This window comes from Mustela lutreola, chromosome 3, assembly GCF_030435805.1.
Source record: "Mustela lutreola isolate mMusLut2 chromosome 3, mMusLut2.pri, whole genome shotgun sequence".
Lineage (NCBI taxonomy): Eukaryota > Metazoa > Chordata > Mammalia > Carnivora > Mustelidae > Mustela > Mustela lutreola.
Window position 1 is genome coordinate 141,001,952 of NC_081292.1, and position 121,896 is coordinate 141,123,847.

At 43.5% G+C, this 121,896-nt stretch overlaps 1 protein-coding gene across 4 annotated transcripts; it reads left to right on the plus strand.

Moving 5' to 3' along the window:
- The first annotated feature begins 5,895 nt into the window (after positions 1 to 5,895).
- On the plus strand, positions 5,896 to 121,660 carry WIPF1 (WAS/WASL interacting protein family member 1). Of its 4 annotated transcripts, XM_059166996.1 has the most exons (9): positions 80,315 to 80,521; positions 94,831 to 94,984; positions 95,437 to 95,525; positions 100,105 to 100,234; positions 105,265 to 105,426; positions 108,274 to 109,044; positions 113,779 to 113,991; positions 114,726 to 114,839; positions 118,592 to 121,660. In XM_059166996.1, the coding sequence occupies exons 3-9, from the start codon at positions 95,475 to 95,477 to the stop codon at positions 118,645 to 118,647; spliced, it is 1,497 nt and encodes a 498-aa protein (XP_059022979.1). In that variant the 5' UTR covers positions 80,315 to 80,521; positions 94,831 to 94,984; positions 95,437 to 95,474; the 3' UTR covers positions 118,648 to 121,660. The 4 variants fall into 4 exon arrangements, with proteins under 4 accessions (XP_059022975.1, XP_059022978.1, XP_059022979.1 ...); XM_059166992.1 differs by lacking the exons at positions 80,315 to 80,521; positions 94,831 to 94,984 and adding an exon at positions 5,896 to 6,053; XM_059166995.1 differs by lacking the exons at positions 80,315 to 80,521; positions 94,831 to 94,984 and adding an exon at positions 47,229 to 47,353.
- The last annotated feature ends 236 nt before the right edge of the window (positions 121,661 to 121,896 follow it).

Consider the following 121,896-nt stretch of genomic DNA (forward strand, 5'->3'; position numbering starts at 1 on the left):
AAGGATAAATTTAGCCAAGGAAATGAAAGACCTATACTATGAAAAATATAAGACATTGATCAAAAAAGAAATTGAAGATGACACAAACAAATGGAAAGAAATACTGTGTTCATGGATTGGAAGAATATTGTTAAAACGTCTATACTGCCCAAAGCAAGCAATCTACAGATTCAATGCAATCCTTATCAAAACACCAATGGCATTTTTCATAGAACTAGCACAAATAATACTAAAATTTATATGGATCCACAAATAATCCCAAATGGCCAAGGAGAACTGAGAAAGAAGAACAAAGCTGAGGTATCGAAATCCCAGATTTTATGTATTTGAGAGAGAGAACATGCATGCACGGGTGGGGTGAGGGGTAGGAGGGGGAGGGGCGGGGAAAAGCAGACTGCACTGCGCCCAGAGCCAGTTTGATCCCATGATCCTGAGATCGTGACCTGAGCTGAAAATAAGAGTTGGATGCTCAGCTGACTGAGCCCCCCAGGCACACCACAGTCTCAGATATTAAACTATATTGCTAAGCTACAGGAATCACAACGGCATGGTACTAATCCAAAAACAGACACATAGATCAACACAACAAAACAGAGAACCCAGAAATAAACCCAGGCTCGTATGGTCAATTAGTCTACAACAAAGGAGGCAAGGATATGCAATGGGGAAAAGGCAGAATCATCAATAAATGGTTCTGGGAAAACTGGGCCTCTTTCTCAAGCCATACACAAAAATGAACTCAAAATGGATTAAAGAGCTAAATGTGGGACCTGAAACCATAAAGCTCCTAAAAGAAAACATGGCAGTAAGATCTTAGACATCAGCATTAGTGATATTTTTTTTGGATCTGTCTCTCCCGGCAAGGGCAACGACAGCAAAAATAACAAATGGGACTATATTAAACCAAAAAGCTTTTGCACAGCAAAGGAAACCATCAACAAACCAAAAGGCCACCTACTGAATGGAAAAAGATATTTACAAATGATATATCTGATATGGGATTAGTATATGAATCACAAAACTCAACACTAAAACAAACAAACAATTCAACTAAAAAAATGGGCAGAGGACCTGAATAGACATTCCTCCAAAGAAGACATCCAGATGGCTAATAGACACATGAAAAGTTGCTCCACATCACTAATCATCAGGGAAATGCACACCAGAACCACAATGAAGTATCAATTCACATCCATCAGAATGGCTATTATCAAAAAGATAAGAAATAATAAGTGCTGACAAGCATGTGGAGAAAGGGGAACCCTTGTGTGCTATTGGTGAGAATATAAATTGGTACAACCACTGTGGAAAACAGTATGGAGGTTCCTCAAAAAATTAAAAGTAGAACTATGGGGGCTCCTGGCTGGCTCAGTCAGTAGAGCATGTGACTGTTGGTCCCAGGGTTGTAAGTTCAAGCCCCGTGTAGAGATTACTTAACAATAAAATCTTAATAAAAACCAAGAATTACAGTATGATCCAGCAATTCTATTTCTGGATATTTATACAAAGAAAATAAAAACACTAATTCAAAAAGATATATGCATCCCTATGGTCACTGTAGCATTATTAACAATAGCTAAGATATGGAAGCAACCTAAATGTCTATGGAAAGATGAAAAAAGAAGATGTCACACACACACACACACACACACACACACAGAGAGGAATATTATTCGGTCATAAAAAAGAATGGATCTTGTTATTTGTGACAACATGGATTGACCTAGAAAGAATTATGCCAAGTAAAATAAGTCAAAGAAAGAAAGACAAATACCATATAATTTCACTTATATGTGGACTCTAGGGGCGCCTGGGTGGCTCAGTGGGTTAAGCCTCTGCCTTTGGCTCTGGTCATGGTCGCAGAGTCCTGGGATCGAGCCCTGCACTGGGGAGCCTGCTTCGCCCTCTATGCCTGCCTCTCTGCCTATTTGGGATCTCTGTCAAATAAATTAATTAAATCTTTAAAAAAAATGTGGATTTTAAAAAACAAAACAAACAAACAAAACAAGCAGATTCATAAATATAGAAAACAAATTGGTGGTTGCCAGCAGGTAGAGAGGTAGGAGGACAGGCAAAATAGGTGAAGGGGATTGAGAGGTATACACTTTTCTAGTTTGAAAACAAGTGAAAGGGACGTAAAGTACAACCTAGGGAATGTAGTTGATAATATTGTAATAACTTCATATGGTGACAGATGATAAACATACTTATCATAATCATTTCGTAATGTGTATGTCAAATCACTATGTTATACACCTGAAGCTAATATAATATTCTATCTAACTACATTTCAATTAAAAAGAAAATAAAGTGGCACCTGCATGGCTCAGGCAGTTAAGAGTCTACCTTCAGCTCAGGTCATGATCTCAGGGTCTTGGGATCAAGCCCTGTGTGGGGCTCAGTGCTCAGCACAGAGTCTGTTTGTCCCTCTCCTCCCCTTCTAAACCTCCCCTCACTTGCACTCTCTCTCTCTCTCTCTCTCAAATAAATAAATAACTAAAATCCTCAAAAAATAGAAATAAATAAGATAACAAATAATTTGTGAATTGGCTGTCCCATACTAAGATTTGAATTTCATCAGATTCAACACTTTTTAAAGTTCTTTTTTTTTGGAATAAGTTATGATACAAATAATCAAAATATTCAGCTTTTAAGAGCTGAGTCCTTTCAGGTCTGGAAACCAGTAAATCCATTAGATATGTACTGACCACCTGCTGGGTGCAAGACTTTCTCCTCTCCATGCACACCCTAATTCTCAGTACCATCCCCTGGCCTGTCATGGAGCTTTTGTTCCACATAGCATTCCATTTCCTTCCTGCATTAATTCAGAAGTGAGAACCCAAAACATTCAAGGTAATGTAGAGCCTTTGACCAGATTTCAGGTCTACCTGAACCTCAAAAGTCCTCTACCAAAATAAAGATAATATTTTCTTCTTTTGATATTTGGCACCAAGGATGCTAGAGGCAAAAACCACTCAAACTATTCAAGCCATTCACACCAGCAGAAGCTCAGAGGCAGAATAAATACAGAGGTTAAGTCAAGAGATGATGTGCATAATGTTGGAAGAAGGATGTCAGTGTCAAAATTATCTGGGTTCACAAGCTGAGTGATCTTCAGCAGGTCTGCTGAGCTCTCCAAGTCACAGTTCCCTCATCTGTAATGGGGGGTGGGGGGGAGACACAGAGCCATTTCCTAAAGTTGCTGTGAGAATTAAATGAGATTCTATATGTACAAGGACCTAATCTGGTCACGGCATTCATTTATTAAGCAGCCATGAGTAATAAGGACATGTCAGGTGCTGGCAACACTGTGGTGAACCAGGCAGACAGCTCCCTCGTGTGCCTCCCCCCCCCCCCCCAAATTGGGGCTACTGTCTCCGGGGGAAGACAAGCATTAAACAAGTACCTACAAACACAAATAATTGCTATACAAAGAGAAGTTCTAAGTCACCACAGCCTCGTTTAGAGTTCCCAAAATGGTAGCTTATGAAATGGTAAGCAAATATATATATTTCATTATATTCTGCTCTGGTAAACTTGTCTTTATTTCGTCATTCTCAACCTCCTTCTCTCTCTCTCTCCCTTCTCCTTATTTCCCAATATCATGACAACATTTCTAGCCTACCTTCATATTCAAACTATTCAATGGACCATTTTTTCTTATTAACTCATATATATCAAGTATACATGACTGAAAAGGTTTAGCATAGTACCTCAGCCTGCTACTAACTTCAGTATCATTTTAAGCTATAATTTGGCATCATCTGAGAGGAAGAGTATATCTGTGATAGAATTTTAGGTTGTCTTTTTTTTTAATTATAAGGTTTTTAAAACTTTTTCAGCTTCGGGGCGCCTGGGTGGCTCAGTGGGTTAAAGCCTCCGCCTTCGGCTCAGGTCGTGATACCGGAGTCCAGGGATAGAGCCCCACATCCGGCTCTCTGCTCAGCAGGGAGCCTGCTTCACCACCCGCCCCCCCCCATCGCCTGCCTCTCTGCCTACCTGTGATCTCTGTCAAATAAATAAATAGTCTTAAAAATGTTTCCAGATACTCTTTACTCATCTTCTCCAAACGTTACCATTTTATATAATGGCAACCCACTTACTGAAACTAGAAAACTACCATTAATAAAATATTATCCAGGTTTTGACTTTATTGAGAGAAGTGTTGGGGTCTGAGGAGAGAGAGCCAGAGGCATTCTGTAGGACTGATCACTGATCTCATGGGTGATTTAAAACAGTGGACAATTCAGCTTTCCATTTATTTTGGGCTTCCAATGATGAAATGATGGGAGGGGGCATGTATATTACCTTTCTAATTTCCTCTTGTGTATATGAATGCTAAAACTTATGTGGATTTTTCAAAGACATAAACTCGAGAGTTCTTTTCCAGCAAGTATTTGATTCCTTAGAAGGTCCAAGGAACTCTGCTGAACTTTGGGGAATCAAAGATCCAACCCTGTTCTGCCTACGTGACACTATGCCCCACATCTTTAGAGGGATTATCACATTTAATCTTTACAACAATCCTAGAAGATAAGATCTGCTGTTATGTCTGCCTGACTGAAGCAAAAAATAAGGCTCAGAGACCCAACCAGCAAGGAGACCAGGCAGCTCCTCACCTTAACTTCCGCACCACACTCTGGTAAGTGCTAGTGAAATGTTCTCAAGTCTGGAATAATATGTTGCTATATGAAATCACTTGTCCTTTTTTTTATATAAAACATAACATGGACATACTACCATAGAAATGGCTTAAAAAGAAGAGCAACTATATAACAAACCTTAAAAAGATGGGTACATTTAGGAACAAAGTTTGTCAATAGGAAGGGTTTACATCACACTTAACCTTTTTCCAGAAGTGCTGTTGTCCCTGTACCTCAGGATACAAATGTGCACAAGGGAATGGTATAGGCAGAAATGGCTTCAAGTCATGGGTGAACAATCTCCTCAGCCTAGAACATCAATACTCCAGCGCCCACATTCCCACCCTTTCTGCTTTTATTCAAAGGGATAGACAGCCTTGGGATTTCAGCATATGATTAAGTGGTGATTGCCCTGATCATACCTTGTTGTTGTTTTCAAACGCACACGTTCTAGTATCTGTGTCGTCCTGGTGAGTGTTAACTTTTCTTTAGGTCCTGGGGCTTTCAGAGCTGGTCCGAGCCTGGTAATGAGTTAGCTTTGGCAAAGGAGTAGAACCTTCCCTTTCTCCAAATGTTTGCTGCGATCCTGCGGTATCTGAGGACGTGGGAGGCTGACAGATCCATCCCCACTAGAGGCAAGAACTACTCAAAGAACCCCGCCCGTTTTGTGGGGAGGAATGGCATCTCCCCGCGGGAAGGGCGGCCCCGTTGTCCCCACACTGTGGACGGGGGAGACAGACGCACATGCACGTGGGCTTCTGGGGGTTCCACTCCATCTTGAAGTTCATTTTTTAAGTGAATTTGAACTTTAAGGTGTCTCAAAGCTCGACCCCCTCTTTTGAGAAAAGGGGCGAGAGCGATGGGGAAAGGCTTTCCCTCGGGTGAGGGGAGGAGGCGCCCCAGCGGCGGCAAGCGGCCGAGGATGCGGCGTCTGGGTTAGGGCCCTCGGGGGTACACACCGTCCAGATCCCGCTCGTCTGCAGACGCTCGTCCCGTACCCCACGGCCGCGTGCTTCACCGCGCAGGGGCGGGCACGGAGGAACCCACGAGCCCCCGCCCCCCGCTCTGCACTCTCGCCACGCGGCTCTGGGGGACCCGAGGCGGCGGGGCGCAGAGCCTCGCAGGCGGGCAGGCGGGGCGGGCGCGGCGCCCGGAGGAGAGGGCGAAGGGCCGGCGGCGGCCTCGCGGCGCGTCCACATGTGGCGGGGCCGCAGGGGCGGGGTGGGGGGGGGGACGGGGAGCCGAGGGGGAGGGTTTACATCTCCGCGAAGTTCCCGGATGGTCGCAGCCTCCCGGCGCTGAGCGCTTTTCCTGCCCGGCAGGCTCAGCCCTGCAGACCCGGGAGAAGTTTCCCAGAAAAAAATGCCCGGCGCGCCGCGGGGCCCTGGAGCCGCCCGGAGCCGCTGCGCGGTAAGGGACGCGCCGCCACCGCCGCCTCGGACCGACCGGGGCCCCGAGGGCTCGGGGCGGCGCCCGGGGAGACCCCCGCGGCCGCCGGGGACGCCGGGGAGGGGCAGGGCTGGACGGCGGGGTGGGGAGCGCCGCGCGGCAGCGGGCGGGGGCGCCCGGGGACGTCGGGACTGCGTCGGCGGCGGGCGGTGGGCGCGGGCGCGCGGCCTCGGGAGGGGCGGAGTGGGGAGGAAGGGGCCGCGGACTGCTGGGCTCCGGGCTCGGCCGCCTCCCGCCTGGGCTCCGGCGACCCCGGGGCCGCCCGCGGGACCCATTGCCGCCGTAGTTCCCCAGGCAGGGGCTGAGTTGGTATGTGCTGGAGCCGCATCTACGCCCCCCGGCTCGGGGTGCTTTTGGGCATCCCCGGGCCAGTTCATGCCCAGGAACCGCCTCGCCTTCTTCGCCGGAGGAATCGAACCCATCCCGCGACTAGGCTCCCGCCTGCAGACTGAGGCTGCTCTGTGGTCGGTGTAGACGGCGCGCGTTAGATGTGGTCATTGACTTTACAGGCACTTCCAACCCCTGTCAGCTCTCCCCGCCAACCCCGGGGCCTTTACCGAACTTTCCGGGCAGCCTCATTTCAGCCTCATTCCCACTACCTTTTTCTACTAACTCATTTTTCTTTCCAAAAGAGAACTGTTGAAGAAAGTTGCAAGCGTAAAAGAAACCGGCTGACCCAGTCGAGGCGACCCAAATCTTCAACGGGTGCTTAGTTAGACTTTCAACTCTTGGAGAGTAACAAAGGGTGTGTCTGTGTCTCTAGTCTTCTGGTCCTGTGTTATTCCAGAGGAATATTCCCTCCTGGGCCTGGGTTCCTGGCCTTATCTCAGTTCTCCGGGAACCCTCTCAGGTTGTTAGCAGTGACTGGGTGGACTTAGTCCCTTTCTCTGAAAATTACGTGTCACTACTGTCCCCTGGATAGTTCCTGGATCCCACCCCCAGTCGCTGGCCCTGTATGGCCCCAGACTCCAGGCAGTGCAGCCGCGGAGCCCCGGGACACAGTCCCACCCTGGGTGGGTTTTCTTTTGCCAGTTTCCCCAGGCAATTTCAAAACAGTACTGTAGCTTCACTTTGAGTCATTGGCATATTTTTCCTCCTCAAAAATGCCTTTTCTTGTAACAGATAAAATAACTATAGCGACTACTGCCTTCCAGTGTTTTGTATCTTTACCTCTTTACCTGCTTGTCATCCCCATAAGGCTGTTTCTCAGGACCCAACCACTCCCCCGCCATCCTGCCCCTCCATCTGTAGGAGCCCATTACCTGTTATGGAAGTGTGCAGACAAGACTCTGCAGGTGTTATTAATCATTTTAGTCCCATCATCGTCTTGAGACCTACTCAACCCTGCCATCACTTTGGCTCCCTGGGAAGCTCTTCTGGGTTTGTGGGGCACGTGGGTGGCAGACTCTTGGTATCGGATCAGGTCTTGATCTGACCATCCTGAGGTCCTGAGTCCTCTGAGGGGTCCAGCCCTCTGAGGGGTTCCACACTGGGCATGGAGCCCATTTATTTTTTATTTTTTAAAAAAGATTTTATTTATTTATTTGACAGAGCTCACAAGTAGGCAGAGAGGCAGGCAGAGAGAAGGAAGCAGGCTTCCTGCTGAGCAGAGAGGCCCATGTGGGGCTCTATCCTAGAGCCCTGGGATCATGACCTGAGCCGAAGGCAGAGGCTTTAACCCATTGAGCCACCCAGGTACCCCATGGAACCCATTTAAAAAACAAAATAATTGTTTTGGATTTGTGTGATGTAGAGCAAAGGGATTTATAAGCAAGTTAAGATCAAATTCTGGGACATTTACAATGAGATTACTTTGAACTAGAGAGATTCATGCCTTCCTTCATTTGTTCGTTCACTTCTTTTAAGACAATTAAGTCTCTAGCGGGCATTCAACCACTTTCTTGTGTCATTAGGCATATCATAGATCTTGAGACTCGTTTAGCTCACCCAAGAAATGGGGTTGACAACATTTGCTTTTTGTGCATCACATGGTATGAGGATCAGATGGGGTGATGGAGTTCACAACAGCAAAAAGCACAGCACACAGCATCAGAGGGCTACCCAGACACCATGCAATGCGTAGCATCAGGATAAAAGACTGATAAAGAGCTGAAGGCCTGAGGGGGACGGTGGTGAATGAAGAGAATTTCGTCTGCTCGTATCTTTCAGATTGACTGTCTCAGGGGCGCTGGCCAGGGCTGAGCTTCCTTTTGTGGGAAGAGTTCATTCCTGAGTCTGGGTCACTGTCTGATATTTCAGGGTGTTCCTAACCATGGTTGTAATTTTAGAAAATAGATGGTTTCCGCAGAGTACACCAGGAGAACAAAACTAAAGAAAAGCACCTTTTATTTGTTACTATAATGCATTTGTCTTTAAGTATCTCGTATTCAGGATTCTATCTCCCAAAGCCATGGTCTTCCTTAAACCTGTGCTTCAATGAAGTCCACCAAATTCCATTATGATTTCCATACAGAGGTCTCTGCCAGTGTGGCCCAGCAGTCCACAATTAGGCCAAGTGTTGGAAGGTTGGTAGGCGTGGCCTTGAGATTAGCCAGGACCCACATCTGTGCAGCAGGTCTCCATTGGACTCCAGCCAGGTACTCTTTTGGGATGGAGGGTGCTTGCTAGGGGTCACTGCTGTGCCTGTGCTGTGGCAGAGTGGGAGGCATTGCTGAGAAAGAGATGGGAGTTTGCCTCCTGAAAGCTTACCTCCTGGTAGAGGTAGGACAGGTTTCAAACAGTGGAATGCAAGGCAGAATGTGGCAAAGAAGCTAAAAAAGATATAGATCAAATGCAAGGAATTTAGAGGAGAGTCAAATTACTTCCAGCTGGAGGGAGTCAGTCCTTCACTCATTTGTCCATTTAACAAATATTTGTGAGGTGTGTACTAAGGGCCAGTCATAGGAGGAGAAATAGGCCCGTTCCCCTGGTTCTTCCTTCACTGCCTCAGTGAGGAACAGTTCCCGTTCCGGCTCCCTGTCGCAAGTGAATACTTTCTCCCTCATTCTCACTGTATCACCCAGCCCAATATTTGGGTGGTTCCTCACCCCGTAGGGATTACTGTCAGGTCAGAAGAATTCTGGCTCTTGAATACTTTGGAATATTTAAAAACTCTGGTCACACCAAAGCCGCCATATACCATCAGTTAGTCGAGTAATGCTGATCTGTTTCTGTACACTTTGACTAATACTGAGGTCCACTGGTCCTTAGCCTTGGGTATGACTAGAAGCTTGTAAAGCCTTGATTCAGCAAATCTGTGTGAGCCCCAGAAATCTGTTATTTGAGACCGCCCCCCCCCCCCCCAGGTAAGACTGATGAGCTACCAGGTGCAGAGTCCCCTACAGGTGAAAGCATGGGTCAGGGAGTTGGGCAGAGCTTGCTTCCCGTCCCATTTCTGTCTTTTGCAAGTTCTTTAACCTCTGTTTCTTGGTCTTTAAAATGAGAGTAACTGCCTCTTCCTACAGGCTTGTTGTGAGAGTCTGATGATGTCATGGGTGTGGATGACTTAGCGGATTACCCAGGACAGTGCTGCTGCTTGGTATTTATGGGCCATTACTATTACTCTTAATCAGTGTTAGTATGTACAAAATACTGTTGTGTCTTTTCAAATGGACATGCAAGAAAAGAGTACATTTAGGAACAGCCTTTAGTAGAAATTAGCGTAGGACGATCCCTCAGTGGTCTGTCCTTGAGTGTTTCACCCCAGTCACCACATGTATCCTCTTAACAGCGGGAGAAGGAGGACTCTCACAGAGAAGCATCTCAGCAATTGGGGGCGACCAGCCTGTGATCTGCTTACACAATCAGGCCTACTCTGCGGAAGGTATCAGGGCACATAAAGGGTAGAAAGACAAAGACAAGACATACTATACCTTCTGCCGTGGCCCCTTGGCACCAGTAAGTGGCATTTGTGACAGTCATGGGGGCCATCACCAATGTGGGGGTGGCCAGTGGATGAGACCGCCTGCCCAGGCCAGGCTGCTTTGGTCACAGGCGTAACACAGGCGTAAGAGCATTCGGTGGGGGTGCCCCTGCTTTTGTGTTTTCCTGTGGCACAAGATCAGGAAACTGGGAAGCATGCTCAGCGTTACAGTCTTTAGATCAATCGTATACTTGCTGAGAAGTCAAAAGTAGGCTTTGCTAATACTCAGTAAAAGAGAAACTTAGCCAAAATAGACCGGAGACACAATTACCTACGATCTTCATCAGTTTAGAAACTTCAGGAAACATAGTTCATATTGTAAAAACATGTTGCTGTGGTGCTGTAGAACATTTTATTTAGCATTACTTACTGTAGATATATTTTTTCTCTCCTGGCAAGGCATCTTTCCAGTGTATCACAGTTTCTTCTTTTTAATTTTCTTTTACCTCTTAGTTTTATTAAGGGAATCAAATTCTTCAAAGCTTTCTATAATCTGGCTTTTTAAAAAATCTCTCCTTCCTTTCTTCCTCTCCACCTTCTTTCCATTCTCCCTCCCTTTCCACTTGCTTTCGTTAATGTTACCATTTACTATGTGTCATATAAGTGAATCATTCAGTAGCTACACAACCCTGTGAGGTAGGTTCTGCTTAGATATGTGGAACCGGAGGCCGAGAGAAGTTGGGTAACCTGTCCAAGGTCACACAGCTAGTGACAGAGTGTGTATTCAGACCTGTGCCATTCTGATTCCAAACTGCACTTTTGATCCTTAACTTCAACTTCACTGATTAGATACTATGTTGCATGTGCTGGGTTCCAGCTTCACTATCCTGTTCCATTCCCAGCTGTATGCTTTTGCATTGCCATTTCTTCTCCATACTGCCCCTTTTCTTCACCTAATGTTGAATCCCACAACGTGGCCACAAATACTTGCTAAGAAGAAAAATAATCGACTTTGTGAGTGGTTAGTAAAAGGTGACTAAAAGGTACAGGATACCAACCTCCCTGTAAACTACCACAGATTTCTTTGTATTTGGGGAATAAATAGGTCTCTCAGATAAGAGGTGTCTGCAAGAGAAAGGAAATGGTTAATAAAATGGAAAATTTAGAGCCATCTAGTTTCCTGGGCCAGTGGAATCTATTACGACTTAAAAGTTTATTTTCTATTTTCTTACATAGGCAATACATACTCCATTTAATATAGTTCTCTATAAGCTTACATTATTTAAATATATATATATATTTTTTTTTCTTTCATGAGCAATACTTGATCACTTTAAGTATGTGTAATATGTACACCTTACCTCATTATAACACTAAACACAGTTGGTTATGTTTCTCCTATTCGTCTTCTACTTCCCACCCTCTACTTAACATATTTAAGACTGTGTTACATGGATATTGTTTGCATTTTCCTTGTTTTAACTTTTTGGTAATTCATGGACATACTATATTCTTATTTTTAATATTTTATTTTTACAAATCTCTACACCCAATGTGGGGCTCGAACTCACAACTCTGAGATCAAGAATCACACACTCTTCAGCCAAGCACCCCACTACTACTAAATTCTTAACAGCTGCATAGCATTCTGCTGTAGCAAGATATATGTAACATGACTGGTGCATTATTGGTTGCCCATAGTCACCCATTAGAGTTTGTATTGCCAGTTCAGTGACCATCAGCTCACCTGTTAGCTCTTGCTAATGATGCCCAAACAATCCATTGAGTCAAGTCAAAACAACCAATCATTCACTGACAGAATAAATATAGTCATTTAGTTGGCATTCACAGACCAAATGGGCAGTTGGTTAAATTTCTTGATTTTCGACCACTCGTATATCCCCAGCCCACTTCTGAAACCTTCCATGCCTTTTTCTGTAGACAAATGCAGGAGAGTATGTCTGTGGACTGAAGCCATTTAGGCCTGAGAAGGACCAAGAGAGAAATCTGGCCACATCTTAGAGTGATGCAGTGTTGGAATGTTGAACGTGTTACCAAGTAATATTTCAGGAAACTCTCCCATCCCCCAAGCAGAACAGATTGTTTTTTAAATTTATTTATTTATTTTCAGAAAAACAGTATTCATTATTTTTTCACCACACCCAGTGCTCCATGCTATCCATGCCCTCTATAATACCCACCACCTGGTACCCCAACCTCCCACCCCCCCACCACTTCAAACCCTTCAGATTGTTTTTCAGAGTCCATAATCTCTCATGGTTCACCTCCCCTTCCAATTTACCCCAACTCCCTTCTCCTCTCTAACACCCCTTGTCCTCCATGATATTTGTTATGCTCCACAAATAAGTGAAACCATATGATAATTGACTCTCTCTGCTTGACTTATTTCACTCAGCATAATCTCTTCCAGTCCCTTCCATGTTGCTGCAAAAGTTGGGTATTCATCCTTTCTGATGGAGGCATAATACTCCATAGTGTTTATGGACCACATCTTCCTTATCCATTCGTCCGTTGAAGGGCATCTTGGTTCTTTTCATAGTTTGGCGACCGTGGCCATTGCTGCTATAAACATTGGGGTACAGATGGCCCTTCTTTTCACGACATCTGTATCTTTGGGGTCAATACCCAGGAGTGCAATTGCAGGGTCATAGGGAAGTTCTATTTTTAATCAGAATGGATTTTGAAAGTAGAGAACCTTCAGACCTTGGAGAAGATCTTAAGAAAACATGTACCCTAGCTATTTTTTCTCTGAAAATGTAAACAGTGAGATCAGTGTCTTAACCACAGTAGTCTTGTGTTATGGGGATGGATATTTAGATAATGGAGACAGTCAGATCAGCCTGAGATAGAAGAGGGTAAAATGGGCCCCTGTCATAAGCAGCACATGTACGTGCTGAGGGAGGGACTTTCAGGAAGGACCCTGGTGATGCATTTGAGAGAGAAAGGGGTGGGGAGGGAGAATGAGAGAGGACTAGGCCTTATGCTTTCCCAGATCCCAGAAGGCAGGCTGAGGGACATTAAGAGATTTCAGCTGGTACTGAAATTTCTTTTTGGAGAGCCTTGAAAAAGGCAAAGTAGTTGAAGGCTTCTTAAAACCTTTTTAAAAAGTAGTATAGCAATTTACTTTAAGCAGTGCCTATTCTTATGTACCAGAGCCAGAATTTACCATGCATGGGTTAAGAAATAACCCAAAGCATTGGTTTAAAAATCAGGTTTTGTGAGTAAAACCTCACCCTGTTCTTTTCCTTAGAGTTTTAGCACTGTTAAAAAAATAAAATAAAATAACAAACAAAAAACCCCTCACGTTTTATTTGAGATAGATTCAGAAATTAGATTATTGTTAAAATTGAGGCAAATCTTGGGGCGCCTGGGTGGCTCAGTGGGTTAAGCCGCTGCCTTCGGCTCAGGTCATGATCTCAGGGTCCTGGGATCGAGCCGAACCCCGCATCGGGCTCTCTGCTCAGCAGGGAGCATGCTTCCCCCTCTCTCTCTGCCTGCCTCTCTGCCTACTTGTGATCTCTGTCTGTCAAATAAATAAATAAATAAAATCTTTAAAAAAAAAATTGAGGCAGGGACGCCTGAGCGGCTCAGTGGGTTAAGCCTCTGCCTTCGGATCAGGTCATGATCTCAGGGTCCTGGGATCAAGTCCCGCATCAGGCTCTCTGCTCGGAAGCAGGGAGCCTGCTTTCCCCTCTGTCTCTCTGCCTGCCTCTCTGCCTACTTGTCATCCCTCTCTCTCTCTGTCAAATAAAATAAATAAATAAAAAAAAAAAAATTGAGGCAAATCTTGAGTGACGTTTTATAGGATATTGGAGTTAGAACCTCATTAATTAAACATCTTTCCTAATTAATTTTCTCTTTTTTGATGAGGAACTGGGAGAAGTAAAGGGAAAACATTCTCAGTTGGTTAAAGGACCATATGATTGCCATTATGGTATTACTTTAACCACAAAATTCTTTTCTGTATAGAAGTTCTGTATGTATCATCTCTACTTTGCCGTGGTGAAACAGTATGTCTCCTAGAGTTAAGAAGAACCACCGGACCAAATGTTCAGTCTTTGTAATTCAGTCTTTGCTTCTTTGTTTTTGTCGAAAATGTGATTCTGTCACTTTTTAATAATTAAATTGTAGTTTTCATTTTGTTCAGATTATAAGAGTATTATGTGGTTGCTATAAAGAAGACAAAAAAGGTAGAGATATATAAAGAGAAAGTTAATTTTTCTCTTACTGCTCTCGAATTCCAACTCCTCAAGGTCATCAATATTCTCAGTTCAGGACTGGCCCTTCCTCAACTTTCCTTTTGCTTATGTAACTATACACAAATACAAATGCCCATTTTTTTCCTATTAAAAAGAGAAACATACACATTAGGCCATAAGATTTTTTTGAAATGCAGTTGACATATAACATTGAGTAAGAGTTAGGATAGGATGTGCTGATTTGATACAGTTGTGTCTTGTAATATGATGACCACCATAGCTGTAACACCTTCACCATGTTACACTATCAATTCTCTTTTATGGCAAGAACATTTAAGATTTCAAGTATATAATTTCAGGTACTATAATTCCGCTATTGTTAACTGTAATCACAAAGCTATGCATTAGATGCCCAGAACTTACTCACCTGATTGTAAGTTTGTACCTTTGACCATCATCTCTCCATTTTCGCCACCCCCAGCTCCTGGTAACAAGCACTCTGCTCTCTGTTACTACAAGTTTGGTTTTTTTAGATTCCACATATAAGCAAGATCACAACAGCATTTGTCTTTCTTAGTCTGACTTATTTCATTTAGCGTAATACTCTCAAGGTCCATCTTTATTGTCACAAATGGTAGGACATCCTTTTTCTTGACTGAATAATAAATCCTCCATTGTGTGTATACACCACATTGTGATCCATTCACCTGCCAATGGACAAGTAGCTTGTTTCTATAGCTTGACAATTGTGCATAATGCTGCTGGGAACATGGGGGTACAGCTATCTTGTTGAGATCCATAGATCTTTCTTTTTTAAAAAGATTTTATTTATTTATTTGACAGATAGAGATCTCAAGTAGGCAGAGAGGCAGGCAGAGAGAGAGGAGGAAGCAGGCTCCCTGCTGAGCCGAGAGCCCGATGTGGGGCTCTATCCCGGAGCCCTGGGATCATGACCTGAGCCGAAGGCAGAGGCTTTAACCCACTGAGCCACCCAGGCGCCCCTCCATAGATCTTTTTAACATAACAAAATATCATAGACTTTCTCTCCAAATTAAAAAACCCATTTAAAAAAAATTAAAAATTAAAAAAAAATTAAAGCTAGTAAACTCATTTGTATCATGGCCGCTTAATATTCCATAATTTAACCATTCAGGTTGTTTCAAGTTTTGTGCTACAGCAAGTTTTTCTCTAAACATCCATGTGCATTAATTTGAACATGTTAACATACAGAAGCTTTTATTTTTGTCTTTCAGAGTCCCCAAAGTGGTATTACTTTCCAAAAGTTGTAGTAAGTCAGTTTCACTAGCACTAGCTGAAAATATGTTTCCCCATATCCTTGCCAGCATAATTTATGTTAGAAGTATAAACTTTCTAATCTCTTTTTCCGGTTTTGTTTCAAATGATTTCATTAGGGAACACTTGTCACTATCTTTTCTTAAAAAAAAAACAAAAAAATAAAAAAACACATTCATTTGAATTATTCATGTCTGTTCTTTTCCTTCATTTTCCAAAGTGCATAAGATTTGTCTTCTAGAGCTAGAGGAGAAAAACTTGAGCCTAGGCTCGCTGAACTTAATCGTCCTGTATTGAAATGAAACGAAACACTTGATTTCTCTTTATAATAAAGTAAATACAGACTTCTCAGTTCCAATTTTCTCCTTCTAAAAGTATATTATTTAAGAAATTGTCTCGGGAAATATAAATATTTTATTAAAAATAGTAATTTCTAAAATACAGAGATGCAAAATGTTAAAGGCACTTTAAGCTTGCAAGGCTAACTGCGTTTCCCTCTCGAGTCCAGCAGTCTGAAGACAAAGGTTCTTTGAGAGCGTTAGTTATAAGTTCTACTGGATTACAGCAAGAGGAAAAAGTGAATCACAGCAGATAGGAATTTAAACCTGGAGCTTTGCTGAAAGCCCCTTCCCTGTTGCTCCTGCTTGTTTTTCTGGGAGGTGGGACTAGATTCCACTTCTGTTCTTATAGTTGCTGAGTTCATTATAAAATTATTTGTATATAACTCCAGCAGTACATTGGTTAATCAGAAACATCTGTGCAACTGGCTTCGTTTATATGAACAGAATAACTAAATCAATCAGCAGAATTTCTTGTATTTGGGTAGGTCGGGCCAACATTGTGTAGTCCAGAATAATAACAGTGCTTTGAGCTAACCTGACACAGATGGCAAAAAGATTGTGTCTGGGCAGCAGAAGTTGGAACTGAAAAGGAAGAAATCCTGTGAGTCCTTGATAGCTGCCTTAATTTTTACTCTGTTTTATAATGTTACTGTTTTAAAGGCTCAGATGCTTCAGAAAGGTATGTCCTGTGTAAAAAGAAGAGCCCATCAGAGTCATACCCTCCAAGGACCAGAGTCTCCTGAATGAGGCTGAGTTGTCCAATCAGAGTCCCCTGAAAGATAAGTTTGTGTCTTCTGCCAGACTTTTTATAGCTGAACATGCCAAGGGCCTCACACTGGGAAAACACCACGGAGCAGAGAGGTGAGCAGACATGTCTGACTGGAGGGAGCTAAACTGGGCAGAGGACATGAGTTCCCAAGAGAGACTGAGGCTGGTGTCCTGATCTGATGTAGCCAGGGTAGGTTCCTCGGGGTGGTGTGTCCTGGTTCAGAGCCCCGAAGGTCCAAGGGAGTGGAGTGGGTTCATAGACCACAGCTCTGTTCGTCTGGCTCTCAAGCTCAGGCTTACTGGAGACTTCAGGAGGTCTGATAAGAGCAGGGAATCTCTAGACCCTGAGTTTTCATGTGTGTGCCCCAGCCCTGAGGGACCCTGAACTCTCCACCACTTAAAAGGAAGAGTCATTCTCAAGGCCAGAAATCTACTGGCCCCAACTAGCCAGAATCCTAGGGTGGGATTGATTGGGTTCCTAGTACACGGTTGGCCTTCTATAGAGCTAACCTTGGTAGGCAGATGCATTAGGTTTTAACCAGTGACTGGTGAATAGTGAGAGAGAATAGCGCCCCAGGGGAAGTTGGCAGCTTTTTCTCTTATTATATATCATAGCCTTAGCACTAGGATTTGCAAACATTCCCGAGTTCTTGGAGCCCTGCTCTGCTGACACGTGAGGTCACATGGCCCTCTGCTCTGCCTTCCCTTTCACACTGCCCCTGCATTTAGATGCCCATCAACCTTCAGGGACAGTGTGACTTCTTGAAAGTTAAGTCACTTTCAGGGTAAGTCCAGATACCAATCAGCTCATTTATTTAATGCCTTTTTCATTGAGTTCTCTGCTAAAAGTAGAGTGGGAAAGTGGAGAGAGCACAAGTTGGGAGCTCCACACCTGAATTCCAGTTCCCGGCTTGGCTGCCAGTAGTCATGTGACCTTGACAATAATAAAACACTGTGTGAAAGGAGAGTGGAGAAATCTGTAGGAACGGGGAGCTTGCAGCTAGGAGGACATCTGCAATGCTTGTGACGGGACACACGGCATCTCCAAATCAGGCACTGTCTAAACACTGCCGTTGTTAACACTTCAACCTATCAGAGATCTGATGATGCTGAAATTTCACCTTGCCTGTTTTTGACTAAGTATTTGATAAGTAAATGAGAGAAATATATGTCTGTCACATCTCTCCTTTAGTTAAAATAGGATATGTGTTATGTGTAGTATAGAAAATCAAATTTTATTTCAGCAAAGTCATTGAGAGCTTTCTCCTTGAGTCTCATTGTATACTTGCTGAAGAAAAAGCACTTGCTATGCTATTCCCCTGAGGTTTTCTTTGTAGTGTTATTTGTGGAGATGGGGTTTGAGCTGGATGCTGTCCAGGTATGCCTAGCAGATCTTGTTTTATTTATAGTCACTGAAAGTCACACTACCTCACTAGATGCATGTACACATCCATTCTACTGACCCTATTCTCTATTAGCACACACATAGTCATAACCCTGAACCACCTGTCCTTGCCATCTGCTACGCACGAGTGCATGTATGTGCAGACGCGCACGCACACACACACACACACACGCACATACATCATTTGCTCACTCTTTTTAAGGCGCCCTTCAGATATAACCAGGAAGCACCAATTCCAAACTCACTGGGAAAGTCCATTGCCGGAGTTTTCTGTGCATCAGCCCTCATGGCTTTTTAGAAGGCAGAGGCATTGCCTACCAAAGGGCTTTTTGTGCAGTCTCACACAAAACACCATACTGTAAGTGTGTGCTTTGGAGGCTGTTCCCTGTGATGCAGTGATTCCTGGGAATGGTTAAAAATACCCACATGGGGCTTCACCTCCTGAGTTCTGCCATGATCATTGGTTGGTGGCTGTGACCGCTGCTGGTTGAGTCTCTTGTTTGTATTTCTTACTCGTGGTCTGAGGAACAACATGTTGCTCTTTTGGCTCAGAGGCAGACCATCTTGGATGTCTTCCAAGAAACTGTGTGCCGCTTTTGCTTCTTGAGATTGGAGCTAACATTACGGGACCTCCAGTTATGCGTGGAGAGATCCTGGGCCAACAGGCTGGTCAGCGGCGTCCCTGTGGACCTTCTGCTTCATAGAGAGGTTACACAAACCTGTCTACCTGGAAAGTGGAACCTTAGGGCTGGTGCCCAAGGGAGCCCAACCACCATTAGATAAGGTTGTGACAAGGAGAAAAGGCTTTTAAGTTCCAACCCAGATGCCCAAGAGAGGATGAAGCTCTGGTAGAAAGTTGCCCTGAGCACTCTTCAGCTCTGGCCCCAGCAGCACCACAGAGCAGGAGAGGAAAAAGGAGGTTTCTGGTGGTGGAGGGAGTGCGGTGGTCAGCAATGACAGCAGGGAGAAGCCCCAGCAGGGGGACAGGGAGGCAGGCAGTGAAGGGAGGGAGAGTCTTAACATCCCCTGCTCCCAGGATCATGAGGTGCTCATGAAGTTGCTGGGGTGGGGGTGGGGGAGGGGTGCTGGAAGTGCAGGGAAGCTTGTTGAGCTGACCTAAGCTGTGGTCTGCCCTTAAAAAGAGCACATCAGGAGACAGAAATAAGAGGATGCCACTCTTCTCATGCTTACAGAACTCAAGAATGAATTATTCCTCCAGATTTCCAGTAGTCATTTTTGGACAAGCAATAATCCTAATAGCATCTAAGGTAGATACTGATTCCTGGGTACCAGGTAATGTTCTAAATGCTCTAAATTAACTCCCTAAATCCATAGAATGACCCTGTGAGGCAGGAACTATTATCTTCATTTTGCAGATGAGGAATTTGAGGTTAATACTTGTCCAAGTTCACACGGTTAACCTGGCAGAGTCAAGGTTCAGTCCCGGCTGTGTGGTTTCAGAGCCCGATCTGAACCATGATGCCCCCGCCTCCCCACCGCCTCCCCAGTGAGGGGCATAAAATTGGAAAGGACCTAAGTGTCCCCAGCTTTTTTCATGCAGATGACTAGCCACTAGTACAGTGTTCTGGGGAAATAACTCGGGCTTTCTGTTCCTCTGTTTTCCCTCATGCATCTGGGTTAGGGTTGCGAACTCACTGGGAAAGGACAGCCTCAGACAGTGTAGACCAGCCTGCTCTTTGGTGGTGTTTTGGGTCCAGCATGAGCTTTGTTCTGAATCATCCACTCGAACACCTGGCCCCCATCACAGACATACATTCTAAGTGATCCTCTAAGATTCTAGTATGTCTGATGAGGAAGAAAATCTTCCTAGAGGGTCACAAGTGCTGCCTGAGGCTGGTCTCATTGACTAGTGTCACATGATGGTCTCAAGAGTAAACGAATAACACAAGTTATATTTAGCTGGTGGGTAAGGAGTTTAATACTCAACTCTAAAACACAGATCCTCTTGTAAACTCTTGTCAGAGCTGAGAAGCAGAGTGAAAAGGAAGATTATTTTGCCCATCCTCCCATTTCACAGGTGAAGAAACAGAACCCCAGGGAAGTTCAGTGACTTTCCCAAGGCCAATGCTAGTTGGCAGCAGAGGTGACACACGAACCCAGGCCTGCCGAGTTCCAGTGCCGCTCTTTTCCCTGCCCGAGATTGCTTAACATAGTCCATAAATGATTTTCTTATTAAACTGCAGGTGAAGCATAGAGTGTGGTCTGTTTACGGGGCGAGACTGAGGCCAACATGGCCTTAAAAGATGTGAGGAGCACAGCTGGAAACCTCCTTCAGGTACAGACCCATGTGAGAAACAGGCAAGGCAGAGTTTAGGCACGGCTGGTCCTGTGGGGTTGGTGGAGCCAAACCTCTGCCTTCCAGACAGTCCTGGCCAGGAGAGGAGTGATCTGTCCCCAGCAACCTGGCAGGCTGCCGGTGTCTGGGGTCAGAACCACGGGGGCCCAACAGGCGTTTTTGCTGACAAGGACAGGTGCAGGTCTTCTTCATACCTGCAGAACGGTGGCCTGGGAATTTCCATGGGCGAGTATGGAGAGGAAGCTGGCTCTGTGTCAGGAGGAGACAAAAGTCTAAGACCAAGAGGACATTCTGGGCGCTACTGCCTCAAAAATGGGCTCAGGGGGGCTCTAAAATAACTTTCGGGGCTGATTTCAGCCCTGGCCTGGTACAATCCCACCACAGCAAGAGCATTTGGAGGTAATTAAAACTAAAGATGGAAAAGAAGCTTGAGGTGCATTCACTACAACCCCTGCAGGGCCTTGACCAGTAGTTCCCGAAAGCACCCTCTTGGTGGACCGCCAAAGAGCGAGGGGCGATTGATTCCTTCCCTCCATTTGGGCAGTGCAATTCTGTCAGCTCCCTTGAGGATTCCTCTGACAATTTATTTGGCCATTTTTTCAAGCCCAGGAAAAGACAAAATTTTAAAAAAGCTGCCTAGGGAACAGAAGGTAAGACAAAGCCAAGTTCATTCCTAAGCTAGATCTGATCTGGAAGGTTTTGGGGGAGGTACACTGCTCACCAACCCCACAGGGCCTTTCCAGCCTCAAATCTACAGGTCAGAGGGTATCAGGATCTCTTTGCTTATCTGGTGTGGCCTAGATAGAATTAAGCAAGCAACCAGAGGCAGAGCTAGGATTCAGAGTTAGACATTTCACTCCCATGTCTGTGGTCTCCCTACCTTGTGCTTAATTAGATTGACAGTTTGGGTGACATGTCCTGCTTTTGTGCTGTGCCCGAGTCAGACAGCCTCCTGCAATGCCAGACCCCATGGGCTGCTCCTATCCTGGTGCTGCTTCTTCCCCTCAAGCCTAGATGTTGCAGAAAGTAGTTCCCAGCTCTCCCTCTGAGTGGTCAAGGAGTATGGAGAGGGCTGCTGTGGGCAAGGGCCACACCGGCTGCCGAACAGGCCACTTTCTCCTGAGCTTCCTAGCCCAGTTCCAGTGTAAACTGATCAACTCTCAGGAGGCCAGTAAGGGCCTGCTTGCTTGGAGGAACTAGGGGGCAGAGTGTACTGTCACTAGTCCCATTGCTGAGTCAGCCGAGGGAGTTCCTCCTTTTGTCCTCCAAAATCCCCACAAGGTATATCAGAAGGGCCCAAAGCAGAGGAACTACAAATACACTTGGTTCAAATATAGAAGCCACAGGCAAGGAACCTTGGTTTGTATAGACTCTGGGGGCTGGGAAGACAGCATGGTGGGCCCTTCTTCCCAGACTCAAATTTTTTTTTTAAGATTTTATTTATTCATTTGACAGGCAGAGATCACAAGTAGGCAGAGAGGCAGGCAGAGAGAGAGGAAGGGAAGCAGGCTCCCCACTGAGCAGAGAGCCCGATGCGGGGCACTATCCCAGGAGCCTGAGATCATGACCTGAGCCGAAGGCAGAGGCTTTAACCCACTGAGCCACCCAGGCACCCCTCAAAATATTTTTAAGAGGTAAAATTGAAGAGGCAACAAGGGGTGTTGAGGTTAAAAAACAGCCCGAAGAAGCACGCTCAGATGGTAGCCCTGTCCCTCTGCTTGAATCACGGATGTGAAGGGGTCATGGCACCTGGGCAGTATTTGGAATGAATCTGTGAGTGGTGAGTACAGCATGTGAAGAAGCATTTTCTAAACCAGTGTTTTGAAGCCTTTCTTGACGATGATTCACAGTAAGAAATATATTTTTTTATTGGAATCTAGGATGGATGGATGGATGGATGGATAGATAATAGAAACAAAAGTTTTAGGAAACAACTCCCATTTTTACCAAATGCTGTACATGATATATTTTCTAAGAAGCTGGTTCAGTCCACTAAATTGACTTGACAGAGAATAGGCAATAACTTGCAGTCTGAAAAAGACTGATGAGAACAGAAAGATGTCAGCCATGTAGTCTCATTGTAGCCCTGGCAGATCCTGCAGAAGGAGATCCCATATCCAGGCTGCATAGTCGGGAAGAGGTTCTCCTCACTCTTCTCATCTTGAGGAGCTGGTGGAGTGGTGATGGCCGAGGGGAGGGAGGCCATGGCCGAGGGAGGGAGCCTGAGGCTGAGGTACAGCCTGTTCATAAGGAAACACTTGCGTGTCCATATGTCCTGGCCCGGAGAAGGCAGAACCTGCTCAAGGTGCAGGGGCTCTCAAAGTTGAGTGAACATGTGAGGATTTTCATCCACTACGGTTGGTAGTGAAGTGGCACACGGGGAGGCTGAGCCTCCTTCGTTCTGCATTCCCTACATGAGGGAACCATGGTACAGGACTGGGCTCAGCATGACACCCCCAATTCTGTGTCTCATTTGTATTAAGTAGTTGAGAAGTGTTTATTGGAAGACCATGTTATCTAGTTAGTACTTGCAACTAGACCAGTAAGAATCCTAATCACACATGGTAGTACTAAGAAAAGCATTATTTGAAAGGCCCTTTAGCACCCTTGATTCATAATGGGACAGGAAAGAGAAGAAAGGACCAGGAAAGCTTGGTTTCCATAGTGGAACTGCTAAACTCCATTGGAGTTTTAGGTCCTCCACACAGCAAGCCTTTAAGCAATGGAGGTTTGTCAGCTTTGACTTTGAAGCAGGCCTTGGGACAAGGTGCTCTGGCTCTTCACCTGGAAAGGAGAAGTCCAGATGGTGTGAGCCAAGCGGGCCTCGGCTGATCACGGAGCACCCGAGGGAACATTTGGAGTTTCCATGGCCATGAATCTGCCCCTGCACGTAGTTTACCCCCTTGGCTCAGCCAGTTCAAGACGATGTGACTTAGGCCTACATCACCCAAGTTTCTATAGACAGGAAGGGGCTTGGGGGGCAGCCTGTGTTCTCGGTTCTGGACCCACCCCGTACTGATGGAGCACTGAGCTGACAAGTATTCTGGGGCCGTGGAAGTGCTGGTGTGGGCCCTGTGCCAGGAGCCCCCCGAGCTGGCTTTCCTGTAAATGTCCAGCCCCACGTGGTGGCCTTCAGTACCCGAGCCTGCGATCCAGATCCCAACTGGCCCTCCTGCTCTCACACGAAATCAGCTACAGGCCCTTCTTTCAAGTGGTGCCGGGGCAAGAGGGGGAGTCGGCAAAGGAGCAGGAATTTGAAGAGAAGACAGGCAAAGACATTATGTGATTTGACAAAGATTCTAATAGATTGGTTTCCCTCCTAAAAGTGGACAATAGAACAAATATAACCTCAAGATGATTGCTGTCAATTTTATTTATTTATCTTTAAAGATTTCATTTATTTATTTATTTGAGAGAGAGAGCACGCAGGGGGAGGAGCAGAGGGAGAAGGCCAAGCAGACTCCACACTGAGCCTGGAGCCCAATACAGGGCTCGATCCCATGACTCTGAGAGCGTGACCTGAGCCAAATTCAAGAGTCAGACGCTCAACCCAGTGAGCCACCTTGGCAGCCAGACTGCTGTCAATTTTAGACATGGGTTCAAGTTTCATATGGCCCAACCTCAGAGAAAGTAGGAATGAGTGGGAACTGAGGATAATTTGCACTCTTCAGAAGATCCCTTGGGATTCTGCCATAACAAGCAGGTAGCTCTTTGACTCTAGGGCATGGATGTGGCTATTGGGACCTTGCGTGTGTGAAGGGCTTCACAGGATAGTGGGCCCACCTAGCAGACTGGGTTCTCAATACATCGCCCTTTACCCTTCTTTAAGGTAAAGAACACTCATGGATAAGGCCCAGTCTAAATGCAAAGGAGCATTCAGAATAAAAGGCAGGCAGGGAGCCCCAGGTTCTGGTTTCAGTTCCATCATTGTCTCTGTGACCTTGGGCCTTGGTTTCCTCTTCCATAATTTGGGGGAGGTTGGAGATGCTCCCTCTGACCTCCTTCAGCTTAAACACCCTGTGACTCTCTTCAGCCTGAGAAACATTTTCTGGCAGGAAGGAGAGGCTGCCCAAGGCTTCCTTCTCAGGCAGCCAGTGAGTACATTCTTTCCTGTGCCCACATATGGAAGCAATTTCTAGATTCTCCAAGGCACTTGTGCTGCTGAGCTCAACCGAAGCAGAGGAGCTCGGTGGTGGAAAGTGGAAAAAAGAAAAAATCTGCCCCTGATTTCGTACCACCCTGTGCTTCCCTATCTGCAACGGTCTGTGCAGTCTGCTTTCCCTTGGTACCTCCAGGCTGTGCCGGGGGCTTGAGGGAATGTCACCGATAAAATCCTGATAGAAACCAAACAAGTGCTGAGCTCACGGCTCCTCCCTGGAGGCCAAAGGCCCCTGAGCTCACGTTTTTCTCCCCAGGAAGCTTTGCAGCTGGGGAGAAGCATGAATTCCTTAATTTTGTTCCTACATTTATTGTAATCTTTCTCTCTGGTCTCTTAAAATGAGGACTATTAATGGCTGCCTTCAAGGTCCTTTGTAAAGTTGAATTGGGTAACATTAGCCAAGTGCTTTGAAGGGGAAAATGTTTTATTAGTTCCTTCTCTGCCTAAGCAAATCCTTTACTAACTAATGTTCCTCTTCTGAACTCCTGGGGGTTTGGGGAGCAGTTGGGTAGTAATTCTTGTGAACTGGAGGCACTGGGGCATTTGACTCCTGAATTCAGGTCAGGAAAGTGACTTTTCCTAGAGCAGGACCTTACTCACAAAGCCTCATCTGTGGTCCTTGTATCCACCCTCTGGCTTTTCACTCCTGACCTTAATTCTTGGGGGAAGGAGATTACTGAAAAGGACCTGTTTACAGAGAAATGCTTTTGGTTCCCCTTTCAGCCTGTCCCTCGCTTCTCTATCACCATGAACATTTAAAAGTTAATTTGTAAAGCAGAGATTCTCTTGCTAGAAATGAGGTCTGACTGATTAGGGGATCTATGAATATAAACACCTTGTTAAAACCGTTGTGTCAAGCGTTCTTGTAAAGATCCGCGGTATCCCTTCCACACACTTGCCAGAAACAGCTCTCCAAATCAAGACAGTAGGCTGAGGAATGCCTAGAGACCCTTAGCAGGGACCCTGTTTTCTTTTTGTTTCGTTGCTGGGTCTCCGGGGCAGAGGCTTCTGATGAAAGCAGCCCTCTCATTCCCTTAGAGAGCGTGTTTAGGACTGGTTTGCCTCACGGGGATTGCCGGCAGGGAGGGCTAGACATCAGACATGACACGAAGATAGAAACACTTATCAGAACCTCGCATATCTGCTTGCCCTATTTCAGGACACTCAGATTAGCTCTGCTTGGCTACGGATATGGTTGTAAGGATATGGTTGTAATTCCGTACACAGATCCCCCCCCCCCACCTCTCCCCGTGGGTTTCCTGCCTGACTGAAAGTGGCTCGACTCTGTCGACCCATACTCGAGAATGTTTCAGCCCCATCTCTGTAGAACTGTGTGCTTGATTTTCCTCAGTGCTGGTCAAAGAACGTTTAACTGACCTGCCTCCTGTTGGCTAGATGCTCTCAGTCTGCAGCACCGGTCCAGGAGACGGGGTTTTGAGGGCAGGCCTGTTCCTGCTACGGGTATGAACACGATCAGCTCAGGGCCAGGTTGGGTGCTCTGCACCAGCCAGGGTGAAACAGCGCCCCAGCTCTGCCGAGAAGATGAAGACCGTTTGTGTCAACCTCCAGCTCCACCCAGACGCCAGGCTCCCCCTGACCAGGAGGGTAGAACCCACCCTTCCAGGGCAGTTGCCCCCAAACCTCACTCCTCTGCAACCTGTCCAATATGAAAACCTCCCCTCTCGGAACATTCACGATCGGCCAAATTCCAGTTCGTAATAATAATAGCAGGAGCAAATGTTTATGGAGCATTTACTATGTACTTGGCTGTCATTCTATTATTCTTATTTTACCAATGAAGCAATGAAAGCACAAAAGGTTGGACATACAGAGCCAGGATTTGAGCCGAAGCAACCTGACTCTGGAGACCATTTAGAGTATACGTCTTCTTTTTTAAAATTTTTAAAAAATTATTTATTTATTTGAGAGAGAAAGGGAGAGAGAGCAGAGTGAGCGAGAACACGAGTGTGTGGGGGAGCGGATAGAGGGGGAGGGAGAGGCAGGCTCTCTGATGTTTCTCCCAGGACCCCAGGATCATGACCTGAGCTGAAGGCAGACGCTTAACTGACTGAGCCACCCAGGCGCCCCAGACCATACTTCTTTATACTGAAGAAAAATTACGCCCTTGTGGCTTCCACACAGTGGTTCATGTTCTAATCCCTGGAGACACAGAATGGCCTAATTTTATTAACATAGGACAGACAGACCAACCTGTAATATTTGAAGACTGTTATCACATCTCTCTGGGTTCTAAAGCACTACATCAGGCTCTCAGGGACCAGTTCTAGCCTGGGTCTTCCTCTTCCTCCCAGAAAAGCACAAAGACTGCTTTATAGTTTTCCATCCAAATCCAGACACTTGTGAGAGACAAGGGAGCACTATTAACAATGGTGCTGGGACAACAGGCATCAATGGGGACTGTCCTGGGCAGACCAGGATGTGGTTCGCCCTACCCCCGGGCCACAGCAGAGATGCCACCACTTGGAATGCCTTCTGAAGCCTGTCCGAGTGGATTATGGGAAGTCGAGCTAACTACACAGAAATATCATCGATGAGAGACTAGGTTTCAGGAGTTAGCCATTAGTCAGACTTCCCGCAGTGGAAAAGTGCTGGGTGTCAGGTTGAGTCCCATAACTGCGAATGTGACCTCTCCTCCCAAGTTCTCAGTTTTCATGGCTATAAATCGAAGTTGGTCGTCTGGAACTCCCTTCCAGATCCTAGCCTCTAATCCCGTGTCAGCCTTCCTGATCCAAGCAATGGTCTCCATCCTCCCTTTAAAGCCACGAGTGTGGAAGACCAGCTTTTTCATCCCTTCTCTGTCAGTTTTGCTGCTCTTCTACCAGCATTATTCGCCAAACCCTAGAGATAGATTTTTTTTTAGAGTGCCAGTAAGATCCCCTTATCTAGCCTACTATTGGGGTGTCTGTGAAATCGTGCCATGTACTAAGAATCTTCTTTAAGTAATGCTTTTCTTTTGAGACAGCCCTGGGTTCTGTCAGTAATCAGGAAACAGAAAATAGCCTCCATTAAAATTACAAGTTGACTTAGCGAGAAATTTCTTTTTTTTTTTTTTTTATTAATTTACCTTTTATGTTTCCTAAAACCTGTGTCTGTGAAATAATTTCAAAGTATTTTCACATAATTTATCTCGTTAAATCCTCAAAACGGCCATGTAAGATGGGTATTACCTTTGTCTTCAGACCCTGAAACAGAGGCTCCAGGAGACGAACAGCCTTGGCTGAGGACCCTTTGCTAGTTAGCTGTGGGACTGCAGTTCCAACTCGGGTCTGCGGGATCCTTATCCAAGTGTCTTTGTGCCGTACCAATAATTTTCAGTTCGTTTGTGTTTTTTAAGCATAGGACTCTTCTTTCTTTTTTTTTCCCCTCCCAAACAGAGCCAGAGCTTTTCTAGGTGACATGGAGCGTGCCACCCCACGTGGTGCTCTGTGAGGGGCCCTGCGAACCTCCCCCAGAATGTGGTCTGAACCACCGCGTACCCTTCCGAGGGGCTTTGCACTGCTTTGCCCATTTCAAGGATTCAGGGCGCTCATAGGATTTGGCACAGTTTCCTTCTGCGTGAGCATGTTGCTTTAATAAACTTCATTGTCATTGTCAGTCCCTAGGTCTGACTATCACGGGTCTTGTGTCAGTTGGGGAAACATGGTCCTTGCTAGCTGCCTCGTCTCCCTCCTTCTCTGTTCTCTCCTCTAACCTCTGAGACTCAGGACCCTCTCCAGCCTGTCTTCTCACCTTGCCCTGCTGTATCCCATCTGGCCCAGTCCCATCTGGATTACTAACAGAATCCCGTGTCCTTTCTGGATGTGCCATGGCTGTATTTACCCTTCATCATTCACCCTAGTACCCAATGAACACTTAAATACTTATGAAAATCATGTGAACAGCCTCAACCTAGTGACTGGTGAGCCCCCATCTTTTCTACAAAGCACAGTGCCCCTTCATTTCCTTGTGTCTGAGATGATTGGCTTCACCAAGATAATCTCCCAGGTTCCTTCTTTTGCAAAATCCTATTGCTTTTATGCCAGACTTTTCTCTTCCCTAGAAGGCAAAAAGGGGTTGTTGGGCTCATTTTCACCACCTGTGTATCCTGTCCTCTAAGCCACAATTAAAGCACAGTCCAGTGCCTCCCCCAGAAGTTACCCCATGGGGGAGGAAAGGTTAGAGAACAAGATTTTCCATTCTCTGGGGGTGCTGGGTCCCAGCAAGCCATGGGGTGGTATCTATTTGAAGAACTCTCTCTTATCTAGGGAAGGAAAAAAAAAAAAAAGAATGGGAAGTATTTCCCATTTTTTAGTTCTTGATTTTGTTCTGTCTCAGCAGTGTTTGAAAGGGGTTCGTGGTTAGTCTCACCAGCTGACAGGACATTGACGTTTATGCTGTGAGTTCTTTTTCTCTCACTTGGTGTCCGGAATTCGGCAAACACGGGGAACTGATCCTTCTCTTTCTAAACATAAAACGTTCACACTGCCAGATTTCCTAAATTCCCTTTTTTAATCTCTATCATGTAAGAATTATTAATTAGAGATAGTTTTAGAATATGTGATACATTCCCAAAAAATACATTGAGAGTTTTACCTACCAGAGATCCTCAGAAAATTCCAAGTAGTAGTGCAGTATAAACTGTTAGAATATATTCCTAGCATTCTGGTTTTTTTTTTTTTTTTTAAATTTTTACAAGAGACATGCTTTGCTTAGGCCATAGTTCTTATATAATAATCCTTTTTCTTTCTGAAAGAGCAGCAGTTATTAAAAGTAGCAATCCAAAATTCCATCGAGCCATTATACATTTAGCAGTCTTTTTCCTCATTTCTGCAAATGTACGGGTTTTGGTTTTTTTTTTTTTTTTTAAATAATCTAGCCATATCCTGGATTATGTAACAGTGTGCGTCAGCTGTCTCCATGGGGCATCAATATTTGATGTGTGTGTGTGTGTGTGTGTGTGTAATTGATTAGATGCCTAGGCTAAAAGCACGAGTGAGTAGCTGTTTATTTCTACTAATTCTATTAGCCTACTAGTCAAAAATTGGCCAATCTGTTCTTTGGGTGACTTTTCACACTTAACTTTGATGCCTATTCCAGTGAAGCCTGGAGCCCCCAAAACATTCCAGACCCCCTAAACACAGCATCCCGCCTGTGCTTGCCCACAGCTGTGAATCTGCACTACCAGTGAGTAAGAGGAAGTGGAGCAGCAGGATGGGCTGGCCATGGGCTAGTTTCCACTCATGTGGTAATTTCACATTGCACCCTTGGTTGGACTCCTTAAATGTCAATGTCAGACCAGGAATCCTTTAAAAAAAAAAAAAAGTAGGAAAGTCTTGTCATTGGAAAATATCTTAAAACCAAAGAAAATGGCAGAGGAAAATTGTGATGTGCTCTAAATGGAGCTGGTGGTACGCGTTCCTCTATATCCTTTAAATGCTATTGCTATTTTCTTGGGTCTGCCTGTTAGAAACTTCAGACTTGCCTCCACATGAAATGTATTTGTGAAGTAAATCCTTATTCCCTTTTACTTATATATTTAATTTATTATAGTTACATGCTGTTATGTAATAAACCACCCCCAAACATAGTGGCTTAAAACGATAAGCATTTTATTGCATACAAGGCTGCAGTGTGGACTGAGTTCAGCTGGGCGGCTTTCCTGCTGCTCTTGGCTGTGGTCAGACAGGGGCTGCATTCACAGGGCAGATGAGCTGGGTTAGGGCTTGGCTGGAAAGCAGGGATGGCCGGGCTTCTCTTTTTCTCCATGCAGTATGAAAACCTCTCACTGTGTGTGCAGTATCTTCCCATGTGGTCTCTTTGGCAGGGTCACTGAACTTTTTATAGGGTTGTTAGGGTCACAGAAGTAGAAGCTTCCCGGCCTTCTTAAGGCTCAGGCCCAGAACTAGCAGGGTGTCACTTTCATGGATTTTTTTTTTTTTTTTTTTTTTTATTAAAGCAAGTCACAGGCACATTCGAAGGGAGGAGACTATACAAGTGTGAATACCAGGAAGCATGCTTCACTGGAGGCCACCAGAAGAATAGACTACACCAGTCATTTTTCAGTCAAATGATACTGCACCAGGCAGTGAGAACATAATGGTGGACAAGCAAAGCATGGTGCTTGCCCTTACGGAGGTTATAGTTTGTGGGGAGCACAGGAAAGGAAGCATCAGAAAAATACCATGGAGAGTCCTGAGTGCTGGGATGGGAGGAGTGCTGGGAGCCTTAGGACCATGGCTTGAAGGATAGAGGAGTCATCCTGGAAATGGTTGCTGGCAAAAGCATAGCATGCTCCCAGGCCAAGAAACAGGAGCAAACATGGTTCTTCTATGGAGCTGAAAGAAGTTCTGGGTGGCTGGAGAACAGTGTAGATAGTAGAGGGCTGCATGCGTGTGTTTGGTAGGGAAGAAGAGGAGTCCCACCTAGGGTTTATGAAATAAAAGGTCTGGAAATTAAGCAGGAACCTCATTGCATATTGAAGTCCTGGTAAGCCGTGTTAAGGCGATTAGACTCGATCTCAGTCATGATGGAAAGAGGATTTTAAGTATATCTGCTTTGGGGGCACCTGGGTGGCTCAGTGAGTTAAGCCTCTGCCTTCGGCTCAGGTCATGATCCCAGGGTCCTGGGATCGAGCCCCACATCGGGCTTTCTGCTCTGCAGGGAGCCTGCTTCCTCCTCTCTCTCTGCCTGCCTCTCTGCCTACTTGTGATCTCTGTCAGATAAATAAAGAAAAAATCTTAAAAAAAAAAAAAAAGTATATCTGCTTTGCAGAGAGATCACAGCTACAGCAGGCTGAGAATAGAGCTACCTGGGCTGGACACCCCCAGGAAACTGTTTTGGGTCCAGGCAAGCAAGAATGGTGAGTAGGTAAGGGGATGGAGCTCATGCCCAATTCCAGAGATGCTGGAAGGAAAAACCTCCACATCTTGGTGATGGATTGGTTATTGGAGTGAGTGAGAGGAAAGAGGCAACGGTGAGTCTCAGGATTCTGGCTTGGGCAGCTGGTGATGGTCTCCTCCACTCCAGTAGGGAACTGTGGAAAAGGGGTAGGGTTGGATCCCACTGGGATGGGCAGGAAGTACCAACTGGAATGTACTAAGTTGGATTCCTTTGGGTCTAGTCCACTGCAAACCTTTCTCAGACTAATATATTACAATATCCTTGGTGCTTCTTAATTTCTGCTCAACTTCCATGCCTCTCAGACATGGTTTGTTCCTTCTGATTTCTCCCCTGCCTCCCATGGACCTGGTCTGAGGCAGGAATGTCCAGGGATGTCACTTTCTTGAACCTTTTACTTTGAGGGTGGTGGGTGCGAGACACTGGTGATGGAAAGTTACAGGATTTGGGGTTGGGGCTTGCAGAGAGCAATTCGGGATATAGGGTTGAGAAGTGCAAAGGCAAGAGAGGACTTAAGAAGCAACTAGGAAAAGGAAAAGAGAGAAAGACTTAGGCCACTTATAAGAGAGTTAAGAAGTGACTAGCAGCATAATAAGGGCAAGGAAAATGAGTCATCTGAGGAGTAAAAAAGGCAAAAAAAAAAAAAAAAAAAAAAAAAAAAAAGGCGAAGAAAGAGAGATGGCTCCACAGGCTGGGATCTCTATCATGGAAGACTCTAGAATCTTTTGTTTTTTTAATGCCTCCTTTTTACATCTGCATTCCACAAGTTAAAAATATAAAGTAAGCCTTTTTAATGAAAGCCTCAGTGGACCTTCAGATAAACCTTATTCTTATATAAAAAAGGAAATGATCAGTTAATACACTAAGGCAAACTGTCATCCTTTTGTGGAAGAAAAAGAATCCTAAGAAAAGGAAGGAACATACAGACTGTTAAAATTTGTCTACTCCCCCAAAATTGTCTTTTCCCAAATGACAGAGAAATATCTATAGCCTAAGAGAACAGAGAGAGAGCATGTCCCCATGATCAATTTTTAATAAACATAAATGGTATAATAAATTATTCATTAGAGAAATGGTATAAAGCATTAAACAATGAAGAATAAATAATTTAAGTGATTAAAAACTGCCTCTGTCATGTTTGATGTATGAGAACTCTATCTGAATTCTCTCTTCAAGGGAACAGAAGATGATTTTTTATTTTTTTTAAAGATTTATTTATTTATTTATTTGACAGAGAGAGAGCACAAGTAGGCAGAGAGGCAGGCAGAGGGAGAGGAAGAAGCAGGCTCCCCACTGAGCAGGGAGCCCAATGGAGGACTCGATCCTGGAACCCTGGGATCATGACCTGAGCCGAAGGCAGTCACTTAACCAACTGAGCCACCCAGGTGCCCAAGGATGATTTTTTAAAGGGAATTTTTCAAAACAAATTTTTGTTTAAAATTTTATTTTTCACTGCTCCCTGTAATGGTTCATTCAACCATTATTATTTAAAGATTTATTTATTTATTTTAGAGAGAGGAAGCATGTGAGTGAGCATGGGGGAGTGACAGGGGGCAAGGGAGAGAGAACCCCAAGCAGCCCTTGATGTAGGGCTCAGTCCCAAGACCCTTGAGATCATGACCTGAGCTGAAACCAAGAGTCAGTTGCTTAACCAACTGTGCCACCCAGGTGCCCATTAAAACAGATTTTGAAGGAGAAAATCATGGGTCTGCCAGGAGAGGTTGTTGAGCACAGAAATGCTGACTTCCATGATCCCGTATCTTGTGCTTCTCTGATAAATGCATGCAGGGAACCTTCCTGAGAGATGATGTTCCATCAGGCCATCAATGGTGGAGGTACTGCCCATCTAGTAGGCTGAGACTCAAGATTTCTCTTCAGGAATCCAGAGAAACTTGTTTCTATACAGTCTTAAACTTCCTGGATTCCTGGGTGAGAAGTACTGCATATCCACTGCCTCTGGTAAACTCCTATTTCTGTCCCAAAATTAGAGTAACTGGTGGGTTACAACTAAAGAGACATCTGCAAAGGCCCGCTTCCTTCTTGTGGGCCACCCCCCTATAGCTGCGGGGGGACACAGTCATCAAAAGCAGCATATTATAACATGCAGTGGCTAAGAGCCTAGGTGTTGGGGTCAGACCTATGTACATACGAACCTACTTTCTACCATTCAACTAGCTCTATCCCCTTTGTGCCTGAAAGTCAGTTTCTTTACTGGTGAAATGTGTTCAGTGATACCCCAAAGAAGTGTTGAGCATTAAATTAGATACAGTGGCTTATAATTCAGTGTTTGGAACATAGTAAATGCTCAGTAAATGTTTATTATCAACTGCGAGTGTTTATTTTCCAGTTTCAGAGGAGTGCAAAATCAACCAGTAGGACCAGGGAAAAAACTGGGAAATAGTCACCACCAAATCTAAATCAAAGATCATAAGCTGTGGTCTAAGTGCTGATTCTGGAAAGTTAAATATATTTTAAAAAATTGAATTTAGATACCTTAAGGCAAGGGCATGTGTGCTCCGGTAACCCCAGTCCCCAGTATTTCCATTGGCTTGTACCAGCCTGTTTTTCCTTCTCTGCCTGCTGTGATAGGAGTTTCTCACCTCATGCTGAATAGTTAGTTCTACAAAGCTGAATTGTTTCCCCCTAAGTTTCCTAGCTCCTTAAATGTTTTAATTTACCTGGAGCATCTGATTGCTATGTAACCATAGTGGAGATTTTTTTTATACCACTGTATAATTTTCATAAGATTAATGGCCAAACATGCCAACAGATCTTCTACCTGCTGTTTATTTTGTTGTTATTCCAAATTAATATTTACCTAACACCTGTGTAGGCATTGTATTGCCCTGGGACTATGACCTCTCCCAATTCAGAACCTGGTTATCTACAGATAGAATTGCAGCCATTTGTGGTTGACAGTCTATAAACACACATGCTTATCAATAATTGTTCAAGTTCAAAATATTGGTGTGCCAGACAGTGGGAAACTGAAGACTCACTGTAGGTGTTTGAAAACATGGCTACAAATACATTGACACTTCTTCAAGTGAGAGATGAGTCTATGTCCTTTTTCTTTGAATCTGTGCGAGTAAGGGGTTGTGACTAATCTGATCAAGGGACTATGACAGCAGTGGCCCCCTGTAACTTCCAAGGCTAGGTCCTAAAAAGCCATACCTCTGGCTCATTCACTGCTAACATTTGCTTTCGGAGGCTTGAGCAAGCACATGTAAGTGCTGGAGAGGCCACATGTAAGTGCTCTGGTTAACCGTCTTGGCTGAGGCTTTCCTTTAGCCTTCTCAGCCTTGTATCGGAAATAAATGAAGAAACCATCTTGGAAGCAGATTCTCCAGCCCCAGTGTTTCAGCCTCTAGTTCATCAGTGAGCCCAGCTAAGACCACAGGTGTTATAAAACAGAAAAGGGTTGTCTCCATCATGACATTTCTGAATTCTTGACCTACAAAATCCATGAGGATAATGAAATTGTTGTTTTATGCTGTTAAGTTGTGGAGTCATCTGTTACACAGCAATGCATAATATTGTACTCACCCAACAAGGTCACCTGGCTTTCTATCTTGGGTTGTTACCATATAACACATCATGGTGCTTGTAAGATCTTGATTGTAAGAACCACCTAGTTCCCATCAGAATGTGCCACATTACTGCTAGGTTTTTTTCCATACAAGAAAAACATGGGAGAGCTAGCTAATCAGTGAACAGATATTTATTGACTCAAGGGAAAGGTGACAAACCAGGCTCTTCTGTGATTTTATAGTTTGCTCGGAAGAGTATATTCCCGTTGTTTTTCATTTAGCAGTAACTCCGTGTCACCACCTCTAAAGTGGAAATAACAGCTTCCCTCAATGATGATGAATTAGACAACACATTAAAAAGCACTTAGGTTTTTTTTTTTTAAAGATTACACTGTTGGTACACATAAACACTTAATATAATAATTAGTTTAGGTTAATGGGTAACACCAATAGTTTGTATGATTAAGGACATTTACAAAGCAATCTGAGCAAATACAGGAAGATTGAATTATAAGGCCTGAGGTAACTAGTACTTTAGAAGCAATTGAACTGTAACAGTAGTCTTCTTTGTACTTCCATCTGGAATCAGTTCAGTGGTCTTCTAATGAACAGATAATTCAGTCTGAATCACACCTTGAAAATCAAGGTGTGGCTGTTTACAAGGCAGGTCCCTTCTAATAGGAGTAATCTTTATTTTTTCCAATTGCTGCCTTTTCAGTCCAGCCAGCAACATAGAAAGCCAGCTCCCTCTGGTCAAAAGTCAAGTTCCTAGGTTAAGGGTAGCAAATCCACAGCACAAGTGACACCAATTAATTAGGTTGTCTCTGTACACATAAGTTCAGCAAGGTTTTGGGTTCTTCCAAGCTCTGTGGCTGTCTCACACAAGTTCCCATGGCAGGTACCGGCTCAGGCATTTCTCACTGACCCATCCTTCTGGAGAGAGCCCATGGGCATGTTGAGCCAGAACAGAAGTCCCCCACACAGGTGTGACCGAAGATAGATTGAGTGCTTTTTATTTGTCAAACTTTCTCTCCCTTTTGGATACTCGTCTCTCTGTTAAAAAAATATCATCAAGAGGGATACTGTTCATGTTTAATCCTCAAAAGAAAATGAAAAGGCTAAAGAGAGTCCATTCTTTTTGAGAAGAGTGATCAGGGTGGTGTTACAATTCAGTGGAAGTAGAAGGGGCAGGAAATAGTTCCATATACAAGAGATCAGGAAGGAGGAACAATAGGAATTTTATATACAGTTTTAGCCTTAAGATCTATAAATTACTAGACTGGTTAACTTAGAATCCAAATTAGCATTTTTTTAAATTTTGAAGCTCTTCTTCTATGTGCATACACAGAGTGAATATTCTATTTTTTTTAAGTTTTTATTTATTTATTTGACAGAGAGAGACAGATAGTGAGAGAGGGAATACAAGCAGGGGGAGTGGGAGAAGGAGAAGCAGGCTTCCTGTAGAGGCAGGGAGCCCAATGCTGGGCTCGATCCCAGGACCCTGGCAGCCGCCTAATGACTGAGCCACCCAGGTGCCCCCAGAGTGAACACTTTATATAGCTGGTGAGCTAGACTGTGGATCTGAGATGGAGGGGCTTCTCCAATTTTTCTCGTTTGAGGCAGTAATCTCTCATTCATTCAGTAAATGTGCCAGGCACTGCCCCCCCTGCCCCCCCCCCCCACCACCCAGAAAAAGATAAGCCATTGAAAGGAGTATGTAGTAGGCAACAGGTACTGTGGAGCGAGGAGGCTTGGCTCTACCTGGGAGGGTGTGGAAGGAAGAGGCTGGCCCCTGACCCAGTGCCAAGATTGGCATCGCAGGAGACAGTGCCATTAGTATCAATCTTCACCACAGAGATGGCCTGAGAAGGGGAGTGTAATTTATTTATTTGGCTGCATATTATTCCATACTTTTTGAAAAGAGATAATGAAGCCAACTGTGGTGGAGACCCTGTCAGGCGTGGGTTTGGTTGTTGGGGTATCACAATAATGCTGCCAAACTCTGTGCCAGTAATGCCCCAAACTTCTCGTCTCCTTGAGAGAGAGACATGAAACTCTCATAGGTGCTGGACAACCACAAAAGGGTTCTGTTCCCCACCCCCCAAAAAAAAATCTGCCTCAGATCTTGACTTTGTCCACTTGGCAGAAGGAGAACGTGGGGGAGGGACTGCGCAGAAGGATTGGTGTCTATAACTGAGCCTTCACGTCACTGCCACAGCGGCCGCTCTGCCCTAACGTTATGGGAACTGGAGGAGCCATGTGGAGATAGACTTCTCTGGCACAGGGCCATGGGGTGAAGTCAGGGTCCCCAGTGCTGGTGAAGGTCGAAATGGTATCTGTTTGGAATTTCTTTCTTTCTTTCTTTCTTTCTTTCTTTCTTTCTTTCTTTCTTTCTTTCTTTCTTTTTTTAAGATTTGATTTATTTATTTGACAGAGAGAAATCACAAATAGGCAGAGAGGCAGGTAGAGGGAAAAGGGGAAGCAGGCTCCCCACTGAGCAGAGAGCCTGATGCGGGGCTCAATCCCAGAACCCTGAGACCATGACCTGAGCTGAAGGCAGAGGCTTTAACCCACTGAGCCACCCAGGCATCCCTGGAATTACTCTTTATCACTGTTGCCTTGTTTGACCTTCAGATGAAGTGGTGGTGCGGGGGGGGGGGGGGGACTGTCATTTATGGCCCCTGGCATGTGTGAAAACTACATGTTTATAAAGACTGGAATCACACCCATTGGGACAGTCTGGTGACAACCACAGATTCATGTCCCTCCTCTTCGGATTCCCCAGAGGGTCAGGGTTGGTGGGGTGGGTTGCACTCCTGCAGAATGGTAGATAAAAGAAATGGTTGTCACTGTAAAAATTATTTTCTAGGTGTTTCTCCTTCAAGAGTAAAGAGTTGGCTTTAGGTAAGTAAAATACACTGCTCTACAATTGCACAAATGAGAAATGTAATCCCCAGGGGTGTCAGTCCACAGTTTGCATGGTTTGGTTGGGAGTTCCTGGAGTTAGTTAGTTAGTTTCTTTCTTTCTAACAATTTGGATAGCATCAGGCAATTTATCATTGATGACAATGCAGGGCAGAGCACTGGTGGTGTTTATTTGCTTGCTTGCTTGTTTTCATGTTTTGGTAACCTTAAATCCTTGTCTTTAATCAAGAGAGGTGAACTTTTTAAAAGCTGAATGTATGTATTTAGTTGTACATTAATGGCACACTGCTTGTCACAACTTCTCTCCCCCTTATAGAATGCTCCTTGCTTAGGAAAGCTTCATACCTATAAAGTCCAGTTACTAAGAATTTCAGCTTGGTTTGATGAATATTACAGTTATGGTGGTAATTTTTCAATAAAAAGGGAAATACAGTTTGCATTTAAAAAGTCAGCTCATTGGGGGCACCTGGGTGGCTCAGTGGGTTAAGCCTCAGCCTTTGGCTCAGGTCATGATCTCAGGGTCCTGGAATCGAGCCCCACATTAGGCTCTCTGCTCAGCAGGGAGCCTGCTTCCCCCTGTCTCTCTCTGACTGCTGCTCTGCCTACTTGTGATCTCTGTCAAATAAATAAATAAAATCTAAAAAAAAGTCAGCTCATTGTAATATACCGTTTACTCCTATTTTGCCTGCAATTCTATTAGTGTTATTAATGATCCACACTGCCCCAAGATTAAAATGCAGTTTATATAAGATGTTAAGGAAACATATTTCGATAAACACCCTTGTGTTATCAAATACAGGCAATTTGAGTGTTTTTGCACATAAATGTGTCTTGGAAGTTAATCAGTGGATACTGTGTTGCTTTTAGTACTGTGAGTAAGTCTATCACTGGGAGATATGTAAGAGTAATTTAATAAATGGCATCTTATTTTATATTAGGTACTTCCCAGAGTACAGCTTTATTTCTAGAAGTTGCTCAAAGGCAAAGAAAAGAGTAGATACCAAAATACAGAAGGTAGTGTTACCTGTTTCAAATGACTGTGAGTAAAGTAATTAATAAAATCTTGGGAGATGTTTATCTTTTGAAAGTTTGCTTCCTTTACAGAATCATGCAATTCAGCCTGTCTGCAGGCACTTTAGAATCCAAATCATAATCCAGAAAATATGTGATAAACACACGTGGTTGAATTTGATGTTGCTCAGCTGGGTGTTACCAACACTCTAATTGTAACCTGAATAAATCTCAAGACTCCGCTTGGACCAGATTCTGCTGGAGTCTCATTCAAAGAAAATATCAGAAAGTCAGAAAGCCTTGAAGAATGATTTATCTTTTTAATGAAGTTTTTCTAAAAGGCATGACTTAAAGATTCTATAGTTCACGCCTCATAAACAGCTTCTCCAACATTCCATGTAGACATCTGTTCCTTTGCCTGCACTCATGGCTGCTCTGAAACCTCTTTGTCTCTCTCATCCACATAGTTTTTCCCTGGCCATGAAACTTGGCTCATTTTTTTAAAATATGGAGATTAAATTCACATTCTGTTTTTCTTCTTATTTTTGATCAGACACAAATACATCCAACTCTTTCAAATTTAGAAGCATGAATGCTACATCATGAGTCCAGGCTCAAAGTAATCATAGAGATTTTCCATTCTGCTTCCTGTGTTGACCATGCCTCTCTAGGATAACGGGATGACCTGTGGCTCTACTACCCCGAATCCTGAATTTTATTTCCTGCCTAGCAGCATTCTCAGAGATAAAACTCATTGCTTGACTCCAACTGCATTCCTTATAAGAAATTCTACTAGAATGCTCTAATAGTAAAATTTCCACTTACCAACAGTAATAGTAGCCACCATTTACACACTGCCCTGGCTAAGCTCTTTGCATGTGGCTTCACATTCAACACGCATTAAATTATCCCCATGTTACATATGAGAAAACTGAGATCCAACAGCATAATTCGCTGTAGCTAGTAAGTAATGCATCTTCAATTTGAACCAGGTGGTTTGATTCCAGCATTCCTTCTTTTATGAGTGACATGAGGTTGTTTACCAGTTCTGCCCTATTGTGTGTGCTCTTAACTGTAGAAGGGAGGGATGCCTCGGAATAGGAAGATTGTGCAAATAGGCAATTAACTGAATGTTCTCTTGGTCCCATGTTGTGTGTGTGTGTGTGTGTGTGTGTGTGTGTGTGTGTGTGTGTAAAACACAGATTCTGATCGGAGCCACAAATCTGTTTAATACCCATTCATGATCTCTTCCAATACCCTTGGTACGTTTCTGAATTATTTGTACTACCTTGTATTCTTCTAGTTTCTATTCAGCCTGAAAGAAAGGAGCAATGAATATGTGAGAGTATCTTGGTTCTCTCCACTACTTCTGGAGTTCTGTATCTACGAGGCTTCTTATAACTCATCCTGGGTGAATAGCAAGGCTTTCTATGTGTCCCTGGCTCGTCTTTTTATGAACAAGGGAATTTGCCAGATCCTTTCAGTGTTTTGATCAACAACAAAGATGAGTGAGGGGTTATTTGAAATTCAACTGCATGATGTTGCAAAGGGCCAGTTTCATTGTTGGCACCAGGCCCTGTATGCCAAAGAAGAATCACTATGCTAGGTAGGGCTCTGGGTTTGAAGACAGCTGGCCAGGGGTCTTGATCATTCTGGCTTAGATTACGTTATGGTGGCATAAACAAATATACCAAAGTCAATGCATCAGTGAGAGAAATTTCTTGACCTTTCATCTTCCTTCAGCTGCTCCAGTGGCTCAGAAACATGAGGCATAGTATCTCTTTGTATGATTGCGAATGAGGAAAGCCTTTAGCATGACATAATGCTCCCCAAACTCCCCAGAGTCAGTGTAGAAACAATTGCTCTGGGGTCTGGCTGGACTGTTTGACCTACATTCTGAAGCACTGACTGCCAAGGGCGTTCCTCACCGCAGTTCCTCCCTGAACAACACACATGTGGTGTGCATGGGTTTGAGTTTCTCTCAGAGACAGAACAACAAGGACACAGTTTTGATGGATACTGGAAATGACACTGGACTTGCAGTCATAAGCTTTGGGTTTAAATCCCAGTTCTATCATTTATTTACTTGTTTGAACAAATCCTCGCAACTCTTGGAAATGTGGTCTCCCCTTCTGTGTTATGAAAACAATTAAAAATAATATTTAACTTATAAAATGTTTCTGAACTAAATTAAAAAGTATATGTCTTGTTAAACAAGACATAGAAGAATAAGAGATATAAATTAAAAAAGAGTCAGTACTAAAGAACCTTTATGCACTGAATATTTTAGTACCGAGGTAGATAAAACAAAATCTGCTAAAAATACAAATAAATTAATACAAATAAAAATATAAATGTAAATAGATAAAAATTTCAAAGCACCAAGTTTTTCATAATCATAGTGGGAGACTTTAACAAAATAGCTTTCAGAATTTAATCACATAGGCAAAAATACATAGGGACAGAAGAATTTTTTTTTTTTTTTTTTTTGGAGAGCACAAGCGAGTCTATGCAAGTGGGGTGGGGAAGGAACAGAGGGAGATGGGGACAGAATCTTAAGCAGGAGCCATGCCCAGCACAGCCTGACATGAGGCAGGATCTCACAACCTTGAGATTGTAACCCAAGCTGAAATCAAGAGCCAGATACTTAACTCACTGAGCCACCCAGTCACCCCAGGAACAGAAGATTTTAATAACATCATTATCATTATTGATCTAACCCAACTAATAGGAAATACACACAATTGTTTTTTTTTTAATTTCCACATCCAGTGGGGTTTTCTTCCTACTCTTTTTTTTGAAATATACACAAATTTTTTAGAAAACATAAACCATTGACAAGAATTGATGAAATACCACACCACAAAGTAACTTTTTAATTAACCAAGAAGTAGATGTACTAGCCACATGTAAAAATAACATAGCATTAAAAATTAACACAAGGTGGTTCCTGCCCCACCTCCATCCAAGCACTTGGAAACTGAAATATAATCCTTTGAACTAATTCTTAGGTCAAAAAGGATATTACCACTGAAACTGCAGACTATTCTAAAATTAACAGTAAGAATATGATGCATCAGGGGTGCCTGGGTGGCTTAGTTGGTTAAACGTCCAATTCTTGATCTCAGCTCAGGTCTTAACCTCAAGATCATGAGTTCAAGTCCTGTGTTGGGCTCTCTGCTGGGCATGGAGCCTACTTAAAAAAAAAAAAAAGAAAAGAAAAGAAAGAAAGAAGGAAAGAGAAAAAGAATGTAATGCATTTAAATGTGTAAAATAAGATTAAAGGTATACTTAGATGAAAAGTTAAGGGTTTTATTTAAAAGGACTGGAAATCAATTGTAATTTAAGAAGCTAATGAATGAAAAATAAACACAACATGAATGAAAAATAAGCACAACAAAGTAGCAGAAGGCAAAGGGTGAAGGGACATTATTTACCTTTATTAGAAAAAGCCTGAATTTTCTTGGTGCATGGGTGGCTCAGTTGGTTAAACATCCAATTCTTGGTTTCAGCTCAGGTCTCAATCTCATGCATCGTGAGATTGAGCCCCATATTGGGCTGCCCGCTCAGCAGAGAGTCTGCTTGAAGATTCTGTCCTTCTCCCTATGCTTCTCCCCCTACTCGTGCTCTCTCCCATTCTTTCTTTCTCAAATAAATCTTTTTTTTAAAAGTCTGAATTTTCTAATAAATTAGACATAAATTAGGTAGGCAGCAGGCAAAAGTACAGGGTTAACAGGAAAGCTGCTGGGATGAGCCTGGGAAGCTGAGTTAATGGGATAGAAGACAACTGTCCCTGCCCTCACTGTCACTTAGGTTTGGTCAAGGTGAAAAGCATGTGCAAAAAATAATTAGGGAACAGAATTGTGTTCAGCCAAGTGCCCGTTTATGAGGTATAGCTGGTGCATCTGTCGGCATCAAGAGTAGCCATAGTCCCTGAGTCTCTGGCATCAGCAGCATTTGCATGTTGGCCTCAAACTTATCAAGGTTCTCTGGACAGATTATTTAGCCTCTTCTACTTGGCTGGCTTGTCTGTAGAGTGGGGATCTGTAAAGTGGCAGGTGGAAAGGGCTTCATCAATGACTCCCTAAATAAGTCAGTGTAGCATCTCTTCCAGTCTCGTCTGGAGGATCATTTGGGCACTATCAGTATCTTAGTACATCTTACACAGGAGTGGGACAGAAAATAGAATAACCAAGTTGTGCCTACCTAGATGGAAAGATTGGGCATTTCATCTGTGACTTTGTGAAACATGCCCACAGTGAATGCTTGAACAAGTTTCCATCCATTAAAAGAAATAATCTACAAAGCATGATATGCCCCAAGCAGGCATGGTTCATGGGCTGGAGAGAAGATCCTTACCACAGAGAAAGGAATGATCAGTTCTACCCTGCTCGCAGTTGGTTGGCTTCCCGGAGTAGGAAAGGCAGAATCACAGAGTCCTCCTGACCTCTCTGATCAGTAAGCACTGTTACCCCTCATCAACACAAGTGAAGCCTCGTTCTCAACACCCTTCAGCATCAGCATTGGGCTCCTCAGGAATGATGATGGGTTCAGAGGACCTTGAAACCATGACATGGTAGACATCAAAGGAGTTAGGGTAAACCCAGAACAAAATAGAAAGAATTGAACACCCTTCCCTCACCATTTGTCTATATTTAGGGCTTGATGAGAGTTTGTGGTTTGAGGTAAAGTAAAAATGTATCCAGGAATAGGTTAAAAAAAAAAAAAAACTTGGGTGTTTTTTTTAATGTCTGTAGATGTTATATATCAAATCACTTTAATCAAAATATTTGTTCAATGGGGGAAAATCAGTGAAAATAGTTAAATGATGTCTGTGGTCCAAACAAGAATTAATTGATGGCTCTACTTCCTCCATTCCCAGGACAACATCAATTGTAAGGTGTACCATCAAATTAATGACAGGGAAGGAGAGGAAAAAAAGACATGATACTAAATGTACACCCTTATTCCGGGAATGTTAAAATATGAAGGAGAAAACCACAACCAACACAAACATGCATTTTGGGATTAAGGAAATGTAAACTTTCACTCAGTTGGCATTTTGGTGTTTTCTTGGTGGTAGAGGCAAAGACTAATGTTATGAAAGCGATTAAAAAAAAAAAAAAGATTTTTAGGAGCGCCTGGGTGGCTCAATGGGTTAAAGCCTCTGCCTTCGGCTCAGGTCATGATCCCAGGGTCCTGGGATTGAGCCCCGCATCGGGCTCTCTGCTCAGCAGGAAGCCTGCTTCCCCTCCTCTCTCTGCCTGCCTCTTTGCCTGCTTGTGATCTCTGTCTGTCAAATGAGTAAATAAAAATCTTAAAAAAAAAAAAGATTTTTACAAATACATGGGGTGGAACTAATGAACACTGAAGGCGAAAAGTGTTATTCAGGTCCATATATTTATCTTCTTTCATTCACTTGTCAAGACAGAAAAAACAATCATGGGCAATTGGAGACAAACCATAAGTGACTCTTTTTTTTTTTTTTTTTTTAAAGATTTTATTTATTTATTTGACAGAGAGAAATCACAAGTAGATGGAGAGGCAGGCAGAGAGAGAGAGGGAAGCAGGCTCCCTGCTGAGCAGAGAGCCCGATGCGGGCCTCGATCCCAGGACCCTGAGATCATGACCTGAGCCGAAGGCAGCGGCTTAACCCACTGAGCCACCCAGGCGCCCCATAAGTGACTCAAAACATAATCTCACAAAACATAATCTCACAAAACAAACTGAGGGTTGCTGGGGGGAGGGGGTTTGGGAGAAGGGGGTGGGATTATGGACCTTGGGGAGGGTATGTGCTTTGGTGAGTGCTGTGAAGTGTGTAAACCTGGTGATTCACAGACCTGTACCCCTGGGGATAAAAATATATGTTTATAAAAAATTAAAAATTAAAAAAAAAAAAAAAAAAGAAGAAAGGTACGTGACATGATGAGCCCTGAGCATCTTGTAATGCCGGGAAGTAAAGAAGGGCTGAAAAACAGAATTCGAAAAAATATTAATAGGAGTGTGTCGAGGAGCACAGGAATCAAGGGAAAGAGCTCAGGAGTCGAAGGCGGGAACACTTCCATCAACAACATAAACTGAGTAGTGTTGAATTGTAACCCAAAGTGTGCACTAGATAGCTCTGAGGCCATAATGATCAGTAAATGACTGAGGAAGTTAATAAATGGGGACAAGGGAAAAATCTTTTATACAGAAGAACTCCAAATGATTTCTATAGATAACTGTGCCCTCGAGATTTTCCTTCCAGAGAAGGAGGAGAAACCTTTAGAGAAAGGAGGAGAAACCAGAAGGAGGAGAAACCTAACGAATAACCCGTAACTCCAGTCTTACCGTGAGAAAAACCTCAGAGAAATCCCAGTTGTGGGACATTGTACAAAAAAACAGTACTCCTCAAAACTGTCAGGGTCATCCAAAATAAAAGTCTAGGAAACTGTCTCAACCAAGAGGAGCCTAAGGAGACATGATGAGTAAATGTAGCGTGATGCCTGGATGGGATCCTGGAACGGAAAAAGGGCATTAGAGGAAAATACTAAGGACATCTAAATAAACTGTGGACTTCAGTTAATAACACTGTATCGACATTGGTTTGTTAATTGTTACTTACATATCACATATTTAGTACATAAATATAAGATTTTAATAGTTGGGAAGACTGGGTGCCGGTGGGTGGGAACTCTGCTCTCTTCTAGATTTTTCTGTAAATCCATACCTGTTTTAAAAAACAAAGTCTGTTAACATTTTTAACGTGCCAAAACAAAGGGAAACAAAAATCTCACAGGCCAGGTAAGGGAGTTTAAAGGAAAATTCTAAAGCATTTTGTTATAAGACCATTAAAAATTCCACATGGAACGTGGCTTACGTAGGACATACATCACCACGTAGTTGAAGCCTAGAACTGGCAGTTTAACCCAAATTGTGACCCTTCTTAAATGCATTCAGATGGAGTCATTATTATTTCTTGTCTTTGTAGTATTTTGTTTTTCAGAGATAACAAAATTTTACCAGTATTCCTATTTTAACGTGAATGTCATGCTTCTAGCCATCTTGACTTAACTGGCTAGTCTAACTGGACGGTTCTATCAGAATACCAGCCATCAGCTGTCAGGCTGGTGAAACAGTTCTGCATGTTTTCAGAGCCAGAGATGCAGTCATGTGCTGAGACTACAGAGCTCCATTGTTGTCCAGAGTCCTGATCTGAGGACTCCTTTCCTTACTCGGTGCTCTCACGCGGAAAACTTCATAGGGGAATGATATGGTAGTATTTTCAAGGCTTGGAACAGTGGGGCTGTCTACAATTACCTTTCCAAAAAACAAAAACAATAAAAAAATCCCTTTAAAAGTACTTTTAAGAAAAGAATTAGGCTAGAGTAGCCAAACAGAAACAACTTTGGGGTTTCTGCCCTGAGTCAGGTTGTACAAATTGTGGAATATTCCCGTCCATCCAGGACATGGTTTTACTCCCACACACCACTTCCTCCAGCCACAAATTCCATATGTGTGGGCCTCCAGAGAGCTAGCGGAATGGCGAAAGGAGAGAGGAAGACACTGACCACAGGAACAAGAAAGCTAGGAACAGCACCCTGCCTCAGCTCTTCTCGTCTGCCTGCTGCGGCGGGCACAGAGGGACACAAGGGCACTCCCCTGGTGCTCCTTCAAGGCCAGCATCAAGGCCCCCCACGGCCAGGGCTTGCTCGCATGCCTCCACGAACCCACCAGCATCCCGCAGGGAAACCAAAACCTGGCATATTTTGGACACCATCATGGCAGGGAGGCAAGGGCGTGGTAAGAATGTCTACCAGCTATTTAGCCAGGGAGGCAGAGCTTACAGCGGCTTTGTTTGCTTAACCGAGAACGAGGGCGCACCATCTGACAGCAGGACTGACTAGACTGGAGGTGAACTTGAGCCTGGCCGGGGAAATCCACAATGAGTGGCTCTGGTCACTGCAAGATCTAGAAATGTGAGCTAAGCCCTTGGGTGTGCTTCTCTGTGATGGTGCCCTCCAGAGGAGCCTGGGGACCTCCTGGGCGCAGTGCCATGGCCCAAGCCCGTCTCTCCCGGGCAATCCTGAGAGCGGCAATGCCGGGGCCTGTCCAGGTGACAGCAGAACACCCAGGGCTGTGCTGGGAGCAACCTGCCCCTTTTCTGCTGCTGCCCCAGCTCCATGATGGGGGACCCAGGGGCTCCAGAGGCCCTGTCTCTCCCTTAGCCCCACCCCTGCGGGCTTCCTGGTGCTAGGAATCCGGACATTCTTCTTGCCTTTCTACCAGGTCATCACCTCTTTACCTGTGTCCCGGGAATGCCTAAAACAAGTCAGGGGACCCCTTTCGGGTGACAAAGATTCCTTTGGAAGCAGGGTTCCCCCTCTGGGAAGCAAGCAACAAGCCGATCCTATCACATGCTCTGACGGCTTAGAGAGGTGGTCAGAGACAGAGCAGTGAGGAAGTGTAATGTCACATGCGACGTTTACAGGAAACCTGCTAGAAGATTGCAGGGGAACTTGAGAACTTGTCGTTTCAGCGGATGAAAACACAGGTTAGTGCTTTCCTTTTCCCTCTGAAAAATCCTTCAGGGCCGCTCTAAAATACCTAACTGGTTCTTTTTCCTGAAGCTGTCTCTCTTTCTAATGTGAAGAAACTGGCTCTGGCTTGGATGTGAGAGCTGGGGCTTCGCTGGGAACCGTATAGTTAGAGGAACAAACACTGGGCCATTATTGTGAAAATGAAATTCTCAGAATCTCTTGCTTCCCTCTTTGCCTTTTGAAAAACAAACCTTCAGATATTTATGAACTTACTTACTCCATGGAATTCAGCTAAGCCTCCTCTCATGTTTACCTATTAGCCCATATCTGAAACAGGGCAAATCAGCTTGTGTTCGCGGGGCATTCAAAGGGCAGTAGAAAACACTGAAATATTGTGTGAAAACACGCTGCAAGTGTGGACGCAAACGTGTGTTGTTTTTACATACTTTTCATCTGATAAAACGAATCTTTTGGCTTGTATTTCCTCTTAAAGTAATTTCTCATGTTTTTATAAATTCTTAGTTCCCTTTTGTATTTTTTCTCCCTTCTTCCTTCCCCTTTTCCCCTTCCCTTCTTCTACTAACATAAAGCAGGAGTAGAGAAAAGGGGTAGGGAGCAGCTTGAATGTGAGATGAGGAAGTCCCCCACCCGCACCCTGGCGTAGGCCAACCACTGTGGGGACCCCCAGGCTCCAGCAGTACAGGGCCTGAAGACGCCATGCGGTGCGGCCCTCACTCGAGCCTTGGCTCTTCGGTCTGTGCTTCCTGTGTGAAGGGAAATTGGAAGAGTCTAGAGCAGAACCAGAGGAATGGTTCAAGGGTTGGAAATTAGAGCCCAGAAACAGCTAAATAAACGCTCCAAGGTTACCCATCCTCTGGCCAGCGAGGGACAGTCTGATAAAGAACTTCAAGTGAATAAAAGGCTTTTCACACAATGGCCTGCTACTTTCAGACGTGTATGGAAAAAGGAGAAGGTCTCAGATCTGAGTTTAGCAGGGTGGGGGTGGGATGGGGGCGCACTACATTCCTGGACCATTATCAAGCCCTGGGACAGGTAGCCAGAGAGCTGGTTGAATGTCTTTCTGGATGTTTTTGAAAACACACTCGATTTCTTCTGTGGCCGTGTTCCAGTGTGGTTCAAGGTGGTGGGGGGAGGTGGAGAGGTGGAGACTGGGGGCTTCTCCTTCCTTCTCGTTGTGCCCACCCAGTGTTCACCAAGGTGTCTGCATTGAGCAAATGACAAAGGGGCCAGTGGGCTCACGTGTTGTTTATATCCCAGCAAGGCAAAATAACCAGGGCAGTGATGAAAGAGAAGAATCATTGTTGGTTAGATCGTCAGATGGCCGCATTTTTTTCCATTTTTTACAACCACGTTGTGCAAGAAGATGGAGGGGAAGCTGACAGAGTAAGGATGGCTTCCAAGTTGGAAATCTCAGCCCAAGTGGTTTCAGAAGCCCTGCACTGGGCCTGAGAGAGGCAGTGGCATTTCCATAAGGGGTAGCGGCAGAGGAGAGGTTGGCCTCTCTTGGTGTTTGGAGCCCTTGGCACAGATCACTGCATGGAGTAACACATACACACACACACATATAGCAGGGCACATGGCACCAGGCGCGCCCCTGACACCAGGAAGAGGCTCCCAACTTCATGGTGGCTGGCCATCCCTAGAAGGAGCTCTCCTTTTGGTTTTGTTTTGCTTTTTTAGTTGGTCATAGAGCTTTGTTGTTCAGGGAGTTTTGTAATCTGCATCGTAGAGAAGGGCTTTTTAGTCTGTTAGAATACTTTCCAGATGGACCCAATGTCTCTTTATTAATGCAGCTTTCCAAAAGCTGTTTCCATTTATTCTGGGGGCATCTGTTCTCTCTCTAGCCATTTCTCACCCCCTTCTCCAGCTTTCTGCCTTCTCTGTGGTCCTTTGTGTTTGAGATACAAGAGAAGGTTTATAAAGTGTCCTTATTTTTTGGTGCCTCTGGGCCCTAAACCTGGAAGTATATTCTGGAAAACAAAGGACATGGGATGGCACAGGGTGGTCGATCACGATGGATGGTGGAGGGCACCTCAGATATTAATGTAGCTTGTGCTTTTTAGACAGGAATCACTGCCAAGTTGCAGTGAGCTCAGTTTGAAGGTCAAGAGCAGAAAGAGATAAGCAGTCACCTTTTCTCTGGAGAGAACATTGTGAATTTTAGGGGGAAGGGGACTGTGTGGGCATGTTACTGAACTCTCTAAGTAAGAGGAAGGAGGCTGACTTTGCTAAGTCCTCTTCCTGGACCCTGACATAAAGGCGGGCCTCCTGTCCCCAGAATCCCAGAATCCCAGCCAACACTTCAGAGCGGCATCCACAGATCATGGGGTTGTCTGGGCTTCAGAAGGATGCAGTGGGGAGATATACAAAACACGCATGCTAGTAGGGGGAAAAAAAAAATGAAACTTTGATGAGTGCAGCTTTTGCAGTTGGATTCATCACTAGTCATCTTCTTGGGTTGTTATCACCAAGTCTGGGGGCCCAGCTCTCTAGGCTTCTCAGACAGATGTTTCTGGACCCGTGGGATGTCTTAAGAGTTGTCATCACCATCTTAATGGGAAATACTGGGAAGCACAGGTTGTCATTTTTTACATTGCATTAAAATAGACATAACATAAAATTTGCCATCTTAACCTCTGAGTGCGTAGGTAGTTCAGTAGTTGGGAGCTCTGTACCCATTAGACAACTCCTCCCACCCCCGCCCCTGGAAACCACCATTCTACTCTCTGTTCCTGAGTTCGGCTACTCTAAGTTCCTCAGATAAGTGGAGTCATACAGTATCTGTCTTCTTGTGACTGCTTTATTTCACTTAGTATCATGCCCTCAAGGTTCCCCCATGTTGTAGCAGGTGTCAGAATTTCCTTCCTTTTGGAGACTAATATTCTATTACATGGCTAGACCACATTTTCTTTATCCATGCATCTGTAGATGGCCTTTGGGTTGCTTCCATCTCTGGCTGTTGTGAATCATGCTGCTGTGAATTAGATCTGCAGATATCCCTTTGAGACCCTGCTTTCAGTTTTTTTGCATGCATCCCCCAAAGGATATGGGGGGAGCAGATGGTAATTCTGTTTTAAATTTTCTGATGAACTGCCATCCCATTTTCCCTAGCAGCTATACCGTTTTACAGTCCTACCAACAGTGCTCGAAGGTTCTATTTTCTCTCCACCCTCGCCAGTACTTGTTCTTTTCTGATTTGTTTTTTCATAGCAGCCGTCCTAGTGGGTCTAAGATGTTATCTCATAGTTTTGATTTGTATTTCTCTAACAGTGAGTGATGGTGAGCATCTTTTTAGATGCTTGTTGACCATTTGTATATGTTCTTTGGGGAAATGTTTGTTCAGGTCCATTGTCCATTTTCTTAATGAGGTTATTTGGTTCTTGTTGTTGAATTTTAGGAATTCTTTATATATTATAGCTATCAGAGAACCATAGATTTTTAAAGTATGTGCGGGTTTTAGGGTCCACATCATCTGCTATGAGCCAGTTGCCTCCTGTCATGTACCCCCTTGGAAAAGACCATGAGTTTCAATAATATGATTTTTTTTTTCAGCAATAGGATTTTTATCTTGACTCTGAAATACTTCATGAAATCTCAGTCACTTTCACTTGACAAGAAGTTCAGTTTTTAAGAGCTGACAAGGGAGAAGGCAAGGAAGAGAAAGGGAAGAGAAGAAATAGCATGAGGTAGTGCTGTTTATTCCTTCCAAGATTTGTACTTTTTAGCTACACAATCTTCAGGAAAAAGGCTTCTCCTCAACTCTGATGACTAAAACCAGACTTCATATGGGAATAAACACCCTTTCTGAGGTTCATCCAGTAACCGTGTCTTCCCCTACCACCCTCCTTCCAAACCCACAGACTGGACGATACCTCAGATTAGAAGTTCATTACCATTTTCCTTCACGAATGTGTCCAACAAAATGTTTTCTTTTTCTTCTGAGTACTGAGGACCCAGAGAGGACGTGAGCCATTGTGCTGGAAAAGGAGCAAGAGCAGTAAGACTATTCTGCTGTTTGTTTAGATTAGAGATTTTCTGGAAGGAAATGCTGGGGAAGAGGTGAGGGAGAGCCTGACATAGTGCTCTGTGGTTCTTCTTTGCCTGGAATTGTTGTCTTCTAAATAAAACCTCATTAATGCTCATGTGTACTCGGACACTTCCCAGGAAGCGATTGCCCTGTGTGTGTTTGATGGAACTTTCACTCTGCCTTTTTTTTTTTTTTTAAGGTTTTTATTTATTTATTTATTTGAGAGAGTGCGTGCACATGCGTGTAGGGAGGAAGAGTGTAGTGGGGAGAAAGGGAGGAGGAGACAATCTCAAGCATATTCCACCTAAGTGCAGAGTGGGGGGGGAGTGGGGGGGCTCGATCTCATGACCCCAAGGTCATGACCTGAGCCGAAACCAAGAGTCAGTCACTCAACGGACTAAGCTACCCAGGCACCCCTCATTCTGCCCTTTCAATTTCCTTCCATTTTCTGTATCAGTTAGAAGGTTGGTGCCGTTTCCCCCAAAAAGCCTCTTAGGGTTCCTTCTCCACCCAAAAGGCATTTAGACAAGAAAATGACAAGAGCGGTTGTGTTTATTTGTTCGTTTATGAAAGGACAGAGAAGGCTTTTCCTCAAAAACAGTAAACTGGGAAAAGATGAGTCCTTGAATGGAACCTGATATGGGGCACACTTGAAGAGGCTTCCTGACCTCCGTGGCTATGTCAGTTCCACTCGGAGGAATTCCTCCATTACTAACACTGTAATTTCTCAATACTAATTAGAAGTTACTGCTTTGACAGTAACTAGCTAGATGCTTACCAGAGTCTGGTCTGTTTTGATACTTTCTGGTATGAATTAGGCTTCCTTTCTACTCTTGTTTGTGTCTGGATTTTAATAATATGTCATATTTTAAGCTCTCCCATTGTATTTTGTAATCCTAGTGTGGCTTAAAAACAAAGAGGTGTTTTTTTTTTGTAGTAGGATTCATGTTTGTATACACATGTGCATGAAAACATACATACATATATATATATATATATATATGTATATATTTTTTAATAGGGTCAAAATTCTTTAGGGCATATATTTTCTTAACTTAAAGTCATTCATTAGATGATATCCCAGAACCTACAATTCTCTGGACTATGCAGCTAACTCTAGGCTAGGAGGTTCTACGTCTATTATACCTATAGTTTCATTTGGACGGTTTGCTAATGAAATACTACTCTTTCAGTAAATCACTGATTTATTTCATGGGGATTTCTGTGATTCCCAGGCCAGCTGTAAAAAGATTTGGTCTTCTTCAAAGACTTTTAAGACCTGTAGCAGGATCCTGCTAAGTCCTAAACACTGGGCGTGGGAGCAGCATAGGGCCACTCAGTCTCTTACCCACTTGCTATACGGAGGGCCGCATGGGGCACTGTTCAAGGAGGGGAATCGTGTTCAAGTCCACCTTCTCAGTGCAATGTGGCTCCTTAGGAAAGTCCAGTTCCAGAAGTCGTTTCACTTAATGAACATTCTTGATGAACTGCCGCCAGGACTTCGCCAGAACCTCTTCCAAAACCAATGTGTGTTCACTCTTTCTCTCCTTCTCTCTGCATTTCCTCTCCCTTCTGCTCTTCCCTCTTCTGCCAGTCCTCACCCATCGCCCTGTGAGAAGTCAGGGCCGCCGCTCACCTGCATGGACAGTAGGCTGCTGCCTTCAGCCCTGTCTTTCAGCTTTTTGGTTTCTTCCCCCGAGCAGTCAAAACAGGGGCAAATCAATGAACACAGCTCCCAGAATAAAAATGTTAGAGAGGTTTTTATATGGGAATAATAACTTGGGGGGGAGGGTGGAGAATGTTGTTCCAAGATAAATCCTAACATATCAGGAAGAGTCGATAGTTTACATTTTAGAAATTTCTTTTAAGGATTCCTAAGGAGGTAGCAGTAGGGGAAAAAGAACTGAAAAGGCCAGAGGATATTTCGCTCTGAAAGATAAAAATGCTGAGTTATTCAAAAACTATTTTTTTTTCTCCTAATTTGGTGCCAGGAACATCTGGCCTTGGGAAGAGTTTAGGAAAAGAGGCTTTCAGATTCTGTTGTCATTTAAAACTTAAAGAGGTAGGGAAGTGTTTTTCTATACAGAAGGGACCTTCCAGAGTCCATTCTTCTCCTTTTTAGATTTGGAAACTGAGGCTCATAAAGGTTAAGAGGTGATTTGTCTTTGTCAAAATAGCTAATTAGCAAGTGTAGTGAGCATAGACCAAGGCTCCTGACCTAGCACAGGTCATCAGCTGCAAGGAGGAGAGGCTGAAGGACTGGGAATCTGGGTACAGGAGTCCCTCTGAGGCAGCACCTGCAGGGGCCAGACTCATGCTAAGAGAGAGACGATCAAGGAACAAAGGGGTTTATGAAGTCCCCAAACTCCAGCTAAGTGACCTTTGTGTCATTCCTGGAAAACAGCACAGGAATACAGATAGTATACAGATAAGTGTCATGTAGGTATTATAGCACAAGTAGTATTGGTAAGTAAACCCCTAATCCAGCCTTCCTGGAAAATGCTTCTGCACAGTGAACTGTGACAAAAATTCGGAAAGGGAAACTTCCCAACAGTTGCCAGGGATTGGCCTGGAAGAGGGTCCCTGAACTGTGTGGACATGAATAGGGATTGAGGGGGGCTGGCTGCTGTTGTGAAGTGTGGGTGAAAACCAGGGCTTATCGTGGCCCAAAATAAGGAGCCCTCAAGCGGCTTACCCATCCTTAGCCCTGATTCCAAGACCTGCACACCACCTTCTGCACACTAAGTCAGCTTCCTGAGTACCATTACCTCAGAAGAGTTTATTCCGGGGAGGAGACCTGGCCACTGGAAAGAAATGATATTATTTAGGAATTCTAGTGTGCCCAGCAGTCTCTTGTGGATTTGTAATGTGGGTCTGTCATTTTGAGTCTGATCCCTCTGGCTCCCAGCTAGAAGGGAGGTTTTAGGACTTCCTTGACCAAGTCTCTGTGCTCAGAGTGTGGTGATCTCCCTCTCCCCTCTAATGCCACTCTTCAGGGTCATTCCTGGGCAAAGAGCAGCCTCTCCTCTGTGTCGCTCCTACTTCTTTGTCGCTCCTCCTAAAGGAGTGCTCCATAAACATAAAAAGAAGAAAATGATATATAATACGTGGGTTCTGTTGGACATAATGAGGCCCTTTTTGGATACTGGTAGTTTTATGGTGTTTGCGGGAGGGTTTTTTGGCCTTTTTTGTGGGGAGGGCATTTTCCCTGAATTCAGAAATACTATTGAGCACCTTCCCTGTGGATCTTTCATTCCAGTTGGGGATGTGGGCAACAATAATACACTTAATAAAACAATATGTAATGTAGTAGACTGTGAGGTTAGAAAGAACTGAGTTCTGTGGGAAAAGAAGTACAGCGGGGTGGGGGGAGCAGGAACGCAGTGGTGCGTGTGGATCTCGGTGGTGGTTAGGGTGGCTGTCATGGCGAAGGTGGTCCTCGAGTGAAGACTTGGCCGAGGTGAGAGAATTGGCCTTTCACATAGATACCTGAGGCAGGAACATGTCTGGTGTATTCAAGGAATAACAGGGGCCAATGTGATGAGGACAGAGTGAGAAGGAGACAAGGGGAGGGTGAGACTCCAGAAGGCCGTGGAGCCTTTATAGGGCGGAGCTTTGGGAGGACTTCAGCAGAAGAGAGGCGATGAGCTGACTTTACGCCCGGGGTACTGTATTGAGGATAAACTGTAGGAGAGCAAGAGTAGAAGGTGAGACCAGATGGGACGCTGTTGCCGTCCCCCTGTGAGAGACAATGGCGCCTTGCGCCGGGGTGGCAGCACAGGCTGTGGTGAGCAGTAATTAGAGTCTGATTATTTAGGAGGTCAAACCACAAGAGAACTATTGGATTGAACAATAATTAGCATTAGAGAGGAGCCAAGGAAGACTCCAAAGAAGCAAAGGAAGAATGGAAATGAATGGAAATGGCAGAGTTTCATTTGGGATTTGTTGGGTCTGAGCTGTCTGGTAGACACACGTCACACGGAGCTGTTTAGTGGGCAGCTGGATATACATGTCTAAACATAGGAGTTAGCCTCCTTGAAGAATTCATCTTTCTTAATGGTCTTAATGGTTTCATAGTACTCCTGAATGCATCTATAGCTTCTAAAACCCCTACTGAAAATGCAGAATGGGACTCTGCCCAAGGGCTTATTTCTCGATTGATTTCGGGGACTGAAATCAGAGAATGTTCACGTGCGTAAACAAGAGTGAAAGGGTCAGGATTTTTGTTTTAGGCCTTGCCTTTCACTGTTTAAGCCTCAGTGATCTCATAATTATTTTAAAGGAAAAAAAGTTAGCAAAGTGGGCAAAAGCAAAGGTAATTTTTTTCAAATGCTCAGTATCTAAACAAACTTTTTCTTTGCATATATGTCAAGGCAGTTGGGGAAAGTATTGTGGTTGTTTTCGTCTTTTAATGTTTATTTGAATATTATCTTGAAAATTAGAATTGCATTTATTGTAGTTGAGACAGATATTAGCTAGTTAGACTGGGTGACTCAGTCGGTTAGGTATCTGACTTCAGCTCGGGTCATGATCTCAGGGTCCTGGGATCAAGCCCTGCATTGAGCTCTCTGCTCAGTGGGGAGTCTGCTTCCCCCTCTACTTCTGCCCCCATCCCTGGCTTGTGCACTCACTCTCTGTCCAAGAGCCTCCAAGACCTCAGCTCAGGGCTCAGGAAGGAGAGTTAGGCTCTGTCCTCCTAGTATAGGCCACATGGAGGGCTGAAGGGTGACAGGGTCAGCTGCCACACCAGTCACCATCCATGGGGACCCTGAGGAGGACCAGCTCCCAGCTCAGCAGATGATACCCAGTTTATATGCACTGGTACAGCTACACTGGTTCCTAAACTTCTGAGAAGCTTCAACACCAGTTGGTGAAGCATGACCGACTTCAGGCACTGAGTGCACTCCCGGACCCCTAAGACCTGTGTCCTAATTCAACAACTAAGGTTTCTAGCACAGCATGGGGTGCCCCAGGACTGGGAGACATTGTCCCGATTGGTTAATGACTGTGTCTTTTTTTTTTTTTTTTAAGATTTTATTTATTTATTTGAGAGAGAGAGAATGAGAAAGAGAGAGAGAACACAAGGGGAGCATCAGAGGGAGAAGCAGACTCCCCGCTGAGCAGGGCCTGATGTGGGACTTGATCCCAGGACTCCAGGATCATGACCTGAGCCGAAGGCAGTAATGACTGTGTCTTAATGGTTATTAGATATTTTGACTATAATCCCCCAATAAAATGAAACACTGAAGGCATTTCATTGAGTGGGTGATGCCAAATTTCATTTGGGGTCCAAGAGGGCAAAATTTAAGCCTCTCCTTGTGTCCCATGGTCACTGCATCTCTGATACAGGCCTGTTGATAGCATCCAGGCTATTTTTCACTATCTAGAAGGAAAATCCCTAAGTGGTTATGGATGGAAAGGTAACAATAAGCGGAGGTCAGGAAAGTAGCCCTGGAAACATCATTTTGATTCATATATTTTCACAGGGTCCAAGTTTAAGAAGATTGAATTTTGCAGGAATACAGTATCTCCCTCTACTTGTTTTCTACTCCAGTCCCACCTATCATTAGAAAAATGTTATCACTTCAAAACATGGCTTGTTTGTTCCCATAGTTCAGTGGGTGACCACCTGCCCAGAGGAGGTGAAAGGTTCATTATAAGCCAAGCTCCACTAATCCTAATTTATTAGTGCCTAACACTTGCCTTTTTGCAGCTGTGGGAATGATTTTTAAAAGTCAATTTATTTCCCAGCTGGACTAACAGTACCTCATGGTTTAAAAACAAACAAACAAAAATGGAATCTTTTGTAAACACAGTAAATGCCCACACATGTTGGACTCCAGGGGTATGTGAGGAATCCTTGTGCCCATCTATAGAGCATCAAACTGATTTTTACATAGTACAAGATAGCCTGCATCCTCTAACACGGGAGTTTTTAACCTTAAATCCGTGAGTGGCATGGGGAAAATAGAACATCTTTATTTCCCCCAACCTCTAACCGAAATTTGCATTTCCTTTTTTTGTAAATGTCACCCACAAACTGCAATAGTATTAGCAGCACTTGAGGGATCCTCACCGATTAAAGTCACCGATACTTGATGTCATTAGGTGGTGGGCTGCTTCTAAGATGCCCCCCAGTGATCCCCATTCCCTGAAATTCACACTCGTATTTAAATCCCTCCCTTTAAATGTGGGCTAGTTTTAGTGATTCATTTATAGTGAACAAGATGCACCAGAGAGGACAAAGTGTCCATTCTGAGATTTAGTTATAAAAAAGCTGCTGTCCATCTTGGGAGCTTTCTGGCACTCTCTCGTTTACAGTGAAGGAAGCAAACTACGAGGTGCTGAGCTGCCATATAGAGAGACCCACATGGCGAGGACCTGGTTATTGGCCTTTGACCAATAACCAGCAAGGCACCTTGTCTTACCAACACATAAGTAACCCTAGAAGCAGATTCTTCCCTAGTTGAACCTTCAGATGAGAACACAGCCCCAGCTGCCACCTTAATTGCAGTCTTGTGATAGACCTTGAACCAGATTCTCGGCCAAACTCTGCCCAGATTTCTGACCCATGGATATAATATGATATATAATATGTGATATAATAATATAATATGTGATATAATATGTCTGTTGGTTGAAACTACTTTAGTTCTGGTGTAATTTGTTGCATAAGAATAGATAACTTACACTAGGACTAGTAAATAATCCTAGAGATCTAATATACAGTATGGTGAATATAGACAACAAGAATGTATTATAATTAGCAAACTTGCTAAGAGACTATAACTTAATTATTACATCTACTAAAAAGAAAGGGTGATTATGTAATGTGATAAAAGTACTAATTATTGCTATAATGGTAGTCATATTATAATCTAAATTAGCATATTGTACACCTTAAATTTACACAGTTCTATGTCAGAAGTTTCGTTCAATTCAAAAAGAAGAAATAACATACACAGTTTAATTTCAGATATCTCCAAATATTGTTTACCCTTATTATTGCTTTAAAATTATAGTAGTTATTAGACTAGCCACTAGATCTTACTGTTTAATTAATAAACAAGTCATATATTAATTTATAATAAATCTCTTTTAGCCATATTAATGCCACACATCCCGATCTAGCAGTTTGTATCTCTTAAAGTCATCAGACTTTTCAAATAGTTCATAACTGAAAATTAACCAGTTAACAAGAAATACAACACCTCTCAGGAGGACCCCATGCTAGGCATTATAATTGTTTCTGCTTTGTGATGTTGAGAGTCAAAAGCTTAAAACCCAAACTTATCAGCTTTATAACCTCTGGAAAATTAAATGAAGATAATAACGTCCTTATAGGCAGGGCTGATATTGAAAATATCTAACAGCTGGTGGGCACAAGTGTAGCCAGTCAGAATAACAGCCAGCCTGAAAAGCCATCTAGTGACTATCAGTCAGCTTGTAGGAGAGTGGGGGTTCAATGAGCGGAGACGGCAATCACCGTGTTTCAGCCCCATCTGCTGCGCAGCCTTGCGCTCTCACTACCTGTGATGCTGTCCTCCCCACTCTGCCCAGTAGACTGCTTTCAAGCACAGGCACAACTCATGCATCCGCTGCTCCGTGAAGTCCTCCAAGTCCATGGCTCTACCACTGCCACCATACCTTGTGCGCCCCCTCCCCACCCAGTCAAGTGCATTAGGATTTGTTCACACGCCTTCCTGCCCACTATCCCCCAGAATGAATCCCTCATCTCTCTTCTTGGTTCTCTTCCTCCTGCTACCCCAGCACCTGGCCCAGCACTCAGCCACAGTATATTCTCAGTGAATGCTGGCTGGATGGGAGGGTAACAACGCAGAGTATTTTAATGGTTCCAGGAAGAAAATATCAGTTCTAGATTGGAGCAGGGATCTTAAGAATAGAATAGTATTCACATGGGACTTTTTGCCTTTGTCTATAAAACAGTTTATTCTTACCTATGTCTTGAAGATAAAGCAGAATTTAGAACACTAATGTTTTCTTTTCCAAATATGTTCTTTTTTAAAAGATTTTATTTATTTATTTGACAGAGAGAGATCGCAAGTAGGCAGAGAGAGAGAGAGAGAGAGAGAGAGAAGTAGGCTCCTGCTGAGCAGAGAGCCCAGTTCGGGACTTGAGCCCAGGACCCTGAGATCATGACCTGAGCTGAAGACAATGGCTTAACCACCGGGCCACCTAGGCACCCCTCCAAATATGTTCTTATGCTATTTTTCCCTGTATTTTTTTTTTTCACTCTGATAACAGTGGTTTGTTGCTTCCATCAGGTTTTCAACCCATTCTAAACAAATGACTAATGGCTCAAGACAACTAGTTCTAGTTCAGAATCGAATACATTACCCGGGTCACTTAACCTCTCTGAGGTTTGGTTATCTTATTTATAAACTGAAACAGTTTGCTCAGTGATCTCTAATTTCCATTTCTAAAGTTCTGAGGTATTTTAAGGCTTCAAGGGCTTGAAGTTTGGGACTGTTGATCATAGGCTTGTTTTGCTCATTTGTAGGTGGCCCATCTAAAATTTTACAGAGGAACACACAGTTTAAATACAGGCTCTGTTCTGACCCACTGAAGAAACCAAAATAAGATAAAGATTTTCTTTTTTAAATTTATGATGTATTTATTTATTTAAGAGAGGGAGAGAGAGAGAGAGCATGAGCAGGAGGGACAAGAAGGAGAGAGAGAGAAACTGAAGCAGACTTCACGCTGAACACGGAGCTCGACGCAGGGCTCCATCTCACGACCCTGAGATCATGACCTGAGCCAAAACCAAGAGTCAGGACTAAACTAAATGACTGTACCCAGATGCCCCAATAAAGATTTTCTAAAACTAGAGGTGTCTGGGTGGCTCAGTCATTTAAGCATCTGCCTTCAGCTCAGGTCATGATCCCGGGGTGCTGGGATCGAGCCCCATGTTGGGCTCCCTGCTGAACAAGGAGCCTACTTCTCCCTCTCCTGCTGTCCCTGCTTGTGTTCTCTCTCTCTGTCAAATCAATGAATAAAATCTTTAAAAAAAACAAAATAAAATAAAAAAGATTTTCTAAAGTTATAATATCCAGTGTTGGTGAGAGTGTGGTGAAAGAGCATTCTTTCTTGACGCCAGAGGGATTGTAAGCCTTCCCCATGGCCCATTTGCACTGTGTATCAAGTGAGTTTAAATGGTTCAAACTCTGATCCAGTACTTCTTTTTCTATAATTTTTCTATTGCATAATCCCAGTTGAACATAAGGATTTGTGTATAAGGATATTGATATTAGCACATTTATAAAAGCAAAGCGAGGGGTAACTCATGACCTGCAATAGGAGAATATTCAATAAATTTTAGTGTAGGAAATCATGCAGTCATTAAAAACCATGTTTTCAAAGAGTATTTCATGGCACAAAAGGAGCACCAAAACTGGATTCAAAACTACATACATTACATTCCTAATTTAAAAACATTTTATATGTATCAAGACTAGACAGAACTATTCCAAAAAGCTAACAATATGTATTTCTACCTAGTAGTATTATAGATAAGTTATTGCCTTTAGACTTGAGTTCACCATTTCCCAAAGTAAACTGGTACTATTGTAATACTGTCATAAAAGAATCATTTAAAATGTATTTAAAGCCTGTCAGATGCAAAGCAGGTGCTGGTGCTGTAGGTTTGGAGAGATGCCAAGACGTGGCACCCGGTGTCTGTGAGCGCCATCTTGGGAGCACTGTAGACGTAAATAACACCTGTGTGGCGGGAATAAGGATCCATGCCGTGAACAAGTTGCCAACACTGAAATACAGTGGAATGGAGGAAGAGGCCAAGGCTCATGTTTCTGAGATGCCTGCAGGCTTGGGGAGCTCCATAGTACCACCTGTGCGCAGATAACTGGTCAGAGCTGTTTCCAGCCAGCGCAAACTTGACTTGCTGCCATCCCCTTAGGCTGACTTAGACGTGGAATCCTAGGAAGAAGACCTTCGAGAAGCCATCTTTACCATGTCTGTCATTATTTGGGTAATTTTTAAAATGTGATTTTTTAGACATTATTTTAACAATGAGCTGAGGATACAATCAATATATTGTTATACAAAAACAGGACACAATGTGTACAAAGATAGTACAAAATCTATATCAGGCATAAGGTCATGGAAGTATGACCTTCCAGTATAAAAACTGACATGCTGCTCTGTGCAGGCCCAGTCCTTCTCTACGAAGTATAAGGTTCCTGAGAGCTGGAGAAGGGCTTACTCTTTTGCTTCCAAAGCTCGTACTAGTTCCTGGCATAGAGTAAGCATTACATAGTTCTTGAATTAATAAATACATACTTAAGTTACTAAGATTCATAATGAGTAGAGCCAAGAAAAACACTAGTTGTGAGGCAGCAGGGGAGCAAGAAACAGACCCCCCTGTCGGGCCTCCTTAATAGGGGGTCTTTATCATAAGGATGGGCAGTAAAGAACATAGGAAACCTGGGATTACCCCACAGGGAATCGCACGCTGGTTAGAAGCCTGGGCTCCGGAGCCATTGGAGTTCCAATTGTGTCTCTGCCACTTACGAGTTGTGTAGCTTTGGTCAAGTTACTTAACTTCTGTGTGCTTCAGTGCTGCCATCATTACCATCATCATCTTCTTCTTCATTATCATCATCATCTACTTAATAGAGTTATTGTGAAAATTGAATGAATTAATACTCGTAAAAGTGCCTTAAACAATCCTTAGCATGTAGTAAGTGCGTAATAAATGTTAGCTATTCTTGCTGTTACGGGTAGCATTGCTACTGTTAGAACGTTGAACACTGCAGTGCAGTTTAGGTACCTGGAAAGCCATGATGTGCCCTCGGGCCCAGGAGATGGATCATTCCCTCTCTTATGTCCACTGATTAAATGCCCAGCTCTTCCTGTCTCCTCTCATGCCTCTGGTGTGCCTGACTGACTGTCTGGCCCCATGATTCTCAGTTCATACATCTGAAACGAGGAGGAACCCAACTGGTTTGTCTGAGCCGAGTCTGGTATGTACGGCCAGCCCAGTGTGCTCTCCAGCAGGAACGCTAGCCTCTCTCGGGCCAGGGGCCTGCCCTTGTCCAGTCGGCCTTGGCTGGGGTGGGCTCAGCTGCAGCTGATCTCAGAAGGGAAATGTAGGCACAAAGAAGGCTCTTGTGATCATGGAATTTTAAATTATTCTTCAAAGAGGACTCAGAGACCAAAGAAAGGGTAAAAAAGCAAAATGAAAACAGAAGCACTGTAAACCTTTTGGAGAGACAAGATGATGACTTTTGGCATTTTCCTCCTGGTGTACCGATTCATTTTCAAGGGGCCATTCGTTACCATTCAGAGCCACAGAGGACGCCGTGTGACTAAGCGCTGTGAAAATGAGATGAAACCTCAGAGGCCTTCATGGAAACCTCTGCCTTTCTAGGCCATGACCTTTCCTCTCCGCAGCACCTCGTGTGACAGCTTGTCTGCTTCATGGTATCTTATCCAAGCCTTTCTGTGCCGTGGACCACACACCTAAGGTGGTGTGTAAATGCCACATAGAAATGCTGATGGGCCTTCTCATCATTTTCTGTAGTTGAATGATCCCTGTGGGAAAGCTCTTATGGAGGACATTGCTGTCACCCGGTGTGTGTTCTCAGAGACCAGATTTCTTTCACGGGTCACTGCCACGGATCTGCATCTCTTCACGCCTGCCTGTGTCCCCAAGGTGATGAGAACAGCAACCTTTCCCTTCCTGGAGCAGTAATAATAGCTAACGTTTATTGTGCCGTTACTAAGTGCTAAGGATCATTTTGGCATTTTTACTTTCACTTTAAGACCCGCCCTAGCGCTTGAGTTGAGTCATGTCTGGTAGAAATGGCTGTTTGCTCCAATGCCTGTATCGCTCTGTGTGAAGCACTTAGCAGGAAATAAGTAGATGAACCCTTGGGTGGTGGGGAGGGTCAGTGCTCACAGACTGCGTTTAAGATCTTTGTCCTTACTGGGCCAGCTCTTGTTTCTAGATGCCTATGATTTGGTGTTTCTTTGGGCCAGAAAATAATACTGGAAACAGGAACAGAATGCATCTATCCCTTATTGCCCAATGTGTTTTTTCCAGAGCAGCCCAAAAGGTTATGTTGGGTTTTATGAGCTACAGAGGACTCCTGACGGGGGCATCACCTAAAATGACAGATGGCAAAAACGGAGGACTTGGAGCAGCCTTCTGAGCAGGGTCAAAATCTCTGTTTCCCGTCCCCAGCCTGAATATGATGGCCAACACTTGAAGAAGGAAAAGCATCATTTAAAATATTGTAATTGTCACCACATGTGATCTGGGTACTAATGTTTTGAACTAAAAAAATCTCAGGGCCCAGTTGAAGGTCAACAACACACACTTCTGATATTAAGGACCAGCACCCTTTCCTGTCTTTCCCCTCGCAAAAATGAAGATAAAATAAAATAAATAGATGTTCTGCTGGGAGGTGGATTTCCTCGAGTGATCAAAAACCAAAGGGATTTGGGGCTTCCTAACCCAGTTATCAATAAAGACATCTAAATAGCCATACAAAACAGGACTGAAAAAGCAATTTAAGACTTCTTCTGACACATCTAGTGATTTTCTCAACAAAAGTTTTTTGAAAATAAAATAAGGATTTTTTTTTAAGACCTAGGGAGCAATCATCACCTATTCTCTTAGAAAAGCAGCTGCTTTTGTAGAAAACTCCAAATGGTTTTTGAAACCAAATACAATGTGATCTTTGGTGATGATGTGTCCACTTAACTTGGAGAATATTTTTCAGTGCCCAGAAGTTGCAAATTCAGTATTGGTCATTTTGAAGATTGTAGATGAATTTCAGCTTAAGATGAACATAGGAAACAACTGGTTTTCAGTGTCCTTCTCCTCTCTTAGTTCTGTAAAGACAATATTGTGGACAGAAGAGCCACGGAAAGACTTCAGTGATGGAGAGACCATGTGTTAGAGGCTCAAAATTAGCTTCTGATCTACCAGTGGCTTCGGGAAGGGACATTAGACTTGTCATTCCAGCCAAGATCCAGCCCCTCTGTCTCATGGAGAGAGCAGTGCAAAGTTCTTTTATATACACATCTTTCTGTGTCTGAAGCGTCGCGGAGTGGAGTATCTTCTGTAATTCCATCCTGACCCCAGGATGGATAGCCCTGCCCTTTCTTCCCCTTTGGCACAAAACCAAATCACTAGATAATCACCAGCCTTCAGTTTTCCGGCATGTGTGTGTAGCTATGGCCAAGGTAAACTGGTCTCTTGGGTTTATTTTGAGTTGAAATTAGCTGAGCTGTTTGTTTCCTCTGAGCCATATACAGATGCTTTTTGAACTATCTTTGTGTTTGAGGGATTTTTTTTTTCTTTTCATGATATCAGCACACCACTTCCTCCAAGTCATTACTTTGAAATAGTTTTGCAGAGGGAAATATTCCTGCTGGCCACCAGCCTAAGCAAACAAAGCAATGATTGTGGGGATGGCGGCAAAACTTTACTAGCGTGTTTCATGTTTGTGCATGACTTCATGAAGTGACTTCTCATCTGCTAAGTTAGGCAGAGAGGGTGGGCTGGCATTTGAGCTCACTAGTAGGAAACTGTGCTTTGTCTGTATCAGCCACTGGCTCCCCCGTGTGAATGCTTCTCAATGTTTAGGCTAAAAGAATGTCCTCACATGACCCTTCGCCTGCTCTCTTTCTGAGAAATCCATGGAACTCTTCTGAATGTGGATTTCTACTTAATCTTGGACACTTCCAGATTCTCTCATTCTGACAAATTTTGGAAAACGCAAGTTTGTGTAAAGCCATTCTTAACCTTCCTTTTATTAGACTTTAAATATTTTTATTAATGACCTTTGAATGTTGATATGCAAACATATACAGTGCTTACACTAACAAGTTTTATAGATATTATTCCCTTTTTCATAAATTCATACATTTCTTTTATCATGAAGGTCGTGATATGCTATAATATCTCAAAAGTAAATCCTAAACCTTTAAGTACTTTTGTATTTATGTTAAAGAAAATGTAAGTAGAGAAAATACAGAGCCTTATTAAGTTTACAGTGATTTTTATATTCCTAGGTTTATTGCTTTAAAAAACTGGTTTGACTTTTATTAAATGCTGATTTTATTTTAAAAGTATACTTGCTTTTGGGAGAGTAGGAGGAGGTGTTACACTTAAGGAAAATAACCTCTGAGTTGACCTAGACTTTCATGGATTTTTTTTTTGGATATATATATTTTTTAAGATTTATTTATTTGAGGGGCACCTGGGTGGCTCAGTCCTTAGGCATCTGCCTTCGGCTCAGGTCATGATCCCAGCATGCTGGGATCGAGCCCTGCATAGGGCTGCCTGCTCAGTAGGAAGCCTGTTTCTCCCTCTCCCACTCTTCCTGCTTGTGTTCTCTCTCTTGCTGTCTCTCTCTCTCTCTCTGTCAAATAAACAAATAAATAAAAGATTTATTTATTTGAAAGAGAGCATGTGAGGGCAAGCAGGGGTGGGGGCGGAATTGGGGGAAGGGGCAGAGAGAGAGAGAATCCTTAAGCAGACTTCTCACTGAGCTCAGAGCCCCACGGGCTTGATCTCAAGACCCATGAGATCATGACCTGAGCTGAAATCAAAAGTCAGATGCTTAACCTACTGAGCCATATGGGCACTCACCCTTTTTTTACATGGACTTTATTTTTGTAAAAGACCAAATTCTAGCAACGTGGTAATGAGGACCAGTCACTTCCCTGAGTTAATATAGTATACAACGTCTTTGAGCATTCTAGAATAGAGTCATATTATAATTTAAAAAAATTTTTTTAAAAAGCTGCATGTTAATTTTTCACTTTATTTCAAGATTTTAAGTAATCTCGACATTCAAACCTACAACCCTGAGATCAAGAATTGTGCATACACCAACAGAGCCAGCCAGGCATCCCTTAAAAGCGGCATTTTAGAAAGTGGTGATAACACATGTCACAGATGGTAATCTCCAGTGCGTCCAGGGTACCATGTGTGTTGCTCTTGTTCTCCATTGCTTAAACTTTTCTAGGTAGCTTCTGTCTCTAAAGATTTTGAGATACTTCATTTTTTTGTATCTGCCAGCATTTTTAGAGACTCTCATCTATATTTTCAAGATATGAGGGGGAGAGAAAGCAGAAGATGAAAATCTTATCTCTACATTTGTGCAGTCAGAGATTGAAGAGAATTCAGCAGATACCACTAGTGGAGAGTTTTACAAATGTGCCCCCAACAGAGCATTTTGTATCCGGTAGTCTTGGATGAATAGAAAGTTCTATGTACAGAAGCCTTTGTTTTTTGTGTATGTGTGGGTTTGTTTTTTTTTTTTTTTATGTGAGAGAGAGAATGAGAGAGAGAGAGAGCATTAGAGGGGGAATGGTCAGAGGGAGAAGCAGACTCCCTGCCGAGCAGGGAGCCCAACGCAGGACTCAGTGCTGGGACTCCAGGATCATGACCTGAGCTGAAGGCAGTCGCCCAACCAGCTGAGCTACCCAGGCCCCCAAGAAGCCTTTGTATTTTGGAAAATGAACTTTCCTGTTGGTCATCTTCATACTGGTTTTCCATGAATTCCCTGCCAATGAGTGTTGGATACTCAGAGTGTTTTCTGTGTGGTATTCCATTTTGCTGAATCCTTGACTCTTGGCACAACCACCTTTCATATCCGAGTGCCATCATCTTGTGGTGACTGAACTTGGGCATAATGATAGGAATCGTGGTTTTATTTTCTCACTTGCTCGGAGAAATCAGATCTTGCCTCAAAGCCTGTTTTCTCTTGGTTCATTACGTGCTACCTCTGAAAACATTCACAAACAATTAGTGTTCTCTTTGCTCCTTAACCACTAGAATAAAGGAGCCATGAAAATAAGCTCTGCCTTCCATTCCCTGGTTGAGAGAGACCACCCCAAAGGGCTTTTGGGCATTGTCTTAGTGCCCTGAAGAAAAGTCCTGCCCTCGGCAGTGAAGGATTTTGAGTCAGTGGCCTCCCACCCTCCTGCTGGGATAGATGGCAGTGAGCCAACGGACTGGCAACAAGGCTCTCCAGGTGAATAAAAACAAATCAGTGAGCATAAAATCTATTTACTAATTTCCAGTTCTCCTTAACTTTTAGGAGAAACTGTTTTAGGAAGTTTCTGAGGCATTTTTTCTGAATTTGTGTTCATTGAATCTGGTGATACTTGGAATTGCATAAAATGCACGGGTACTCGTGAGTGTGAATGGGACCAGTACAGATCGAGTGGACCAATGACAGCTTTTTGAAATTGTCCTAAGTAGATTTGAAAATGAGTTGTACAATGATATAAAATAGACTCTGAAATTACTAGTATTCAATTCTTCTCAGTTGTCAGACAGTAAATTCTTCATTCTCATATTGCATTGAATTATCCTTCTATAAACAAAAAGAACCACTTTACCAGCTGTTTCCTCCTTTACCAAGTAGCACTAACAGAGGACAAGATTAGCTCACTTAGTAACGATAGCAGACACTGTTGAATGTTTCGTATGCTCTAGGCACATTTACCCCAGAGTGGCTGCCTTTCTACTTAGATGCATCAGCCATCTTGAGTTCAGGAGAGGGGAACTCTAGGAAGTGAGGAAGACCCCTTGACGTGGGAAGACCCAGTGGAAAGGAGGCCAGAGGAGGTCATGTCAGCCCCGGCCCTCAGGTGAATCATCAAATAGAGAATGAGAGTTACTTTGAATGACCCATGCTCAGAAGTGATTTTTATCACCAAGTTTTTAATATTTTAAAAAAAAAATTCTAAATTAGATTTTATTTCTTCCAAAATATTTGCTTAATAGCTAGTGAAGACAGCGAAGATAATGGAAGCTTGGAGACTCATTGGATCAGCCCACATTACTCCTTAGTTCCTGGGAACTTTAGTCTTGTGAAAGGTGAGACGAGGTGAGTCAGGGTCATGATGACTGTTTTCCGTCAGACTTAAGAGGTTCACACATGGATGCATGTGGGTAGTAACAATCAGGGCATTCCTACTTCTGTGTTTGAGATGGGAAGAACTGTGGTAAGATGGGCCCAGACGTCCCGCATGCACCCTCCTTCTGCCATGGGATGGAGACCTTTCTTAAAATGGTAAAATTCTTACAAGCTGTGCAAAATTAGTCACAGTTGCCTGCTCAGAGAATTCTTTTGTAAGCGTGTATGTGCCAGACCCTCCTTGATTTATGAAATTTGCTTATCAATGCCCAGAAATAATCACTGCTTATACACTCAGTCCCCCAGTGATCAGGACTTTTTATTTTGTCTATGAAAAGTCTTGGAGATTTGAGTAATCTTTAGGTTCAGAAGTGGAAGAAATAAAGAAGAGACTAAAACATTGTGATAAAAAAAGAATCCAGGTAATAGTGAATCAATAGAGAAAGGTATACTAATCGCAGAGAGGACAATAAATATATGAAACACTGCCAGCCTCACTAATAATAAAAGAAATGAAAATCAACATTTTCATCTATCAGATTGGCAAAGATTTTGAAAAGTGATGATAATAGCACATGTTGAAAAGAAATGAAGCAGGTACTAATGAGAGAACAAATCCCACCATTTTGAGGAAACAGTTTAACAATATGTATCAAGATTGTTAGAAGAATAAACTTCATACTTTCCATTCTAGTAATTGTACTCTAGTACATGCGTCCTGAGGAAATAATCTGAAATGACCACAAATCTTTAGACACAAGTCCATTAACATGACAGGATTTGTAATAATGAAATTGGAGGCAGTTTAAATGTTTAACAATGAAAAATAGTTATATGGGTCACAACCACACATAAAATAAAACATTCAACTATTAAAATTGCATTCGATGAAGATTTAATAATATGAGGGAATGTTAAAAAAAGAAAGGAAATAAATCTACATATATACCGTATGATCCCATTTTAGATATCTACACAGTGAAGAAGGAAAGACTGGAAGGAAATTCCAGAATGTTAACTGGTTTCTCTGAGTACTAATGGGTCATTTAAAAAACCATTTATATATTCTAAATACTTCCATGCATCACTTTTTAATAAGGAAAAAGATATATTGAAGTGAAAGAAGGAAACTATAAACAGTAGGAGAACCTTAAGGATGTTATCCCCAGACCATGGGACTCTGCTATAGTCTCTCTGTCCAGCCCAGTGTATTTTTTATCTCAATACAAAGTCCGCTAACTCAACATCATTTGGGTTAACAACTACTCTTTCTTTCAAAACAATCCAATTTCCTCCTTCTGTGTGGGTGACATCATCTTATCCTGGGGAAGGGAATTATGGCCTTGGGACAGGAGCTGCTCAGGGTCCTGAGTAGGGTCATGGGAAATCCCAGGGCCACCCAGGGGAAGGGAGTAGAAGCTGAGGCTGGAGCACCCCAGAGTAATGATCCCCCCCACCCCCACCTCTGAGTCCTTTCCTTTGAAGACTTGGGACAGAACATACAGTTTAGTTACATTATGAATTAAATAGACTCTTATGGGCTGGCCTGGCAGCATACCGTCAAGTATGTTTGTATGGAAATGGTTCTCCCATCGGAATGCCCCCCCTGCTCCGCCCCCCACCCCACAAGGACTCTGGAGCACTGCACATTTACACTGGAGTCAGCCTGAACTAGCCCTTCTTCCCTTGGTGATCTTTGTGAGGCTGCTGTTTGAGATGAGCTGGACCAAAATGAACACACATGCTGCGCAATACAGAGCCTAAATTCGTTTTCCTTCCATTGTATCAACTCAGATATGAGTGTAAACTCCACGAGGTGGAGAGCTTTGTTTGTCTTTGTTGAATGACGGCTGTGCATAGGAGCCCAGGCGTGACCCTGCTCCCTAGTTAGCCACAGAGTCAGAGACACACAACGTAAGCCGATAAAAAGATCACAGAAAATATTTTCATTTCTGGGAAGCAATTCACTGCTTTGTGTTTTACTTTTTGGCTGGAGCAGACTGGCTGAGAGGTTGTGTGGGGCCAGGTAGAGGGTAAGCAAGGCAGCAATGGCAGAGGGTCAAGTTGGAGAAGCTCCTCTGGAGGAGGATAGCGATGGAGGGGCAGTGCTCAGGGCAGCAGGGGCTGTGGGCCCAGGTGGAGGGTATGCTGTCAGCTTATTCTTGACCTTAGCCATGGTCCCCAGACAACTACTTATTTGCCTCATCTAGGACACAGCTGCCTTCCAAAAGCCAGTAGTAACACCCAGCCTACACTCTGTTTAACTGTTTAGTTTTATTCTTGTTTTTTTTATTTTTATTTTATTTTTTAAGATTTTATTTATTCATTTGAGAGAGAACATGAGAGCTGAGAAGGTCAGAGGGAGAAGTAGACTCCCCAAGATCCGATGCGGTACTCGATCCCCAGACGCCGAGATCATGACCTGAGCTGAAGGCAGTCGCTTAACCAACTGAGCCACCCAGGCGCCCAGTTTTTTCATTTTTTTAATGGTGGTCGTGGTGAGGAGGGGAGAGGCCATTGAGTTTTGTTTGTTGTTATTGTTGTTGTTTAACTATGTCCACTTATCTTCCTGAGTGTCCTACAAACATAAACCACGTGTCAAATCTTTGTGGCTTGGTATTCCCAAACCCGTCAGTATTTATTTATTTAATTTTATTATTAAAGAATAATTGGCTTGCATTATTGTATTAGTTTCAGGTGCACAAGTCAATATTTTAATGTAGTCATGGAGTTGCTTTTTATGTAAGCCACTCACTCATCATACTGTCAGAATGGTTCTGGAACAGAATAAAATTGTCCAAGGCTGAATTAAGCAGCTTCCAAGAAGCAGGAGAAGGAGACATTTAGTCAGCAGTGAGCAAAGAGGACAAAACCAAAACCAAAACCCAAACACACACACACACACACACACACACACACACAGTGCGCTTTCCTGGGATCCTATTGGCCCTGCACCCATATTTGGAGTTGAGGAAACTATAGACATGTACTTGGTCCAGTAGGAAACATTTGCCATTATCTTTCCTGTGTCCTGGTAGGGTAGCCATCCCATCAGACAATCTGGAAATGTTTTTCCAACAGTCTGTTTTCCCAGGCATTTGGAGAATCCATAGCAGCCAAATGGGAGGCAGAAATTTCTTGGAGTAGCAGAGTCCTCCGGGAATCTTGGGTCATTGAAGTAGAATAAATTGTTTCTGCCAAGCTGCTGAGAGAAGCAGGGTCTGCTAAGAAACAGGAGAAAGAAGCACCATGAATCTGTGACCTGTTTGGAAAGAAAGTACAAGACTCCCTCCCAGGTTTGTAGGTGAGCAGCTGTGGTCCCCAGGGCTCTGTTCTACCCTTCCCCGGCTAGATGCTCAGAGCCGTTCTGTAAGCACAGAAGCAATGGCTCTCAGCCTTGTCTGACCCTGTTCCCACTCTTTTCCGGTGCGTACTTCACAAACTTCAATGAAACTCCCATCAGTGAGATAATCTGACTTTACAAATAATTTCCCCCCAAATTGATATAATTTTTATCTGTAATAAAAAAAAAAAATATGGGATGCCTGGGTGGCTCAGTGGGTTAAGCCTCTGCCTTCAGCTCAGGTCATGGTGTCAGGGTCCTGGGATGGAACCCTGTATCAGGCTCTCTGCTCAGCAGGGAACCTGCTTCCCCCTCTCCCTCTGCCTGCCTCTCTGCCTACTTGTGCATGCTCTGTGTCAAATAAAAAAATTAAAAAAGAAAAAAGAAATAGGGCACTTGGGTGGCTCAGTTGGTTAAGCCTCTGACTCTTGATTTTGGCTCAGGTCATGATCTCAGGGTCATGGAATTGAGTTCAGGTTCCCTGTGGGGCATGGAGCCTGCTTGAGATTCTTTCCCTCTCCCTTGCCCTCTGCCCCTCCCCTCCAAGAAAAAGAGAGAGAAACAAAAGGAACATAATTTATTATAAAATAACTTCAATTTGAAAGTGATCAGCTACAACTCATTAGCAAACAGAACTAAGTAATTGGCTGAGTAGTTGCTTCTCCACCTGTAACCACTGTGAACAGGCAGGTGCAGGATCACACGAAGTGGGGTAAGAGGGAACTACATACCTGGAGTGGAATGTCTTTGGGCAAATTATCTTCCAGAAATGAGAGACCAACTGTTAGTAAAAATCTTAGCAAAACATAGTATTTCATTTATATGACAGTTGCATTACTGGAAAATTCAGGGGCTCATAAACAGTGCAATAATTACTTTGAGTTTATATTTAAAATGGAGCCAAGGTCTAATATCAGATAACTACCAACAGTTTTTTTCCTACATCAATCTCTAACAGGACCTTTGAACATCACGTGGGACTGTTTTTTTACTGAGTGGGCCAGTCTGGTACACTGCAGGTCGTCTAGCATCTCCGGTCTCCGGGTCTGAATGCTAGGAGGGCCCCCAACTGTTGTGACACCCACAAATGCCCCCATTTCCTGTCCACATGCAGAGTGGTTGGGCCTGCCTCTTCCAGGTAGCAGCTGCACCAGCCAGGCCTGGCTTCCGCGCAGTCAGGGGTCCCAGGGGAAGTCTTGGGTCACTGAGCCCTTCCTGCAGCATTCAGGTGGATGATGTCAGGCCCAAAGGTGCAGAGCTGTATAGACTCTTGTTTCCTGAGTACTCCGTAGAAGGACTCTCCTGTCCCCATAGTCTCTGTCCTCCAGTGAGAGACACCAGGTAACTGTATAGAGAAGTCTGAACGAGGAACAATATTGTTACTGCCCCCACCCCAGAAATAATTGTAAACGTCCCATCCTGGGCTTTGTACCTAATGACTAGCAATGGAAAGGAACACACAGCTATCCCTATGCCAGCACTTTCTCCCTATGTGTGTGCACGAATGGATACATGTGAAAATGGGGCTTTCCACCAGTTTTCCCCTTTGCTGAAAGAAACTTCTTTCTGTTTTTCACATGGGCTTTCCCCTGGGGGCAACTTGTATTGGATGTTGGTGACCAACTGGGAAATTTCTCCATTTTTCTTAAATTACCGAAGATAGGACAGTGCTTTCAAAGGAAACATGAAAAGTCTTTCCACACATAATCAGCATTTGTCCCTCCAAGACACAAGTTAGTGACGTTCCGACATCAGCATTTGTTGTTTGTTGTTTGCAGACTGTGTGTGTGGAGTAACAGGGCTCTCCACTGTGTGCTCAGAAACCAGCGTCCTGGACGTCCGGCCCTCGGGGATAAAACACAGACTGGTTGACTGTGAAGTGTGAACCCATTATGGGACTGTCCTTTCCCGGGGTCTCCTTCTTCCCACTCTGGATGTGGGCCTCCTTTTCTCTTTCCAAGCGAGTCGCCTCATCATTTCCTAACTTAAGCAAGGCCCTGTCACATACCCAACGCTGGCAAAGAACCCTGCTTGAGAAGTTGTTAGGTGTGTTGGCAGGTCCCCACGTTGTCACTCTGAATGGCTGTCCTGTGTCAACAGCTGTCAGGAGAAGCGAGACCTTCCCGGGTCCTGTTGGGGGAAGAAATCCAGCACGTACCTCCTTCACTCTAGCACCCTCCCACCTAGAGCCAAGTGTGTGGCAGCCTCCTCCCGACCTCAGGTTAAAGGAAGGATGAAACTCAACTTGGAGTTAGAAGCTTTTAAAATCCATTTACACCCATTTCTCAAGCCCAGATGATAACGTCAGACGCTGATCTAAAGCAGCTGGGGGACAGAGTGAATAAGGCAAACTATGCCCTCGCGGGGCTCCTCCCATAAAGCATGCGCAGACAGGGCTCCTCCTATAGAGCATGCGCAGATAGAGCACCTAATAGAGCATGCGTGGACAAGGCTCCTCCAGTAGACCATGCACTGACGGCGTGGAATGCGAATGGGCGCGAGGAGCGAGCCACGAAACCAGGAGAAAGCTGTCCTCACAAACACGCCAGGGCAAAGGGAGGGGCAAGGGGTGAGGAGAAGTGGTGCAGGAAGTAGATCAGAGGGAGACTGCCCGATCCCACTGGACCTTGCTAGTCCCAGCAAGGACTTTGGATTTTACTTGGTGAGCACTGGAAAGCCACCGAGGCTTCTGAGTCTGTGAATCTCTTCTGAGCCCCAGTTTGAAGGTATTCTATCCTGTTTACCTTGGCTGAGGATTCATGTCCTGTGCTACGATTGTCAGCATTATGACTTTAGGAAAGAGAAGCCAATTTGGGTCTTTAATTCTACCGGCCCCAAACCCAAAACTACCTAGCCAACGCCCCGTTTTAAGAGGTGGCTCCGAGCAGGACAAACTCTTCGTAGCCCTGAAGCTGTAGCCCAGAGACTTCCGCAGGACTGCCTGCTGTTATGTGGAAGTGTCATCGGTGTATCCTGCCAGAGGAGAGGATGAGTAAGGCGGGGCTCCATCCCCCCAGGGCCAGGCCATCCAGAGTTGTGTTGTCCGGTATGGTAGTGGCTCTTGGGCACAAAATGTTGCCATGAGTAAAATACATACTTATTTTTGAAGAATCAGTGTGAAGAGAAGAATGCAAAGTGCCTACTGAATACCCTTCTATTGTGAGGACATGTTATAATGATATTTTTGAAAAAGAGTGTTAAATAAAACAGTACTGTAATTTCACTTTTTAAACTCTTTCTATTTTTTTTAAAGATTTTATTTATTTATTTGACAGAGATAGATCACAAGTAGGCAGAGAGGCAGGCAGAGAGAGAGAGGAGGAAGCAGGCTCCCTGCTGAGCAGAGAGCAGGATGCGGGACTCGATCCCAGGACCCTGAGATCATGACCTGAGCTGAAGGCAGCGGCTTAACCCACTGAGCCACCCAGGCGCCCCTTTAAACTCTTTCTAATGCAGCTAATAGCAAACCAAGAACTGTACTTAAGCTCCTGTATAGTTTGACACCAACATACAACAGTAGACTCAGAATGTTAGAGGAATTTTGTGATTAAACTCCCATTCCTAGAAGAGAATGAGATATCAGTCAGCAGTCTCTAGCATATCTTATAACCCACTGGATGGGTCTTTGAAGGGACAATGGGGTATCGGCTTCTCCTGTATTCCATACATATTTCCTGAAGTGGTTCTTACATTTTTGACCCCACTTTATCTGATGTTAGTGTAGCATAGAAATTTTGACTTTTCCAAACCACAGGTTTCCAGATTATTTAACTCTCCGCATCTTGGTTGCAGATCATAGGCAAAAAAGACCTCTAATAGAAAGCTGTATTTTTTTTTTCTCTCTCTCTCTGTGCTTCTAGTCACTTTCAGTCTAAATTATCTCTTTTCTGTAGTTCTTACTGAAGACCACAAGAACTGGCCAACACATGCCAACATTCTAAATGTTTCCTCCAAATCCTTTAACGGTGCACCATCCATAGGCTTATGGGCTTAAGAGGCCAAGGATTCAGTAGGTGGTAGCATAAGCATCAGTGGGGGTACCACATAACAAGGTTGCCAGTGCCCTAGCCCAGGAGAGCCTGCACTAGCCTTCACTTGACTTAAATCAGTCACTTGCACATTTTAGAGTTAGTCACATTCAACACTCACTTCTGGTACCAACTTTTATGTCACAGGGGTGTTTGTATTGCCAATGATAGAAAACCTGATTATACCAGCTCAAACAAAATAGAGAATTTGTTTGTTAATGTTAATTAAAAGTCCAGAAATAGGTCTAGCCTCAGGTATAGATGGATTCAGCCAACGAAGCCTGTAGCTGGTTTTTCTCGATCACCACCCCTCCCCACCAATTCCCTACTTTGTTGGTTTCAGTTTCAGACCCCATGTGGTCAAAGGATGAGTGTGGCCATTTCAGTGCCGATATCCTCACAGATCCCATGCCAGCTCATCTGGCAGAAATGTCTTTGCCTCAGGCCACAAGTTCCCTTGGTTCTAATGAGTTCACAGGCCATCGCTCAAAAAATCTGTGAGGCCCCATGAATGCAAGGCTCTGATTAACGGGCCCTGAATCACATGCTCTTTCTGTACTGGCAGTGGGAACAAGAGGCTCTGGACCCTCAGGTCTGAGAGTGAGGAAGAAATGGGTCCCCAAACTGCAAATAACCACAGAAAGACGTCTGCCTCTGACTCCGTATGTCACATTTAACAAGAGGCCAGAGCTTGTCCAAAATGACTGTCCAAAAAAGACCCCACACTTGGGTTGGAAGATGATGCCTTTTTCTAGTATAAGTAGGCCGAATTAATGCTGAGCTGCCAAAACAAATAGAAATAAATTTCCAGTTTTTCCCCATGTAAGATTATACCAACTTGTACTAATAGGACATTGAATAGTACAAATTTGTTTTCAGTTTCTCTGTGTTGCTGAGATGATGATGATGATGATGATGATGATGATTGAAGAGAAAGAGAAAGAGAGAGGGAGCGTGCAAGCAAAGGGGCAGAGGGAGAGAGAGGATTCCAAGCAGACTCCCCACCCAGCATGTAGCTGGACACAGGGCTCAATTCCACAACCCTAAGACCATGACCTGAGCCCAAATCAAGAGTCCGCTGCCCAACTGACTGAGTTACCCAGACACCCCTTTCTGAGATTATTTTTAAATGACCAAACCTCTGTGTAACTGTACTGATTATTTTGGGGGGAAGAGGGAAATTACTTTGTTTCTGCTCCTCCAAATCACATAATTCCCATATTTTTACATTTTGAAAGTAGATTTCCTCATATAGTAAATGCATATATTTCCTCTGGCATGGTTTCTCTTTCCCCCTAAAAAGCTATAAGGGAGACATTTTTGCTACTGAGGAAGGTATGTTAGAACTGAGGAAACCCTATTCTAAAATATCTTTCTAATACCAGGGCAAAAACCAGGCTCTTAAAGGTAGTTGTGTCCACAACTTGGAAAACCAGAATTATAAACGAATAAATCTTTTCATATTTTATACATTGTTGATTCAGTCTCCATTGTTGGGGTCACCACAGGAGGGTCATAGGCTGTGATCTTTTACCACTTTATCCAGACTGTTGAGAACTGTACTGTTTTATAATCTTCTGTCTGCTCTTGGTTTTGTATTTCTGTACATTAATATGGAGGATTTTTTCCCTGATTGGCCCAAGAGCTTACTGATTATTGTTTTACTCTACCATTAAGCTCAGATTGGTCTGCCAAGTCCCTTCTGGGCTATCGGGCTTCACTGCTGATCTGTGCCATCCTTTCTCTGGAAAAGTTCCCTTTAACTTAAACTATCCCTAGAGGAGGGTTCAAGTTTAGCCTTGGCATTCCTTATTCACTTTTTGAAAGAAAACAATCTTTTTTTTTTTTAAGAGTTTATTTATTTATTTGTTGAGGGGGGCACATAAGCAGGGGAGGGTTAGGAGGGGAGAAAGAGAATCTCAAGCAGACTCCCAGCATGGTCCCATGACCCCGAGATCAGGACCTAAGCCAAAACCAAGAGTCAGAAGCTTAACTGACTGAGCCACCTAGGCACCCCAAGAAGAAATAGTCTTAAGGTCTTTTTTTTCCCTAAGATTTTATTTATTTATTTGAGACAGAGAGAGACAGCTAGAGAGGGAACATAAGCAGGGGAGAGGGAGAGAGGAGCAGGCTCCCTGCTGAGCAGAGAGCCTGATTCCGGAGCTCCATCCCAGGACTCTGGGATCATGACCTGAGCCGAAGGCAGACACTTAACCAACTGAGCCACCCAGGTGCCTCCAGTCTTAAGGTCTGAAGGGAATGTTATGTTATGGAAGAATTTTTAGGCGATATAATTTTCTTTTTCTTTTAACATATTAATTGAGCACCTACTGAGTGTCAGAGGCAGTTCTAGATGCTGAAAGAACAGCAGGAAAGAAGGTCCCCATCCTCATGGAGCTTGAATTCTAGTGGGGACACACAGTATACAAACCATTAAACTTGTGAAAAGATTGTTGAGTGGTGACACGTGCTGTGTATAAAAGAGAACAGGCACAGAGATGGGGCACGAAGAGGGGCCTTTTTGCTGACGACTGAAGATGAGAAGGAACTAGGAGATGAGTGTACTGGGGGGAGGGCTTACAAGTGTAAGGCCCCGAGATGCAAATGAACTGGATGCATTTAAAGAACAGAAAGGGCTGGAAGGTAAATTAGCAAGAAGGGACGTTACTTGAGATGAAGTCAGAGGGCTAGGGCGGGGCCAGATATTGTGGGTTCTTGTGGGCTCCTGGCAGAGTTTGGACTTTTTAAGTGGAACAAGAAACCACTGTAGGGTTTTAAGCAGGGGAGGAATGTTACCTGATTTATGTTCTATGGTGGCCAATAGACACCTCATCAATGTTTCCAAAGTTGGCTGTATTTATACGTTCTCATCAAAGGCAAAAATAGAACCAAACTCTAGACCACTGCTCCCTTGTGTGTCTTGGGGGCTACAGCCTTCTAAATGATTCTCCCTCCTAACTGAGCCATCCCTAATGGAGGGGGCCGACATGAACTGCATGTGTACAGCATGGTGAGGTTGTTTTTGTGTGTGTGCATGCATTTGCCTTACTCAGAGAACTTCCAAACAACTATGGAAATACAGAGAGAAATCATTCCATTACCCATGTTCCCTTCTTAGAACTAACTAGGTTAGACTTCTCAAAGTTTCACTTTGTGCATTCACTTGGTAGTTGATCAGATTTCCTATTTCCCTGGGGTTAGTGGAGGGGGAGGGAGATGCTAGCAGCAGGCCTCCACTTCTGTCCAGTGCCCCCCACCGGCACGTCAGATGGCAGGACTCTCCATTTCTAATCCTTCAGTGCTCTGCTTCCAGGAATTTTGCCGTGGCCCCACATCATAAAACTCTACTCATTCAGTTAGATTCATAACTCAAAGAATTTAGAGCCTGGAAGAGTCGTAGACATCAATTATCTCAGTACTCCTCAAGAGGAGTACTGAGGAGTCAGTATTTTGGGCAAGACTATCCAAAGCATCATGGGAAATTCCACATTCCTGGCTCCACCCCTAAAGAGTCCCCCATCCAACCCAACACTTTTTAACCGCCAACTACAAATGAGTCCACGCATTTCCAGCCGCTGCCCGAATTGAGAACCCCTGGTCCACCCAGTCCTGTCATTTTACAGGGAAGGGAATATGAGACAATGTGTGGGAGCTCCGTTCCTTTTCCCTCTGAATCCCGCACAACCAAGACCCAGAGTTCTAACTTTAGAGTCAAGTTAGTTTCTGAAATGTGCCTCTGTTTTTCATTCTTTTGGCTGATACTTTTTTGTCCTTAGTTTTTCTTCTGAGTTACATGTTATGTGTTGCAAATCTGAATCTTTCAGATGGCTCAAGAAAAAATGATGAGTGTTTTCAGAATATTTGTGCATAGCTCAAGGCTTTGTACATGTAGTCCATTGCCTCTTCCCTTCTTAGAGTCCTTTAATAATTAGAAATCTGCCTTCCCCCTTTCTACACTCATATCTCCATGCTTTTGTCAAGCATCTTCTAGGAGAGTTATTGTTATCCTGTTAAGTATGGAGGACAGAAACAAAACATTCTGGCATAGAAAGTTCTGGATCTTCATATGACTTGAGCTGTGTGTAATTTATCCTGACTTGGGCACCAAAATCACATCTCAAAACTCATTTGCCTTCATACACTTGACTGGCTCTCTTCACCTGCATCTGTGACTTTCTCTCTACATACTTGAATGCTCTGTAGAGGAGGAAGAATCATTACCCTATTTATTGGTGTAGCTGAGAGCTTTTTAGTCCTTGGTAACTATTTTCCTTAATACTAAATATTCTAGTCAATAGTATTAGTCAGTTAGCATAGTCAATATCAAGAGTGATAACTTTCAAGCAGCATTTTCCTGGAAGGAATCTCAGGCTCTGTGAACTATTATTTCTGCACAGGTATCTAGAATAACTTTGGCCTGCCAACTGGATGGACATCCTGATTTCCTCTTGTCACTGTACCAAACAGATACATTACACCTTGAGGAAAAGAGTAGCATTTAATTTTTTAAATTAAGGGGTTTTTGCTTCTAAAGTAAATTAAGGGGGTTTTGCTTCTAAAGTAAAGCCAATCTAGTTTCTTTTTGTGCAGTAAAGGAGGAAGGAACAAACAACAAATTAATCAGGCAGGAAGCGAATAACCACAGAAAGACGTCTGCCTCTGACTCAGTATGTCACATTTAACAAGAGGCCAGAGCTTGTCCAAAATGGCTGTCCAAAACCGACCCCACACTTGGGTTGGAAGATGATGCCTTTTTCAGGGACAGTTTTCTCTCTGGGCTCACATCTTGCTGGTCTGTCTTCTGTGTCCCCGATCATGCCTTCCTACGGTGTCCTTTAACGGTAAGAAAAGTTCTATTCAGACTAAATGTATTTCCTTTATCAGCTAGAGGGAAGAACGAAATGGCTTTTAATGGGCCAGAGTATGTTGAGATAGTTTGATTTTCTTCAGCAGAAGACCGTGTAACCTATTCCTGTTGCAGAGAATGCTAGTTTCAACACTGTGGTGATCGTGGGCAATTCATAACTTGTGTTTTGTACCAAAAAGTAAGCAAGATTTTCAGTAGAATTTTTCCTGACCACTGGACAAGTTTGGATCCACAGGAATTTTTTTTTTCCACTTAAAATGGGGGTTTATGTCTGTAAGTACAGCCTTTCAGTGTGTTATCCACACACTGCTTTTGAACTTTCCCTTTGGCAAGTAGCAGTAAGTACTTTTAAAGTAAAGGGAATCATCAGAAACTTCAAAGGAAAGTACCGGGGAACTAAGGTGTTGCCTTTCTGTTGCTACACATATGTCACTTAAGTTCAAATCCCAAATTAAACCATTTCTAGGCAGAGTATTTTAGGAAGAAGACAGTCTGTCTTTAAAATCTTTCTAGTCAACCCCCTAACAGTGCAGCGCATAGCTACTTTGCTCATCAAATTCTGTAGCATTTGTTATAAGTGTTTACAGCTAATATGACTAACTTTTTGTCATAAAATATTGTAACTTAAAATTTTGAAGCAATGTACCCAGAGACCTACATATTAGGACTAAGGAAAGTTGTTTGTATCAAAAAAAAATTTTTTTTTTTTGCCTCTGCGGTGTGTATGAAAAAGTCACTTGGCATATTCCTTTTTCCCCCATGGAGAAATATAAAATACAGCTTTAAAATATTAAGAGAGCGCATACAAATTTAGTCAATAAGTGTAAGTTCTTTTAAATAATCCAATGGTATAAGTAGCATATACACTAGAAAATGGAGAAGTGGTAAAATGGAGAAAAGTCTTCAAGAAGATTCTGAGAAACAAAAGTAAAACATCTTGGTAAAAAGAAAGACAGCTGAGTGAAAAGGCAAGAGAAAGAATAAGACAGGATAGTGTGGGGCACTTGAGTGGCTCAGTGGGTTGAGCCTCTGCCTTCAGCTCAGGTCATGATCCCAGAGTCCTGGGATCGAGCCCCACATCGGGCCCTCTGTTTGGCGGGGAGCCTGCTTCTCCCTCTCTCTCTCTCTCTGGGCCTTTCTGCCTACTTGTGATCTCTCTCTCTGTCAAATAAACAAAAAAAAAAATCCTTAAAAAAAAAAAAAAAAGACAAGCTAGCGAGAGAGGAAGGTGAGAGGCTGGGAAAGACGGAAGGTCAGCCCGTGTGGAAGCTGTGTCCATCCTCATCATTGGAATTGTGGATCTTAAGTATCATCCATTAACTTCATAAAGTTGTGTTCCTTCTGAACTGGAACTTCATCTAGTCAAAACTCTTCCTTTTGTAGTCTAAAGAAGTTTAAATGATTTCTCTAGAATCACGGTCACGTTTTCACTATTCTTTTGAAAAGTTCAGACACAAGTTAATTGTTCATAGCTCCTGAATTACTCTATTTAAACTTTAAGGATTATATGGATGCTAGATTAACTGCAATATTTAGAGAACTCCCCAGGATAAAAATGATTTCCTGGAGTCCAGCAGCAATTTCCACCCTGCTCCCTGAAGAAATTAGATTCTACATCAGGCCCATGGGCTAGAAGTTGCCCAACCTGTGCTAAAAAAAAGGAAGTGAGCTCCTTAATTTCTGGACCTTTCAAGTTTTCTGCCCTTTTGAAGTCTGATTCACATTTCATGAACATGTCATTTACTTTGTAAGTTTCTGGCTGTTTAAATTGTGGAACATTTCTGCTTTACGGTTGGACTCACTTTTGTTTATCCAAATTGCTGTACATTTACTTCTTGTTGAGAAGGGTATTTCCATTGAAATACCATAAATACCTCTGTCTGTAATTTGCAACCCTCACTCCTGAAAATTAAAATGGAAAAAAAATACTAGAAGAAGGAATGCCTTAATTAATATGCTTTAAAGTGCACTTTATACGCATCTCCATTCTCCATTCATCTGTAATATGGAGGTTTGCATGGGTGTGAACATGTGGGCCAAGGTTTAAATCAACTTATAGTTTCTTTCTCATGACTAAATAGCAAGGGAAGACAATAACATTTATTGAGGACTTGCTACTTGTTGGGCTCTTTACTTTTACTTATTTTTAAAAATGGCTAATACTTATTAAATATTTGCCTCATTTAACTCTTGAGTAACCCTATTGAGTAGGTACCATTATCCCCTTTTTATTGTGGGAACTGGACTTAGGCTATGAAATTTGCCCAAGGCCACTTAACAACTAAGTATAAAGAAGTTTTCGATATTTTCAAGAGCTTGTTTCATAAATGCAGTGGAGAGGGAACTGGATGTCCTCTTCCAGTCCCAAGACTCTGGGATTACAAATGCTTTATTTTAAATGTCACAGCAACATCAAGTATCTTAAAGCAAATAACTTCAGGGAAGACATTTTCCTTCCTAAGTCCTTTGTCCTTTTCAGAAGTAAATTTGGTGGCACTTTTGCCTCTATTACAAGACTACACTTTCAATATAAAATGAATAAAATATATATCGTGTATATTAATATATATGCGGGGAGCATGGACACGGGGGTAGATCTTAATCCTCTGGTAAAAAGAAATGTGGTGCTGAGGATTTAAGAAAACTCTAGCTCTAAGGTTTGATCCCCTTTAAGAGAATACTTATAAGAGATGGGAAGTAGTGGGAGGAAACGCTATACTTTTTAGTTCCGTGGATAAGGTAGAGAAGGAAGGGCTTCTTTCCTTTTGCCACAGCTAAACAATGACGGGGTGGGGGGGCATTCAACGTACCTTCACTTTTAAAAGGGTTTGGATGTGTATCAATTTACATTAACTTCTTTTAATAAAGATTTTATTTATTCATTTGAGAGGGAGAGAGCACGCGAGCCGAGGGAGAGGGAGAGGATCTCCAGGAGACTCCCTGCTGAGTCCAGAGCCCAACTTGAGGGGCTGGAGGGGCTCGTGGGGCTCAGTCTCAGAATGCTGAGATCAGGGCCTGAGCGGAAATCAAGCATCAGATGCTCAACTGAGCCCCCAGGTGCCCCTATAAATTTGCATTAATTTTTAAATTAAATGTGTGACAGCAGATTTTAAAAAATCATTTTACTTCACACCCTTTAATTTCCCAACAGTTACTCTTACGGTAGAATTGTGTATGTGTGTGCTTCCCATTGTAATGACATTGCAGATGTTTCAACATGTTTTCTCTGAAAAATGCCTTTCCCCTTCCCCCTGCCCCAAATTAACCAACTGTTTATCGAAAAGAACTCTAAAAGGGGTATTTCTGAAATAACCACGGGTGCTGTAAATACAGCAAGACACAAATCCTTACCACTGAGAAGACAGCCTAGGATGAGGACTCCGTTCAGTTATTGTCTTAAGTGACGGTTAAGAAAAGAGCAAGTACGGGCACCTGGGTGGCTCAGTGGGTTAAGCCACTGCCTTTGGCTCAGGTCATGATCTCAGGGTTGGGGACCGAGCCCCGCGTCGGGCTCTCTGCTCAGCGGGGAGCCTGGTTCTCCCTCTCTCTCTGTCTCTCTGTCTAATAAATAAAAAAAAATCTTTAAAAAAAAAAGAAAAAAGAAAAGAGCAAGTACATTTTGAGAAATGAGGGGTTCTGTGGACAGAATACATGCGTTCCAGCCCCAGTTGAGAATTAAGTGACCACTAACCCTGGTGAGGTTGCTGTTTTGCTTACAAAGGAAAGCTTGTTTCTCTTCTCTACCTTTTGCTTCCTCTTGGGTTGAGAGCATTCTTCTGTTTTTCCTCTTCTTGCTGATTGCCTCCTTGCCTGCAGCCCTCTGAGCCTGGGCCTGAGGAGAGGAAGAGTAGCAGTACTAGAAGCCGACTTCATGCAGAGATATGAAGAATTTCTAAGATGGCCAAATGTGACAGGCTGGGGGTGGGGTGGGGGGTGGGGCACAGAGATGTCGCACTGTGACTTGTATCATAAAATAGAAACTACAGGCAAGTGCAGCTGTGAAAAGATTGTGCTGAAGAAACAGGATGGCTGTGGTTTGCTGTGAGCATCAATTTTCCTGTTGAGCATTTTTACAGGAAGTTGAAGAACAAAGCCAACTTCATCTTAATTAGTTCTAATGGTTTTCAGATCTTAAAGACATTCACTAACTGCATCATGCAGAAGTCTCGAAAGAGTAGAATCTGTCAGAATTAGGAGTGGGAATCCCAAAACTATGGGCTTTTTTTTTTTTTTAATTCAGGATTTTAGTAGCAATTTGAGTTTGCTAAATGATTTTATTTTTATGGTGTAACTTGGAGTGGATTCATTGCCTTTATAATGAATGCTTCTGTAGTAATTTTTTTTACAGTTATAATAACTCAATATGAGTTTAGGAGCCTTTTCTTATTAAAACACCACTGAGTTATATATATTATAGATTTTCTTCTGTTAGTATTTATTGGTCGAACAAATGTGTATGTGTGTATATATATATACGGAAGGGGTAGGGGTGTGTGTGTGTTTATAAGCTGGAAGGATATACCTGAAAATGTCAAGGATATTTCTAAATTATTTCTATTATTATTAACCCCAACCCCTTTTCACCTAAAATTTAATTATTACTGAATGCTTCTTTCAGTGACTAAATATAACCATCATGTTTTATTTTCATCTTTGTGCTGTCAGTCTTTAAAATACAACAGCCAGCTATTTTACCAGCAAATTGGGTTTGCAAATTGAATTGCAATTCAGGACAAGCAAGCTATGGTAAAATCAGAGGCAAACCCAGAGGTCAAAGAAGAAGGTTACTTTACAGAGAAAAAGGAGTAAGTTGGGACAGCTTTGAATGAAAGCCCATTGGAGGAAAGTCAGAGTTCAGGTGGTGAGTTTCTCATTAGCTGAACTGTGATGGTTTCTCATTGGCTGGGCTATTGCTGGGCAAGGTGAAAATCTGCCTTCCTCCTTCCATGGTAGTAAAGTAGGCTTTTTCCTATTAAAAAATGCAAAGTACACTTCTTCCTGTTGGGATCTGCAGTTGAGGACAAGTTAGTAGGATCTGACAGCTCCCTTTTCTGGACTCCTGACTTCATTTTAAATGAGGTTTCCATTATTTAATTCCACATTTCCCCCTTTTGATCCAGATCTTTCCTTAAAAGTATCACTGATCAAGAGTGGGCTCATCCAGGGGCACCTGCGTGGCCTAGTCAGTTGGGCATCTCCTTTTGACTTGGGTCATGATCCTGGAGTCCTGGGATTGAGCCCACATCACGTTCCCTAGTCAGCAGGGAGTCTGCTTCTCCTTCTCCCTCTGCTGCTCCCCCTGCTTGTGCTGTCTCTCTCAATCTCTCTGTTAAATAAATAAATAAAATTGAAAAGAGAGAGAGAGAGAGAGAAAGATTTGGCTCATCCATAGCTCTCACTGCTAGGAAGGACCTTTACTGGGTGTCCTGTCCCATATCAGAGGGTAAGCCCATAGCAGTTGGAAACCATTTAAGGTCCCATTTGAGTAACAAGGGGGGTTAAGAGGGAGAACCCACAGGCATTTCCCATCTAAAGTCGGTATCTCGTCAAGGTTGTACACACTGGAGATCATCCTGAAGCATTAGGTTAGCATCAGCTTATTCGGTATTATTTCTATAAAGTCTGGACAGGCAACAGATACACAACTTTAAAATAATTATACAAAACATAATTAAAAACAACGTGACAATTTCAAATTATATGATGGTTCTGAACTGTGATCTTGGGTCTGAAGGTAGCCAACCAAACAAATCAAAGGAATGTGGAGAATTAGATGAAACTTGTAGCCAATGTGCCTGTTCCCTAATTTTGTGTCATTGGGTTTCTACTTCCCCAGAGGAGATTATCCCTGTGTTTACTATCACACAGATGCTTCATGGCTCAGCAAGTGGGTAATTGAGGCCTCTGTGATAATCCCTAACTACTTTAGCCCATGAGTTACGTGGTCATTGTTGGGCTGCTCCTGCTTTGACTATGGAATGGGCCAACTCTCCTAATGTTAGGGAGAGATGTCTAATCATGTGCTCATTAGGCTGAAGGGTGAAGGCTCTCTCTTCAGAGGCAAACCCGAGTCATATGCACCTCCCAGAAGTTCTCATTGAATGCAGCCTTGAAGATTTAGGTGAGGTGAGGACCATGGTAAGCTGCTGTTTTGTTATGAGGAGAAAATAGAGTGGTGAGTACAGCAAGAGAACACCATCCTTTCATCCTCTAGCTGTCGGGACAGTGAGCTGCCCGAGTGTAGGTGCCATTACCAAAGCCTCCACATACAGAGGAGAAGCCAAGAGCCACACACAGGGCTGCCTCAGAGTATGGGCCTTTATGGACCCATTTGTCTGTGTGGAGGCCTTAGCATCATACAACTCAGACTCAAATACCATGTTACCACATATGGAAAGTCTTCCCAAACATAGAGATAGGACAGCCAGCTTACAATGGTCTCACTTATACTGGCTGTGCACAATGTCTTTTATATATAAGTATATTCAAGAGAGTTCATTTCTCCAACCAAAGTTTGGGTTAAATTGAGCCAGGGAACAAGGGTGGATGGATATAGTATTCTAGCCTTATGAAAGGGCCCTGAGGAACAGTTTAGGCATGCAGTAGCATATGGGATTCCAGCAAAACTACTAATAGGATGAGCTAAGGGGTCACTGTTTTCCTGGATGGATCAAGGTTTCTGGTGACAAAATCAGAGGCGTTTCCTCTTTTTGTAATAGACTGGGAAATGTAGATAAGAGCATTATCCATCCAAGGAGGAGAGGGAGAAAATATAGTAAGAAGTAACAGGGAGAAAAGGATATGTAGGCATGGAGCAGTGATATTGGGAAAGCTGTCTCCATTTAGATGCCACTTGCTTCCATACCCCCAAAATCTTTACTTTCAGGCCATCAGTTGGTACGTACATCCAGTCAGGATTTTGTTCCTTCCTCAGATGTGACATGTGAATCTAGAAGTCTATTCCCGGAAGTTTGATGGCACAGAGGTTGGTTAACAGTACCAAGAGGGACCCTTCCAATGAGGTTGAAGACACCTTTTGGAGGTATCTTTTCCAACAGATGAAATCTCTGGGTTGCAAGTATGATCTTTAAGGTCTTCCTCTCCCAGGAGCTGTGAAAATATTGCTCTGTTAAAGCATGGTCCTTTTTAAGAGAAGCAACTAGGCTTTTACAATATTGGAGTATATTTCCTTTCATCAGCTGTCAAAAGGGTGGGAACCAGATGCATCAGGCACCCTGTGACATTTCCAAAGGATGAGAATTTATGAGCTCCAAAGGATTGGATCCGAGATTTAGAAGAACTAATGATGGGGCTCCTGGGTGGCTCAATCGTTAAGCATCAGGGTCCTGGGATCAAGCCCCGTATCGGGCTCCCTGCTCCACAGGAAACCTGCCTCTTCCTCTCCCACTACACCCTGATTGTTTTCCCTCTCTCACTGTCTGTGTCAAATAAATAAATAAAATCTTCCAAAAAAGAAAAAAAGAACTAATGGTAACGCTTTTGCCCAGGTTATTTGAAAGGTCTCTACAAATTTTACCAATTGAGTCTTTCTTTTTCCTTTTTAAAGATTTGTTTATTTTGAGAGGGAGAACACACGTGCATGCATGCACGCAGAGAGGGAGGGGCAGAGGGAGAAAGAGTGACTTGTTCATCCCACCTCCCATCCTACAGTGGATATATTCTCTCTGCTTGAGAGACTCTCAAGCAGCCAACCTGCTGAGCTCAGAGCCAGACATGGGGCTTGATCTCACAACCCTGAGATCATAACCTGAGCCAAAACCAAGAGTCGATGCCTAACCGAATGAGCCACTCAGACATCTCACCAACTGAGTCTTAATAATGCTGTTTGTGCGTTGGGATAGCCCTAGATATTGAAGGTGGGAAGCTTAGTGAAAGGGCTACAGCATCAGCCCCACAGCACAGACCTGTCGAACTACTTGATCCGTGAGTGAGCTTCTGGGTCACTGTGAAGCTCAAGAGGGGGTCCTCAGGTACGAATAATCTTTTCTAATAGGATTTTAGCCACAAAAGCAGCAGTAACTTGTCTAAAGGGAAAGCTTCCAGTCCAGTGAGAAAACATACAAACCATGACTAAAAACTATTTTTATCAGTCAGATGGGGGGGGTGGTGAGGAAAACCTATTTGCCAAACCTCTGATGGTCCATTGGGCAATTTAAAATGCCCGGGAGCTGTGCAGATGTGTCTCCCAATACTGTACCTTAGACAGGTAGGACAAGCAAGGTGTGCACTTTTGCAGCCTTAGGAATATTTCCCAACCAGTGTTGTTTCATAAAGTCTCTCATTTCATCAGTAGTCCAAGGATTTCATGCGTGTACAGCGGTTAGTAATGGGAAGTTTAGAGCCTTTGGCCGGACTGTATTGTTATTTGGTTCAAGCCAGAGTTCTCTCTGTTTTATTGAACCAACAATTATTAGATTTCCAATATTGTTTTTTTTTTTCTTTTCCTCCTCTGGGGCCAACTGTTGAGCATCTCTTGTCAGTTCTTTGAGATTTTCTTTTAGAGGAACATCCTTTTCGACTATGACTGAGGTTTTGGTTACTGGTTCCTTAAAGAGTAGAGTTTTTAACAGAAATATCAGCAAGGTGGTTTCCTTTGGCCTCCAGGAAGTGAAGTCTCAAATACCCAGGGACTTTAACTCTAGGTAGAGGGGCTGGCAAAAGCATGGCCATCTAATAAATTTTGGACAGAAGAGCCATTTGTAATTTTCTTCTGTTAGAGGTAAGACATCCAACTCTTTCCATAACATCCCTGTAATGGGCTGCCCCAAAACCATACCGACTATCAGTGTAGATGTCCATGGTTATGCCTTCGGCCAAAGTTCAAGACCAAGCAGGAGCCTATAATTGAGACTGTTGGACTAAAGGTGAAGGAACTCTTTTAAAAAGAATTTTAATTGTGTGCCCAGCATATTTACCACTTTCATCCTTTGAATAAGACCCATCAGTAAACCATGAAAGATCTGCATTGATTTGAGTTTTCTGTAAATTACTGCAGGGAGTCAAAATGTACTGTGTTTGCATCAAGCAGTTGTGAGAGGCCTCGTCAGTGAAGGGGGAGAGAAGAATGGCTTGGCTCAGGATGTTGCAGGAAGAAAGCATTGCAGGATGGACAGTTAGTGGGGGTATTTCCCCGGAGGTGAAGTGACTGGCTGAAAGGTGTTTAATGTGGTGAGAATTCCAGAGGGCCTCTACTGCAAGGGACACAGAGATGATTGGGGGTGGTGGGGATGATGGTTTCTTCAGTTGGCTCAATCAAAAAGGCAGTGGCAGGAATGGCTCTGAGACAAGAGGGCTATCCTTGTGTTTCAGGTTCCGGTTGTTGGCTATAATAATGCTCCATGGCTTGATGATCGTTTCCATATTTTTTAGTGAGTGCTCCAAGGGCATTCCCTTCCCTCTCACAAAAAGGAAAAAAGGAACCTGTTAGTTGGGGTACCCAAGGAGCGAGCTTCATTAAGCTTTTCTTTAAGGCCTCCAAGTCTGTGTCATCTTGGTCTTCCCAAATAATAGGTCACGATTGTTGTTTTTCAGTAAAATATGTAGGGGTTGGGCCAGAAGAGAGAAGTTTAGAATCCAATTTTAACACTAGGCAGCTAGCCCAGGAAAATTTCGTCATTGGTGCTTCGTTTTAATTTTGGGAAGTTTAGGATACCACTCAGCCTATCTGAATCTAAATATAGCCCTTTTCCAAACTCAGGTGCCCTAAATATGGACCCCAAGTCAGAGCAAACTGCGATTTTTCCCTGGAAACTTTATGTCCCTTTAAGGCCAAAAGTTTTAACAGGTGGCTGCTCAGTGAAGAGGCTTAGGGAAAGGAGCAGAGAAGAAACCCATCTACATGTAGTAACAAGGTGGAGCCTCCAGAAAACTTTATGTCATCTACGTCAGCTTTTAAGGTTTTCAAGAAGGACTCTCCGTAAAACCCTGGGACATTACTGTGCAGATGTATTGTTTTCCTCCAAGAGAAGGCGGACAGGTATTAGCAGACCTTATCGACCGATGTACCAAAGGTAGCACTTTATAAGTTGGTGACAGTGAAAATTTGGCTTTCAGTGGGGATGGAGGTCAGTGAAATATGAGGCTTAGGAACAACGGGATGGCGAGGGATAACGTTATTGCTAATGGCTCGGAGGTTTTGGACAAGCCTCCATCCTCAACAACTGGGTTTTCTCACGGGTAAAATGGGGGTGTTACAGGGACCAGAGGAGGGCATAATGAGGTACTGAGCCTCAGAATCTTCTGTTATGAGTTTAGTACCTTGAAGGGTTCCTTTATTTATGAGGTATTAATTCTGGGGAGAGGTGCCAAGTCAATCCCTCCTTTGCCAAGTGCCCCAGAAGCACTCACACCAGCAGACCTATGCTTACCTTCAAGAAAGACAAATCTAGACCCATCTGTTGGTCGTTGACCCACCTGGAGGCTTGCTGTGTACCATTCCATTCATCCTCCCACAACTCTGTTCCACACGGTGCAGAGAGGGTAGTCTCTTACCCCAGGTGGGTAGGTATGATGGCAAAGAGTCAAAATGACATGTCCCTGACCCTGGTCTCACGTCCTCAGAGGGATTCTAGCCTTTTTCATCCATAGATCACACTAGTGTTTGATAAACCCCAAAAGACACCTTCTCTGGCTGTTACTAAAGGCATAAAACAGAGGCGCCTGTGTGCCTTAGTGAGTTAAGCCTCTGTCTTTGGCTCAGGTCATGATCTTGGGGTCCTGAGATGGAGCCCTGCTTTGGGCTTTCTGCTCAGCGGGGAGCCTGCCTACTCCTCTCTCTCTCTCTGCCTGCCTCTCTGCCTACTTCTCTCTCTCTGTCAAATAAATAAAATAAAATCTTTTAAAAAAATTAAGGCATAAAACAAAATACAGAGGATACAAAGGAAACTAGTTATACTCAAGTGTGTACAGTAAGATCTAGCAACAGATCCAAACATTGCTGTAATTTCAAAAGAGATCTGCGACGATTGTAACATGATGTGGAAATATGATGTGAAAAACTGTTCGTGAAAAAGTTTTAGGTACTGTGGTTTTCAGCCTACATTTATAATTGAAGGAAGTGCTAGGTTTTAGTTAGAGCTTAAGGGAACTAAACAGGTCCTTTTTTTTTTTTTTTCTATTCAAGTTCACAAACCCTTGAATTCTATCCACAGACCCTACAGGTGTAAGGATCCAGGTTAGGAATGCTGGGTCCATTAGGATCTATGCTGCTGTGCGGTCCTTCGGGAAGGTCCTTTTCTGGTTCTGATGTGTTCTGTCAACTCCATGAGAGGAGGGAACACTGACTATCCCAAGGCTTTGGGTTCTGCTTCACTGGTGAAGTCAGACTGCCAGGACAGCCGGTCCCAGGACTAATGGCTTGCAAGCCCTTCTGACCTAGGGCTCATTCTTCGTCCAAACCTCAGAATGCACAAGGGGTGACTCTGGGAGCTGTTGCAGTGGCCAGCACATGGCTTGCTTGTGCGATTACCTGGCTCTTTCACTCCGCACATATTTAGTGAGAACCCTGCTTTGGATCAGTGTTCGGGAGAGCTGGTAGAGTTCTGTCTGGTGGGGAGACAGCCAGGAAGAAGGCTGGCAAGAGGGACATGAGTTGGTCTTCTTTGACCCATGAGGTAAGGTAGCAAGATTGGAGTCTGGGATTTCTCAAAAGCTTCCCTCCAGGTTCCGCGCTGAACAAGCCCAGATAAGCAGGAAGGGACAGAGAGACCCCTGAAGTCAGCGCCTTCGATCCTTCAGGTGGGAGTAGTTTGCCTGGAGAAAGGAGGCTAGACAGGGACTGGGGAAAAGGAGAGAATGGTGAGGGCGCTCAGCCACAGATCCTCCTCCCGAGGTTGAGCTGGGGCAGGGAGGGGTGGGGGGAAGGCCGAGCCTCTGTGGTCCACAGGCTTATTTATAAGTCAGTTAGTGCACAGACAGAACCATAACAGCCACAGCAAAAAATTATATAACTAGATTAGAAAGGCCTGACAGGTGGCAGCCCCCTGAAAGGCTCCCTGTACCCCAGTGTGGCCCCTGAGCTGTATCAGACAGGAGTTCAACCTGATCTTTGCAAGCGGGGACTGAGTCATGAGAACCGGGCCCGTAAGAGGTTCCTGGTGGTCGACCAGAGCCCACTCCTTCCTGGCTCGGTGTTAGGATAATGGGATGGCAGGTTAGCTGGTGAAGTGGGGAGTTCGACTCAGTGCATAAGAGGGTTGAGGCGGTTTCATCATCAGGCACAGGGATGCTCTGTCCCACGGAGCACACCCCTGGGGCCCTCCAGGCGCCCTTGGCCACCCCCTCCCCTGGTAAGCTGCCTTCTCCAGCTCCGTTAGTACCACGGCTCCGGTGGCAGCGTCTTTCCCAGTCCGTTGCGCCTGAGTCCCGTTTCCGATGCCCGTCCTTGGTGCATGCCACAGTGCATGGTCCTGGTCCCAGGATGCATGCCACAGTGAGGCCTCGGGTGCCTTCTGCCGCAGGACAGGCTTCATAGCACAGGCCTGCCCTCAGCACTGGTCACACTGCCCATGCGGCCCCGCAGGTGACGGGCCGGTGTCCTGCAGGAAAGGCCCATTTAAGGAACACGTTTTAAAAGAAGCTTCATCTGAGACAGTCTCTCAGGGAAAAACGGATCGAGTTGTAGCACTATTTCGCTCTTTACTGCCCAAAAAGGCTTCTCGAAAAAGACCAGGGATTCAGAGGACTTGTGAATGAATTAGGGTCTTTCCGTGAATTGCTCAGTTTCTCCGAGTCCCAGTGTCCCCTGTGAAATGGGTGGAATCATGCTAGTCTGCGGCATCCCTTATAGGACTTAAAGACCCTGGAGGTGGGCGCCTGGGTGGCTCAGTGGGTTGGGCCGCTGCCTTCGGCTCGGGTCATGATCTCAGGGTCCTGGGATCGAGTCCCGCGTCGGGCTCTCTGCTCGGCGGAGAGCCTGCTTCCCTCTCTCTCTCTCTGCCTGCCTCTCTGTCTACTTGTGATTTCTCTCTGTCAAGTAAATAAATAAAATCTTTATAAAAAAAAAAAAGACCCTGGAGGTGACCGTGATCAAATTGATCGTTAAGTGACAGCAGCTGTGCTGGGCGGTGTTTCTGAAAATTCACTTTTTTGGCAGTCCCCTTGGAATGTCCAAACTGTCTTAATTCCCATCTTCCAGCAGCTTTGACAAGTCCAGACATGTCCTTTTAGATTTTGCATTCCCTTTCTGTTAACAGAAAGCAAGCCATCTAACAATACTTTAATAGAAAGTAGTTTCACGGTGTAAGTTTTCCCACATTAACTGTTCATGGTTGAACTGAATTTTTTAAAATTCTAATTGTTTTCTTCCCTTAAGAGAAGTGGAGAACAAGAGAAAGATAATTCTGCTGTTTAAGAGGCCCCTGGGTGACTCAGTGGTCAAGCATCTGCCTTCGGCTCAGGTCATGATCCCGGGATCCTGGGATCGAGGCCCACGTCCGGCTTCTTGCTCTGGGAGGAGCCTGCTTCTCCCCTGCCTGCCACTCCCCCTGCTTGTGCTCCTGCTCACTCCCTCTCTCTGTCAAATAAATAAATAAAATCTTTTTAAAAAAAATTCTGTGTTTGAAATTTAGGACACATGTTCCGTGTGGTTCAGGTGGGGAGTGTCCCAGGCCGCCCACTGGCTTAAGACTCAGATTCTACAACAGGCAGCTCAAATTTTAGTGCCCACGAATCACCTCAGGATCTTGTTAAGGAGCTGAAACAAATTCGGTGGGTAGAAAGAGGGGCTGAGATTTGACATTTCTAAGAGCTCGGGGTGACGCCCCTCCTGCTGACCCAGGACTACACTTGAGGAGCAGCGACTGGGTGGGAGGAGCCCAGATTACTTGAGGGCGAGAGCACCTGGCCCTACACCGGTCCTGGGACCCAGGGATGGGACCCTGAAAACGGAGCGGGAAGGAGGACTCATGCCTGGGGGAAGTCCTGGGAAGCTTCCTCGTCCAGTAGGTTCTTCAGCCCTGATGTTTGCCAGGCTGTCCGCTTCCCACTGCCATGGGCCGGGTTTTCCCTGCACTCTCCCAGCCGGCCACCATCTGGCTTCCCCTTGTTCCCAGAGCTGTCACACTATTCAGAAAGCCTTTCTAATGAAGTGTATTTCCAGTAAACAGCTTGGGACTCTGAAGTCTGGACCTTGTCTCTTTTTTCCCCTCTTTTAAAAACCTTCGTTCCTATAAGGAAGTGCCCGGTAGCACAAAGATGGGCATCTGGCTCCCTTGCCCATCTTACCTGCCTGCCTTACCTTATTCCTGCCTTCTTTCCCTGGAGGACTGTGAGACCTTTGAGGGCAAGACCAGAAAAATATTCATCTTCGTGTGCCTACAGTTCGTGCCAAGTCCCAGGCGAATGCCAGGCATTTGCAAGAAGAAAACCACCTTCCAGCTTACGCCGGCTCTGGGTGTTGTTTCCCAGACCTGCTCTGGTGGGTAAGGGAATTGAGCAGTGTGAGGCACCAATTTTGCTTCCAATATCTTAAGGCATTTGGGCTCAGAAACCTCCCCTACTAGGGCCCTTTCAGAAGAGTCACATCTTAGCAATGTTGTAAAGATGATTACACCCCTTGCGGGTGCCTGGGTGGCTCCGACGGTTAAGTGTCGGACTCTTGGTTTTGACTCGTGGTTATGATTTCCAGGTCTTGAGATCGAGCCCGGTGATGGGCTCTGCACTCAGCAGGGAGTCTGCTTGTGATTCTTGTCCTCTGCCCCACCCGAACGCCCTCTCTCAAAAAAAAAAAAAAAAAAAAAAAAAAAAAAATCTAATCTTCGTGAAATGCTGTCCCTTTGGTGGGAAGGAGGGAAGAAAGATTAGAACAAAGTATTACTAAAAAGTCTAATCCATGACCAAGTTTTATTTGTTTTTGCTTTGTTTTTATAGAGTGACCAGCAAGACTGTTGAACGTGTAGCTGTCCAAGATGCCTGTCCCTCCCCCTCCGGCACCCCCGCCCCCGCCAACATTTGCTCTGGTGAGTGGCCCCTTGACGACCCCAAATGGTGCACGAAGCAGGTCAGATGAAGTCGAACCTGGACGCCCATGCATTTGTTTTGCATGTATTTGCATTATGGCATGAAAACCGTGGGGCAGGTTTTTCCGCTGCAAGTAAGCCAGCCCCTGAGACCCAGGGGGCTGGTTGTCAGAGGTCTCAGGCGGTGCAGAGGACATGTGCGGGGTGTGCGTTCGTGGGGTTTCCTCTGTCAGGTCCATCAGGGAAACATCCTGTTCCTTCCCAGTACTGGGGTTCTGCCCGGCATGCTCTGTTGCCGTTCAATGGACTTGACTTCTACCCTTTAATTTCTGGACAGAACAGCCCAGAAACCCTGGTCTATGTCTGAAATGCAGCCGTTCGCCGTCCTGCAGACTCACTCTTTCTTTTTCTCTGACTTTCCCTTCTTTCCCGCTTCCCTCCTTCCCTTCTTCCCACTCTTCTTTTTGGCAAATACCACCCACCACTCCCTGACTCCCACTTCCCCCACACACACACCCTTCTTTAAATCTGTCCTTGCAGGGGCACCCAGGTGGTGCGGGCAGGTAAGTTTCCAACTCTTGGTTTCAGCTCAGGTTGTGATCTCAGGGTCATGAGATTGAGCCCCAGATAGGGCTCGTGCTCGTGTGGAGTCTGCTTGAGATTCTCTCCCTCTCCCTCTGCCCCTCCTGCTCATTCTCTCTCTTTCTCTCAAATAAATAAATAAATCTTTAAATCTTTAAAGCTCCTTACATTTAGATGTCTAGTTTCCAAAGGAATTTCTTCACTGGGCTCCTCCTGGTCTCTTGATAGACCTATCCTCAGAAATTAGTGCACCTTCTTACAGGAAGCCAGCAGCCCTCCCCGTGGTGACACAGAAAAGGCTCCCAGATGCACCCCTTTGCCCCACTACCTCAGCATGGGAAGGCTTCACTGCTGATGGGTCCTTTTCACTTGGGGAACTGAGGCTCAGAGACGAAAAGTCTCTTGTTCAGGCTTCCACAGAACACATTTATGTAGCCCATCTGAGGTCGGAACCCAGTTAGAAGAACTGGGTAGAACCAGCTTGTTGCTACCCAGTGTGGTCCTCCAGCTGCTGCTTAGCGGCCCCAAGGAGACAGTACAGAAAGAATAAGCATTAAGAAACACAGCAATTTGACAGTAGTGTTATGTCTGCTGTTCCTAAGATTGTATTTCATGGGTCTCTTTTTTAAGTAATTCATTATTCTTGTTAAAAATATTTACTTACTTATGTATTTTTAGAGAAAGAGCGAGAGTGTGCACGTGCGAGCAGGAAGGGGGAGGGACAGAGGGAGAGAAGGAATCTTCAGCAGACTCCTCGCCCAGCTGGGAGCCTGACATGGGCCTTGATCTCACAACCCTGAGATCATAACCTGAGCTGAAATCAACAGTCAGATGCTTAAGTACTGCAGTAAGTACTTAAGTACCCAGGTGCCCTCTAATTCATTTTTCTAATAATTAATTGTCATTTTACAAAAGTATCAGTCCAAGGTGAGCTGGGAAAAAAAATTTTGAAACCGATCCTTCACTCAGATATGTTTGAAAAATCCTGATCCAGGGGTGTCTGGGTAGCTCAGTCGGTTATGCATCTGCCTTCAGCTCAGGTCACAATCTCAGGGTCCTGGGAGTAAGCCTCACGTCAGCTTCCCTGCTCAATGGGGAGTCTGCTTCTCCCTCTCCCACTGCCCCTCCCCTCACACATACTTTCACTCTCCCTCAAATAAATGAAATCTAAAAAAAAAAAAGAAGAAGAAAAAGAAAGTTCTGATCTAGCTAACATAGCAGGATTTATTTATCTCTATTTCCCCAAAAGTGTGGTTTTATACCACTAGCTAGGTAGTATGTGGATTTTTTTTAAAATTTAATGCTCATGTACTTATTTTAATATGTTCTAAAATTTGTAACTATTACATTAAACTAAGGGTTTAATAGTGAATTAATTTAAAAGAAAATATTCACTGAAAAATTGTATAAATAATATAGTGAACTGACTTAATGAAAAATATTAAATAAATAGTAAGACAGAGAGCTGCGAAGACATTCAGGTGGTACTGCAGTGACTGAAATTTATCCTATCAACTCATTTCTGTACTTTATTTATTTGTTTGTTTATTTATTCATTCTATACATTTTTTTAAAAGATTTTATTTATTTGACACAGAGAGAGAAATCACAAGTAGGTAGAGAGGCAGGCAGAGAGAGAGAGAGGAGAAAGCAGGTTTCCTGCCGAGCAGAGAGCCCGACGTGGGGCTCGATCCCAGGACCCTGGGATCATGACCTGAGTCGAAAGCAGAGGCTTTAACCCACTGAGCCACCCAGGCGCCCCCATTCTATACATTTTTATGTGACCTAAAGCAAGATCCTAGAGAAGTAGGATACAGAGACGAGCAAAGGGAAAGGTGGGTTGGTGGCTGTCACAGGGCACTGTCTGGTGGGACAGCTCAGTGAAGGGCTCCGGACTGCCCACCGGAGAGGAATTAGCACCCAAGGAGATCAGGCATCAAAAGACATTTGGAGGCATCACAGGAGGCCGGTGAAAATTGCTGCCCTTCATCCTTAAAGAAGACAGTAGGTAATCTTAAGAGTTCACTCCAAGATGTCCAAGATGTGTCATCAAGTTGAAAAACTAAGTTTCAGAGCAACAGAAGATGACTCCATTAGCATACAGGAACTGTGCATGTAAGAGCCCTTCTGGAATGATCAGCTGCTGATATTAACAGGCTTGCTCAGGGCAGTGTCTCAGGTGGGTGGGGAAGGGGCATTTTGTTACTTTTCTTAACTGAGGTATAATTGACATTTAGGGTGGTGGAAGTTTAAGTCCTACCACATGTTGATTTGCTACATTTTTATACTTAATGTAATTACCATCTGAGCTTAGCTAACACCTCTTTCACATCACGCAATTATCATTCCTTTTTCCTGGTGAGAACATCAAAGACCCAGTCTCTTAGCAACTTTGAAGTTTATAATACAATATTGTTGACTCTCATCACCATGCTGTACTCGTCCAGGACTTGCTCGTCTTCTAGTTGTGAGTTTGTACCTTTAACAGCCGCTCCCTGATGTGAGCAAGGGGCATGTTAGATCCCACGTTTCCCCTTCTGCAAGTTACAGGGGAGGCTCTGGAATCACGCTGCCAGGGTTTGGATCCTAGGGTCCTCCTCTAACTGTCTCAATGACGGGGGCAAAAGATTTTACCTCCCTGTGCCTCTGCTCTCTTGTCTCTAAAATGGAAATAATGAGTCACAGGGCTGATGAGGACTAAATGAATTAATACACGTAAAGGAGGTAAAAGCAGTGCCTGACCCATAGTAAACGCTATATAAAATGTTAACTGCTGTTATTATGAGCAAGTAATACCTTATAATTATTCCAGGACCCTTTCACCTTAACAGAGAGCTTCTGTGTATCCTGCTTCAGGGTTTTTCTTAGCATTCCCTCTGCCTCTAGCTCGTAATAAATCGCTGGGTGAGGTAGCAAGCTAAACGGTCCCAACTTTACCTCCTGCGCCCCCCACCGGCTCCTCTGGAATCAGATCCTTCCAAAAGGGCTAGGACCAGCCTGAAAGGCCTCTGAAGTCTGCTGGAAGGACCACTGGGTTTGGGGAAGTCACCTCTGCCTAGGGCCAGGCCAGACCAAGCCAGTTTCCCCGTGTGACAGACCCAGGCACATGCCTACTACTTCCGAGTCCTGTGCTCTAGACTCACAGTGTCCCTGCTCCCTAAAATAACCCTGAGGAAGCAACATCCCAGTTTCATAGTACAGATCTTTCCCAGACATTCCAGAAAAGTGAGAAAATACCTAAGCATTTTAAAGCAGCACCTTTGTCCACTCTGCATTCTCTGTGAGCTAAGCTTTCAAAGGAATTCTATGTGAGAAACACCCTGGGCAAGGGCATGCGGGAACTTCGGGGGCTTATGGACGTGTTCTAGATCTTGAGTGTGGTGGTGGTCTCATGACTGTATCCTTTTCAATACCTGTAGAACTTTACACTAAAGTAGTGACTTGATTATTATGGAAATTATACCTCAAATGCCCTAACTTTAAAAGAAAAAAATCTTTGTCAATATAAACGGAGGGAATTATTTTCTAAAACTTGGGTGAATTTAAAACACATGCAACTGACCCTTTTTGCTAGAGACAATTTTCCCCTTGCTCCAGGTTAGCTCCAAAAGATAGGAGAGAGAAGCTGTTCTTCAGAACACATTCTGGAGTATGAAGCCTTGTAATATCTAGCAGAATCTCAAAATTCCCTTCTTGTTTTGAGCCATCCAACCCTGGCTCTTTTGGTGACCACCAGATTGTGGTCTGAGTTTTTAGAGACTTTTATCAGGGACTGACTCTTCCTGCATTAAAAATGAATGTAATTTATTGCTGCATCTGTTCCCAAATGTCTGGGTCTTAAAAAGAATGACATCGGATCTAAAACTTGTGGAGAATTTACAACCATTGCCAAGAACCTCAGTAACAAGCTCGCAGTACTCTAGCTGTCCCCTCTGAGTGTTGTGTTATATGATTTTAATTCAAGAGATGACTGTAAGTCTGCATGGTTTCCTTTCAGGCCAATACGGAAAAGCCTACCTTGAATAAGTCAGAACAGGCTGGGAGAAATGCTCTTCTCTCTGACATCAGCAAAGGGAAGAAACTGAAGAAGACAGTCACCAATGACAGGAGTGCGCCAATATTGGACAGTAAGTGAAAAAAGCTGTTTTCCATGGAGATAAGTGATTTATGGCCTAACAATCAGCCTTACCCTTCTAAATAGTGTTTTGTTTTGGGTTTGTTTGTTTGTTTTTGGTGGGTTCTTTTTTTTTTTTTTTTTTTTTTTTTTCGTTAACAACAGCTGCAAAGCTAGCAAAATAAGGGACTGTATCACTCATTGTGGCCACAGCTCCGGCTTGGGTTCCCTCTAATGCTGCAGGAAGCCAGTATAATAATTCTTTGTCCAAGACACACACAGCAGCGATTCTCTGAATTATTCACCACACTTTCTGGAAGTTAACCCGTTACTCTTTGCACCACAGATCCAAAGGCTGCATGAAATATGGAAAGAGCCCCAGCCTTGGAATCAACAGGTGTAGGTCCAAGTTCTGCCACATCCATCCCTTAACCATCTCCACACCTTATTGTCCTCAGGTGTAAAATGGAGATAATGGCTGTTCTGCTGCCCTCACAGTTTGCTGTGAGCAGCAGATGAGACAATGCGAAAGTATTCTGTGGGCTGGGATGTGTCATTCAAGTGTAAGATATGATTTTCAGGAGCTGGGAGAGAGAGAGAAAATGAGATCACAACTTCGCTTATCTACCCATCGTAAGTTGGAGGAACTTTCTAGAACAAGCCAGAGGATGTAGAATCAAGCAGGTACCCACAACACAGAACTCCTGTTAACATTCACCACAGAATGAAAATGTATCCATGACTTGAATCTACTGGTAGTTAATAACTAGGCCTTGAAACTGTCTCCACACATTCCTAGACCCTTCCACTGCCGGCTACCCATATCCTACACCCAGATCCCATTTGGACTCAACAGGAAATAGCCTGACTTTCCAAAAATCACCCCAGGGAGCTTTGTAGAGGGTGACCAGTGGATGCAGGATTTTGGCCAAGTCGAGGAGTAGAAGTGTTTAGGAAGAATTTCTAGGAAAATTCTCTTAGTAGAGAAGAAAGAAGGCTCAGAGTTAGGTGAGAACATTAGTGGGAGGAAAATGGAAAAGAGGAAGACCAAGACAAAGGCTTTTGCACATTGCTCTGCTGTGTCAGGTTGTGTGGTGCAGGGGAGAGAGTACACCATTCTCCAGAAGAAATTATGAGGAGTTTTAACCTTGACTGCACACAGTTACCTCTTTGTCAAAATGTCCATGAGGGGCGCTGGGTGGCTCAGTCGTTAGACATCTGCCTTGGGCTCAGGTTATGGTCCCGGGGTCCTGGGATGGAGCCCCACATTGGGCCCCCTGCTCAGGGGGAGCCTGCTTGCCCACCTCCTCTCCCCCTGCTTGTGTTCCCTCTCTCGCTCTTTCTCTTGTCAAACATTTTTTAAAAAGCTTATGAAACTGATCGGGTTCTTTTATAATCCCTTAATCCTCCTGATTGGTGTCACAAAATTCTCCCTAAGGGGAGCCCAGCACCACTTACCTCTGGGGAGCCTTGGTCCAAAGCTGTTGACTCCCGGTGCAAGGTATGGAGCCAGAGGTGCTCCGCATGCTGCTGATGTCGGGGACACAGCTCAGTCGTTCCTTTCCCCCAGGAGGGGGAGCCGGAGGCTCAAGAGAGGTAGATGTGAATTCCCCACTGATACTGAAGAACACTGAACAGTCTGTGGCCTGTTCCTGAATCCACTATTAGAAACTCACTGTATTCGTCAAGGTCCCCTTCGCCTACCATTCAATGGAAAGAAATATTAGCTCTTCTCCCTTCCAGCAGTTCAGTGATGTTTATGAACATGCTTTGCTTCATGGACACAAGATGCAACCCAGCTCATGCCCTGTTGTCCGTGCACTTAGCGGACACTGGCACCGTGGCCATGGGCTCTGTAAGTGGCATGGTCCACCCATAGCTTTACATTTGTTTGCAGCTGAAGCCTCCCTGGGTTCTATGTCAAAATGTTGACCGTGGTTATGCGGGATAAAGCTTTTACTTCAGCCTCGTCCTGCAGTGTGATTCCTAAGGAAGTGATCAGGAGCCAGTGAGAGATCATCAACTACTTTAGCGTTTCTCTCTGAAAGATGCTCCAAAGTTTCGGGTTAAGAACACTGATGAATCATGTCTGATAGTGCATGTCTTTGAATGTCCGCCGCCATGTAAAGGTATCCTATTTAAATGCAGCATTCCAAAATGTATCATTAATTAATGAGTAATATTTGAGTGTCAAGAGCATATTATTATTATCAGTAATAATTAAAATTAGTAAAAAAAAAAAATTGTGATTTCGTAACAGGAGCCATTTTGCATATACTTCTGGAAATTGTTATTGTAATTTGATTTGTTAGGTGAGGTGATCCTTGTCAGTTCATGATCAGGTTATTTCTTCTATCAGCAGATCTCCCAAAGGTATCCCAGAAAGCTCCACCCCTAAAAAAAGTGCAGAGTTAACACAGGCTTAGGATCGGTCTAATCGAGAAGAAAAGAAAACACAAATGAATAAAAGTAGGACTCAGCATAGATTAGTGAGAGATTTAACACAGGTTTTTTCAAAATTAAGGATGCTGTGATGCATTTATATGCTAAAACATGTTAAAATCTTAAAGAAATTAATGTTTTACAAAAAGCATAAATTTACCAAAATTCACTCATGAAGCTTCAACGAGCAAGGGGAAGTTGAACACTTTTTCTAGCTTTCTCTCTAAAAAGCTTTAGAGCCAGATGACTTTATCAGTGAATTCTTCCAGATTTTAAGAAACAGCTTATTCAAAGGCTATACAAATCATTCCCAAACATAGGAAGAGAGGAAAAGCTATCTGATTGATATAATGGGATTCACATGGCCCTAACCTCAAACTTGACCAAGGCAGCACAAACACAAAAAGAAAGCTATCTATCAGTGTCCCAGGGGACCTGTGGCAATGTCTGGAGGCATTTTTAGTTGTCATAACTTAGCCAAGGTGGGGTTCCTACTGACATCTAGTGGGTGAAGGCCAGGCATGCTGGAAACATTCTACAGAGAATAAGACAGCCACCCACAAACAAAGAACTATCTGCTCTAAAGTGCCAGTAGTTCCCAGGTTAAAGGCGTGCTCATTAAAAGCAAACTATGGTTGCCTGTAGCAATATTAATAATTTATATCATATGGAAGTTCAGTCATCAAAGTAATTACTTATATAAACTAGAACAAAAATAAGATACAAGAGGAAGCAAAACCTTTATTATTTGGAGACCCTATGTCTAGTAGAAAATCCGAGATAATAGTTTTTTAATAAATTTTAATTTAGAAAATATTAGCAGAATGGTTTATTAGATGTCAAATGAAATTTTCTTTCTTTTAAGGATTTTTTTTTTTTTAATTTGACAGAGTGAGAGAGATCACAACTAGGCAGAACAGCAGGCAGGGAGAGATGGGGAAGCCTGCTCCCTGCTGAGCAGAGATCCCAATGCGGGACTCGATCCCAGGGCCCTGAGATTATGACCTGAGCTGAAGGCAGAGGCTTAACCCACTGAACCACCCAGGTGCCCCAAAATTTTCTGATGCCAATGATAACCAATTACAAAAGGGGCAAACACCCCTTTCACAGTTTCAACAAACAAAAATGTATCAAAGTAACCTTAACAAGAAGCATATGTGACCCATATCAGGAAAAATTATAAAACTTAATTGAATGTAGCAGAAGACATGGGAGAGTATACCATGTTTCCATATAGTCTAAATATCATAAAAGTGTCAGTCCTCCCTTATTTATTTGTAGATTTCATACTGCCTGTCAAAGACTCTAGAAGGTTTTCCAGGGATAAAACTTTAAACAATGTTAAACCTCATAAATACAAATATACATACATACATACATCATAAATTGTATGAGACAATTCTTTAAAAAGGGTTATAGTCATGGCTCTCATATAGATATAAAACAAACATATGTCAAATATTTTATTTAAGTCATTAACTACTGAGGGAAGTAGTATACTGTTACCAGTGCAAAGGAGAGTTCAAAGTACCACATACATCAGAGCTGAAATGAATGTATAGATAGGTAAACCTGTGTGAAGTCAATTGCATGCCGCTGAACACAACTATTTTACATTTCTATGGACAATAAGTTTCTGCAACTTAACAGAGTTGTAAAATATGTCACAGACAAGGGAAATAACCTGAAAGTCTAGACAGGATACTTAGTAATCTTCTTTTTACTTTCTTTTTCTTTCTTTCTTATTTTTCTTTCTTTACATTGTTTTCTATTTACCATTTCAGGATCCTCCACAGGCTTGGGGAAGTAAATACAAAATAAAACAAATTCTTTGTACCATCTTCAACTGCAGGGAGTTTTTAAAATGTTCAAGCCTACTGTTGGGCTTTATGCTATTAGAAAATTGAAATCAAACCATAAGGTCATCAAATAAGTAAATGGTCAAAAGAACCACAATATATTCATGCCCTACAACACAATGTGGTCCCTTAAACTCATGTTTTCAAAGAGTATTTGATGACATGGGAATGCTAACAATAAAGTGTTAAGTGAAAAGAGCAGGCTAAAAGCTGTTTAGTGAATTTGGTCTTAATTTTGAGAAAAAATAAATAAAATGAAAAAGTACTAGCAGGAAAAAATATCCAAAGTAGTGTATAAATTTCCAAAATTACGGGATATTTTATTTTCTTCCCTTTTTTTTTACAATTCTCCTTTTTACCACCTTTTATTATATCTCCCCCTCCTTTGGGACTTGCTTTCTTTGAAGATTCTTTTATTTGCCAAATCTTAGGATACAGGTAATAACTCATACAGCAGCTAGCCAAGCAGGGAGCATGGGGGCAAGGCATCATCTATCACTAATTCTCCTGCTGTGGGGCCTGGGACAGCCCTGGAGTGAAAAGCAAAACCCTTCCTTTTCTGACCAGGGGTAGGGTGAATTGTTAAAATACTGCTTTTTCATGAAATCCCAGGAGTCCCGCACAGGCCCAGTTGGAGCCAGCTCCCTGTTTGACCCGCATTGTTTATTGTGTACTTGGGCTCAGGCTGTACTCTGGTGCTGTTTTCATACACAGTGAAGAGAGTGTTTCCTTCCTTCTGCAGAACCTAAAGGAGCTGGTGCTGGTGGCGGTGGTGGTGGCGGTGGCGGCGGTGGCTTCGGTGGCGGCGGCGGCGGCAGTTTTGGGGGGGGTGCCCCACCTGGCTTGGGAGGACTGTTTCAGGCTGGGATGCCGAAGCTGAGATCCACAGCCAACAGGGATGGTGGTAAGCAGAGTTTCTTTGTCTCTTAGCAACAAGGTGAGGCCAGTTCCATGGTTTGGAGGCTTGGCATCCCCTCGAAGGCACTGTGCCCTTTAAAACATTTTAGATCGCTTGAAATGTAACATTGTTTTATAAGAAAGACTCTATTTAGCATCTCTCTCTTTTTTTTTTTTTCCTTAAATCAAAATCAGACCACTCCATGGAGCTGTTAAATATTTGCCCTGTGTCCTCGGGATAACTTGTACTTTTTTGTTCTTTTCTAAAGGGTGAGCTAGAGTGGGAAGGAAAAGGAGGAGCAAATGGAACTGGCCACTGCTGGAAGGGCTGCCTGGTGACCTGGCAAATTCACCTTTTCTCTGTGAGGCAGCTTGACCCAGCTATTGTATGGAAAATACCTGTGAGCCACTTTCCAAAACACCGTGGAGCATGTTATACGGAATGTAATTACATGTCTCACTAAATCTAGAAAGGTGTTTTGCATGACAGACTTCTGGCATTTGAGGGCCAGTGATTCTAAATATTGTCTGCACAGGCACATGGAAACGAGTCCTGTGGGATTGTCTTGAACCTAATGGCAGAGAGAAAAATGGAACCTGGTCATGCCCAAATAAAAAACTTTACACAGTACGTGAGGCTCAATAAGTTTTACCATAAAACTTTTGGTATTAATGTTTGTTGTGTTAGAAGACTTTTATTTCTAATTCTGTGATCGTTTCGTGTGTCTCCTGGGAAAGTGTGAAATTCTCACGGTCATATAAAGACAAAAACCACTGAATCCTCACAGTTAGTTGACTATTTAGTGTTGGATGGTCAAAATCTAGAGATACTTAATATGAGAGATTCTGTCTTGCCAGACCTACATTCACATTTACATTTACTGACTTAAAACCCACCAGAAGGACTGAGGCAGCTGACAAATGAAGACAGGCAGTGCTTTAACAATAGGTGAAGAAATTAAGGCAAAAGACAACTGGAAATAAATTCATAACGTGAAAAAGGAATTATGTTTGTGCACAAAATGGTGTACGAGATGTACGCATCAGCCTAGTGTACCGTCCACATAGTGACCACTGTCCGTGTGATGTACACATGGCGAATAACCCAGCTTCAATCCGATACAATTCATCACAGTTTGATGACCTAGAAATATACCACACAGTCAAGGGAAACACAGCTTTCTACTAGTACTGAAGTTGAAATAAATTCTCTCTAGAGTTCATGTTACTCCGCTGTATGAATCCATCCAAATGTCTCTCACTGCACCTTGGGTGAAATCTGAAGTCCTCTGGGGGCGCCTGGGGGCACTCAGTCCTTTAAGTGTCTGCCTTTGGCTCAAGTCAGGATCCCAGAGTCCTGGCTCCTGTCTCAGCTAGAAGTCTGCTTCTCCCTCTCTCTTGGCTCCTTCTCTGGCCCCCCGCCATGTTCTCTCTCTCACACACTCTCTTTCTCTCAAATAAATAAATAAATAGTCTTTAAAAAAAAAAAAAAAAAAGTCTGAAGTCCTCTGCTTTATAAGGAGACCTGGCCCTTGCTGGCCACTCAGGGTCCGCTTGTAGCTTCTCCAGCTCACCGTGCCAAGCGCACAGACCTCAGTTTTTCAACTTGAAGCTCATTCCCACTCCAGGGCCTTTGTACCTGCTGGCCCTCTGCCTAAAGCACCTTATCCCTATCTTTCTACAGCTCACCTCAGCTCAAATGTCTTATCTTCGGAAAAGCCATCCCCAGCCAGCCACCCTATCTATCTGGTCTCCCCATCTCAACGTATTTCAGCTTCTTTTTAGTACTTAACAACTATCTGCAAATGTTTATATGTTTGCCGGTTTATTATCTCTCCCAAAAGAATGTAAGCCACAGGAAAGCGGGATTTTTTTATTTTGTATATTCTTCTGGGGTTAGCATCTAGAATAATGGCTGGTATATAGTGGTACTCAATTAATATTTGGTACCTTAATTAACTCGCAGTTGAAGTGGTAGAAGTTTCCAGTGTCATCATTTTTTGAGAATTACCTTAGGTTCCAAGAGATTCTGGAGTGGTGATTTGAATTTTTCCAAAATTTTGGTTCCTTCTGTTGAACAAAAGCAGTTTAATATTAATACATAATAGGGTTGTTCTGTTCTGCCAGTGTTGACATGGAAGGTGATTCAGTGAGGAAAAGAACTTGTGTAGTTTGCCTGCTTCTTTGCAGATTAAGACCAACCACCGGTGTCAAGTCTTTCAATCAAACTCTGACCATTTCTTTTTCCTTTGTTAGTTCTTTCTTATTTCAGTTAACGATTCTTCCATGACATTTTTCCACCTTCTCTTGGGAAATTTATTCAAAGGGACTGGGTAAGCCCTCCCCAGTGAAGAGTTACCTTGAGATAACTAACTTTTCACCTATCATGGCTATGTTATTTTTTCGAACCTGAGAGGTACAGCAGGGGGACAGGGATGTTTGATAGGGAGGAAAGAAAATCATTAGCAGAAATCCCACGTGCCAACACCATCTACCCTTTTCTTCTCATGTTGAATGGGGAGCTCTCCTGAACCACTGACAACTTAATCCTGGTTCTTGTCCACACCTAATGCCAAGAGGGCTCTCCGGCATTTTTTTGCCAGCCAACAGGCTGTAGGACCTGGAACTAGCAGGTGCACAGGGATCTGTGATCTGTTCTTCTGTCCCCTGGAAGGACCACTAGAACCTGATTTATATAAATAATATATAAATTATTTATATAAATAATGCTCTATATTCTTTAGAGCATCTAGGAAAGGACTTCCATCCAGTAGCTGAGAATATACTCTAGTTCTCTGATTCCTTTGAGAGGGGGTCCTAATTTTCTAACTGGATTTTTTTTCCTATTCTTCAGATTCTGGAGGAAGCCGACCCCCAATTTTGCCACCAGGAGGAAGAGCCACATCTGCTAAGCCTTTCTCACCCCCAAGTGGCCCAGGGAGGTTTCCTGTGCCTTCTCCCGGCCACAGAAGTGGTCCCCCAGAGCCTCAGAGGAGTCGAATGCCTCCCCCGAGGCCCGACGTGGGCTCAAAGCCTGATAGCATTCCCCCTCCAGTTCCCAATACACCAAGACCCATTCAATCAAGTCTGCACAACCGGGGCTCCCTACCAGTGCCTGGGGCCCCCCGGCAGCCCAGTCCTGGGCCCACCCCTCCCCCCTTCCCTGGAAACCGAGGTGCTGCTTTTGGAGGAGGCTCCGTCCGCCAGACACCCTCCAGCTCCTCCTCGCCGTTCTCCAACAGGCCTCCCCTGCCCCCAACCCCCAGCAGGGCCTTGGAGGACAAACCGCCCCCTCCACCTCCTCCAGTGGGCAACAGACCCTCCATCCACAGGGAAGCGGTCCCACCGCCTCCCCCTCAGAACAGCAAGCCCCCCGTGCCTTCTACCCCGAGGCCTTCCTCCTCCTCACAGGCCCCACCTCCACCGCCGCCACCAAGCAGGCCCGGCCCTCCTCCCCTGCCTCCAGGTTCCAGTGGCACTGATGAAACCCCAAGACTCCCACAGAGGAATTTGTCCCTTACGCCGTCTACAACCCCCTTACCTTCACCAGGACGATCAGGCCCTCTTCCTCCCCCGCCCAGTGAGAGACCTCCTCCTCCGGTGAGGGACCCACCGGGCAGATCAGGTATGTCACACGGGGGTGGAGTATGTCTTCCTCCAGCCCAGCCTGTTCCCGTGTCACTAATCATCGTATAAGCAAAGGGAGCTTGACAGAAGCTTAAGTAAACTCTCAGACTGCTCTAATCTTGAGTGACACTTAGCATGGCTGACTTCACCCTGACCTCCTGTGAGCCTCTGAGGAAAGTGGGATTACAATTTCTGTCTGCATTTTAGAGATGAAGGGACTTTTTTTTTTTTTTTTGAGAGAGAGGGAGAGAAATTATGAGTAAGTGGGGCGGGGAAGAGCAGAGCGAGAGGGAGAAGCAGACTCCCCACTAAACAAGGAGCCCCACTGTGGGACTCGATCCCAGGACCCTGGAATCACGACCTGAGCCGAAGGCAGACGCTTAACCTACTGAGCCACCCAGACACCCTGACTAACTTATAAGGCAAATGATCACCAGCTAGTTAATAAGAAGAGACCAGAACTTTGACCTCCAGTTCTCAAATGTGCTCGCCACGCTACTGCCCTGACTTCCCTAAAGTGAATATCAGCTGTCTTAATTGGGGAACTAAATTCATGTCTCCTGTAAGAGCATCCATTATTCCAACAAGAAGGGTAACTATCTAAGAGCCAATGAACTTTTCTTGTACTGCTCTCTCCATCTGTCAAGCTTTGAGGCCATGTCCCTAATCATTAAAGACAAGTGTTAGAGCCCATTTTGCTGTTTGTTAACAGCTTTGGCACATAAATCCCTTGGAGAAGCAGATAAAGGTAAAGGCCTTGGGGGCAGCTGGGTGGCTCAGTGGGTTAAGAATCTGCCTTCAGCTCGGGTCATGATCTCAGGGTCCTGGGATTGAGCCCCGCATCGGGCTCTCTGCTCAGCAGGACGCCTGCCTTTTCTTCTCCCACTCCCCCTGCTGTGTTCCCCCCCCACATTGTGTCTCTGTCAAATAAATAAATAAAATGTTTTTTAAAATTAAAAAAAAAAAAAAAGGTACAGGCCTTTTGTTCCTGAAAATGCTCATAAGAACAACTCAAGAGCTGCGTGCTGTTTCATGGACTGAAGGCTCTGCTGCACCCCACCCCCCGGGCTGAGAAAGCTGGGCCGAAGAGAAGAATTTTGAGACTTTATGAAATGCAATGAAGTGAGAATTCCCTAGAACTTGTACTCTCTCCTAATTATAATAGGTGCTTTTTATTTCACAGTGGTTATTGATAGGTATAGTAGAACCATCTATGTTCTTAATTTAACCTTATTATTGTTATATAAGATGCCTGGAAATGGGGTGTCTTTTTCTTTAGGAGAAGCTAACCTTTTGCCCTGTGACCACAAGAACCTAATAAACACAACTTTTTTTTTTTTTTTAACATTTTATTTATTTATTTGACAGAGAGAGGGAACACAAGCAGTGAGAGGGGCAGAGGGAGAAGCAGGCTCCCCACTGAGCAAGGAGCCCGATGCGGGGCTTGATCCCAGGACCCTGAGATCATGACCTGAGTTGGTTAAGCGTCTGCCACGCAGGCGCCCCTAAACACCACTCTTTACATCAGTAGTCCTCAAAGGTGACCATGGGCTAGAATCTCCTGGAGAGCTTTAAAAACCGTGCTGGGTCCCTTCCCCAGGGTTTCTGGTTTCATTGCTCTGGGTTACAGACTGGGTATCAAGATATCTGGAAGCTCCCCAGTGATTATAATGTGCTGCAAAGTTTGAGAAGCACTACTTCAAACTGCTCTGGCCTCAGACAATAGGCAACAAATATAAAAAGCTAGTACCAGTCATTTCAATCCAATCCCTACACATCATGGCATCTCATTAAGTAGTCTTTAGAGAACAAACGGAAACAGATAGATGAATGAAATGCAGTATTTTCTTCTTATCCAACAGCTAGTGGTATTCCCCCAAAGTGACTAAGCAGCAGTTTGCATGGTTCTACCAAATGGACAAGTCAACAGATTAAATCTTCCCCAAAATAGGACAGGCTGTGACATATAGTTATAATGTTATTTATTTCGATTGTATAAGTCATGTTCGTTTATTATGGAAAATACAGAAAAGTATAAAGAAAACAAAAATGATCTATAATCCTACCACCACCACCCAGAAATAATCATAACATTTTTTATTATCCTTTCAGCTTTTTTAAAATGTATGTTTTGAGAGGGGTGCCTGACTGGCTCAGTCGGTAGAGTATGCAATTCCTGATCTTGGGGTCATGAGGTCAAGCCCCACTTGGGCATAGAGCTCACTTTAAAAAAAAAAAAAAAGAAAAAAGAAATGACAAATCAAAAAAAAAAAGGGAAAAAAATAAGTAAAACGTGTGTGTTTATATATTCGTATATATATAAACATATATTTATGTTTACAAAATCAGTATCACAGTATACATACTGTTTGGTTATTTGCTTTTTATTTATCAATGTCATTAACATCTTCTGATAGGATTATAAATTATTCTTGTACAGCCTGACTTCTAATGACTGCATAATATTAGATTCTACACATTTACCTTGATTTATTCAAACCATCTCTAGATTTTTACTGTTGCAGATAATGCAAGGAATATATTCTTGTAGCTAAATATTTTTGCACATTTCTATGTATTTCCTTTGGAATAATTCCTCGAAATGGAGTATTTTGGTAAGCAGGTATGCATAGTAATCTATAAATTTCATAGGTACTTCCAAACTGACCTCTAGAAAATTCCTACCAACTTTCATTCCCACAGGATCTTATGAGAGGTCATCAAGGGCCATCTGTATTTTGAGAGGAGGCCTGGCTTTATTGCTAGGAGTGTGGGCTTTAGAATTTGACATATTTGGAGTCTTGACAAAACCTGACTTGAGGTTTTTACCCTTCCAACACCAGCAGCCTCTTCCGTGTCCCTTCACCTCTCAGGGTTGCTGTAAGAATTAAGCGAGACAAGTGCGTATAGTGGTTATCTTAATTCCTAGCATGTAACAGCATTCAATAAATGATAGTTTGTTGCTATTATTACAAGAAGTTGAAATCTGAGGGTGCCTGGGTGGCTCAGTCAGTTCAGCATCTGTTTCTTGCTTGCGGCTTAGGTCATGTTCTCAGGCTTGTGAGATCGAGCCCTGCGCTGGGCTTCCTGCTCAGTGGGGGAATGTGCTTGAGATTCTCCCTCTCCCTTTCCCCTTAGAGAGTTCTGCCAACTCTCTGTCTCAAAAGAAAAAAAAAGTGTAATCTGCTTTCTTATCTATTATGCTTGCCTAGGTTTGGAGCAGGGGTCCTGGAAGGTTCGAGAGTTAGGAGCATGAACATTTACTTGAAGAGAGAGAGAGAAAGAGAGAACAAGTCGATCAGGCCCCATAATACTGGAAGTCTAGTTCGCGTTTGGTGACAGCTGTGCGCTGGTAGTACCAGTGAAATTAACCCACAGCATGTGAGATACTTTCCCCCCAGTAAATCAGCTCCTCCTGAATGGGAGCCCAGCAATGGCAAACAGATGGGGCAATAAATCAACCCTACCAGGAGAAGCACTGAAGACTCCTTGAGAGACCAACCAACCAGGGCCGGACATGCCTCTCACCTCCATCAGCTGTCTGGGCCAAGACTGCCAGGCAGGGATACATACAATGGGTGGGTTGTTCAGTTTAAGGTCCTTTAGGTGGATTCTGAATCTGTAGTTAATAAAAGACATTTATATTTATAGTACCATAAGATGTTGTATTTACGTAAAATGTCAGCATCTTGCAAGAGAAGCACACTGCTGAAGACCAGGAATAATTACTAAGGCCATTTTGATTTGCATGGGAAGATTCAAGTTCTTTTTTTTTTTTTTTTAATTTACTTATAATCTAAATAGCCTCTGAATTTGGAAGATGGGACAAGGAGGACAGGTTTCTTTTGTATTATCAAAAAGAATTTCCTTTTTTTTAGGAACTTAAACATTTCCGATTATACCATACCATTGCAATTTTTTTAAATGGTTCCAGAGACTTAAATTGTACTTTTTATTTGCTTTTTCACTACTTATTCCTGGCAAGAGTGCTGTGAGATGACTCTCTGGTACTCTTTTGTATATAGAGAGTTTCATTCCATGTGGTAACCAGCTTGTTCGGGGTCAGGATCAGAGTACACAGCCGTGCACACTGACTAATCCGCCTCCCCAAAGAGGAAGAACCAAGAAGGAACTCCTGCCAATCTCAGCACGATTGATAGTGGGTTTCCTGATGCTGCTTCTGCCTAGAAACAGATCGCATGCATCACAGAAGCATGCTTGTGTAATTAGCAATACTACCGTGCATTTAAAGAGCCTAGTCCTTCTGAAGACCTAAAATAACTTCATAACTAGCTTCTTCCTTTTTTAAAAAATTCTTTTTCTAAATGGCACTTATTCCTAAGTATCATATCACAGTAATTCAGTAGCTAATTAAGAGGATTATAAAATGTTTTTAAAAAGATATAGTTGTCCGTATAAACAGATTATCACCCGTTCTCAACCTAACCGTATCATCTCTAATCTCAGTACAACCAAAGCCAAGACAGCTATTTAGCTATCGATATCAACATGTGTACATATGTGCAGTTCTGTGTTTATCTGTACTTATTCCTTGCTTGGCCAAACCTCTTAGAAAGTTTCCACTATTTCTCCATAAGCTCTAATTACAGGGTATACATCCAGCAGGTGCTCAATAACTGCACATTGGCAGTGACATGATGATAGTAATGTAGGATGTAAGATACTGCCCTAAGTGTTCCTTTTTTTTTTTTTTTTTTTTTTTTGGTCCCAGGCCCTCTCCCACCACCCCCTCCAATAAGCAGAAATGGCAGCACATCTCGGGCCCTGCCTGCCACCCCCCAGTTGCCTTCCAGGAGTGGAGTAGATAGTCCCAGGAGTGGACCCAGGCCTCCTCTTCCTCCTGACAGGCCTGGCGCAGGGGCACCTCCCCCACCTCCACCATCAACATCGATTAGAAATGGCTTCCAAGACTCTTCAGGAGAAGGTAAGGTGGGGTCCGTCCTCTGGGGAAGGGACCTTGGGAACATTTTCAAGCTACAGGGCACCCACTAAATGTTAAATTTGTGTGCATCGTGTGTTGGCATTAACATTTCTTGTTTCTATGACCCTCGAACACTGCACTGCTCTGATCTAAGTATCTATCCATTAGAGACCACCATGATTTCAAATTCAAAGTAGTAATCCTTCCTCCTCCACTTTTTAAAAAGGCTGATTGTTTTCCTCTCTCACTGTTGGAGTCTCATTTTAGTTAACTTTCTAGAAGATTCCAAAACCCTAAAAAAATGTCATTTTTGTCTTTTATCTTCTTATTACCTACCTTACCTGCCTTTCTCAACAGTGTGCTGGGGCAAGAGGCCTGATGATCTACAGGTATTAAGCGGCTTTCCTCCACCTTTTTTTATGAGAGGGTCCAGTTATTCCTGGGCCTGCTGGTGGGAAGAAAGGTATCTCAGACTTTAGCCTCCGGGTCCCAAGAGGGACCGGCTGGGTCCTAATCATGCTAGTTCAAGTCACTTAGATCTGTCTTTGCTTTGATTCGAAAACCAGCGTATTTCACTGGTGCGCTGATCAGTGAGTGACATTTGTTGCATTTCTGGGTTTTCTCTAAACTTCTAGGCATAAAACTAGAAGTGCTCTCTGCAGCTCTCTGTGTCCTTTCATTATGTAAGTCTTCGTAGCAGATTGTTACTGAAGATGCTGTTTGTTTCTCTCCCTCAGATGAGTGGGAAAGCAGATTCTACTTCCATCCCATTTCTGACTTGCCACCTCCAGAGCCATATGTACCAACAGCCAAAAGTTATCCCAGTAAACTGGCAAGAAGTGAATCCCGGAGTGAGTATTTCTGCAAGGGCTTCAGGTGGCTTCATTCTACTATCGCCTGGGTTATATACGAGAGAGGGTTATATAGGAAATCCAGGCCTCCTGCCTGGAGTGGGACAGAGAACCCCATATGGAGCCATCTAAATTCTGGTAAACTGTCCTTCCACAAGTGATGAGGAAAATGGGATACCCGGAATGCATATGAGAAACGATTACTTTAACATGTCATCACAAGCTCAATGTAACTTTGGTTTGCTAATAGGTTAAATTGTATTGCTTTGCTTGTTTGGACAGACTTCCCCATTTTGGCATTCCTAAGATAGGATAAATGTCTTCTACTTGTTTTGAGACTAGTCAGATGTCTTAATGATTATAACAAAAACTCACTGCAACTGCCTTGATATTTTAGATACATTATGATCAGGAGCACCTGGCTGGGTCAGTCAGTGGAACAGGCGACTCTGGATCTCAAGAGTTGTGAGTCTGAGCCCCACCTAGAGTGTAGACATTACTTAAAAAAGTAAAATATTAAAATAATAATAAAGTCATAAATATATTATGATTATAGATTTTAGAGCATTACATGAAAATTTTAAATATACCCATAATCTCTCCATATAATCTCCATAAAATCACCACATATATTCATTTTACCAGGTTCTCTGCTCATTTTTAAACCATATAATTCTTATTGATTTATCATTATTAAGTAGAGTGTACTTTCTTGGTGGTGGGGTTTACATAACTTTGCTTAGTAAAATATCTTCCCATTTTATCACATGATTTTTATTTTATAGTATCCCATCAAGTCAACATACAGTGATTTAGTTTACCATTATTGGACATTTAGATTTTTTCTGGGTTTTGCTAAAATATATAATGCAACCATAAAGAAGTGAATCACTTTTCCTCTATTGAAACAAAAATGGGAACAAGAGGAGGAAATAGAGAAACTGAAATTTCATGACAATAAGTGGTTAGAACAAAGAAAAAATCGGCACAAAACACACATAGATCACTGAGGAGGCTCAGATTTGTAACCGCTTTAAATTTAGAACCAAATTCCCAAACCAGAAATGGGGGGTGTGGGATTTGCACATGTCCGGTAACTGTCCCTAGCCTTGTCCTTACTCCTTAGTCCTACTCCAGAGTCTCCTGACTCTGTAGTGCCCAGCTCTTCAATCCTTTGTGGCTGGATGTTTCCCAGCCATAAATCATAGAATCATAGCTGCTTCAGTTAAGTCTGGTGAGAAGCAAAATTAGTGGCTTCAGGGAGATGAGACAGGTGGCAGTCTTAGGTCAAAGAGACAGGGATACGGGATTGCACTCTGTATCACAGCACGGGACAACACAGGAGTTTCTGTTGGGCTGTGAGGACCAGGTCACATTGTGCTCTGTGCCACTCCTAAAGAATTCAGAACATTAGAAGATCTTTTAAGAAAAATTTCCACAAACAAATGCCAGAAGGAAACAGAGTATTGCTGCTTGAAAGGAAAAGGGAAAAGTTTAATTTCTAGAGAAACTCATTTATGTAAAATACTCCATTCCTAGATGATGGCTGATTAAAAAAAAAAATAGAACTATAATAAGGTTATACAAGTGAAAGAGTGAAAAGTAAGTCTTCACATGGGACAGATAGCTTCAAGGGTGTGTGTGTGTGTGTGTGTGTGTGTGTGATGAAGAGGGGCTTTTGTCTCTTCCTTTTTGGGCATTAACAACTGAATTCACTTTAAGGACTTGTTCATATGGACTCTAAATATTCTTCCTGGTTTCTTAAAAGCATTCTTAATCTATTGTAAGTACTGTTTGTATATTGAAATCCGTAACAGAATCATCCCCCTCGTCTAGATTTTTAACTTCATAGCTGAACAGATTCCCTTCCCCACCCTGCTGTCTCTAAGACTAAAGGCAACTCGAGGACAGGAACTGCGCTCTCACTACTCCAAACCCCAAACCTGAAATACGGTGGGCATTTAAATATATTTCTGAAACTGATGAATTAATGTCCACTGTACCCAAAAATGTTTTTGTGGAATTGCTTTAAATATTTCTAGCGCTCTGTGTGTTTAATAGATCATCTCTGTAACAAAACTAAAGTACTGTCGAGTGGTTTTGCTCTGCTCCTGTGGCTGCCTGGGCCTCTGGGTGGGGCGCCTGCCTGACGGGGCCCCCAGGCAGCCCCAAGCCCTGCTGTCTCACTGCACCTCCGCACAGGGGAGCCTGCCTGGTGCCGACCGCTGACGGTATGTCAGCCGTGGTCAAGGCCCCACAACACATGACTGGTTTTTATCCAGATGCGTCTCTCTTTAGGTGTGGGACCAAGAAAAGATACGGTTGGGGTGGCAAGAGGAAGAGGCAAAGTAACAAGCTGACAGTGTCTTCCTCTAACTCCTCCCCTTGCTCAGAGATTTTGTTCTGTCTCGGAAATCCCTGTTGAGATGCCTCCTGATGAATCTGTCAGTGCCAGCCCACTTCTGAGTCCCCCCAGAGCAGCAGCCACAATGGACCCAATCAGCTGACATATGTCCCTGCTACATCTGCTCACAGTGTCTGAGTACCCGGCTTCATGCCTAAAACCTGTTAGAGCCTCAAAAAAAAGTGATGTGGGACAAATGAACTTAAAAAACTGTGAATGGATTTTAAACCCAGTACTTATACCCATGAATATGCTTAGTTTTTAAAAGAATACTATCAACAGAGCAGAGAGACAACACACGAAATGGAATAAAATATTTGCAAGTCATATATCTGATCAAAAAGTTATATCCAGAATATATAAAGAATTCCTGTGATTCAACAACAAAAACCCAATTTTTAAAATGGGTTGATTACTTGCATAGACGTTTCTCTGAGGAAGATATCCATATTGCCAAAAAGGCATATGAAAAGATGCTCACTATCACTGATCATTAAGGGAATACACATAGAACTACAGTGAAATAGTGTCACAGCCATTAGGACGGTTAGTCTCAAAAAAGCGTTATTGAGAAATTAGAAGATACCTAAATGTCTGAAAAAAGGAATTGATTAGATAAATATAGCATACTTATGTAACAGATAATTTTATGTATCAACAGTAACAGCTCTGAAAAATATTCAGACTGACAATACATGATCCTATTTGGGGAAGAAAAAAGGGGAGCTGTTTATATATAGAAGATAAATGGAAAGTATTTACATCATGTTTTTTGGTTAGCTCTGAGTGGTACAGGCATTGGTGAGTTTCTGTTTTGTTTTAGCTCATCCATATATATTTTTTAAGATTTTATTAATTTATTTGACAGACAAGAGATCACAAGTAGGCAGAGAGGCAGGCAGAGAGAGAGGGAGGGAAGCAGGCTCCCCGCTGAGCAGAGAGCGATGCAGCGTTTGATCCCAGGACCCTGAGATCATGACTGGAGCCGAAGGCAGAGGCTTTAACCCACTAAGCCACCCAGGCGCGCACCCCCCCATCCATATTTTCTAAATCTGTAATAAACACGTACTATGTGGTAAGAGGAAAACTAATTTTTTTTTTAATTTTCTTAACTTTGGGTAAGTACTTGGGAGCCAGTGGTGGGTCATCCGCCTCTAGAAATGTTCAGTGAGATCCTTCCTCGCTTGCCTTCATTTCTTAATTCTCACCCACGTGTGCCTGTTCTTCACAGCCTTGGTCATAGAGGGTGACATAGTGGGTACTTTTGTGACCATCCTTTAGTTTGTACAGTGAGCTTTCTATAAAAGCTTTCTAACCAAATTCATATTTTGTCTATTTTTTCATCAAGGTGGATCCAACCGAAGAGAAAGGGGTGCCCCACCACTTCCTCCCATCCCAAGGTGATCTTTGCCTGCTCTTCTCCAGCCGAGCCCGAGAGCTCCTTCTGTTGTTGTTCTCCAAGGGTGCAAACCCTCCTCCCCTTGTCTTCACTTGTCCCCTTCATACTGGCAGTAGGGAAAGGGAGGGTGATGTGGGAATATGTGTGCAGGGGGTGGGAATGCAGTAAAGAAACGCACCTAGCTTTTTAGATTGTGTATATTCTCAAAGCTCGTGCTTGCTTCAGCTACAGCCTGGCTACAGTGCTGGCTGCTTAGGGGTCAGGAGGCTTTCGTGGCAAGGTGGCAGACATGCATTGTGTCCTAGCTTTCAACCAACCAAGTTCAAACATTTCAGTGCTAATTTGCTACAGACTCTAACATTAAAGTCCTGAGAGCTATTTGCTTCCATGACTTTTTTGCATGCTTCGCTTTCTGTCTGATTCCAGGAACCACAGTCCACCTAAGAAAGTTTCAGCACTCAGGGCTCACATAAAATTTTTCAGGTACAGGATGTCCAATCTTTGGCAGTCTGAGATAAGCTCTAGGACAGAGCTGTCCAACAGAAATACAATGTGAGCCACATATAACGGTGTTTGAATTTCTAGTAGCTATCTTAAAAAAGGAACATAGGTGAAATTAATTTTAATATATTTTATTTAACCCTAACACCCAAATTATTACCATTTCAGCCTGCAATCAGCATAACAATTATTAATGAGCTATTTCACATTCTGTTTTGGTACCAAGTCTTCAAAATCCCATGTGTATCCTACATTGATTGAGAGCACATTCCCCATTCAGACTAGTCGCATCTCAAGGGCTCGACAGTCCTGTGTGGCTGGTGGCTACCATGTTTGGGCAGCACGGGTCTAGAAGATGTGGACTAGTGCAAAATCTCTTGTTTCAAAAACAAAAAAGGCGAGATGAATTTTAGCAATTCAAAAAGTAACTAAAAATCAAGTTAGGACCAAACACCTTGTTCAACAGATAGCTTGACCTTCGATTTTGTTGCCCTATTTCCCGTCTTTCCTTGATGTGTATATCTAGGTGTTGCTTGACAGTACCAAGGTCAGAAATTGATCTAACAGGGTTTACAGTCACGTGGAATAAAGCCATTAGAAGGAAACCGAAAGCCAGCCGAGGCTTGGGGCCCCAGAGCCCGCTGCCTTGAGCTAACTGTCCATTGGACCCCTGCCTTGCCTTCATTTCCTCTGCTGCCCAGCATGCATCTCTGAGCGGGGGAGTCTCGCAGGCTCTGTAACTGTGGGGGAAAGTCAGGAAAAGGTAGCCAGTTGGAAACGTGGAAGGAAGCAAGCAGGTTTGAGTTGATGCGCGAAACTCTATAAACATCTAAATCTGGTGTTTAAGGGGGTTGAGAGAGATTGCTACTACAAATTGAAGAGAATTTGTTTGGACTCCATTGGGAGAATCCCTTGCCTTGGATCTATGCAAATCAAGCTCCGTGAAAGGACCATAGGAATGAGCCAGGCTTGCCCTTTTATTTGTATGATTTTGTTTACAAAACTTTACTGGGACTTTTAAATCTAGCTATAGATTTGGGGGGAAATTTTTCCATTTTATATGGTTTTATATGGTTGATTATGTTTAAAATTACCATTACTTATTTTTTAAAAGCACACAGCCACATATGTATATGTATACTTAAACTTTGTGTCATGGTTTCAGTGTATTGTTCATGTATTACCAGGAGATGCTAACAAGAAATCAATCCAAAGAAAAATTTGAAAGAAGGATTCCTATTTATAGAATAAATAATTGTTTCATTTATATAAAGGCAAAAGAACTTAGAGTTCTAATAAATGGGATATCTAATAAATTATGAAGTTGCCCATTTGGATATATTGTATTTTTATAACTTTCCTTGCCAAAGTTCTGGGCTTACTTAGTATGTTAGAGAACTTGGTTTTTCCCCCTCTCCTCTATCATTCATCTGTCTTTCATATAGTTATTGGGGGCCCTTTGCCCAAAGGGAATCAAGAAATATAAAGGTATAACAAGCTTGGCTAAGTATTTTCCAAAAAGAATTTTTCAGGTTTTATAGCAGCATCATTTTATTTGGGATTCTTTGAGCAGATATGACTGGTTGTTACAAATCTCTATGATAAAGCCTAATAAGCCACCTCACAAAAGATGCAATCTGGCCTTCCCAGCAAATAATGGCAGAGAAGTCTTATCCAAAGAATTTGGATCTGAATTTTGTGAGGGCTAGTAAGCATGGCCAGTTTCTTTGTACATCCCAGCTTTGTAGGTATTATCCTAAAGTCTGAAACAGTCATAGCTCAAAGTTGCTGTTCATCCAGGAGAGAGAAGTTTTAGGATGTAATTAAGTCAGTGTTTCATTAATACACCTATACCCTTTCTTTGAAAGTTGGCAACCTAATTGCATCCAAAACTGAATAATTTCTATGCTAAAATCTTCAACTATGGCAAATCACAAAAATGAATATTTTCTTCCTGAAATCAGGGCTTACATTTGGGGTTTTCTTCCATAATATTTCCTGATAAATGTATTCAAGATGCAATACAGTATTTTAACATTCACATATCATTTTATATTGAAATGTGTTACAGTATTAAAATTCAGTGTTCCATATTTATTTCACTATGCATTTTATTTAGTAGAAACCAAGAGAAATGTTTAATCCAATGGTGCCTTACTTTGTGATTTGAAAGAAACCGACTTTTTATGTCTAAGCAGCAGATTATTTGCATATTTGTAAAAACTTAGGCCTTTATATTTTAACTTGTAATACCAATTTTGTTATTTTAGTAGCAGAAATGGGATGGTTGTTAAAGCACCCAACATTTTTTGGCACAAAATTAATTTTTCCCTGTTTGTAGTAAGGGACAATAAAAGAAAACAAATGTTTTTCATACCACTGCACTATGTAAACATGCACATTTTGGAATCTATATCATCAGGACAGTTTAAATGGTGGGGTAGAGACTACCCTAGACATCTGTGTCTTTGTAAGTTAGCCAGACAATAAATAAAAGCAGAGTGATAAGAGTGTCAACTGGTGGTTTTTATTTAAGTATTATCTAGTAAATGCAAATGAAAAGGCAAGTGTCTGTTTTCTGTTTTCTACTCTGGTAAAGAAAGACAAGCTCTGGGGCACCTGGGTGGCTCAGTGGGTTAAGCCTCTGCCTTCGGCTCAGGTCATGACCCGGGGTCCTGGGGTCGAGCCCCACATTGGGCTCTCTGCTTGGCAGGGAGCCTGCTTCCTCCTCTCTCTCTGCCTGCCTCTCTGCC

Coding starts and splice junctions, on each gene's coding strand:
- WIPF1 (XM_059166992.1), top strand. CDS start 95,475: ATGCCTGTCCCTCCCCCTCCGGCACCCCCGCCCCCGCCAACATTTGCT. Junction 95,526..100,104: donor CCCCGCCAACATTTGCTCTG/GTGAGTGGCCCC, acceptor GTTTCCTTTCAG/GCCAATACGGAAAAGCCTAC. Junction 114,840..118,591: donor GGCAAGAAGTGAATCCCGGA/GTGAGTATTTCT, acceptor TTTTTCATCAAG/GTGGATCCAACCGAAGAGAA.